The following is a 131,063-nucleotide window of genomic DNA, read 5'->3' as shown; positions in this document are numbered from 1 at the left end:
ATTTGACAACGATTTTTTGGCATCTTTTTTGCACATTTGGGTTATTCTGCTAGCGCTTTTGAGAGGCATTTACAGCACTTACTGCGAATAAAATTGAGGCCCCTTCCACACAAATCCGGAAATTTTTTACCCCGGATTTGTGTGGACGGGGCCTTAACCGACTCTTGTTGAAGGCGGTTTTAAATAGAAGCGGTTTCGGTGAGCGGATTCACTGTAATAATAAAACCCCACCTGTCGAATCGATTCTAAGGTCAAGGGGACTCGAAAAAAAGAAAGAAAAGGAGATTATTGTCACATGAGACGAGATCAGCGCATGGTAGAAAAACAAAACAGGAACACGAGCAACTCTTGTGGAACACATAGAACTCTGAACCTTTCACAATTTGAACTTGTGGTCTAACAGTGTGTCGCAACTCTAAGCACTATTCATTCACTGGTACGGTTCACGGATAACGTAATATCTTATGCTCGTAGAATACATGCATTTAAAAAAAAAATAATAATAATAATAATAGAATAAAATAATTCAAATGATAAAAGATACATACAATTTCTATTGAGAGTCTTCGAGCAGTAAATAAATACATAAATGCACATTACAGTAGAACCCTTGTAAGTCGATCTCTAAAGACTGAAACGAAAAACAGTTCGAGTTGGCGAGGGTTTGAGTTATCAATCAAGGTCGATTGAAAGATTCAGTTTGCCACGTTAAAAATTGATAGTTACTGATTTCTCAGAACTTTAGGATATAATGAAGTGCAAATTTACTTATTTCATCAGAAACGGCAACATGGTTAGGTATTTTAATGACAAAACGTGATCTGTTCGTTTCATCGATCAATTAAAATCAATTTGCCTGTAACAGTGACCAGTGTTCGTTAGTTTTAGCGTTTTACTTTCTGATTAAGGGAAAGTTAGCGGGGAATTCGAGTTATCCGAATTTGAGTAAACCGAGTTAAAATGACTGTGGGGTGAAATCTAAGGGAAATTGGACTTAGTTTGTTAGTTCGAGCCATCGAAGTGCCACTGTAAACACAATAAGTGCACGTGATCACAGATGTCCCAAACTTACATTACGAGTGTCTTCCTCACAATAGAGTCGGTGTCGCGTTACAAACGACCGTTTAATAGGACTTTGTATGTGAATCACGGCACCGATTTAAACGGTTTTGTTTGGCTGTTGTTGTGTGACCCCCGTCATTCTCTTTATAATACGAAGTAAAGACAGCACAGAAAAAACAGCCGCCGGTCCGGACCTTGTCTACTCGAAGGTGGTCCAGACCGCCGTTTTTTTTGTTTTTGTTTTTTCAGTGCTGCCTTTACTTCGTATTATGAAGAGAGTGACAGGGGTCACACAGTAACAGCCAAAAAACACGACTAATTATCGATGAATCCACACTAAAGGACACAGGAACACATCAAAGGCTAAGTCTCCTTTATTAATTTTATTGAAAACAAGAACTCTCTTACAGCGGAGTTTTCTTCCCGCTTGCTTGGAGATTAGATTTAGAAATGAGGAGGCGATTAATTCTACTCAAAACAGGATTTTCTCGCTAAAGGTTTTTTACTTCCTACTTTATGACCCTTTATCGACGTCGATACTTTTGTAGTTGTTCTGAACTGATTTAGTACGCTTGTTACTGACGACGGGAAATACGTCTACGGTCGCAGGCTATGTGCGTGTATAAATATAGGAAAATTTAAGGGCCTAGCTAGATTCCAGAGAAATTAAATCATTGCCAGAGATCAATGAAGTGAGTTACATGGCACTTCATTTCAAGGAATATAATAGGAATGCCTGGCATGACTCCCCTCAGTTTGTGTCATAAATACGAAGAAAAACGCGTTGCAGATTATAAGTTTTGCTGCTTGCGCAAGCGAGACTAAAAAGTAAAAAATGAAATGATATTTAGCGTTCGCAGACCTCAGTACATTATGCTTCCCATACTAAGTCTAAATTTAACGGTCATTGGAACGTGACACCGACTCTCTAGTGAAAACATATCATAACACACTCGTTACGTGAGCTTGGGATGCCTGTGATGTGATCAGAAATTTTCTGGACCCATTGTGACCAGGCGGGTGGGAATTTTAAATTTGGTTTCGGAAGTAAGGTGACCCATCCCTTCAATGGGAGAGAAATTTGCTAACCCTCCGCTTAAGCTTAGCCTAAAATATCATGACCCTCCCCACCTTACAGAATTTGAAAGAAAAATGTTCCAGGCTCTTTAAGGAGCAGAATTCCAAGCCAACAAGAAAAAAGGAAACAAAAACAAAATAAAAGGAAAGCAAAAAAAAGCTAGGGCAAAAAGAATGGAAGCTAACTGCAAAAAAGTTATTGAAACCATTGCACCTCAGCAAGAATCGCATGACGCTACAGAGCCTATTGGCCCATTATCTCCACTGCATGAAAAATTGAATTTACACCAAATTTACTCATTGCAAATTTGGTGCAAAAAAGTGCAAACTAAGGGTAAATAAAGGGCAAAGACAGTAAATACCGCATTTGCTCTAAAATTTACACCACCATGTAAACTGGCAGGCAAATGCGGTATTTACCATCTTTGCTTTTAATTTCTCTCTAGTTTGCACTTTTTTTCACCATATTTACACCGAGTGAATTTGTGTAAATCCAATTTTTTGTGCAGTGCTCTTCATTATGAAGGAATAAGTGGGCTCCTCAAAACACAAAGGCCATATACCCAATACGCCTTTGAGAAAGGTTGTTCACCAATGAATAACAGGAAATTATCAAGCAATATCTACGCTTCAATTTAAATGAAAATTATGATGCTGATGACATAAATGATGATGATCAAGATGCTCACAGCAGCACTGATGGTCACGCTGAAGACAGTGATGAACAGGATAGCCAAAACTCTAATAACATTAATAACAACATTATTCATAATAAACATGCAATAAGACTCTATAGCATTGCCATATAATAAATGAAAAGTAGATGTTTGTAAAATTCTTGCAATAGTACTTCACAGTTTATATCCATAATATTCCGTTGTTCTTTTTTTTTTTTTTTTTTTTTTTTTTTTTTTACCAAATAACGAACTCCTTTTTCTTCTGCAGGTGAACCTCTACATGATCACGGGCATATATTTGCATGATCCTTCCCCTTTTAACGGCCCATTTTTCATGACCCCTCCCTTTTCTGAGTCTCAAAAATTTGTGACTCTCCCTCTGTTTCCACCCCCCCCCCCCTCCCCCTGCTAATTTCTGACAAGTCCCTAGGCTAGCGTAGTAAATAGAGGGCCCGACCATATTTCAGACCCAAAAATTTCATTTTCCACACCTATTTTCAGACCTGCCCTCAGGCAGAAATTATCTCATCATTACCTAAATTAAAACACTAACAAAAAGATTTCTTGAAAACCATTGTGATTTCGTATAATTCTCTTTCTTTCTTATTTATTCTTATTTATTTATTTGGAATCAAAATAACAAATACGTTCTTACACCGCTGTAGTGACTTTTAAAACCGTACTCGATTCCAGACCAAAATTGGGGCGGCACATATATATGGTTTATGCAGCTATATCGGCTCGTGATTTACAAGCTTTTCTCGTGTTCTCCCAAGAACCTGTTTCAAAATTGTAGACTAAAACAGGTTCTTATGTAAAAAGGGATCTAAATGGACAGTCTTAGCCTAGCATTTCCTTAAAATCTAGGCTCTTATATGAAGGGTTTTACCATATCTCAATAGGTGGGTTGCATTAAAAACGTCATCAGGACTCACTGTATTAATATTTTTTAAATGCTTCGTTTTATAAGTTAGCCTGCCTAAAAGCTCTTTGGTCTTTCTTCTACCCCTACATCCCCTTTTGTGGCATACACGGTTTGTTTTGTTCATTCTATCTTTTCTTAACACAAAATATATATTTAAAAAAAGGCTGAAGAGGGGCGGCCCCAAAAACCGGTCGAAACGAGAAACATTTTTGTTTGAATGGGCCTACTTTATTGAATTTGTGATGAAATAAAATTAAGGAAACTAATATATATAAAAACTTTTAAGTTTTTATATTAAAATATTTTTTCTTTTCATTGAAGGACAAGAGTCGACAGGGTCATTGAAAAATCAGGGCGCCTTTCCTGCTGCTTTCACGATGATAGAGAAAAGAACTATGTCAAGAGGCTCCATGCATGAACACCCTTTTGTAAAGAACCAGAGTGAAATTCGGAAAGAAAGTAGTAATGCAACGTACAATAAACACCGGCCTTGATGAAAAAGTTCACTGAACAGGCAGAACAGTGTGACAAAGTTTTATGATTTAAGCGAATCGACCTGATTCGAATTACTAAGTAAATCGAAGTTTTTATTTAACTATACGGAAAAAGGTTAGACAAGTAAAACAAGTTTGAGTTAAAAAGAGTAACAGTAAATGAAAATAAAAACAAACTTCCAATAAATTCGTAGCTGGCTCAGCTGTTTCGTTATACACCCCCCCCCCCGCCCTGACCCCCCTCCTTACTACCAAAGAGTATTTGAGAACGCTTGAAAAAATAGCGCTAGAGATACTTTGACCCACCCCCACCTTTTTTTAACCTTGTAAGCAAGTCACCATTGGATGTGATAGAAACAATGACTTGAGCGCATTCGCAAGCTTCTCGTTTTTCATCCGTCCCTAATAGAAAAGTAGATAGTCTCCGATATCGACTATACCACCATTCCTTGTCTTCACAAATTCTACTCCATGAACCAAAACTGTAAAAGTAAAGGAAAGGTCTGTTTGTTAGACGAAGGGGCTTAGTGTAAAGTAACGTTGGGATTTTATGCAAGACCTTGTAAACGTTTCCTTAGGGTCATCTGAACGCCGCGCGTCTTAATTACCCAACCACCATCTATATTTAAACTATCAGCAGCCGCACAAGAAGCTCTATCCTTCAAAACCATAAATCGTTCTTGTTTTCATAAGCTTTATAAAAACAAGAACGATTGAGTACCACTTCAGCGAGACCGATTGACAGTATTATTAAACTGAAGTAAAAAGAAAAAGATGAGAGATATTATTCACCTCGCTACGTAGGCATTGTCCTTTGGATGAACAGAACGGGAATAGTAGGGTGATTTGATGGTTTATCGAACGGATACAAACGTGCGAGGCTTTTGGTTCTTTGTTTACTGGTGCACATGCCTTTCACATTCGTCTCAGTCATCGCAATTCATATTCTGTTGGAATTTTCTGTATAATTTTTGACATTACTTTGTAAGCTTCACCGTTTATTTACGATCGTTTCGCTCGTGAGTTCACAGCAACAGTGTCTCAGTCATCATCTACCTCTTGTTCAACTTCGTTTTTAGCCCGCCTTGTAAGTATTTCGCGTTATTATTTCATAGTTTCATTACTGTTATTTGCGTTCCTAAGTAAAAGAAATGGGGCGCCTTGTAACTCGGCAGACTATCCTGGTTTTATTATTTGTTTTTTTAGCCATTTAAATTTAGGCGCGTGTGCTGGGTTTGCTCTGGCGAATTGTGATTGGCTAGGAAGAACAACTGCCTTCTATCAAGTATTGTTTCAGCAGGGTAGGGTGGCTTTGGGCAAATGATGTATCGGTCCCCATAGAGGTCACCTGAGGACTCCCGGGATGGAATTTTTTGTACAGTACCCAGGCCTCATTTTCTTGGCCGCGCGTTGATTTGGCCCGGTTGCTTCGACGAGCATATTCTCGGTCTGTTTGGATTATATCCTTCGAGTTTGTCAAAGTCTGCGGGATTCGTTTCTCTATCTGGGAAAGATTCATTGGTTTCTACATCTGCTGCTATCCTATTTCTACGATCCTGAGATGTTTATTTTCCGTTGGAGTTCGAATTTCGTGGAAAAAGTTGTGTTGAATGAGAGCATGCATGTCGGCGAAAATGGCATCTCGTGTTTCCTACCTTGTATATTATTATTGTATATAGAGTGAATTTGAACAAATTACTGCAAATTATCACGAAACTCTGTTGGAGCAATAAGGACAACAACAATTAACTGCAGAGTAAGTTTCATTGATCTTTATTTAGTCTTTCCTAGGAATTTTTGGACGGTATTTTTACCCAATACAAACACTGTAATTTTACTGGAACCGTACTGTGGTACTATCACAGAGCCTGGGTTACCTGTGGTATTAAATGAATAAAACTGCACCTGTCAAATCTATTCCAGGGTCAAGGGGACTCGAAGAAAAAAAAAGAAAAGGAGATTATTGTCACATGAGGCGAGATGAATGGTACAAAAACAAAACAGGAACACGAGCAACTCTTGTGGAACCCATAGAACTCTGAACCTTTCACAATTTGAACGTGTGGTGTAACAGTGTCTCGCAAGCTAAGCACTAGTCACTCACTAGTACGTTTCACGGATAACGTAATATCTTATGCTTGTAGAATACATGCATTTAAAAAATAATAATGATAGAATAAAATAATTCAAATGATAAAATACACATACAATATCTATTGAGAGTCCCCTCGCAGTAAGTAAATATATAAATGGAAAATACAGTTACGGTAGAACCCTTGAAAGTCGAACTCTGGAGGGAAACGAAAAACAGTTCGAGTTGGCGAGGGTTTGAGTTACCAATCGAGGTGGATTGAAAGATTCAATTTGCCATGTTCAAAAATTGATATTTACTGATTTCTCAGAACTTTAGAATATAGTGAAGTGCAAATTTACTTATTTTATCAGAAAAGGTAAAATTTTATGACGAAACGTGATCTGTTCGTTTCATCGATCAATTAATAATAGTGACCAGTGTGCGTTATTTTTTGCGTTTTACATTCTGATCAAGGGAAAGTTAGCGGGGAATTCGAGTTACCCGAATTGGACTTAACCGAGAAAAAATTCCTGACAAGTAGGGTGAAATCCAAGGGGAATTGGACTTAGTTCGAGTCATCGGGGTTCTACTGTATACACACTTAGTGCATGTGATCACAGGCGTGCCAAGCTCACGTTACGAGTGTGTTCCTCACAAGAGAGTCGGTGTCCCGGTACAAACTACCGTTGAGAATTTGTAGGTGAATCCAATATCGATTTAAACGGTTCTGTAAGGCTGTTGTTTGACCCCCATCACTTTCTTCATCAAAGTAAAGGCAGCAGAGAAAAAAAAAAAAAAAAAAACAGCCGGCGGTCCGAACCGCCGGCTGTTAGTTTTTTTTTTTTTTTTTTTTTTTTTTTCTGTGCTGCCTTTACTTCGCATTATGAAGAGAGTGAAAGGGGTCACACAATAACAGCCAAAAAAATCCGACTAATTACCGTATTTATTCGAATAAGCGCCCAACCTCGAGTTAGCGCCCACCTCGCGAGTAAGCACCCATCCTAAAGACAAAACAAGTTAATAAGCGTCCACCCCACCCCACTCCCTCCCACAAAAACTCCACTGAGAGATAATAAGAGACCGTATTGAAAACGGAGTTTTCTTCGGAGTATTTCACAGAAACCTTGCTTTGTTACATCTTTGTTTTTTGTTATTACCATTTACTGTTTTGTTGCAAAATATACTTACTGCACTTGCTGAGAATAGTGAAACTTTAATAAGCGCCCAGCTTCGAATAAGCGCCCACCTCAAATAAGCGCCCACCCTCAAGTTCCAAAAATTTAAAAAGCACCCAGGGCAGTTAATCGAATGTGACGGTATCGATGATATCACACCAAAAAAAAAAAACAAAGGAATACATCAAACGTAAGTCTCCTTTATTAATTTTTATTGAAAACAAGAACCGGCACTCTTACGCTTGCTTGGAGATTAGATCGAGAAGTGAAGAGGCTATTAATTCTACACAAAACAGGATTTACTCGCGAGAGGTTTTTTTTTTTTTTTTTACTTCCTACTTTATCGATGTCGATACTTTTTATTTGTTTCTGAATTGATTTAGTACGCTTGTTAGTGACGACCGGAAATACGTCTGCTGTCGCAGGCTATACGCGTGTATAATTACACGAAAATTTAAGGGCCTAGATTCCGGAGAAATTACATCATTGCCGGGGGAAAAAAGTGATTTACGCGGCACGTCATTTCAATCATTGGCACCCAACGAGAATATAGTTCAAAACCACTTAAACTTAGCATTGTTAAGTGTATTTTAGTATTTAAACGGTAGATATAGGCATATTTTTATCCCCTAAAAATTTTTCATCTGTTCGAATTTCCTAGCTCAAAAGTCTAGTGATCCGAAAATTATAGGAATAAAAACGGACCTTTTCGAAAATTTCAGCCACAAAAAAAAAAAAACTCTCGAAAATTCTAGGTGACCTATTTAGGGTAAAAATCCGTTAAAAATGGGCAATTATACAATTTTTTAGATGTTCGAAAATCCTAGGAGAGGCAGACAAGCAAGAAATTTTACAGCAAATGTTCCAAAAATTCTAGATCTCGAATCATCTTCCGAACAGATGTTTTCCGAAAATTGACGTTGGGTGCCCCTGATTTCAGTCATCGCATCACAAGACACCATTTGCATACAATCAAAGTTTACAACACCCGACCATCGCAGTTTTGCTAATTAAGATTCTTATTGTTTTTCGTCCACTCAGTAGTGTTCACTTGTTCCAAAGTAACCAAAGCTTTGAAGCGATAGAAAATCGTTTCGATCAAGCAACGATCATTAGTCCCAATTTCCACCGTCTCCGCTGGGAATGCCTGGCACAATTACTCCCCTTTTGTGTCATAAATGCGAAGAAAAACGCGTTGCAGATTATGAAACTCGCTGCTTACGCAAACGAGACTAAAAAGTAAGAATAATTAATGATATTTAGTGTTCGCAGACCTCAGTACATTATATTTCCCGTCTGAAAAGTCGCTTGTAACACGACACCTACTCTCTTGTGAGAAAATATCCATAACCAAGCCCCTTCCTCTCTTGACATAACACACTCGTAACGTCATGTCAGCTTGAGAAACCTGTGATGTGATTAGAAATTTACTTGACCCATTGTGACATACTTGCGAGATTTTAATATTTGTGGTCAATGGCAAATCATATGAGGATATGATCGACGATCGGTTATAAATACACTTAATTTGAAAATCGAGCTTATTTAACGCGAGTTGCATTCAACGAAGCATCAAGACCGAAGCATTTATTTCCATCTAAAATGTCGGCAACAGGCGAGGTGTGCATAACTTCTCTAGTTCTTTTTAACTCTGTTGTTGCTTCACAATCAATTGTTTAATGAAGTTGATCAATACTGTTATCGCTTTTCTTCGAGCAGATTGTGTTTTATCAAAAAAGCAACACCAAGCAAAATGTGAATGAACACTTAGCAAAAGGTAATGATCACCAGGTCACTTCGATAATGAATTTCATAGAGAAACAAAAAGAAATCAAAGACCTAGAAACTTTCAAGTAATTTACCTCTTTTAGAAACAGGAGTGGTTTGTGCAGGAAACTGAGATTTTGGTATTGAACGTTTTCATCTAATAATTAAATATTCCACAGAACAAACTTATGAGAGCAATAGAATTATTACATTTAATTTTGTGGAAAACGCAACAAAAAACTATAAAATTTTCGGTGATTTCTTGGTTTAAGCTGACGTAGTGAATAGAGGACCGGACCTCGAGGAGCCGCAAGGGGTGATATTTTTGCACGGCATCTGGCGGCACATCAAAGAATTTGGAATTGAAGGGCAAATTCCTAGAATATCTTCGCCAGTTAAGCTAGAGAAAAGGTGTTAAAAAACCTCAGGATCCAAAACAACACTTCAATCAAAATATCACTTGGACCTTTTCGCTAATGAAGAGCTATCACGCGGCTAAGCTTGAATTAGACATATATTGAAATAGAAACTCGTGTCAATAAAGTATCAGAAGTGAGCTGGAATCGCTCCTGGTTAAAAAACTGGTTCACAGGGATATGCATCTCTTCTAGTTAAGAGAAGGGAATCAGAACTGCTTTTCATGCAGGAACAGGTTTTCTTCGGGCTAACTACAAAACCTCAGCTTATTTCACTCCTTGACATTGTGAAAGCGCATTTTGTAAAGATAACTTTTTCCGCTTTATCAGCTTTTTTTATATTCTATTCCATTAATGTTTAACCTCCCTCAAAAAGCCAAGTAATATAAATGCTGTTGTTAAAAAAAGCGTTTTACTTGTTTACGTGAATTCGCTACCCAAAGATCACTATGCTGAAAGGACAGGGCAAAATTTCCAGGAGAGAGGCATTAATTTTTTTTCCCACGAGGTTACAAAGAGAAAATGCAATGATTATTATTAATGTAACCATCAGGTATACTCTACCCACGAGTTTACGGACAGCAAATGCAGTGATTATTATTAATGTAGCCATCGGGTATATTCTACCCACGATTTTACAAAGAGAAATGCAATGATTATTATTAACGTAACCTTCAGGTATGTTCTACCCACGAGGTTACAGAGAGCAAATGCAGTGATTATTATTAAATGTAACCGTCAGGTATATTCTACCCACGAGGTTACGGAGAGCAAATGCAGTGATATTATTAATGTAACCATCAGGTATGTTCTACCCACGAGGTTACAAAGAGAAAGTGCAATGATTATTATTTACGTAACCTTCAGGTATGTTCTACCCACGAGGTTACAGAGAGCAAATGCAGTGATTATTATTAAATGTAACCGTCAGGTATATTCTACCCACGAGGTTACGGAGAGCAAATGCAGTGATTATTATTAAATGTAACCGTCAGGTATATTCTACCCACGATACAAAGAGAAAATGCAAAGATTATTATTATCGTAACCTTCAGGTATGTTCTACCCACGAGTTTACAGAGAGCAAATGCAGTGATTATAATTAAATGTAACCTTCAGGTATGTTCTACCCACGAGGTTGCAGAGAGCCTGCAAATGCAGTAACAATTATTAGATTTTAGTGCAACTATCAGGTTGAGTTCCTCCATTAAAAGAGTTTTTTGCTAGGGTTAAACAAGTTTGGCTTTCATGAGTTTCAAGGTGCAAGAAATTATCAGTATAATTATAGCACACAAACATTGTCATCTAATTTTTCGCACGTAGCCGGAATAAGCCAAGAAATGAAGCATATATAACGAAAAATCGTTCTCAGATGATCTCCATATTAAGTAAATTATACTAAACGTTGCGAAAGAAATTATTGTTCGTATCCGTCTTATCCATCGTAAAAGCGAGGGGTCATCGCATGACATCCGGTATATTAAACAGAGGTAATACTCACGGGTTTCACGAGTTGTATGCAATATTTTTCGCCGAGAAACAAATTTAAACTTCAATTCTTACCTTACAGTAGTCCGTTCTTTTACCTTGCATTCGGTACAACAAATCTGTTAAAGGCGAACAAAGCGATTCCGGCACTCTTCTTTATGATGAGTAGCAAGCCGCAGGAACTGAAGCCGCTTGACTGAAGTAAAATCCACCGATATGCAAGGCATTCTCACTACAAATATAAACAAACGTTGGGGGGGAAAAAAGATGAGGAAGAAAACATGCCAGATCTTCGCCTTGGCAATGTATTCCAGCTACCATGCCGGCGTATCTCCAGAACGTGGACTCGAAGTGGGACAAACCTTGTGATTTTTTTTTAGACGCCCTTTGCGCGCAAACTAATTTATTCTGGCGCGAAATGAAGATTAACAATAGGTATACTGAAATCTAATCCACGACAAGAAGATTTTCGCACTGTAGCGCGACATATTAAATGCCTATTTTTACAAGTACGCGGAGAAAGTGGTCCACTAGTTTAACTTTTTTAAGATGAATTTACTCCACAAAGGCAAAATGAAATGTTTTATCTCTATGTTGTTTACGTGCCGGATTAGAAGGCAGAAGTAAATTCATCATACAGACCCCATCAAAATGAAAGTACACGAATGAAACGGAATAAGTTTGGAACGGTTTAGTTTCTACTCAGCAGCTTCTTTGCTTTTATAACAAAAATTTAATGTTGCAGTCTGTTTTAAACGTTGGCATATCAACGCGCACAGTCACTGAATGAAAACAACAGTCAAGATCACGTTCTTCGAAACCGACCAGACGCGCGCGACCTACCACTGTTATGGCAAGCAATTATCCTGAAGGTGTTAATGTTTCCGTGACAGTCTTCGCACTGAAGGTGTAAATGGTAAACCGAACGGTCGCTTTGATCATCAGAAAGACCTGTCAACTTTGATGATTTAACTGATTAAATTACGGGACAGAAATTTTACTGCTTGAGGCTCCTCGTGCTGACCCAGAAATTATTTCATCATCAGCTAATTAAATTACAACGCTAACAAGAGCCATAATGGGACCATTATGGCTCTTGAAAGCTAACAGAAAGATTTCTTAAAAACCATTTCGAATTCGTATATATCTCTTTCTTTCTTTCTTATTTATTTAGAATCGAAACAACAAATACGTTCTTACACCGCAGTAGTTCCGCCGCTTTAAAATCGTACTCGATTCCAGACCAAAATCAGGATTTACTGTATTAATATTTTTTAAATGCTTCGTTTGATAATTTAGCCTGCCTAAGGGCTCTTGGCTCTTTCTTCTATCGCTAGATCCCCCTTTTAGAAAAACAATCCTTCAGAGTTCAAACTGAAGAGAGCCGGCCTCAAAAAGCAGGCGAGACGAAAAACATTTTTGTTTGAATGGGCCTACTTTATTGAATTTGTGACGAAATAAAATTAAGGAAACTAATATATAAAAACTTAATATCTTTTCTTTTCATTGAAGGACAAGAGTCGACAGGGTCATTGAAACATCAGGGCGCCTTTCCTGCTGCTTTCACGATGATAGAGAAAAGAACTATGTCAAGAGGCTCCATGAACACCCTTTTGTAAAGAACCAGAGTGAAATTCGGAAAGAAAGTAGTAGTGCAACGTACAATAAACACCGGCCTTGATGAAAAAGTTCACTGAACAGGCAGAACAGTGTGACAAAGTTTTATGATTTAAGCGAATTACCTGATGCGAATTACTAAGTAAATCGAAGTTTTTGTTTAGCTATACGGAAAAAGGTTAGACAAGTAAAACAAGTTTGAGTTAAAAAGAGTAACAGTAAATGAAAATAAAAACAAACTTCCAATAAATTCGTAGCAGGCTCAGCTGTTTCGTTATACAACCCCCCCCCCCGCCCTGACCCCCCTCCTTACTACCAAAGAGTATTTGAAAACGCTTGAAAAAATAGCGCTAGAGATACTTTGACCCACCCCCACCTTTTTTTAACCTTGTAAGCAAGTCACCATTGGATGTGATAGAAACAATGACTTGAGCGCATTCGCAAGCTTCTCGTTTTTCATCCGTCCCTAATAGAAAAGTAGATAGTCTCCGATATCGACTATACCACCATTCCTTGTCTTCACAAATTCTACTCCATGAACCAAAACTGTAAAAGTAAAGGAAAGGTCTGTTTGTTAGACGAAGGGGCTTAGTGTAAAGTAACGTTGGGATTTTATGCAAGACCTTGTAAACGTTTCCTTAGGGTCATCTGAACGCCGCGCGTCTTAATTACCCAACCACCATCTATATTTAAACTACCAGCAGCCACACAAGAAGCTCTATCCTTCAAAACCATAAATCGTTCTTGTTTTCATAAGCTTTATAAAAACTAGAACGATTGAGTACCACTTAAGCGAGACCGATTGACAGTATTATTAAACTGAAGTAAAAAGAAAAAGTTAAGAGAGATTATTCACCTCGCTACGTAGGCATTGTCCTTTGGATGAACAGAACGGGAATAGTAGGGTGATTTGATGGTTTATCGAACGGATACAAACGTGCGAGGCTTTTGGTTCTTTGTTTACTGGTGCACATGCCTTTCACATTCGTCTCAGTCATCGCAATTCATATTCTGTTGGAATTTTCTGTATAATTTTTGACATTACTTTGTAAGCTTCACCGTTTATTTACGATCGTTTCGCTCGTGAGTTCACAGCAACAGTGTCTCAGTCATCATCTACCTCTTGTTCAACTTCGTTTTTAGCCCGCCTTGTAAGTATTTCGCGTTATTATTTCATAGTTTCATTACTGTTATTTGCGTTCCTAAGTAAAAGAAATGGGGCGCCTTGTAACTCGGCAGACTATCCTGGTTTTATTATTTGTTTTTTTAGCCATTTAAATTTAGGCGCGTGTGCTGGGTTTGCTCTGGCGAATTGTGATTGGCTAGGAAGAACAATTGCCTTCTATCAAGTATTGTTTCAGCAGGGTAGGGTGGCTTTGGGCAAATGATGTATCGGTCCCCATAGAGGTCACCTCAGGACTCCCAGGATGGAATTTTTTGTACAGTACCCAGGCCCCATTTTCTTGGCCGCGCGTTGATTTGGCCCGGTTGCTTCGACGAGCATATTCTCGGTCTGTTTGGATTATATCCTTCGAGTTTGTCAAAGTCTGCGGGATTCGTTTCTCTATCTGGGAAAGATTCATTGGTTTCTACATCTGCTGCTATCCTATTTCTACGATCCTGAGATGTATATTTTCCGTTGGAGTTCGAATTTCGTGGAAAAAGTTGTGTTGAATGAGAGCATGCATGTCGGCGAAAATGGCATCTCGTGTTTCCTACCTTGTATATTATTATTGTATATAGAGTGAATTTGAACAAATTACTGCAAATTATCACGAAACTCTGTTGGAGCAATAAGGACAACAACAATTAACTGCAGAGTAAGTTTCATTGATCTTTATTTAGTCTTTCCTAGAAATTTTTGGACGGTATTTTTACCCAATACAAACACTGTAATTTTACTGGAACCGTACTGTGGTACTATCACAGAGCCTGGGTTACCTGTGGTATTAAATGAATAAAACCGCACCTGTCGAATCTATTCTTGGGTCAAGGGGACTCGAAGAAAAAAAAAGAAAAGGAGATTATTGTCACATGAGGCGAGATGAATGGTACAAAAACAAAAAAAGGAACACGAGCAACTCTTGTGGAACCCATAGAACTCTGAACCTTTTACAATTTGAACGTGTGGTGTAACAGTGTCTCCCAACTCTAAGCACTAGTCACTCACTAGTACGTTTCACGGATAACGTAACATCTTATGCTCTTAGAATACATGCATTTAAAAATAATAATGATAGAATAAAATAATTCAAATGATAAAAGATACAAACAATATCTATTGAGAGTCCCTTCGCAGTAAATAAATACATAAATGGAAAATACAGTTACGGTAGAACCCTTGAAAGTCGAACTCTGGAGGAAAACGAAACACAGTTCGAGTTGGCGAGGGTTTGAGTTACCAATCGAGGTGGATTGAAAGATTCAATTTGCCATGTTAAAAATTGATATTTACTGATTTCTCAGAACTTTAGAATATAGTGAAGTGTAAATTTACTTATTTCATCAGACAAGGTAACATTTTATGACGAAACGTGATCTGTTTGTTTCATCGATCAATTAATAATAGTGACCAGTGTTCGTTATTTTTTGCGTTTTACTTACTGATCAAGGGAAAGTTAGCGGGGAATTCGAGCTACCCGAATTTAAGTTAACCGAGAAAAAATTCCTGGCAAGTAGGGTGAAATCCAAGGGGAATTGGAGTTAGTTCGAGTCATCGGGGTTCTACTGTATACACACTTAGTGCATGTGATCACAGGCGTGCCAAGCTCACGTTACGAGTGTGTTCCTCACAAGAGAGTCGGTGTCCCTGATTTGGATATATGTCGTATCCACGTAGAAGAGTATCACGAACCAGTTTTTGCACTTTCGTCACGTTTATTCTGCCACTTGTAATCTCCTTATTACACTTATTAAACGTTGACTACTCCGAGCGAGAGGGAGCGTCAAAAAACCTGGTCCATTTCTGCCCCGTCTTAATGTCTAATACCGCTTATATAACCTAAAATATCCTCAAGGGACTAAATAAACACTAGGTAATTTACGCGGTAACGCCGGCTGTGGGCGGAATGCAAAACACTCCCCCCCAGTGCGGAAAGCGAATTACTTAAGTAATTGGTTGAGCAACTTGTTTTTTTTTGCACTACATAAGTTAGTTTTAACTAAGTTGTATAACTAAGGCATGCTGTTTAATTCTTCTTTTGTCGCGATTAAACATAGTTTGTGAATTGGTCGATCATAGACTGACGTTGCTGTTTTAATCTTTGCTTTTCTAACAAGACCATCTTCACCGGGATAAGTTTCGAGTACAAGTCCCATCTTCCACGTTCTCCTTGGGGTTGGTTCAATTTCTAACACCAAATCTCCTTTTCGTAGATTTTCTCGCTTTCTCAACCACTTGTTTCTTGGCAGCAGATTGGGAGCAAAATATTTCATCCAGCAATTCCAAAACTCTTGCACTCGTTTCTCTGTACTTCTCATGAGGTGTCTTGGATTTACTTTCGATTCTACTTCTGGCATCGGAGGTGGAAAATGATTTCCGATCAAAAGATCATTTGGCGTGATAGGCGGGCTTTCCCAAATTTCGTTTGAGCTTGGGTAGAGAGGACGCTGATTTATTAAGCATGTAACTTCTGCTAAATACGTTCTCCACTGCTCTTCTGTGAGGGCTTGGTTTTTGGATGTAGCATCCAACGCTTGTCGTACTGATTTGATGAGACTCTCCACAATTCCGTTCTGGTGACTGGTGCGAGGGACATTCCAAATCCACTGAAAGGTAGACGAAAATTCTTCTGAGACAACGCTCTGGATTCTAGGAATATCCCAGTCGTTCAAAAGTTCCTTCAGGTAGTGTTGAGCTCCAATGAAATTTGTTCCGCAGTCGGACCAGCAGTTGTTAGGATTTCCTCTCAAGGAAACAAATCGTCGAAACGCCATAAGAAACGTGTCGGTACTTCTATCTGTTACTAGTTCAAGATGGACTGCTCTGGTTGTCATGCAAGTGAATATAATTACATGTGCTTCTTTCAGCGTTTTTCGTCCAAGTCGTACCTGCAGAGGTCCAAACATGTCGATGGCTGTGTTACTGAAGGCTGGAAACCCTGCCGCTACGCGTAGTTTTGGAATCTGGCCCATTAACTGCTCCAATGGCTTCTTTCGCAGTTTCTTGCAAGTGACACATTTTCCTGTTAGACGTTTTGCCATGTGACGTACTCCCACAATCCAGAATCGCTTTCTTGATTCGTAAATGAGGCTCTTGTAACCACAGTGCGCTCGTTTTCCGTGTAGGTGAACGAGTAACAGTTCGACTAATCGATGGTTCTTCGGGAGGATAATAGGATTGCGCATTTCATCAGGAAGCGTCCTTATGTTTTCCAATCTTCCGTGCGCGCGTAGTAATCCATGCTCGTCCTTTGACGGAATAAGCTTCTTATCTAGCTTGTCGACGTCAATCGTCTGTTGGCACCATTTGAACAACCGAAGTTCTGACTCCGTCAGTTCTTTTGGCGAAATTGGATCTCTATTCTTCGTTTTCATTCTTGTATTGTTGACGAATCTTAGTACGTAAGCTCACGTTTTCCTGGCCTTTGAGAATGTTGAACACGTTTCCATCAAATGTTCAAAGAGAGGATTGTCTCTTAATTCTTTCTGGGCAGTTGAAAATTCTGATTTGTCGCAGGACGTTGGTCTGGCTTCAATGGGAGGTTTCATTTCAGCTGACAACTCCTCACTGATCTTCAGCGTATTTTCTTCAAATTTGGGCCACTCTTCTTGCGGTTTTCTAAGGAACTGCGGTCCTTGTGACCATTTTTCCAGCTGTTCCGGGAGAATTCCTTTCGTCAAGGCGTCAGCTGGATTATGTTCAGATCTGATGTAGCTGAACTCTTGAGGGTCAATTGTCTCTTGGATTTCAGCAACTCGTACTGAGACAAACGGTTTAAATTTTGTCGGACTTGTTTTAAGCCATGACAGTACAACTTGGGAGTCGATCCAGAACACTTTCTTGCAGCTGCTAATCTCCGCGAATTCTAAGGCTTCTCTACATGTTCGGTATAACCTTGAGAGCGCGAGACAACCCATTAACTCCAAGCGTGGTATTGACTTCTTCTTTAGGGGTGAGACAAAGGCTTTCACCATGAGCTGAACGCAGGTGTAACTGCCGTCATCAAGTTTCCAACGAAGAAACATGGCTGAACCATAAGCCTTCTCTCCCGCGTCACAGAATCCGTGTATTTCTGGCATTCCAACTGCATTATCTGGCTTTAACTTTCTTTTGAATTCGTACTTGAGAAGTTGGTTGAGTACTTGGACATTTCCTTTCCATTTTGTTTGAATCTGGTCTGGTAGGACTTCATCCCAGGAATAGCCTGAACTCCACAATTCTTGTAGATCAATTCTCATCTCGATAGTTGTTGGAGTCACGAGGCCTGTGGGATCCCAAAGCTGGGCCAAGTAGGCGAGGCAATTTCTCTTTGTAACAGGCTTCTCCTCTGCAACAATCTCCGTTTTCTTAAAGGTAATGGTGTCTCGAACCTTATTCCATTTGTGCCCAAGAAAATCTACATGCTCTTCGTCTGTCTGATCAACTTTCTTGTTGTTTGAATGCCACTGTTTGATTTGAAACTGACCTTTGCTGAGAATGGCGTCGATTTTACTCGTGATCTGCTTGCTTTTAACTTCGTTTTCTCGGGAACCACCAATGTCATCAACGTAGACATGGGTTCGGAGTTCCTTCGCGGCTTCCGGGTACTGGTCTTGAGAAGCTTTGGCTAAGGTAATGATTGCTCCTGCGGCTATATCTGGGGCTGGTTTGTCACCAAAATTGAGTCTTTTCCACTGATAGACTTTTGGCTTCAAACTTTCGTTTGTCCTCCATAGGAACCTGTGGAAGACTTGGTCGTCAGGATGGATTAACACTTGATTGAACATTTTCCTAACATCTCCGGTATAAGCCACTTTGTCGAAGCGCCAAGCCATAAGCACGTTGGGCAAACTGTTTATGTAGTTTGGTCCCTTTTCGAGATGCTCGTTAAGCGACTTTCCTCTTGGACCTTTCGCTGAGGCATCGAACACTAGTCGAACTTGCGTTGTTCGGTCAGGTGTGAACACGGCTTGTAAAGGCAAATACCATTCAGGTTGATCATGGTCTACGTTTTCAGGGGGAATTTCAACGACGAAATCTTGATCCAGCAACTTTTGAACTTCACTTTCAACGATTTCGAGACAATCTTTTTTCTTAAAGGACTTTTCAGAAGAAATCATTCTTTTATATGCAACATCGTAATTGCTCTCCTTCGGGGGTCCCTCGCCATTCCAAGGCATTCGCACCTGGATTCTCCCCTCAACAATCTGAGTCGATTCTGCAATTGATTTGATAAACTTGTTCTCCTTAAGATCATTATCTCTGCACGTACAAAGTTCGGTTGGTCTTACTCCCAACATGTCTTGTGTAAGGAGTTTTTTCATGTCTTCTAACACATCGACAGTTCCTACATCAATTGAATTGATAGCCGAGGGACGTTCACCCTGCTTTGAAGCAAATGTTCCCATGACGTACCACCCGAAGCAATTTCTCTTTGCAATTGGTTCTCCGGATTTCCCTGCGATAACGTGCATATCATTAAAGGCGTCGGCAAAGTCTGTTCCAATTAACAAATCAACTGTTCCGCCCGATAGATGTAATTGCTCTGAAACTGATTTCAAGTGGGGATAGCTTTCCAATGTCGTTCTCGAGACTGTTCTAGCTGGGCTGCATGGCTTGTTTATTGCATAAGCTCGCATAGATTTCTGAATACTTGGTTCAGTGTTTGAAACAACAGTAATATCGAGAAACTCTGATGCTTCCGACTTCTTTTGGCCTCCTGCTAAGTTCATCGTTAAATGCGTTTTGGGTCCGCGTATGCCAAGTTTCCTCACAACGTTCTTTGAAATAAAACTCGTGTTTGAGCCGCTATCTAGCATAGCTAGGGCTTCGGTAAAATTTCCATTTTGGCCTCTAATCTTTACTTTTTGAACTGGACAAATAGCGGGGACGCTTGTCTCGCCCTGAACATTGTGATTACTAGCTTCTTGACTTTCGTTTGCGGATGGAAGCGTTTCTGTGCTTTGGTCTGAATTTGCAAGAGGTACACGCTCATTGTGCAAGGAACGATGGTGGCGTCGCGTACACTTATCGCAAGCGGTACCGTCGGGCTTCTTACAAGAGTTTGTATGATGGGCATTTTCGACAGCGATTGTTTTGTTTTACAATTTCCCATTTCTCATCAACTGTTGACTTTTGGTACATAGGACACGTGGAAAGTAAATGCTTTGTTTTGCAACCAAGTGGGCATGTTTCATCCTGGTCTAGTCCACTGTCGTTAGCGTTATTGTCAGAACGGTGTTCTCTCGGATTATTGCGATAGTTAGTGTCTCTTTTGATGCGCGATCGTAAACTTGCTTCTTTGTTTAGCCAATCAATCAAATTTAAAACATTTTCTTCTTTTCCCATGCGTAGCATTTCGCGGCCAAATTCAATGTTATCGCTGGCATCCAATTTAGACAGGAGCTGTGACATGACAAAGGGTGCTTCCGATGTGCTTGTTACTGCGCAACCGTTTTGTTCCATGTTGTTCACGAAGCTTAATATTCTAGCAGCGTAACGCGAGAGCGAGTTCGAGTCATTCTTTATTGGTTTGAGATTGGTAATTTCGTTTAGCAGTGTGTCCATTAATTTCCTTTGGTCTCCAAATTCAGTATCAAGAATTTTCCACGCCTGCTCGATTTTCTTGCTTGGCCGCACTTGATCAGACCAAAAAAAGTTTTTTGGTAACGCTTTTCTTAGTCTTTGCAGCTGTTCGTCTTCGTCCTGTTTGTACTTATACATCCAATAGTTAAATTCGCTCTTCCAAGTTGCGTAAGATTTTCTATTTCCGTCCCATGTTGGCACTGATAATTTCTCAAGTCCGTGACTAGCGGTCTTTTGCGAACCTAAAACGTCTGCCATTTTGGTTACTGCTGTGGTCATAGCTTCGAGCGCATCGTGCTTAAGCGGCGGTTTCTGGGAATTGCACGCTTTTTGATAAGTGGCAAAAGTTTCGCTGTATTTTAGAAAATCGCTTCTGACTTTATCTCCGACCTGCTGATTAGCCTTAAGTTGTTCTTCTGTAGATCCCGTCTCAATTAGCCTATCCGTAATTGCTTCTTGCTGTTTTTTAACACTTCTGTACTTAACTTCCATTTCTTTGTAAACATTTTCAAGCGTACTTAATACGGGCTGAACTTTGTAAAGCACTTGAAATTCTTCTAAAAGTTCGTACAATGCGACTATTGTACTATCTCTTTTCGCAATTAGTATTGATACGTCCACCTTAGGAGGCATTCTTGACTTAATAATTGTTTGTAACTAATCGCTAATTGCAAATGCGTATATTGCTGAATACTTGTAATTACTTGTGATAGATATGTAGATTTCTATTGTTATATTACGTAACTATTTCTATTGTTGTATTACGCAATTCAAACTTAACACAATTAAGCGGGAAATTAAGTGTTTTTTTTTCCTTTTGCGTTTTCTCCACGATTGAATAAAATATTAAACTTTACAGTTCATCAGTTCTAATTTCCAATATTGCAATAAAGTCAATTCATCCTCATGTAATCAATGCATCCAAATGTCTTCATGAAACTCTCTTCCGAATTGCAAGTAAGGTGTCATCTAAGCAAGGTCCAGTTGTGTAACTTCTGAACTTGAATTCAAATGATTCTCCGTATTTTCTGCGGTAATAAAGGAACTGTTTTACCTTTTTCCTTCTGAATATGCTTCTTTTGTAGATTCCTGTCTGCTCCTGATTTTCTGAGGTCTTGAGCTTTCACTGCCACTTGTCTAGCTTCTGCTTGCGACTTTTCCTCGGCGGTTCGTCAGCTGCTAACTTCAAATCGGCGAGCTTGAGGCTTTGAACAGAACTTGTGACTTCTCTTCTTCGAACTTGTTCAGGTTTTTTGACTGATTTGGATATATGTCGTATCCACGTAGAAGAGTATCACGAACCAGTTTTTGCACTTTCGTCACGTTTATTCTGCCACTTGTAATCTCCTTATTACACTTATTAAACGTTGACTACTCCGAGCGAGAGGGAGCGTCAAAAAACCTGGTCCATTTCTGCCCCGTCTTAATGTCTAATACCGCTTATATAACCTAAAATATCCTCAAGGGACTAAATAAACACTAGGTAATTTACGCGGTAACGCCGGCTGTGGGCGGAATGCAAAACAGTCCCGTTACAAACTACCGTTGAGACTTTGTAGGTGAATCACGGCATCGATTTAGACGGTTCTGTAAGGCTGTTGTTGTGTCACCCCCATCACTTTCTTCATCGAAGTAAAGGCAGCACAGAAAAAAAAAACAACAACAACAACAACAACAAAAAACCGCCGGCGGTCCGAACCGCCGGCTGTTAGTTTTTTTTTTTTTGCTTGTTTTTGTTTTTGTTTTTGTTTGTTTTTTTTTCTTTGCTGCCTTTACTTCGCGTTATGAAGAGAGTGAAAGTGGTCACACAATAACAGCCAAAAAAATCCGACTAATTACCATATTTATTCGAATAAGCGCCCAACCTCGAGTTAGCGCACACCTCGCAAGTAAGCACCCATCCTAAAGACAGAACAAGTTAATAAGCGTCCACCCCACCCCACTCCCTCCCACAAAAACTCCACTGAGAGATAATAAGAGACCGTATTGAAGACGGAGTTTTCTTCGGAGTATTTCACAGAAACCTTGCTTTGTTACATCTTTGTTTTTTGTTATTACCATTTACTGTTTTGTTGCAAAATATACTTACTGCACTTGCTGAGAATAGTGAAACTTTAATAAGCGCCCAGCTTCGAATAAGCGCCCACCTCAAAAAAGCGCCCACCCTTAAGTCCCAAAAATTTAATAAGCACCCAGGGCAGTTAATCGAATAAATACGGTATCGATGATTTCACACCAAAAAAAAAAAAACAAAGGAATGCATCAAAAGTAAGTCTCCTTTATTAATTTTTATTGAAAACAAGAACCGGCACTCTTACGCTTGCTTGGAGATTAGATCGAGAAGTGAAGAGGCTATTAATTCTACGCAAAACAGGATTTACTCGCTAGAGGTTTTTTTTTTTTTTTTACTTCCTGCTTTATCGATGTCGGTACTTTATATTTGTTTCTGAATTGATTTAGTACGCTTGTTAGTGACGACCGGAAATACGTCTGCTGTCGCAGGCTATACGCGTGTATAATTACACGAAAATTTAAGGGCCTAAATTCCGGAGAAATTACATCATTGCCAGGGGAAAAAAGTGATTTACGCGGCACGTCATTTCAATCACGGGCACCCAACGAGAATATAGTTCAAAACCACTTAAACGTAGCATTGTTAAGTGTATTTTAGTATTTAAATGGTAGATATAGGCATATTTTTATCCCCTAAAAATTTTTCATCTGTTCGAATTTCCTAGCTGAAAGTCTAGTGATCCGAAAATTATAGGAATCAAAACTGACCTTTTCGAAAATTTCAGCCACAAAAAAAAGGCTCTCGAAAATTCTAGGTGACCTATTTAGGGTAAAAATCCGTTTAAAATGGGCAATTATGCAATTTTTTCGATGTTCGAAAATCCTAGGAGAGGCAGACAAGCAAGAAATTTTACAGCAAATGTCCCGAAAATTCTAGATCTCGAATCATCTTCCGAACAGATGTTTTCCGAAAATTGACGTTGGGTGCCCCTGATTTCAGTCATCGCATCACAAGACACCATTTGCATACAATCAAAGTTTACAACACCCGACCATCGCAGTTTTACTAATTAAGATTCTTATTGTTTTTCGTCCACTCAGTAGTGTTCACTTGTTCCAAAGTAACCAAAGCTTTGAAGCGATAGAAAATCGTCTCGATCAAGCAACGATCATTAGTCCCAATTTCCACCGTCTCCGCTGGGAATGCCTGGCACAATTACTCCCCTTTTGTGTCATAAATGCGAAGAAAAACGCGTTGCAGATTATGAATCTCGCTGCTTACGCAAACGAGACTAAAAAGTAAAAATAGTTAATGATATTTAGCGTTCGCAGACCTCAGTACATTATATTTCCCGTCTGAACAGTCGCTTGTAACACGACACCTACTCTCTTGTGAGAAAATATCCATAACCAAGCCCCGTCCTCTCTTGACATAACACACTCGTAACGTCAGCTTGAGAAACCTGTGATGTGATCAGAAATTTACTGGACCCATTGTGACATACTTGCGGGATTTTAATATTTGTGGTCAATGGCAAATCATATGAGGATATGATCGACGATCGGTTATAAATGCACTTAATTTGAAAATCGAGCTCATTTAACGCGAGTTGCATTCAACGAAGCATTAAGACCGAAGCATTTATTTCCATCTAAAATGTCGGCAACAGGCGAGGTGTGCATAACTTCTCTAGTTCTTTTTAATTCTGTTGTTGCTTCAGAATGAATTTTTTAATGAAGTTGATCAATACTGTTATCGCTTTTCTTCGAGCAGATTGTGTTTTATCAAAAAAGCAACACCAAGCAAAATGTGAATGAACACTTAGCAAAAGGTAATGATCACCAGGTCACTTCGATGATGAATTTCATAGAGAAAAAAAAGAAATCAAAGACCTGAAAACTTTCAAGTAATTTACCTCTTTTAGAAACAGGAGTGGTTTGTGCAGGAAACTGAGATTTTGCTATTGAACGTTTTCATTTAATAATTAAATATTCCACGGAACAAACTTATGAGAGCAATAGAATTATTACATTTAATTTTGTGGAAAACGCAACAAAAAACTCTAAAATTTTCGGTGATTTCTTGGTTTAAGCTGACGTAGTGAATAGCTAATAGAGGACCTGACCCTGACCCAGAAATTGTTCCATCATCAGCTAATTAAATTAGAACGCTAACAAGAGCCATAATGGGACCATTTTGGCTCTTGAACGCTAACAAAAAGATTTCTTTAAAACCATTTCGAATTCGTATATATCTCTTTTTTTCTTTCTTATTTATTCAGAATCGAAACAACAAATACGTGGTTACACCGCAGTAGTTCCCTTTAAAATCGTACTCGATTCCAGACCAAAATCAGGGAAAAGCTTTTTCCCGTTTTCTGCCAAAATAGCCTGCGAGCAAGCTCTCCATGTTTGGGGCGGCACATACAATGTGTATATGGTTCATACAGGGGAGTACCCATCCCCCTTCCCGGGATAAAAGCAACCTAACGGAGTTGATGTTCTTTGAAATCCCCTTTACGGCGCACAATCCTTTGTTTTATGCTCACATTAATTTTGACGTAATAAATCCAATGGAAAATTTTGGTCATTAAGAACAAAATGATAGGAATGCTATTGAAGATTGTGTACCTTCAAGTCCACAAAAACATATACGCCTAGGCCCAGCGTCAAACTCAAATAATATGGAGAAAACTAATGTATAAAAACTGAATTTCTTTTCTTTTCATTGAAGGACAAGGGTCGAAAGGGTCATTGGAAAATCAGGGTACCTTTCCTGCTGCTTTCACGATAATGGAGAAAAGAACTATGTCTACAGGAGGCTCCACGAAAACTCTTGTTTGTAAAGATCTAGAGTGAAATCCTAACAGAAATTAATGCAGCGTACGGTAAACACCGGCCATGAGGAAAAAGTTCGCCGAACCGGCAGAACTGTGTGACAAACTTTATGATTTAAGGGAATTACTTGATGCGAATTACTAAGTAAATGGAAGTTTTTTATATAGCTATATGAAAATATGTCAAACAAGTAAAACAATTTTGAGTTAAAAAAAAAAGTATCCGTAAATGAAAATAAAAACAAATTTCTAATAAATTTATAGCTTGTTGTTTGGTCATTACTTGCATATCAGTGCTGTTCTCTTCTCATCTCGCGTCATCGTGTTCGGCAAAATGTACTGCGACGGACTGGAGATTCATATTTTTCAATGCTTGTTCATTCCACTGAATGCTATTTCATCTTGAAAAACCCCTGTTATTTAATAAACGCCCCCTTTATGCTGTTAAAATTGTATTACATGCCCCTCGCTAATAAACGCCCCCTGTCTAATGGACAAGGATTACCCCAAACTAGTAGGAATTAGCAAAAAGGAGCAAAATCATTCAATTCATTTAGTTTCCTGGTTGATTAAAAAGGCTTTGTGCATTTCATCTTGCCCATGTTGCCATCTTCAGTTTATATTATCCCTACTTTCAACTTGACCGGCTGTCTAGGTGAAAGTAAGGATGGACTAACGATGGCAACACAATAACTGAGCAAGGATTCTGACATTGATGTTGGGATTATTTTTTTACCCCACATTCGTTTGCAACCGACTCTTGTTGAAAGCGGTTTTAAATAGATACGGTTTCTGTGAGCGGATTCACTGTAATAATAATACCGCACAAGTCGAATCGATTCTAAGGTCAAGGGGACTCGAAAAAAAGAAAAGGAGATTATTGTCACATGAGGCGAGATGCATGGTAGAAAAACAAAACAGGAACCGCGAGCAACTCTTGTGAACACTTAGAACTCTGAACCTTTCACAATTTGAACGTGTGTTCTAACAGTGTCTCGCAACTCTAAGCACTAGTCACTCACTAGTACGTTTCACGGATAACGTAATATCTTATGTTTTTAGAATACAAAAAAAAAATGATAATAATAAAAAAAGAATAAAAGAATAATAGAATAAAATAATTCAATGATAAAAGATTCATACAATATCTATTGAGAGTCCCCTAGCAGTAAATAAATACATAAATGGAAAATACAGTAGAACCCTTGTAAGTCGAACTCTGAAGGGAAAAGAAAAACATTTCGAGTTGGCGAGGGCTTGCGTTATCGATCGAGGTCGATGGAAAGATTCAATTTGCCATATTTTAAAAAAATTGATAATTACTGATTTCTCAGAACCATTAATATGTAGGGGGTTTACGAGCAACTTGCTCACTGAGCGTAGAGGTACCAGGTATCTGAGTTTACATCTTGTTGTTCTTTAATCTTTACCGCAGCTCATATGTAACAAACCTCAACTATTCTCCACTAATTCTACAAGCTAACACATCGAATTAAATAACGAAATTGTGGACGTGTTTGGGTTAGCTGACCATGAGACCCTTCCATTGCATATCCTGTCGCTGAACTTGTGAACGATAGAATAGTCTACATTGTCGCAATTAACAAGTACTAAAGAGCCAATTGAATGCTAGCGGTGAAACTGCTCGCTAGGACCAAGCATACAAAACAGGAACTTCAGTGGAGGCAAAACTCAAGGTCAGCTATAATCCCCGAACATGCTTACTTCAAAGAACTACAATAAGTTTAACAAATCCTTTCGATATACGATACTTCTCAAAACTCAGGAACTGTGTGGCCTATACATTGAATTCCCTTGGACTATGAACTGTTTATTAAGAAACTAGCACGTGCTACAAAATAATCATTCGGATAGAAAAACCTTAAAAATGCCAAAACTCCAAAACAGAACTAACAGCAACTACTTCATAACAAATATATAATGAGGTGCAAATTTACTTATTTCATCAGAAACGGTAACATGATCAGGCATTTTTATGATAAAACGCGATCTGTTTGTTTTATAATTCAGTTAAGAGTCAATTTGCCTTTAATAGTTTTAGTGTTTTACTTTTTAATCAAGGGAAATTCGCGTTATCCGAATTCGAGTTAATCGAGTAAAAGTGAATGAAAGGTTGGGTGAAACCCAACGGAAATTGGACTTAGTTCGAGTCATCGGGGTCCTACTGTACTTGACACACTTAGTGCATGTGATCACAGGCGTCCCAACCTCACGTTACGAGTGTGTTCATCACAAGAGAGTCGGTGTCGCGTTACAAACGACCGTTGAGACTTTGTATGAGAAATAAAATACAGAGGTCTAGGTCTAATATCGAAGTACAAAAAAAATATTCGCGCAAGGAAAAATTAAATGAAAAAAAAAATCATGCACGCCGATTAATCCTGATGGCCTAAAAAAAATTATACAAGGAATTCGATAGCGAAAAAAAAAAAAAATCCTGCGCCTCGAAAATTCTTCTCCCCCAGACCCCCCCCCCCCCCCGCCCTCTCCACCCCCACTCCATAACTTTTCTAATGGTCCGTCCCGGGATTTTAATATTTGTGGTCAATAGCAAGTCATATGAGGATATGATCGACGATCGGTTATAAATGCACTTAATGTGAAAATCGAGCTCATTTAACGCGAGTGCATTCAAGGAAGCATTAAGACCAAAGCATTCAATTCTACCTAAAATGTCAGCAAAAGGCGAGGTATGCATAATGTCTCTAGTTCTTTCTTAATTCTGGTGTTGCTCCAGAATGAAGTGTTTAATCTCTTGATGAAGTTGATCAATATTGTTATCGCTTTTCTTCAAGCAGATTATGTGTCAAAAAAGCAACACCAAGCAAAAAGTGAATGAACACTTAGCAAAAGGTAATTATCACTACGTGACTTCGATTATGAATTTCATCCAGAAAAAAAATCAAAGACCCAAAACCTTTGAAGTAATTTATCTCTTTTAGAAACAGGCGTGGTTTGTGTAGAAAAGATTTTGCTATTCAACGTTTTTTAATAATATTCCACGGAAAAAAAAAGTTATGAGAGCAGTAGAATTATTACATTTAATTTTGTGGAATACGTAACAGAAAACTCTAAAAGTTTCTGTCAGTGATTTCTTGGTTTAAGCTGACGTAGTAAATAGAGGACCTGACCCTGACCCTGACCCAGAAATTATCTCATCATCACCTAAGTGAATTACAACGTTAACAAAAAGATTTCTTAAAAACTATTTTGAATTCGTATATATCTCTTTCTTACTTTCTTATTTATTTGGAATCGAAACAGCAAATACTTTCTTACACTGTAGTAGTTCCCTCTAAAACCGTACCCGATTCCAGATCAAAATCGGGGACAAGTTTATTCCCGTTCTCTGACCCAAACGGCGCAAAAAACCATAGCTTTTGGGGCGGCACATACAATGTATATATGGTTTATACAGGGGAGTACCCATCCCCCTTTCCGGGATAAAAACAGCCTAACAGAGTTGACGTTCTTTGAAAGCCCCTTTACGGCGCACAATCCTTTGTTTTATGCTCACATTAATTTTGACGTTATAAATCCAATGGACAATTTTATTGGTCAATAAGATCAAAATAATAAGAATGCTATTGAGAATTGTGTACCGTCAAGTCCACAAAAACATATATAAGCCTAGGCCAGACGTCGAACTTTTCATGAGATAAACCAAACTTAGTGAGTTAGTTACTGAAAATTTCGACGACCGTCTGAATAAGTTTGGATCGTCCAACACGTTCTACTTGACCGGCGGTCAAGTTGAAAGTAAGGATAAACTGACGATGGCAACACAATAACCCTGAGCAAGGATTCTGACATCGATGTTGGGATTTGAAAGAGGGATATGGATCAATTGATAATATCAACTCTGTTGATATTTTCGCCGAAAGCATAATAGTTCTTTTGAGCTTGTTACAGTTATAAGAATTAACGACTCTCTTTAGATCTTTTGAACGCCCCCTAGCTATTAAACTCCCCGCTTGGACCCCTAAAATAAAAAAAAAAGAAGCCTCGGGTGTTTACTTGTTGTTAGGTCATTTATGGTACTAGACCAAATCATCTATCAAAACCTTTATTAATACTATATTCCATTTAAAATAGCATGAAGAGAATTAAACTATTTTCAGAGATCAAAGTTCACAGCTTCTGTCAAATTTAACGATTAAAACGTCTACCAGAAATAAACAAAATAGTGTGATTAGCACGCACAAATCATCACGAATACATGGTGTGGTGGGCATGACTTTAATTCACAGTAAAGATTTGCAAAAGTCATCAGTGCAACCTCAGCTAGAGTGCCTTTGAAATAGCAGAGGATCGAGTTTCCAAATGGAAAATGCTATCACACTAAGCAGATAACTTATGGCTTGCACAATGAGGACTTGATGTAGCGTCTTCCAGGCGTTTTCGCGCTCACATCTCTTCGCGTCGTCCCCACGATCTGAACGGATGGAACATGCTAGACTTGATGCTGCAGTCGTATATGCTAACCGTTCCTCTCGCAGACCACCTGTCTGTTATACCTGCCAACAGTGCACGATATTATAGTTAAGTTTCGCATGACAAACCACGTTAGATTGCGGTGGCACACTCGGCTAATCTGTCAACCCAGCGTTTTAATCTGAAGACGGATCGCGGGTGAGTGGGTTCAAGCCCCGGGTAAGCCAAAAAAAGTAATTATTTATCCCTCGAATAAATTGAATTAGTAAAATCCAACTGGTGGTCTATTATCAATGCTGCGTTCTGATTGGTTGAGCTACTGCTAGGCTATATGTTATAGCCCATCACTAGTAGCGAAAAGCGCCGGCTTTTTGGCGGCAAAAAAGGGATTAAACTCTAGGTTTAAATAGCTAAAGTTTTTTTTTGTCTCGATATTTTTGACCAACTATAGTTGGATTTTACTAAAACAATTTTTCTTCTCGCCCTCATGGCCTCTAAGTCAATAGCCCAGTCGGCCTTCCGCCTCATGGGCTATTGACTCAGAGCCCATTCGGGCTCCAAGAATAATTGTTAAATCAGTATTCATTTTAGCCGAAAGAACTCGAAGAATTCTCGAGGTATTTCGCTTTGCGCTTTTGGACTTGGCTAAATCTATATATTAAGTGGAGCCCCCATCCCCCCACTCCAATCTGTTGTCTTTCTTTCTTTTTTTTATTTCTTTTCATTTTTGTTTAATATTAGCTTCAAAGACCCCAGGAAATCCATGTGGGCCGCCTGCAGCCTTCGCATTGGTGGAAAAGGCAACGAAAACAGAAAGCTTGTTGAAGACGGGAATTTGGACCAGCGAATTTGGATGTTGAGGTCACCACACAGTCTTCTAGAGCATTCTCGATCTAACCTTAACTGGAAGTTTTAGAAATTTGTTATCCATGTAAACCGGAAATGATTAAATCATTGCCAGAAACAAGTGTGTGGCTCAAAGATTTTTAAAATGAATAAAATCTCTTTTAAGACAGAATTCTTCACAGGTTTTGTTTTTGTTTCGTTTTGTTTTGTTATCTTTTTTTTTTCTGCCTTTTGTTTTCCTTTCTACGAGTCGTTTTACATGCACCTAGGTTTAGTGCTTTTCCTCATAAACAAAATTTGTTCTAGCGCTCTCTGTCAAGTTCGGTAGACGCTTTTTCCTACATGTACTTAGAAACACATATAGGGCCACCTTAATAAGCCCTGTTGCACGATGCATTTTTTTCGTGATTTGTTCCATAATTTTAATTTTGTTGCGCCGTTGCGAGTTGCACAAGACTGAAATTGCCAAGTATAAAGTTCCTTAGCATGTATCGTGCCGTTTCTCTGGTGCAGAAATCAATGACTTCAATCAATCAGTGACTCCTTCAAGTGCAATCAGTGCTCCTAGACTTGCTTAAACAAAAACGATGACCCCTGAGAAGTGTTCCAGTGGGTAACATTCTTTGGAATTCCTGTCTCAACCAATCTGCAATACAATTTGCACGAAAAATTACCCAAAATTTAAGGGTCTTAAATCGTTGAAATTCGAAGTGGCAGTAAACCCGCCTAGTAGAATTCTATGTGAAAATTTGAAACTTCACACAATGACAGGAGAATCCGACGCGCTAAGTATTTTGACCTTAAAATCATATGCACGTGAAAACTTTTAGAATCATTCACAGACTCCATAAAGGTTAGTAAAATCTAGGTAAGATTTCTACATGATTTTCCTTGTAAAATGCAATGTCTGTAAACATGAACACTTAGAGAGATATAATATCTTGATCACGGTTGCATAAATTGTCTATGAAATTTCCATGAGCGGGAAGTCAGTGAGCAGGTTACGCGGAGGATGAGACATGCAAATGCGGCAGTTATGTTTACTTTTGAGCTGTCTTACTTAGAGCCCTGGTATAATCAGACACGTGCTCAATATTCTAGATCAAAAACTGTGTCGACCAATGTTTTTGGTACCCATCTAAATCGTTGTACTTACAAAACATAGACAAATGTGGCAGCCTTGTATGTTCACTTTTGAAGACCTTTTTTTAGAGGGCTCAGTAGTACAAAAAGAGATGTGCTCTAATTGATACTCCTCTAGAACTTGATCAACGAAATGAGTAGAAATTACAGATGGGTGAGATTTGTAAATCTCTCCATGAGTTCCCTTGGCGTTTTCTCCGATGAATGCTCCACGTTCTTAGACATGATGAATAACACTGGCATTGACAAAAAGCAGCAACGTTATATAATCAAGAAAATGATAAATATAGCCATTGAGGCAACATATTACATCTTTTGTTATAGAAATAGGAACTGGGATAGCCCAGACTTAATGCAATTTTGAGTTGTTTTTTTTTTTACTTTTGTTTGGTTTTGTTTTTGTCTTTGTTTTTGTTTTTTGTTTTTGTTTTTTGTTTTTTGTTTTTTGTTTTTTATTTTTTGTTTTTGTTTTTGTTTTGTTTTTGTTTTTTATTTTTTGTTTTTGTTTTTGCTTTTTTTCTTTTTAATAATCCAATCTCAAGCAGCATTTGTAAATTGCCTATACGTAAGGAGATGTACAATTGTACATTCAAAAACACAAATAAAGTTTCCATCATTAATTATTATTATTATTATTATCAGTCTTTGCTGGTGTTCTTTTTGTGCATCAGGAGCGCGCAAACCATGCACCTAGATCGTCAGTCACTCAAGTCAATCATTCTGTTCATACACTGAACACCTTTCTGGGGATTCGCGCAGATCCCAGCATGCAGATCTTTTGAATGTCTGTCATAGTAGCTCTCTCTGATACTTTCTTGATGTTTTCTACCATACCCTTCTTCACTGTACCAAGCGCACCAATTATTATTATTATTATCTCTATTATCACAGTCTTTGCTGGTGTTGTTTTTGTGCATCAGCCGGGCGCAAACCATGCACCTAGAGCGTCAGTCACTCAAGTCAATCATTCTGTTCATACACTGAGCACCTTTCTAAGGATTCGTGCAGATCCCAGCATGCAGATCTTTTGAATCTCCGTCATACTAGCTCTCTCTGATACTTTGTTGATGTTTTCTACCATACCCTTCTTCACTGTAACAAGCGCACCAACAACCACAGGGATCACTACGGTTTTCATATGCCACATTCTCTGTATTTCTAGTTCTAGGTCTTTGTACTTGCATTTTTTTTCAGTTTCCTTTAGTGCGATGTTTCTATCTGATGGAACAGTCATATCAATAAGTTTGCAGGTGGAATTCACTGAATCTTTAACGATGATATCTGGTCTGTTCGCTGTTATAGCTCTATCAGTATTGACTGGCATGTCCCACATGATGGTGATGTTGTTATCTTTATTGTGTATCACGGTCTCTGGTTCGTGTTCGTACCATTTGTCTGCAATCTCTATATCATGATCTTTACATATGCTCCAATGGAGATATGCTGCAGCATTATTGTGCCTGGAGATGTACTCTGTTTTGGCTAATACCTCACATCCAGATACAATATGGTCCACTGTCTCTTCATGTTGCGAACACAATCTGCATTTGCTCTCCACTTGCTGGCCACATATTACTTTCTGGTAGTTTCTGATGTTTATTGCCTGGTCTTGAGCTGCAACAAGTAGTCCCTCTGTTTCTCCTTTCAAATTACTTGACAACCATTTGTTGGTAGTGACTGTGTCTACATGAGGCTTCTCTAGGATCTTTGGATACTGGCCATGCAATGCTTTGTTTTTCCACTTTTCTTCTTTCATTGACTTCATCCTGGACTTAAACACGTGTTTCAGGGCTTTAGCATTTTCAGAGGCAGATTTATCTACTCTGTTCTCAATCTCTGGCATTGTTACTTCCGTTTTGAATTTAGTAGCATTCTTGGATATTGAATTTTTGGCTTTAGATCTTTCATGTTCAAGCACCTGCTTTGGATATTGCCCTTCCTCGTGCTTCAGATAGTGATCAAGCCCTATTGTTGCAGTTTTGAATGCTGTTTCTACATCAATCAGGCCCCTACCTCCATCTTTTCTTGGGATGTACAGCCTTTCCACATCTGCTTTAGGATGTAACATCTTGTGCATGTTCAATAGTTTGCGTGTTTTTGTGTCAATCTTCTTCAGTTCTGAGATTTTCCAGTCAATGATGCCAAAGCTATATTGCACAACTGGGACTGCAAGACTATTGGTAGCTTCTATTTTGTTTCTTCCATTGAGCTCAGTTCTTAGGATTAATTTTACTCTCCTATTATATTCTTTTCGTATCTTCTCTTTCATTTTTATTATTATTATTATTGTTATTATTATTATTATTATTATTATTATTATTATTATTCTATTACATCACAGAGTTCCATCATGGTGCCAGGAGAAAGATCTACGGAGGAGCTAAAGAGGCATCAACAATCACTTAAGAGAGCAAGTGCCAAAGAGAAAATGGATAGCATTGATTCAAGCCTCTCCCCAGGCCTGCTGCGTCTGGTTAATCAATCGAGGGACAAGGGCGCAAGTTCTTGGCTGAATGAGATGCCTCTCGCAGACAACAAGCAAGAGTTCAGAGACTCGCTACGCTTGCGTTATGACTTACCCTTAGTCGATTTACCAAGTCATTGCATATGTGGGGATAAATTCACCGTTAGTCACGCCCTCTCTTGTAAAAAGGGGGGGTTTGTAGCGCAGAGACATGATGGTGTACGGAACTTGTTAACGACATTCATCGACAAGATCTGCAATAATGTCGAAATCGAACCAGGCCTTCAACCCCTGGACAACGAGCGATTTCATTTGAGGAGCGCTGTTACAAGTTCTGAGGCAAGGTTGGACATCAAAGCGGGAGGTTTCTGGGAAAGAGGAGTTACGGCATTTTTTGATGTTAGAGTTACGCAGGTCAACTCCAAGTGTTACCAGAGCAAGCCAACATCGCAAGTGTTCAAAGAGCAAGAAGAAGAGAAGAAGCGCAAGTACCAGTAGCGGGTGTTAGATGTAGAAATGGGTTCGTTTACGCCTTTAGTGTTTGGAACCAATGGCGGAATGGGAGACGAGTATCAGCGGTTCTTAAAGCATCTCGTAGACAAGATAGCTCAGAAAGACACCGAGCCTTATCATGTTGTAATCACTTGGCTCAGGACACAGATCTCGTTTGAACTCTTAAGATCGGTACATGCATGCGTCAGAGGTTCGTGCACGCCGTTTCGTAGCAAGCTAGAGCAATCATTAGACTGTAAAATAAATGTCGCTAGTGCGGATATCTGAAATACGTGTCTATATGCTTTTATACTTAGGGCTTTTTAAAGACACTGGTTTAGTCGTCATTAGTATAATTCGATTGCAGGATCTTAATATCTCTGCATAATGGCATTCTTAATTTTATAGAATTTTGAACTTTTATTATTAATTATATCTATTTCCTCTTCTTTTATGTAAGGTTAAGTTACTTCTATTTTTTAGAATTTGTAAATGAATAGTTTTTTCAATCTTCACTTATAATATATAGGATTGTTTTTGTTCTCTAATGAAGGACGAGGGGTTTCTTTTGTAACGGATGGAATTGTAGATAGTGTCTTTGATGAATTAATTAGATTTTTTGTAACAGCAGGTTGATTGTAAATAGAATTTTAATTGAGGTTTTGTAATAAAGATTCTTTTCTCTTGTATAAAAAAAAATGAAAAAAATTATTATTATTATTATTATTATTATTATTATTATTATTATTATTATTATTGCCTAGACTTGTGCCGGCAGCTGCCGGCAGCTGCCCACTGATCTTGCAAGCCTTGGATGACAATAATTTTCAGGAAATATTAGTTGCTTGATAGCTTACTCCCAAACTACGCCTGTTCTACGCTGTTCTACGCCTGTTCTACGCCTGTTCTACGCCTGTTCTACGCCTGTGTCCGGCTTAGTCTTATATTCGCCCCATTGATCTCACTCAGATGGTCAAACTCTCGGGAAATATTGAGTGCTCTCTCGCCTTTTATTTATTTAATTATTTATTTATTTATTATTATTTTAATTACTTCTCAATTTTTCTTTATAAACAATATGCATCCGTTGATAGCAATTTATCTAGCAGTGACTGACACAAAGAAATATATGAGCATTCATGATATACATTGTATTATACATTGTAGTACTCCCCTGGATATTTGCATTACTTCTGCACTACAATCTTTAAATTAATGCTGCCCAATTGATCTGACATAGTTGAATATATCAAACAGAAAACGTTAAGTGCCTCTATGTGAGCCAATCGAATAGGTCTTCACTGTTTTCTGTTAGCATTATGTATGTGGACCCTAATTGTCGGCCGGTTTCATATCACTGCTTCAAATGGGAAACATCAAGTGCTCCCTGTCTCAAAAAGGTTGTCTGCACTACATTGGATTTTGCCTTATACCCACCCAAATGATCGTACTTAAAGAATTTATGGCTTAGTATAGGTAATAGCATGATTTGTAGTGATATTTGGCAAAAATACCACGAGTGATATTTCGAAATTGTTCTACAAAATTTCGCGAGCCGTTAGGCGAGTGAAATTTGTGACAATTTGGAAATATCAGGAGTGGTATTTATGCCAAATATCACGTACAAATCATGCTATTATTTTTTTATACTACTACCCGCAAAAGGTTTGTAATTTTCACATGTAGGTATTTCAAATTAAGCTACTACTCTAAGCCAATCAAATTGCCGAAATTTCTCATCTAGTAGTATAATACAGGAAATATTGAGTGCTCGCTCTCTTATGTTCACCCCATCGAACGCTCTAGATGGCTACCTCATGTGGAAATTCTAAGTGCTTACTCGCCGGTAAACACGTCTTCGTGCAGTTGAGACGAATATATATACTACACTCAGAAAATACTGAGTGTCTTACTCATTTTGAAAAAAAAAATCGACGCTTCCATTTCTCCTTTGAAATAACCGTTTTCATGACTAAGAGCATGGCCAGATACTCCTTGCATCGTGTCCCGTTTTGGCTGCCACTCTAAAACATTCTCAACCTTCCTGCAACAAGAAAGAGAAAAAAAAAAATGCTCTACCTTAAGTCACCGCTATTTGTTTTTCTTTCTTTCTGAGTTTCGTGATAATATTCACAAGAAGGCAAAAAGCGAAAAAAAAAAAATATGATGAAAATAAAGAGAACAAATTTAATGAATAACTGAACTCTAAAACGGAAGTCTCGCCCACTTAAGTGTCTATTGATCGCTTCCTCTAAATACGGGTGAAATTAACTTTCAATTGGTGCGTGACGAGTGGCTACCAAACACACGAAAGACGAAAAAAAGATATTCCAAAAGCAAAGCAAACTTTTGGCTTGAATAATATAATTTAGCGGCAACGGGAAGTACTTCTCAGTAGCCAAATAGTACGGACATTGATGAAAAGTGTAATTTGCCGTTGCATAAAGATATTTAAAAGCTCTCGTTTTGGGCCTGGCTAGTGCTCCTTGTCAGAACAAATTCATCGCTGTCGAAGCTTTACTCTTCATTTTTGATTTTATTCCTTGCAAGCTTAAGTGATGTTTCAAGCTACGTGGGTCTAAATGCATCACAATAATATTAACGCAAAAACGAATATGGCCTTTAACACTTTAGTCTGAGAAAGGGCATAAAATCGGAAATATTTAAGAAAAGCGTAGGAAATAAACTCAGGTGTCCCGCCGTTTCTTTAGGAAGAATTTCTCCATGATTGAATAGCCTCGGGATATATTTACTGAAGTACCTAAACAATGACTCCTACAGGTTATTCGAGCCGCAAAGCGGATCGAAGATCGAGTACGATCATGTTTCATTTCTTGGGGAAGAAGGTTAAAGTGTCCTCAGGTGTGCTGATGATCCTGGCGAGCTTTTTTTATATATGTTCATTCCGAAAGGAGACAGCCATCGAAAGGCTTTGAAGAGGAAAATGCAGTTCTCGATGGCTTTGTTGGAAGTTTTATATCACAAATCATAACTGAATTAGAACGGCAATCACCTATTGAAAATGCATGTGGTTTCTCTTCTAGTTTTAGAGTTCTGGTCTGCTTTATTCAACATTTGACGTAAATGATAAATTAAAATAATAATATTAAACATAAATAATAATAATAATAATAATAATAATAATAATAATAATAGTAATAATAATAATAAAAGAAAGTTGATATTTTTAATAAATTTTTCATCTTTTGTAGAATTTATCGAAGCACTGTCATGTTCTTAGAGTTAAATAATATATAACTATATAATTCCCCTTTTTTAACAGCACTATTTTCAGCCTTCACTTCCGATACCGATAGCGTAAAGGGTTTGTTTTACAAACTCGACAGTTTGCAACACTTTTATAACCACTTGTGCCTTAACGCACTGATCAAAAGGACTGCTGCAAAGGCCAGAAATGTGTGTAATATAGTGCTCAAACTTGAAATAGTTTAGAATAATAGGGAAAGAAAGAACACATTAACTATTTATAATAATTAGTAGTATAAAAAAATGTGTACTTCCTTGTAGGACCTGACAAAATATTGTACAAAAGTAAATTTCTCACTCTGGAGATTGGACTTAAACAATTATTTTGCTTTTTAAGACTACATTAAGTAATAACTCTTTTCTATTGAATTCATACACCCGTCTCTTTAGAAAAATAGAAGGAGACTTGGACGTGTCTTGGCATTTAATTTTGTAAATTTAACTTACTTCCTGCTACGTTTGTGAAACTAGTTTCCATGGCATCGCAAAGCACTGTCATAGTCATAAATTTGGTAGTTTAAAGTTGATATCGGCTTTATAAAATCTGGTTTGAGTTTTTCAGGCAGCGGAAGCTTCATATCCTTCTACTCAAACTCATCAATAATTCATGAAGAAAATACAAAAATTAATGTTTAATGAGTGTTGGGAAATCAGATTAAAAAGTGCTCGTTTTTGCATTCTTAATTCCTCCTTCAAAATTTATTTTGTTTGAGAAGTAATATCAAGCATTCGACACAGTGTTTCATCACTAGATGAAACACCTTGAAGTTGGTCAAAAATACTCAGCTACGCGTCGTATTTTCAACTCTCTTCTCGGTGTTTTATCTGGTGATGAAGCACTGCGTCTCGTCCCTGATATATTACTTCCACGTTATGTTGAATTCCTACGATCGTATTCAACACTAGCAATATGACAAAGTTGAATGGGAAGAGCGGAAAGAAGGGAAAAAAGTCCCTTGTGTTCACAAAAAAAAATTCCCCAAGGCGCACTTATTTACTGCCTGTTGTAGCATTAAGAATTGCAAATCAGGACTTCTGTGCACGGTTAGTAATTTCACGTATTGCCCAAGACACAGGAAGGTTATACTCAATAGGAACAAACGACATAGACAGGAAGAAAATGTTCGAAAGATATATAGCAAAACCGATCGTCTGGCGTATTTTACAAGAAGTATATCTTCCTGTCTCTATGTTATCTATGCTCATAAATCATGACAAAACAACAAATCTTAACGCATTGTTACTTCCTTAGCTTGATGCATATCTAAACTGTTTAGTGTTCAATAGCATCAGTTTATACTGTGGTTTGATTAAGAAACAATGTCGTTGATGTTGGAGATAATAATAGATAACAGAAGATAAATTTCAAATTCAGGATATCTCTGATAAAAATCCAATTATCACAAAATCCAAGGACTGCTATATAGATGCATATAAACTCTTTGACATCCTCAGCTAAACAAATAAAAATAATTATTGATAATAAAAATAAACATATAATAAAAAAAAATACTCCCTTGCATCTACTACATAAAAGAGAAAGAGCTAGAAAAAAAATGAAAGTATTGTGGTCTCAGCGTTGGCATTGCAGCCTTGCCTTTCACGTTTTTGTAACTTTAAAGGAAGTTGGTCCTTAACCTTTCTCCAAAACCCAGCAAAGCTTAAGATTCATGACCTTTGAGTTTAGGTAGGAGTTAGAATACTTCCTTCCCTATTAAGAACGGGCTGACAGTGACTCAGTAAACCCTTTTTCTCCTTTACTTGTTGTATTTTAACATTTTTTTTTTTTTTATCCCTAAATCAAGTTCAGCTCTTCCCTGTGTTTTTTTACGCCCCGGCATGATAATCAACTTACCTTCTTATGACGATTTTAGAGGTTAAACGTTATTCACGTTCTTAAAAGAGGATGACATCTGACAGTTCCAAGAACTGGTAAGACACTGATCGTTACGCCAATTGCGTGGTATCAATATATTCTTGTCTATAAAAGAGAGTTTCTTCGAGTTTTTAGCAGGTAAATTTAACTAGAAGTCACTCGAGCAACCCTTGAAAATATGCGCAAATATTTGATCGCTTGGATTATGGTTCATATTGGAATGATCCTTATTCAAGGTGAGAGAACATTTATTATATTTTTTTCGAATGTTTCCAGGTTATGTTTTGTTTCGGCTAGTCGTAGCGGAAAAAGAAAAAAAAAAAAAACAATTTCGATGGAGAGGGGTATGAGGCGGAGAAGTTTCTTTATGAGAGATCGAAATCAGATTAAAACCAAGAAAGAGTTGTCGTCTCAACTTTTCATTTTCAGTTTTAAAGAACACACACGAACGCACACGAAGAATTAAAATAGAGAAAGCACAAGGCAAAAAGACAAACGTTTGCCATTTTTTAGTTAATTTGTTTAGTTTTGTTTGTTTAAATTCTCGGCCTATCAAGCAGAAGATTCGATCGGAGCGGGCTTAAGTTCGAAACAAATTAGTGAGAAACATATCTTTAGCTTTCTGTTCTCTTTTTGTAGCTACATGTTAACTCTAACAAAGCCCAGACCACAGTTAAAGAAAAAAAAAAAAGCGCCATTTAGTATTAATAAAAAGTAGCACCAAGCTTATTATTATTTGACTGGGTTACACACTTTAAGACGTGATCCAAGGTATTACGTGACAGCTCTGATAATTCAAGCACTCAAAGAACTACTAAGTATGGTACAATAAATATTAATGCCATGGAAAGTTTCTACTGAGGTCCATGAATGGTCGGGCCATGGAAATTGTAAGCGTGGAATCACAACTAACAAGTATAGGCCAAGTAAATAGTAGCAGGTGAAAGAACTGCTTAAGAGGTTTCATTTGAATTGTAACACCATAGGATTTCATCGACGGATTCAAAAGTTAGAACTACATACTAAATAAATAGTACCATGTGAACAAACTGCTGAAGAGGTCTCATTTGAATAGTAACATCATAGGAGTTCATCGACAGACTCAAAAAAAGTTAGAAGTACATACTAAATAATCAGTATCATGTGAAAGTAATGCTGAAGATGTTTCGTTTAAATAGTCAGATCGTACTAAGTATTCATCCACAGACTTTAAAGTTGGAACTAAGTGCAAAACTAAAATTGAATTGATACCACGTGAAAGCAATACTGAAAATCTTTCATTTCCGTCAATGCTAACCCTTCCGGGTTTCATCCACGGACTGAAAAGTTAAATCTGGATACTAAATAAAAAGCGCCCAAAAGTGTGCGAAAGAGTTTTTGAATGGTCACACCACAGGACCTCATGCACAGACGCAAAAGTTACAACTACATTTTGAAAAGTACCATGTCAGAAAATACTTCTCATAAGAAGTTTCGTGTGAATGGTCACACCATGAGAATTCGCACGGACCTTTACACTTACAGACCTATTGAGGGTAACATGCGAAACTAGTCTATTGCTGAGGTTTCACTAATTACAATTGTCCGCACACCTCCTTTCGGTTAGAACATCACAGCACGTCAAAATGGAAGTGAAAGTATTTTAAAAGTGGTCAGTAGCTACATGTACATCCGGTTACGAGTTTCGAAAGAACCATGTTATGTTGGCTTTCGCCTAAGAGGAAGTAAAACTTAAATTACCGACAATACATTAAAAAGGAACAACAAAAAAATGAAAAGAAAACGACATTCTAAGCGTGTCACGTACGCGTGTTCTTACATTTTCAACGAGATCGTCTCTTGGACTTTTAATCACTCAAACTATTTATGCATATTTTGGTTATTCCTTTTTCAAGCGTTGATATTTTTTAAGGTCTACGGAAAATTGATGAGTAAATCGGGGGCAGCTTCCGTGATTAAAAATCCTCTCCAACGAAAAATTGGCGACAGAAGTGGAGGACTAGAGCTAAAGCCATAACAAAAACGATCATAAAAAGCACCTGTATGTTCAGTCAATTAATTCCTCGTTTTGATGAGGGATGAGGCAATAACAATTGCTTTGCTCATGGATGAAGAAAAGCGCTGCGTGCTCCGGCCAGCTACTCCCCCGTGTTCTTTTACAAGGCGGTGTGCTGATAAAGAGAAAGGAAGGGTATTTCCTACGTTTGTTTACGCTATAAATATTAATGTATATTTTCTCGGTCAGTTACATATCATCCGCATCCTTTTAACAGTCGGTTTAGCCCATTTCAATTAGTTTCGCGTGGACGTGCCATGTCCGCTACGAAAATCCACATAAGCATGTATCCCACTGAGGCTTTATTCCGATAAAAAACGCTTAACACTCACTAAACGCATGGTTGATGTCCTTGCGGGGTGTATATAGAAAAGCGGCCTCTTTCTTTAATTCCCCGTAGCTGTCAAAGAAAACATTATTTTTTTGTTGTTGTTGTTTAAGAAACATTGCTTTTTTAAGGCGATTTAAAATGCCGCCCCCAGTGAATGTTAGCAAGGCTGTATAACACCGTTTCGAATATCGTTGAATTGAAATGGATCAAGAGAGATTGTGCAGTTGCGAACTCTTTTGAAGTGGCTATTATTTTGATTCTGAAACTTACGGATGAATCTGAACAGAACTCATGAATTTATTCAGTGTGATTATTAAAAGTCGGGTTTATATTTCAGTGAAAAAGATAAATCGCATTTTAAGATGTCGGCAGGTGCACAGTACAATTAACAGCTCATCCATTCACAAACCTCAATCAACCATTGAGTTGCCCGGGGGGGTTAACCCTTATATATGTCGGATACAATGGTTATGGTTACGTTCGGGTAGGGTTTTTTGCGCCGTTTTGGTCTGAAAACGGGTATACACTTTGCCCATTTAGATGTTGAATCGCGTACGGTTTTCGAAGGATCTACGGGAGTGTGAACGTATTTATCGTTTCAATTGCAAATGAGTAAGAAAGAAAGAGAAATATGCTAATTCAAAATGGATTTGAAGAATTGCGTTTTTTTTTTTTTTTTTTTTTTTTTTTGTGCGCTCTAATTTAAGTAATGATAAAATCATTCCTGCCTACAGGCCAGGTCTGAAAACGGGTATATGGATTTTAGAGGTCTGGTCCGAAAGGGGGTGTGGAAAAATACATTTTTTGGTCTGAAGTAGGGTTAGGATTTAAAGAACGGGGCAACACACCCCCACCAAGAATTCCCAGGAGTACCCCCCGGAGTTTCAGCTAGTTCACACTTATATTTGTATTTCACTTCAAATTAGCAAAACGTTTTATCATAAATTGTTTAGTCCCTTACCTTATTAACGCAATCGTAGAGGCCCTAATGTAAAGTGCGTGGTACTAATCCGGCCTACAAAAGGGAGCTCATTCGAAAATTTGAGCCGCAAATTAGAAAAATACCGTGCGAGAAGCCAGCAAGAATGCGCAAATATATGTTTGCTTGGTTTAAGGTTCAAGTCGGAATAATCCTACTTCAAGGTGAGACAACGCAACGATATTCTTTTAATTTTATATCTCGTCGTACCAATAATGATTGCTTTTAGATCAAGTGCTGTGTCAAAAGAGCCCGGTGAGAGAAATACGATACAGATAAAAAGCTTTCGAGTCGATTGGGAAAAGCGTGAAATCTTATGTTATATATCCTTAAACCCATATACTTAGCTCTAGAAATTTTTAAAAAGTTTACGTTTTCAATTTACCCAGTATGGGACTCCAATTTATAAAAGGTTGTATGAAGAGGAGATTTAGATTTTAAACTATAGTTTAGAAAGTTTAATTAATCTGAACAATTCGTCATTCGCCTGGGTTTGATTTAAAAACGAACTTATCAGTTCTATTTCCCATCTAAGAAACTCGCCAATCTTTGACTTTTCTTATATTATTTCAAAAGCGATGGATATCAATGTTGTGATTCTTAACTTTCTTTCTGATTGAATAGTTTCAATTGGCTTTGTAAATAACCCTTTGCATTCGAAAGACAAGTTTAGTTTTTCCGCGCACAGATGTATCTATGAGTTGAGATGAGCCTAGAGGTAGGTTGACGTGAGTAGTTAAACAAACTGTCATTAGATATCCACCATTTTCCACAATGTGATATCGCGGGATATCGCGGGACTACTGGCGGAAAAATTGTTAGAAACACACATACGCACTCACGAATAAAGAAATAAAATAAATAAATAAATAAATAAATAAATGAATAAAATGATATAAAAATGCCGAAGGGGGAGGTATATGGTTGTGATACAGCTATGTAGGCGTTACAGTTATGTGGGCGGCTGAATGAAAGCTACGAGGGCTGAATGGAAGTTATGAGCCCTTTCTCCAAACCTTTTTTAATCACGTATGCTGGCGACTTTGGTCGTTAGAGAAGGCATTCTGGTTCTTCCTCAGGGAGAAGAATCATTATCGATGGCATCAAAGATAAGCACTACTACAACAGAAAGAACCTAGAAAGAGGGATCGTGATCAAACATTCCTTTTTTGGCTTTAAGATTGGGTATTTGAACTCAAAACTACAGCATTTCAGAATCATGATGACCAGAGAAGTTGCAGTCCGTCGAAGCGATCACGAACTCTTCAAACAGCTGGAAATTTCGATTTAAAAAAAAAAATCACGTCAGAAACCTATTTACTCAACTTACGAAATAATGTGAATGTAAATTGAATGTCACGTTCAACATTGAGTGAAACCGAAAGTGCGTATGACGGTGATAAAGAAATTACTTGAGGTGGCTACGAAGTAATTTTTGGTATTTTATAGCAAATTAATTGCTCCTATTGCATTTCTAAGTTGGAAATGTGAGAGGAAAGATTTATTCGAATACAAATTACGTGTTTGGGTTACTTTCTCCCATTCAATTATCTGTTTTTTTGTTTTGTTTTTTTTTCTGTCTTTCGAAAGAGAAAATAAGCATGCCGTATGAATATTCCAGTTTCAGTTTTTGCTATATCAGTAAGCAGATCGAATTATGCAAACTCCAAAACAAATCGCTGTCGTTCAAAAAAAGGCATTTCAATGTGGCTATGAGCCCTGAAACCGAGTCAGCACACAAATCAACACGAGAAAATGCTAGCTAAAAGTAAGCATTAAAAGTATATTTCAATTTTGCTCATTTTCGTAGTAAAGAATATTTCTTATACAGTGTGCTATAATTGTTGCCATATATATTAATGAGCTAAGTAGCGTAAGGCTCTCGTAGTGACCTTGAGCGGCTATCTGTATGACTGGATGATAAACTGACCTGAGAAAGAAATAATATATTCTGATTTTAGAGGGTTGGTGGACGTCTATGTATTTCCCATTTGTTTTTTCCCTTGCTTATTCGACAATGTTATGTCAAGTCAGTTTTGACTGTAAAGTCGACAACTTTGCGGGTAGAAATCTTAATCATTTCTGTTGTTCGGCATGAAATAATGATTTGTAACAATAGAAATGACCATTTTATCAAAAATTTTAGGTGCACGAGTCCACAGATACATCCGCTTAACAAATAAAGAGGACAAATTGGCGGATTTCGATTACCGTTACGCTAAATAGGGGGCACCCCTTAAGACAGGTTTGACTATACCATAGGAAATCCCAATCCAGTAATTGCCAAATATCACAACCTATTTAGGTTACAATGCAGAGAAACAAGCTCTCACTATTCGCCTTTTTGATGATTGCTGTACTGTGAGACCGGTTCAACTTTATTTCGAGCTTAGACTTTGACACTATCTTGGGAGCAGTGTTTCTTTATCAGTGGCTATTGCGTTTTGTTTTCAAGGAAAATGGGTTCAAATTTATTCCAAAACCAATCGCTATCCCACAGTGCAATGCGACACAAAACTGACCCAGTCTCAAGCTCAACCAGAAAATGATGAATTTCTCAAGTAGATTAGAGCCTGGGTTCTAAGCCATTAGTTATTTTTATGTACACTTTCCAGAGAAAGCCATTTTTAAAGACATCCGAAAGGAATTATAGTTGGTAAAGTAGACTACACCTAAAAAAAAAAATAATAACATTTCATCGACCACGCCCTCTTTTTTTCGAAAATTATATCGACCGATGCCCACCACTTGCTACGCGTGTAGCGACAGTTCCTTTGTATCAAAATATTGACCCTACAAAGACAACTGTCTACGAAATAGGCTCGGAACGGTCCGAAACGTTACAATAGGTGCAATTAGTGTTTATTGACTAGTGCCAGTCTTCCTCTTACTAAACTTTTCGTCAGGAGAAAGACGTTTAATGACCTCGTCTCATTTCAATTTTTTTTTTCTTTTCACAAGAAGACTATTAGTAGCCACTGTTTGGACCTACGAAAGGAAAACTGTTTACTCTCTATATAGTGGGCATCTCGGCCCAAAGGATTTCTCCGTAAAACAGGGCGTAGCTGGTCACGGAAATCCCCTCCCTTAAAATTCTGAGAAACCTGTAAAGAACTAGGCCTTAATCTACTTGAGTTTCCATATGTAAGTGCCATCTTTATCTTTAAAGGGAAAGTGCAATCAGCAGTGCTTACAGTATCAAAATTTCTATTTCACTTTAATTTATTTCATAACAACTTTATTTGTATGAAAATAGATGAGTGCAGAAAGGTGACAACAGAGACAAACTGAATCATCGTAAATAAAAGGTTTTCTCTTTCCTATACAACTGATACATGGATGGCGGGGCTCTTATAATTAATTAATCTCCGCACATGCAAAGAGGGCTAATAAACATCAGTGATGTGTTGTTTAGCATATCATTTTGCCTGGCTGTCCATTATTATTCTCAGTATTTGTTATTATCTTTTTTATTCAAATTATTTATTTAATTTCTTCCTTTAACTATTTTTTATTTAATTTTTTTTTACGATGGAAAGGTGATTTAAGGACCAAAAGTTAAAATGTCGGACTAGATCCTTTTTGTTGAGGAATATATACTCCATTTGATATCATATCTTTTTTTGTTGCAGGATTTACTCCAACAAGCGCTTTGTCAGCAAAGATACAGGCTGTTCCACTGAATACAAGTTACAATCCAGGAGAAAATGTGACCCTGGTCTGTCTAATACAATGTAATTGCTCCGCTGACGTCATCAACTGGTATAAAGATAACAATCCAATCAGAATTCAAAACGACGTCAATTCACTGGAGAGCGATGAAATGCCGCTTTTAAACATAAGCAGACATGACGCTGGAAAATACAATTGTACGGCTTGGAAAAAACAAGAATTTGCTAGTGACGAGTTCAATCTTCGTGTAAACAGTAAGTCGACAGGCAACTAATTTAGTTAGTAGACGGAATGATGTCACTGAGGATAATCAGGAAGAGCGCATTATCTCCCAGAGTAGTCAATCGTTAAAAATTGTGATCGATTTATCAATCGATAAATCGATGAAAATCGGCAAATCTGATTTGATTGACATCGATTGTATCGATCAATCGGTAGAAGTCGATGACACACTCGTTTTGTTCATCGATTATCTCAATGCGATTTTTACCGATTTAATCGATTTATATCGGAAGATTATCTGTTCTTTAATAAATGAAAACTGAATTAATGCAAACAGTAAATGTATTGACAACTGAGCTGCAATTGGGAGTCGAAGGATCAAGCGATTATCATTTTTTCATAAAAATCTTTAAAATATTTTTTTTTCTTTAAGACCAGGTTTAAAGTCTTCTGGTGGCTTATATTGGTCAGGTTTGTAAGCGCCCAATTTGTCATAATTAAAGATCTGCCACCCTTTCAAAAACAACGTCAGTGAATTTCCAGTTGTGATTACATACTGGAGTAATCAATAGAGAAAAATCGAAATCGCTAAAAAATCGTCCGCAATCAAGTGATTTTTATCGATTGTTAACAGAAAACAATGAAAATCTTTCAAGGGAGATCTTTTAACCTGAATTTCAGAAATTCCTCCAAATCGTACCCTATCTATTATCTCTATTCAAATCGAAGGGATGTCTGAAATTTAGGCTAGGAACTCTTTATCTCAAAGGTTGTATTTCTCGTGATACCTTCTTGCCAGGACTGAATGTAGTTAAACTAAACCTAAACTTGTTATTATGAACAAAATAATGGGTTTTAGAAAGAAGCTTGCATGCGCGTGTAATAGTTTCCACATTTCTCACTTTCATGTTTGTCGAACATTTGTTACTCATGGCTGTGTTTTCTCAGCTGTACTTTCTAGTAACTTATGCCAAAACTGACAACAACAATGGCGGACTTCCGTAATAAATCATTAAAATCATTAAAAAATCGATAATATCGATTTGACACAGCAATTTAGTTTATCGATTTTCATCGATTTCCGGTAACAATCAATAAAAATCACATGATTGCTACCGATTTTTATCGATAACTATTTTCATCGATTGACAAGGCCAGGATTTTATACAGTAGACACCCGCTGTAAAGACTTAGTGGATTAAGGACCCCCTGGCAGAAATTTGTCTCCTTAATACCTCAAAAAACAAGAACCTGTTTAGCCAAGCAAGTTGTTTACTTGTAACAAGTAAATTACTTGTATAAAATGTATACAGAACAAACTGAATTTTATTCATTTCTTTTCGTTTCTTTTGTTTTTGATTCTTTTTTGTTTTTATTTCTGCAATAAAAGGTGCACCTCGTATAGTAAGTTTACCTGAAGAGGTTATAGTTCTGGAGGGTGAAGAACAGCTGATAACTTGCCAGGCGGATGGCTGGCCTCGACCAAACATGGCATGGAAACATAAAGACTCCTACCTCGGAAATGATACACGATATGAAATCAGGAGAAATTTGACATTGAATCAAGTAACTCTGGTGATTAAATTCGACGACGACCTTGATGAAGCCTATTACACTTGTGAAGCAAGTAACGCTTTTGGGATATCGAGTAGCACTGTTATGGTTACGTTCGACTACGGCTTTGGTAAGTGACACGGTAAAAAATCACAGCCGATGTGTGTGTGTTTTTGGCAATTTTACCTTCCGTGACGTTTTCTAACAAGGGAAATTTTAAAAAAAGCTAGGACAAGAGAACCTGACTCTACTTGTCTTGAAATACTGCTGAAGGAAAGTCAAAATATTCCACTTATTCTTATTATCATTACTATTATCACTATTTAAAATTGAAGGCAAGACTGATCGGACGGCTAAGGTTTACAAATTTATTTGCCTATTAATATTTCGACTTGGCAAAACTTCTTCGTCTTCATCAGGGTCTGGAAAAGCTGATGAAGACTAATTTTGTCTAGTCGAAATTTGGGGGGAATAAATTTGTAAACCTTAGCCGTCCGATCAGCCTTACCTTCAAATTTAAGTGTTATTTTATATTGCTGATCCTGATCTACGACAAGATCTTGCTTTTCCTCGCCGCTGTTTGTCCAAGTGGTCCTTGCAGAAATTGTTCACTATATCATCACTATATCATTATCGTTGTCGTTATCGTTAGTATTATATTGGAGATTCACATAGTGGTTTGAGGTTGTGATTTGGCTTCTTTAAGGTTCTTTAAGCTCTGGGTAATGAAAAGTTCTCTAGCGAAGACAATAAAAACCCGACAGTTTGCTCTATCTCGCTTCTCTATACATTGCCAGTACTTTTCAAAGTATTCTTATTTGGTTCAGGGGGCCCGTTTCTCAAAATTTTTTTTTTCGACCCCAGAATCAAATAATATTAAAATCAGATTAAAAAGAATAAGAGCGCAGGTCCTAGCTGACAAATCAGTCCATTTTGTTTTGTTACTACGGACTTCTTTTACCGAATAATCCTCGTTTACGAACATATTTGTTCCGTGCAGCTCCTTCTTAGCTTTGAAGACTGCCTCACGATCCTTGTAATTGAGAAACCGGGCGACAATTTTGCGAGGCTTGGAGTCAGAGCGAGGTCTACCAACACGATGAGCCCTTTCTATGACAAAGTTGGTACCGACTTCAGGCATGTGATTTGAGATTAGGTGTTTGATTTTGCTTTCTGATTCCTGCCAAGTTTCGTTTGGTGACTCAAGAATTCCCTCAAAGCACAAATTATTTCGCCTTGATCGCGCGATTTTCGAGGTCATCTAGCTTGCTTCCTAGGTCCTCGATTTGTACTTTGACTTCCTTTACTCTGAGGTCAAAGGTTATTAGCTCCTCGACTTGAGCTTGTGTGAACTCTAAACTCGATTTAACACTTTGCACATCTTTCATCAAGTTGTCAATTCTAGTGTTGACAGAATCCATGAAGGCACTAAGAAACACTTTTAAAGTTGACTCTTGCTGCTTAAGCAACTCTTTCACTAGTTTAAGGGGCATTTGGACATCGTCTTCCCCAAAATGTCCACGTTTTGAATCAGAGGACGTCTTTGAGCGTGTTGCCGCCATGATTATGCAAATCTATTGAAAGCTTTGTCTTAAATGTAAACAGTAGTAGCTTTTCAAACCCGTTAATTAAAAGTCCTTTCTAGAAATGGGCCACAGGTCCATAGAAAAGCTTATTTTAATGGGCTTCTTTGTTCGTTTGTTTGTTGTTGTTGTTGTTGTTGTTGTTGTTGATGATGATGACTTTTTAAGACTCTAATGATAATAATGATAATAATAATAATAATAATAATAATAATAATAACTTTATCTGTAAAGCGCTTAATCAATAACTACTGTAAGCACTTAACAGTGTTCAATAAAAATATAACAAGATTTAAGGTCCTAGAGATACATATATACAATCAGTAACTATTCTTTGCAAGAGTTCGAAGTGCGCAGCAATCAAACTTTGGTCATTACAATTAAACCTACTCATATTAAATACTCTGAATCAAGAGAGGATAAAGGGGAAAGAGAAGGCATCCCCTATACACACCCTATTCCACAGGTAATTCGTCTCGAGTTATTTTTAGAATCGGGATAAAGTTCCTTTGCGCGGTGCGTAGATGTTTCGCGAAGGTTTCGCATGACTAAACGCCGTGCAAAACATGTCGGGCGAAAGGCAATGAAAGCGTAAAGAGATCGAGAGCATTTCTGAATATTGAAGCGAAATGAGTCGGCACTCATCTAGGAAAAGGGAATCGCTGCACTCTTTGACAACCCGTGAAATCAGTTTAACTCGAAGTTGTCATAACCGCAGTGCTTTAATAAAATGAGAAATTCCGCTGGTCTATTGAAACCGGTCGTTTGTACAATAAAGCAAGTAGGAGGTCAAGTGTTATTTTTGTTGAATAATAAAAGACTAATAAAAGAATAAATATCAAACCAGAAATTGCTCTCTTCAAACTGATTTCCCTGCTGTACTGTTAGCTCTATACAGAAGAGGAAGGGCGATTCTTTTTTAATTTCCGTTTTCGCTGACACAGCTTTAGCAGAAATCTCTCTTTAGTCCTTTTCGTCGACAAAACAAATAGCAATTTCGCTCTCCGCGTCTTCTCCCAGTTTTTCTGCGCCAATTCGTGAAGGACGCGTGACTCTGAGCATGGCTCATCCACGCGGAACACATTCGCGCTATGTGATTGGCTGTTGTCTAATCCCTCTTGGGGTCTATGGTCTTAAAAATAACTCGAGACGAATTACGTTACCTATGGAATAGGGTATGTATGGGGGATGCCTTGTCTGTCCCCTTTATCCTCTCTTGTCTGAATGTAATACTTTAAACGTACTAATAATCATAAATACTTTAAAATGTGTAAATAATCAAACAAAATATAACTAATCTAATTTGGAGGCTTGTTTAAATAAGTGCGTCTTCAGAGCCCCCTTAACTGGCATTTACGTTTGCACAGAGTCTGCTATGTCTGACATCCATAGCATAAGCTTTCCCTTATCGATTTTTCAGAGCCCGAAGAGCTGTCCGGCGAAATGCTAGTCAGGTCTCCCAGCGAAATGCTAGCCGAGTCTCCTCACGTCATTGCCAACAAAGGTAACAACGTCACCCTGACTTGCAAAGCCATTAACATCAATGATCCTTATAGTGCAACGATCTGGTGGACATTCAATGGCAAGCTATTAAACAGCCATAAGTCACGGTTTACAAAGGAATCCATTACCAACTGGACACTGATGCTGGACATTTACAACGTTTCTAAACAAGACGCTGGCCAGTACCGATGCGTCATATCCGAGTGGAGTGGAGCTTCTTACATGAATACCATAACTTTGATCGTGGAAGCAAAGGGTAAGATAAGCCCGGGTGATACTTTGTACAATTTTCTGTTTCGGCGGCTTGAGACCTAGTTCCCGAAAAACCACATTCATGTTAACACACCCACTATACATCAGTTTTCAAACAACAACAACAACAACAAAAAAGGACTCTGGATGGTTTCGTTGTGTTTTCCGTGGTACCTAAAAGTTATGACTGGCTACGATTTAGATGCCATTTCTATTTTCTATGTTACGCCTAGTACGTTTGAATTCATACGTATTTTTGAGAGGTGTATGTTTTTTTTTTCTCTCCGAGCATCTTCAAATCAAATTCCTGTAAATGCTCCTGTGAATTTCTGATTACAATTGCAAAATAAATTAAAGATAAATTTCTGCTAAACAATGAGTGCTTTTTTTATGTTAGTCATTTTGAATTAAAAAAAAAAAAAAAAAAAAAAAAACGACGTCAACTGCTTTACCACCAAGTTCCGCTTCCCAACTTTTATTTACGATATCCCTTTCACCAAGAGATAATAATGGGATAGAGAGGAAAACGCCCAGTCTGGCCCATAGAGTATGTGAGTTTCACCAAGGTTATTTTTAGAACAACTAAACGCTTGAATTAATCAAAATTTGCTTCGCGGAGAGATCCGCAAACTTTAATTCACTGTTGTCAAGACAATTCAACAGTCGCTATTACAACATTCTGCATTTTTGCCTTGATGCAGACGCGCGTACTGATTTGATGATGTTTCAAACAATCGATTAAAAATCGCAGACGCCCAAGGAATTTGACTTCCGGTTAAGGTGGCTCGACTGGATTTTTTGGGTAGATACTTCCCAAGTTTGAGCATGAGTAAAGATATGGGCAGAAGGTTACCACAACTATGTTATATAAAGATAAAATTTCTTATTATCTGGGTTTTAGTGCAATCGGAGTCGCCATGGCTACGTAACGACGCCATTACGTTTTTTATTTATCTTTGCGTTTCTTTGTGCCAGGAGTTTTTTTTTTTTTAGAAATCGGCTTAAGGCAGTTTGTACCTGTCATAATTGCCTCAATTATGGAAAAGTATGAACAAATTCTATCAGAGTGTTCTCGAAATATTTTTAAACAAAGTTTTAAGCATCATAACAACAGTGAAATGGCATGCTATCCACACAATTAGCATTTTTTTTTTCTTTTTTAAGAAAAAGATCAGCTTTGCAAGCGCGCCTTCATCTCATAGTGGTTTGATTCCATTGTACAAAAAAAAAAACAACAACAACAACAAGAGGGGAATTGCTCCGGGCGATCGCGAGTTAGAAGAATTTTATTAACTTGCATTTAGCTGCTTTTGTTACAGTTTTTGCACGTAATTTAGTCCATGGCTACAAAATTCGAGTTTTTTAAAAAAACCGCTCGATTAATTTTTGAAAAATTTGACAACCCCGAGATCAATCGTCAATAAATATACCCTGCAAGTTTCAAGGATACTGAAAACAGGGAAGGCCTTTTAAATAGGGCCTCAAATATAACCAATTCCTTCCCCAGAGTTTGTGGTTACAAGAGAGCGTCCTCATTATTCACTGGCATTGTTTTCAAGTTTCATATGCACGTGCACATTTAGCAAAAATAAATAAATTTGCATCACAAAGAACTCTTGATTACTTTCCGAAGAAATATCCGGAGTATGCTAATAACTGGCTCTTGTCACAGATAGCTGTAAGAGCCGAAACGGTGAACGTCAAGCTCATCGTGTAGGATGCACTACTTAATTATCTTACTTGGGTTATAACATCACAGAAACTCTTACAAAGAATTGCTGTCAAGTTATAATATATCACTAATTTCTTTACCCGGTTATTAGCATATTCCGGGGATTTTTTTTGGAAAGTCACCGAGGGTCCTTTTTGATGCAAATTCTATTTTTTACTAGTTGTGCACGTGCATATGAAACTTGAAAACAATGCCAGTGAATAATGAGGACGCTCACTTGTAAGCACAAAATCTGGAGGAAAAATTGGTTATATTTGAGGCTCTATCTAAGAGCCTTTCCTGTTTTCAATGCTTTGAAACTTGCAGAATATATTTATGATGATTGATCTAGGGATTGTCAAGTGTATGAAAAAATTCATCGAGTGTTTTTTTTTTTAATTTGTAGACATGGACCAAATTACGTGCAAAAACTGAAACCTAAGAAGCTGAATGCAGGTTAATAAAATTCGTCTGACTCGCAGTTTTTAATGGAATTAAACCGCCATGAGACGAAGCTGCATTTCCAAAGCTTATCGTTTTCTTAAACTATTAGATAATTGTGTGGATAGCACGCTATTTTACTGTTTTTCTGATTCTTAAAACTTTGTTTCAAAATATTTCGAAAACGCTTTCATAGAATTTGTTCAAGCTTTTCCATAACTTTACTCATGCCGACGTAGGTGATGCTCAAACTTGGGAGGTATCCCCGCTTATAAATCCAGACGAGCCACCTTAATACAACCTCTAAAAATAACTTCAGTGAAATTGACATACCCCGGCCAACTCCCTAAGAGACTCATTACCCTCTCTTATTTTCACTCAAATCGAAATTGGACAACTTTAGATGGTCTTCAAAACATTTCTGCGAACTGGAAAACAGTGAAGGCGGCAGCCGGAACAAGCGCCCAGCTCATGTGTCAAGCTTTCCATTCCACCTTTATTGACGCAAACACGTTTTGGCTGTTCCAAGGCGTTATGTTAAACGACGCACTGGGCGCACGCTTTAAGATTGGTGAATTCCGTTGGAAAAGCTCTAATTTCTCGCAGACAGTTGAGATGAAAATTGAAATCAACAACCTATCAGTCTCAGATTTTGGCAGCTACAGCTGTGCAATTAACACTACCGCTGGTGTTTCATCAGAATTAGTTTTTCTAGAAGTGCAAAACGAGGAAAGAGGTAATGTACTGTATGTCACTTATTTATTTATTTATTTATTCATTCATTTACTTATATTTTATTTATTTATTTATTTATTCATATTTTTTATGTTTTAATGTATTTCTGCCTTACCTTTTCGCCTATTGACAAAAAAAAAAAAAACAAAAAACAAAAAAAAAACACTTCATTAAATCTTTTATGAAATTCTGATCTACTTGACTTTTTAAGTTGAACAAAACATTTAACGAATTTGAGATGTTTCGTGGTGGTTTCATTGGAGGCCACAAAGCAAATTCTTTTTTTTGTTGTTGTTTTTACCGATCCATCACACATTATGATATTTTGTGTGTAAGATTCTTCCTTCATTAATTTATTTATTTGTGTTCTTTTCTGCAGAGGGTGGCAAAGAAAACTCTACAATGTTTATAATTATATTCCCTCTTGCCGCTGGTGGACTACTCCTTGCACTTTCAGGCATGATCATTCTACGAAGAATGCAAAAAAAGCGCCGAGACCTGAAACTTCAAGGTATTTCGACGGACTGTTTTTAGCGCTATTTGTCGATCCAAGTTAGCTATTTTTCTGGTGGAAATGTCAGATTCTTTATCACTTTGAGTGTTTGTGACGGAACGTCAGTGATTTAGGGGTATTGCTCAGTGCATTTGTTGGAGGAATAGAGAGAGTGATAGATAAATAAATAAAACAAATAATAATAATAATAATAATAATAATAATAATAATTGTTTTATTATTCATTTAAAATAAGTCCTAGAATAAAAAAGCGTAGACGGCTTAAGTCCAGCGATGTTAAATTCATCTTCGATGATGAATGTTTATCGGCAACTTTAGGAGATAAAGGGTTGTTCAGGCCTTCAAATATCCTCCAAAAGAATTTGTATCCTTGCTATGTTGTTTGCCTTCTTCTTCCTCGTGAAACGAGTACAATGTTCCGCCATTTTGCAGTAACTATGAACACAACTCAACTTCGTCTCCAGGTCTTCTCGGTTAGTGGTTCAATAACCTGGCAATTTGGCTGCGCAATTGCTGTCATTTCTCACATATCGCAAAATATCCTATTTACATTTAATTTCGCTTAAAAAAACTATTCAGTGAAAGCAGTATTTACAATTCCTTTTGATTAAGCAATAATTATAATATTGAACAATAATAATAATAACAATAATAATAATAACAATAAAATTCTCAACTATATTTATAACTTGTTTTTTAACATTTTTGACGTTGAATGTCTCTTAACATATTGCTTTGTCTTTCAGAGAAAGCAGCAGCGGGAGAGTTCACTTATGACGTGTTTGTGACATTCAGCAGCAAAGACCGGCAGTGGGTATCGACTAAACTCACCCCTCTGTTGGAAAGCCATCGGCTGAAGTATTGTATCCACAGCCGTGATTTCGAATTAGGGAGAGCATTGGTCGATAACATGGCAGAGAGCGTCTATTCCAGCCGCAAAGTCTTGGCAGTTCTGTCCAAAAACTACTTGGACAGTAAGTTCTGCAGGGGTGAGCTTGAGATGGCGTTGTATCGAAGCAACGTTGGCCGGGACGGTTCCTTGTTAGTGGTAACAATCGATGGGATAAAGAAAAACAAGCTGCCCAAAGCCTTGAGAGAGAGCACCTTTGTCGATTACCATTCGGATACTGGGCGTAGTTCATGGGAGAAGAAGCTGTTACGGCTCCTAGTTCAAGAGGATAACAATCAAAATGTTTTCAACACAAAACTATGAGATTTAAAAAGAGGACTTAACGAAGTATTATGTTTAAAATGCAACCCTAAAGTTCCTATAGTGATGTAGCTTTGAGAATTCTAAATTGATGGACTAATAATTAACTTTGATGATTATGATGGATTAAGGAGGTTTAATTAGAGGTTAGAGGTTTGCATTGCCGGAATCAAAACACGATGAAATGAACTTACAGGAATTTTTTTTTCTTTGCTTAAGTCAATATAGGCCATCAGTTTGTCAGAAATTAACTTAATTTAATTTCATAGGTAGGTTGAGTATAATTTCACGGTTTTGATTTAATTTATTTCACTGGTAATTGCTATTTTTGCAAGTGCTTTTAAAAACTTGTTCCTGACATAATCCTAAACGTGAGGCGCCTTCACGCTCAGTGAGAGATTGAACTTCAGTGGTACACTGAGGCTGACGCTGCCCCAGCAAAAGAGTATGGTTAGAAACAAGAAACAACAGAAAAACAAAAAAGAAGAAAATCACAACAACAATAACAAAAACAACAACTTTCACCTTTAACCCTTTCACTGCCAGATGTGGCCAAAGGCAAATTTCGAGCAAATTTCCAAATTCCATTTTCTAAATTTTTGACAAACAAATCACGTGATTTCATCGTGTGAAAGTACAGGCAGAGAGCTTTCATTTGAATGGTCACATCATAGGATTTCATCCACAGACTCAAAAGTTATACTCTATCAAACACTCTGGCAGTGAAAGGGTCAAGTAAAGTACTTAAGCAACCAACGCCACAACGGCAAAGATAACGTTAACGTCTATACACAGTGGGTTTTATTAGCGGAAAACTAAAACAGAAACAGAAACAATCAAACAACAATAGCAACAAAAACACGTGGGTTACAAAGATTTTTTGGCCATGTTATATTTCTTTAATGTCTACTCTACGCCTCTGACGTGATTCCTTGTGCGACGTTTTATGGAAGACGTGAACACAAAGAAAAGAAGTAAGTGCGACGCTATAAAGTATGAAAAAACGCAGATTAATTCATATTTTCACTATTTCACTATCTTCGTGGTCGTGGTTGCTTTTAACTTCCCTCGTTAAGCAACTTTTCCTAATGAAGAGTGACGCTTTCCTCAAAAACTAAGAACACCTGGCAGATGACCTTGCCAGACAAATGACAATATCGAAATCATTTTTAGTCGGACCCCTTTCGAGTTTTGTAACATTTCGTAGCTTCATTACGACAGTGAAACCTCTATACAAAGGCTGCCTTGGGGGCAGAAAAAAGAAGCCGTTGTAGAGAGGTTGAAGTAAAAGTCAATTCGTGGACTATCCGCCAAAAGAGTGGCCTTTGCGGGGTGGAGGTTCGGAATGTACTTACCAGAAAGTAAAACAGAAGCTAACTAGCCGGTCGTAATGGATAGAGATTTTTGCTCCCCGTTTGCATTGACGCCAGCTTTGATAGTAAAAATGAATCACCTCATACATTGTTAAAAATATAGTTTTAATTTGCAATGTTTTTTTTGGGGGCCGGGGGGGGGGGGGGGGCGCTGAAAAAGGGCGGTTTTTATGCGCATCGCTGAACAAAAGAGTTCGCCGAATCAGTTCCTTTACGCTAAATTTGTTATTTGTTTTCTTACTAAAGAATAAACAGTAATAACAGTACATAGTAATAACACCTGCATTTAATCTATTATTATACATTCTATATGTTTATAAATCATCTACATATACCGCATTGTCTATAAGAAGAAAATAGAACTTTTGTTCTTTGGCCATCTTAGTTTGATCAAAAATAAAACACAAACAGTGGTGATAAACATTGTGAGTTTTCACATTTTTATAAACTTGACTTTTCGTACAATATATGCTATTCAACTTACATTTTCAAAAGGGATCTTACGTGACCGTTAAAGAAAATGACTAGACTATAAATTCAAAAATTACAATGGGTCTGGAAATGAGATTTAAGGCCTGTTTACACGACGTTCGGAGACCCCAGGTAGGTGACGTAACCTGCTTTGGTGGGGTAACCCGCCTGTCCATATAACGTCTCATTTTCATTTGATCGAGTTTAGATGTTAGGCGGGGTGACCCGCGAAATGTTACCTCACCTATCTGGGGTCCTCCACCTCAATGTAAACAGGCCCTAAGAATTTAAAAATTTTTAACAGTAATGAATACAAAAGGCTACAGCTAATAAAGCATCAGCCTTTTACTGCTGATGTTGACATTAAAAGCTGGCTTAAGGTCTTGTATATTTTGTCAGATGCTAAGATTTCAAAGTGATCCATTTAATGTTATGTCGGGTGGCAGTGACATGGTCAGCAATAGCTGAAAAGTGATAATTTTTTGTTAGGGACTTGAATTGTTTAGTCTTCCTATCATGGAGCCGTCGCTTAGTTTTACCAATGTAAAAATCAATACAATCCTAGAAACAAGCTTTGTAAATAACTTTGAGAGATCATTGAGAGCGATTACACCTATGTCCAGAAATGCATGCAATGGCGAAAATGGCGATTAATTGCCAGGTTCTGGCGACTTGAATTGGATACCAAAAGTGGCCCCTTGGAGACTAGCGATTTTGACCAAAATCGCCAGAGGGCTGGCAATAATGGTGAAAACCGTCCCGGCCCCTCGGAAACTGGTGATTTTGGCGAAAATAGTGATTGTAGCGAAAATGGCGATTTCGGCGTAAATCGCCACAGGGCTGGTGGTATCCAGAATGTGGCAAATGTTCAAACTGGATTCCAATAGTGGCCCCTTCAAATTAGATAACTAAAGACATCCCTATAACTCTGAGGCAACATTACTAAAAAAAAAAAAGGTCCAATTAATAATGGTAATTGAACTGAGTGGACTGCAATTTGGTCTGAAATCATACGCGTGATTTCAAAATCGAACGAGCGCGCAGTGCGAGTTCGATTTGAAATCACAAGTATGATTTCAGACCAAAATTGCACGACACGAAGTTCAATTACCACTTTATTACATCCATTTTGAAATCGCAGGATTTAGTCAGTACTAACATTTTATTGATCGAGTAGCCGGTTTGTTAAAAAGCCGAAACAAAAAGGCTTTTACATCTCATTTTGTATTCGAAACAGAAATGATGCGATATAGAACAAAAATGGTGCGATCTAAAACAGAATTGATGCGATTTAGAACATGAATGACCCGATTTGGAACAGATGTGATTTAGAGCAAAAAATGGTGCGATTTAGGAATAAATCACACTGCTGAGAGCCAATCAGATTGCACGGATAGCCAGTGATTTCAAAGTGGATGTAATAAAGGCTGAAATCAGGGCAGTTGAGAGCCAATCAGAATTGACAATTTTGTTATAGTTATGATTAGATACCTAATAAGAGGCACGAATAATAGTTAGGAAACCTTTATCAAATACAACTGAATCAAAAATATCAGAAAACGGCTTTACTTAACTGTGAGGGAACATTTATCAAGTACAACTAAGTCAAATATATCTGAAAACAATGAATGGAAGTCGTTTCAGTTGAGCTTATGTATTTGTGCCATGTACTTCGCAGATCATGTAAGTAAACATTCAGTTTTCTTATTATTGCTTTCGATGTCGCTTGACTTACAAAAAAGTCAAAGTTAAAGTTATGCACTGACACATCAAACTAGCATTATTGGCTTTTGTATGGTTTATCAAAGTCTTACAAAACGAAGAGGGTGCTCGTTCAAGCCAACTAAACCAAGTCTCATGCGCCAAAGCTAGTCCACTAATTACTCGAGAAGACAACTTCCAAGTCCTTGAAATGATTATAATTCCTTACTATAGACACTCTAACTTTTGAGGTTCCATGTACACCTAAACAATCCTCATTGGTGACAATTCTTTTCGTTCCATTGAATTGTGAGGCAGCCTTAAATCAAAACCGACTGCGAAACTTATGGCTCCAGGCTAAAAGATGCTTTTACAGTAACCAGTATGTGCCGTTCATCCTTTTTTATTCTCCACTGTACAACATTATTTTTTCCGCCATTTTAAACTCTACTCTTTCTCCGGGTAATTACTTGTTTTCCTCTTTAGAGAAAACGGTCCCCTAAAAGTAACGAAAGCCGAAATATCCAGTAGCTTACCAGGGATATCAAACTATGCTCAATCAATATCAACAGCATTAGGGAAAAAAAAAATAGAACTTCAGTCCTTTTTAGAAACCTCTGGTTTTGATGTAGTAGCCATACAGGAAACGAAAATGAGCTCTAGCGTTTTAAATGCAGAACTCTTTTCTTCCAGAACTTGGTTATTTCATGTTCAGGAAAGACTGTGTTATGGGTGGTGGAGGAGTATTACTTGCTGTCAAATCTGATCTCAACCCCACGCCTTGTTTGATCCTTGATATCACTCCCTCGGAGAGCATATGGGTGAAAATATCATCGAAAGGCCACGTGCATTATTTCGCGTGCTACTATCGCCCTCCAGACGAGCATTATGAAGAAATACAAAGCCTCCGCAAACAGCTCGAACAAATCCGTAGCTTCCACCCTCCACAAAGCCAACCAACTGTTCATGTTATGGGACTTTCAATTTTAGAAAGATCGATTGGGAAACGCATCTAACTAAAGAAGGTGAAGTGTTGGGACATTCAGAAGGCCTCATACTGCTCAATATCGCGCGAGACCACTATCTCGAACAGTTGAATACTTTTCCTACTCGTGAAAATAAAATTATAAAATAACTAAGATAGTATGCGCGCTCTGATTGGCCGAGAGGAGTGTTTGCATGAGAGTATGTAAACATTGTTGTGGCGTCAAGCTGTTTTGCTTTTCGCGCGCTAATCACACAAGCACGAATTAATTGAAAAATGTTTCGAGTTCAAAACTCGACAAGCTTTCTTTATTTAGCCATTCCTTCGTCGGCTGAAACTTGAAAAATCGTTACAAAGAAGGTGTGTCAATTTTCCTTCACTTAAGCTGACATATTTTGGAAAGCATCTTTTTGCAAAACAAGAACCGATTACGCGTGCAAGACTTAGTGGACAAGACTTTGCGACTGGTACGAATTTCTCTTTTAATCAGTGCCATACGAAGAGTTTTGCGTTTTTTTCTCGGGAAAGTTATTTTAAAAAAAGCATAGAAAACTTTTTTCCTGTGTTTGCAAAGCCTGATATAAACACTCGAGGTGTTGGGAGAATTCGAGACAGTTATGCAAACCCGAGACGAAGTCGAGGGTTTGCATAACTGTCGAGAATTCTCCCAACCCCTTCGTGTTTATATCAGGCTATGCAAACACGGAAAACGTTTTCTATTGCTTAACTCTAGACCTTATATTCACCAACACGCCAGGCCTGGTCAACAATTGTCACTCGCCAGACAAGTTCAGCTATCACTCTGTAGTGGCATGTACTCTTAACACCTCAATTCCCTTTAAGCGGAAGCCCAGGCGCAAAGTCTATTTGTTCAACAAAGGTGACTATGACTCCCTACTAAGCAAATTGCAAGAATTCCAAGAATCCTTCTTTCAGTCAACTTCTGAAGATACTGATATCGAAGAAGACTGGAAACTATTCAAGTCTGGGCTTAAGACCTCAGTGGACCGAAACATTCCATCAAAAATGGTCAGCGGTCGCAGCAAGCTTCCCTAGTTATCGGCGCGACTGCGCTGCCTTATCCGACGAAAGAATACAATCCACGCCAAATATAAGAAGGCTGGTAACCACAGGCTTTGTACCTTAAGGAGCAAATTAAGGAGAAAAGTCACCGGCTTACTCAGATCTGAGAGAAACCACATTTAAACCAAGTTATCGGAGATATCCAATCCAATCCCAAACCTCTCTGGAACTATATACGATCAAAAAGGGAAGACAACCAAGTTATGCCATTTCTCAAAACACTACCAGGCACTACAGTTGATAGCGACTATGAAAAGGCTGAAACACTTAACTCCCAGGTCCAGAATAACTGGTCACATGAAGATCTTAATTCTGTTCCTTTTCTGCGGAAAATCACACCTAGTATTGGGAACATTGTCGTCACAACTAACGGTATAATCAAATTACTCGACGATCATAAACAATCTTAATCTGAAGTACCGGATGAAATCCATCCTCATGTCCTCAAGGAATCCTCATCCCAAGTCACTCCTTTCCTAAAGTAAATTTTTCATAAGTCTCTTAGAATAAGCTTCCTGAAGATTGGCGAGTAGTCACCATTTGCCCAATCTACAAGAAAGGGGACAAAAGGATATCGATCACCTAACGTTTTGGGCCAAGAAATGATACATGCGCTTTGAGCCAAACAAGTGCAAGATAATGCGCGTAACTCGAAAAACCACCCACAAGATCACTTATCAATACACTATGGAACACACGAGTCTGGAATCTGTCCAGGCCATGAAATATCTTGGAGTAACGATATCAGATGACCTTAGATGGAACCGCCATGTAGCAGATATAACAGGCCGTGCTAACAAACTTCTCGGTCTCCTTAGACGGAACCTTTCAACATGTGATGGAAGAGTAAAAGAGGCACCCTACCTTGGCCTAGTAAGACCATTACTCGAGTATGCGAGCCAACCATGGGATCCATATACGGATAACCTATCAAACGAGATCGAAAAGATACAGAGACGCGCTGCGCGTTTTGTAACATCTGATTACCAGAATTATGATCATGGAAGTGTCGCTACGCTTTTAAAGGACCTCGGTTGGAAGTCTCTAAAGAACAGGAGAGAAGTAGACAGACTCTGTCTTCTCAAAAAGGGATTAGATAACAACGCAATCCTTCCCCTGGATGAATTATCAAAGCCGGCCAGAGAGACGAGACATATGCACAATAGATATTACACCACAATTTATGCTCACACTAACATATTCAAATTCAGTTTTGTGCCACGCACGATTAGAGATTGGAATAATTTACCACATATTGTTGTAGAAATTGCGCGCGATGCTAAATTCCGCAAATTATTGTTATTTACGATTCTCTAGAAATCCGCTAACCCGAGATGTAAATAATATCATTCGTTTAATGAACGAGGTTACATCAAATAAATAAGTGAAGTGAAGTGAACCTTGCGTGCGCCATTTTGAAATGCGTGAATTTGCTTAATTGCTTTATGTAAACCTCCATGAAATGTCACTGTTGCCCAATACTTCAGCGCATTTATCAAAATTACACATAAACATTGGATCCAAATATTACATGTTTGTCTCCTTCATAAAACATGTCCCATTCCATAACTAATTTGGTATCTTTTCATTAATCAAATATATGAAAAAAGATAGTGTACAAGTTTGTCTAAATGTCCCATTATTGCTACATGAGGTGGAAGCACAAAATCTGGAAAATTAGGTGCTTTTTCCGCTAAAACAACCATTTAAAATTCTCAGTACAATATGTGTCCCATTAAATTGTGAGCCAAAGATTATCCGCACGCGGCCCACTTTGGGTCTGTTACTTATAATAGAATACGGCAGGTGTTTAAAAACGAGAACAAGAGTAAACCTGGTAAATACAGGCGGATTTTAGGCGTTTAGAAATTTGGTTGCTTTGAAGACCTAAGTAAGGGAGTTGTCAGAAATTAGCAGGGGGAAGAGGGAGTGGGAATTTCAAATTTGGGTTCAGAAATGAAGTGACACATCCCTGCAATGGGATTGAAATTTGCTAACCCTCCCCTTGAGCTTGGCCTAAAATATCGTGGTTCTCCCCCTATTATAAATGGTAAAATCTAGTCCTTGCAATACACTACGGTGAGTCAGTATTATGAAAACTCACAATATATTTCTAATCTGTTCTTTGTAATGCCATATACATGCATTTTAGATGACAGCATTAAGAGTCCTACTCTGATTCTGACAGCTGATCATATGACTCTCCTATTTCTCCCAGGTTTTTTTTTACCAAATAAAGAACTTCCTTTTTCTTCTGTGGGTGAGCCTCTACATGATCACGGGCATATATTTGCATGACCCTCCCTCTTTTAACGGCCCATTTTTCTTGGCCCCTCCCTTTTCTGAGTCTCAAAAAGTTGTGACCCTCCCTCTGTTTCCACCCCCCCCCCCCGCCCCCTGCTAATTTCTGAAAAGTCCCTAAGGAACCATAGGTACAGGGACATCTCGCTTGTTTCGGTTTAGTTCCAAAAACATCGTTGACGTAGAAGTTGATTATTCCTTGGGGGTTACTCTGAAGAAGAGGTTTTCTCGGATCATTCAGGGCAACCAAAGAAGAGGAGGAGCAAATTTGGTAGCAACGATAGGTCAGAGTGCCGATTAAGTTTATTTCATATTTGCGAGGGGTGAAAGAGTCCCATTTAGTATGAAGACTTGTGAGAGTCTTTTTTCCGGTAGATGGATGTCATAAAGGTAGTGTTGGGGCGGCGTTTTACTTTTAAATTCTTAATCTCATTTCCAGACCCTTTGTAATTTTTGAAGTTGTAGTCTAATTATTTTCTTAAAACGGCCACATAAGATCACTTTTGAAAATAAATGTTGAATGGCATACAAAAAATTAAGTTTATTAAAAGCGAAAACTTACAATGTTTATCACCGCTGTTTGCGTTTTATTTTTGCACCCGCAGGGATTTAAGGCAAAATCCCGAGGAGGCACTCTAGTAACTCGCGCGTCATATTAAGGAAAGTACTTACAGTTGAAATACACAGTCATACAGTCAATATAGAAAAAATCTCGATTTGCTTGAACAGGGGCCGCGAGGAATCTTTCTCTCTCTTTGACCGGAATAAGACTCAGCCACAAACAAGCAAGACGAGTGAACAACGGCTTGCTTATCACTAGCAGAACGATGGACGATTACAGAAATTCGCCGACAATCAAATTCTGTGCTGACCCATTCCCTGCTCACAGATGTTCTTCCCTGATAAAGTTTCAAATAAGACTAGAATGCGCGAACATGAATCGACCAAACGTCCTTTTTAATTTCTAAGGCTTACTTTCCGGCAAATAAAATGAACTGAATGTAAAAAGTGAAAGAGAAATAGCGAAAAATCCAATTTCTAATTAAATCTTTTCTTATGGTTTAGAATAAACTATTCGCGAAACTGAGAATGTTTTGATCAAAGTTGTGTAATTCGAGCTGAAACTGTGCATGGAACCTTGCGTTCCCTGTATTTGTATAGGTAATAACATGATTAGTAGTGATATTTGTAGGAGAGTAAAAATTGGCTTTTTTGTTTTAATACGCTATTGTTACAATCTTCGTTCGGAAAGCAGGTGTTTTTCCACTCGAGAAAGTCAGACAACGCAAAAAAATTATTTATCGTCAATGAAATTAGACGTACGGCTTAGAAAAGAAGATCTTGCATTGTTTTAAAAGACGCCATTGCGAACACTTTGTTTCGAACGAACATCACAGTTTTACATTTGTGTTTACATTCAGTGGCGTCGTCGTCGACCTACCGGCCGACTGCATCTTAAGTATCCTTTTTCCGTTCCAGTCTTTTCCCAGTCAACAGACGTCGTCGTCGTGGTTCTTAAGTTCCCTAATATCACACGTCATGATGAAATAGTGCCGCCGAGCTTCACATCTCGGTAGATTTACTTTGTGGAATAACGGCCGCAGAGCTACACAACTCGGTAGATTTACTTTGTGGCACTACGGCCGCCTAGCTACACAACTAGTAGATTCACTTTGTGGCACAACAGACGCTGAGCTTCACAACTCGCCGGTAAATTTACTTTGTGGCACTACGAACTCCAAGCTGAACAACCCGGTTTGATGCATGCACCTGGAGTAACACGCATTTTCCAAAGAAAAATATGAAGGCTTAATCCAAAGTAAAATTTTACTGAGGGTGTAAACTTTCAGCACATTTTTGAAAGATGAACGCTTTAGAAGATTCATTTAAACACAGATCGATAGTAGACCTTCAGCAAACTCTTAACTATGTACGCTTTACGAAAATTCAGCACACTTTGAAAAGATGAACGATTTACGAAGACAGTACATAATAGCAGACCTCAGCAAACGTTTGAAAGATGAACGTCGAGGACACACGAATTACCAAGTGCGTTAGCGCGTCAAAGTGAGGCAAAACCTAAGCAAGCGCCTCAAAGCGAGGCAAATGTGTGTCGACGACGACGACGAATGTAATCTCGAGAAAACCTCCCTCATTAATTGCACAGGACACTCAATAATGCACAGAACACCTAACACAAATTAGGGATTGCGTTCTCGTACCTCGAACGCAATAAAGCGATGGTTGAAAGCGGGGAAGGGGAAGGGGGCCGTGGTGGGATGAGAAGAGGGCGGGTTTCCTAAGAAAGTTTTATACAAGGAAAGCAACTCCCGGCGTCCAAGTCCCTTTTTTTTGACAAAAAGATACGCACCCCTTTTGTATACTTTCCATTGAAAATGGTTTAATTGATAACCTACTTAAAAAGAATAAGTCGCTAAAGCGAAAAGCATTCTCCTCATTTCGTGTAACGTTATTGTTAAAAGTTCAATTGATCTAGCGATAAGGTGAGATTTTTCGAAGCACTCTAATCAAAGGCTCTCATTAAATACTTAATTGACAGATTTTCCTATCCTTTTGTATACAGGTGAGTTCCCTACCCTTTAGTATACCTAACGCATAAAGCCTTAGCCAGACATTTTTAGCAAAGATCGTCAACTGTAAGTGGACTTTTTGTATGCTTGTGCAGTGGGTAAAATAAGATCGCTCAATTTTTTTTTTCGGCCAATCATCTCAATAAGATAAACTTAGGGTTGATTTCCACTGAAGCGTTTTTGGCTACGAGCGTTAAAACGCTTATCGATCTGATTTTTATCAAACTCTCTTTAACTTCCCAGTATCTTTAAAATCGGGCAGATAAGTCCTGTGATAGGGTACCTCATTCTTCCCACTCGGGCAATAACGTTAAGTCATATTCAGCCGCCTAACGTAACTACAGGCACGCAGTGAGGTCTTTCACCCTACTGGACCCTACGTCTTACGCTCAAATCTAAAAATACCTAAAAATACTACTAAAGAAAGACAGAGCACTTCCCTTTTTAAGAGCACTTGCTTCAAACTATCGCGATTTCCTCTATTATTATCAGTGTCGAATCAGTGTGCTATATCAATCTATAAGAGAGCCTTTCCTCCGGCCTGAACGAGAAAATGGCACCGTCAGGAGCGTATATAAACGGGATCGTGCCCCATTTAGCCCATCCTCGGACACACAAGGTCGGTGGGCTGGAAAAGATCTGTGGAGTGGGATTGATTTACGAGCGAGAAAGTAATGAAGTAAATAAAGGCGATTATGACGGCATTATGTTCGATGCTCTGACTATAGCATTATGCCCAAAATTATGCCGGCACAATGCATCCCAGGAAATTTTTGTTTTTCTTTTTGTTTTTGGGTATGGTAATGTAACAAAGGACAAATAAAAATTACCCAAGATTAAAAAAGGAACTACAACATACCTTACCCTAATAAAGTTGCGTGACATCTGGGAAAAGATTGCTTCTCGAATTACATTTTTTTATCACGTGCCTTCTATATTTTGCGGTTGGTAGCAGAGAGATCGAGAATGGTGGTTCCATTACGGATTTCTTTGGCACTCGCTGCAATTTTTCACATCATTTCAGGTAAGATGTTTTGTTGAAGTGCTTAATAATTGGTCAAATACAAAGGCTCTTAAATAGTTTCACTTTACTTAGCCTGATTTGGTACATAAACAATACACGTGCAATAATTAGCTCCCTTCGATTCTTGTTCAGCGTGGGACGGTTGTTGCGCCAAATACGAAATTGTTTTGTATACAGTTGATGATTTATTCTTTATCAAGATTATAAGAACCAATGCTAATGCAGCTGTGCTACTCTTGAAAGCAAATTCTACCTCTAGAGACAATGAACTGTGAATTGGTCTCAATTAATACAGTGTGTGAGTTCAGTAAGCTTGTAGTGTTTATCTGCAAAAAATATATATATTTATATTGCTGCAATTCAGTATGCACGCAATATGAAGATCCTTACTCTATCGGGTACACCATTTATTTCTATCTTTATCGGGGTAGTTTCATTTCTCAAATACCGTCATTCTTTCTTAAATAAAACGGGCCATATACCCGGCATGTAACAATAGCGTATTAAAACAAAAAAGCCAATTTTTACTCTCCTACATCTGTACATATATTGGGCTTCTTTCATCGAACTTTTGTGCACAACGTGTGTGGTTGTGGCTTGATGATAACTTCGTGCAATTCAGTGTAATGCTCTAGCACTTTCCCCTTTTTATATTCTACTTGTGATAATTACTGGCTTTCGAAAGAAAATGCAAGGCAACTGACTTATTCAATCGCCGGAAACACTTTGTTAGTCCACGGTCACTGAATAGGTCACGTCTGGTGGATAAATTTAGTAGCAAACTTCGACTAAGAGAAAAAAAAATAAGTAGGTTTCTTTTTTAAAAGAACGTGCAATTCCACTGTTTCCACTACTATTTAGTAAATTTTAAATTTGAAAGTCAGTGAAATACTAGCAGTAGGCAATTTTTTGTTTTTGTCGGCGAAACTTGATTCGTTTAGGAGCAGACCGTGATGGTGACCTGTGACCTTCTTTTTAACTCAGATCATGCGCATGGTGGTATGATCAAAGGGTATACCTGTCTGTGCCACTCACGGAAATAGAAATCTGAATACTTCTTGTTGCGTAATAGTCTGATTTCAGCGTTCCGCAACGCTTACGGTATTTCCGTTCACTTAGCCTGCGAGTAAGAAATTAGCTGTTCGCTAATTGTCGGAAATCGTAATCGGTTTTATTTTTATTATTATGTTTGGCGAATTAAAAATAATAATAAAAATAAAGAAGAAGAAGAAATAAATGAGAGCGGGCGTGCGCTTTTTTGCATGTTGGTTGTTTTCTTTACCAGCTTGTTTTATTATTTCCAACTGACTGCTTTCTTTTCAAATCATTACCCTCCCCCATGCTGGAGATAAGTTGTAAAGTTCTTCGGTCAAATGTAATGTGAATTTTGATGCATGTTCTAAACAACGTGATGTGCAATATGAAATATTTCAATATTTAGTAGGAGCATCAGTCTGTAGAAGCATTAAACTGTTTAAAGCTGTTGTGATATTGTTTCTTTGCCTTGTATTGTCTCTTGGTTTCATATGCTGCAGAAAGGGTAGCATCATTAATAGAAACAATCGTTTTCTGTGTTTCCTGGTGGTCATGCACTTGGATCAATATATATTTTAAGCTTAAGTGCGGAGTTTTATTTTGGCAAAGGGATTTCAAAAGCTCTTGATCTGCATACTGGCGAAGCTTACGACCAGATAAAAACCATAAGCTGTCACGACATGTCCCTCCTCTGAAACAGCTGAAGTTTTTTCAATGTTAGTTGACATCATAGACAAATAACACACAGTACACCACAAACTGTACTAATTTACACACAATATCCACCAGTGACCCACTGGCGAAAGTTAAACTTGCCTTTTGTACATCGTCTTAATCATCAATATTATTACCCTAAAATCTCCACTGGGTTTGCCCCCCAAAAGTAATTAAACGAAACTTTTTATTGGCTTTCGCGATTTAATTACAGAATTACAGGTGTATGCCCAATACAGTGTTAAAATGCGCCGTTAAAGCAACAAGATTCAATGCTCACAATCTCACAAATACCTGTCATTTAGCTTCCTCTTTCAACGCTACAGCTAAGCGAACTTTGAGAGGAATGATATGGGGTTCCACTAGCTCTGAAGAGCTGAAAATACGCATAATGTAAAGTGTCACTGTAAAATGAAAAGAGCCAATTTGGCCCCAAAAATGGGGCCGAAACGGGTGAGTCCAGAATGGTACTGTTTTTGGGGCCAATTCAGCCCCACTGAGATGGGGCTGTTTTGGTACCAAAATTTGGGGCTAAATTGACCCTTGCATTGGGGCCAAAATAGACCATGTAAAGGGTCAATATGGAAAACACTAGGGCCATTTTGGATTTTCCAGTAGCCAAAACAGCCCCCTCAAATTTTGGCCCTCTTAAAAACTACCCCTCCAAAAGTAGCCGATTCAGCCCCATATCGGGCCATTATGGTTTTTTTAATTTGGGTGGGGGCCTACAGATTTGTTACCTTAATTAGGGTATTGATAAATAATGAAACCAAACTAAGGCTTATTTCAAACATTTATTCAGTTCTGAATAAGTTACTGTGATCTGTGTACATCATAACAACGCGTATTCCAACCTATTTATGTAATATTATCTTCGGTTAATCTCAACTTTTCTAGATTGAACATTTAGAATTATTGGAGGAATTAAATTGGCCAAGAGAGACACTTGTCTTCGGTGCGATCAAAGTAACTACTTCTTAAAACGGTTTTCACAAAAGACAAAGTCAAAATCATAATCAGCATCATAGGAACACTTAAAACCTATAGCGAAAATCAAAAATTGGAGTTGTAAAGGGTTTCATTAATTAAAGCTCACCAGAATTGGAGTCAATTAAGGTTTCTTTTATAACTCCCCTTTTAACAAAAAAAAAATACAAGATTGTCAGAGTTGGTCAAGTTCTCCAGCAAACAATTCCGACAATGTACATTAGATTGAAGCAAAAGAGTTGTAAGAGCAATCATGAACCAAGATGCTTTAGCTATATCAATTCTCAAGCTTCTGATCATGACTCCGACTCTGTCTACCTTGCTAGTGCGAGCCTTTAATGACTTGACCTAATCCTTTTGAAGGGTGGTTTTCACTCGTGACAAAGTCAAGGTCATACTCAGAGCACTCATCACCTAGTGAAAATCAAAAATCAGAGTTGCAAGGGAAGTCATAACTAGAAGCTTGATGGAATTGGAGTCATCACAACTTTCTACTCTTCAGATTCTGCTTATGATGTAGAAAATCAGATTAAGCAAGTGTGTAATTGTCGAAGGATAAACCACTTACCAGTCAAAATTCTTGTTCCCATGCTTTATAGTTTTCACTAGATCAAAAGTGAAGGAGTCATAATTGGAGTAGTTATACCCTGTTAGTGTTATATCTAGATCAACACTCTATGCTTTTGATTACAGTTCCGACTCTGTATCTTACTAGTAAACCAGCCCAGCCCTTAATGACTTGGCAAATGTTTTAAACTATATTTTACACCACAGATATTATGTTTAAAAAATCTTGCCAAATCTTGGTCAATAAGAGTGAAAGAAAACTTCCATGAAAAAAATTTTGACAATTTGGCTACACCTTGCGAGGTTGTCCTGAATTAACATAGAGTACTAAAGTGATGACGTCATAAAAATGAAATTTCTGAAATTATGGGATTTGTCAGGATATTCTGTAGCCCAGTTATACTCAGAAAACTCCATACAAACCCTTCTAATTTTTTTTGGGTCGACCCAAAAACAATTTAGAAGGGTTTGTATGGAGTTTTGTAAGCATAACTGGGCTACGATCTCAGATACAATTTGCCCCCAAATGCTCATTTTTGGCAAGTAGGCCTCTTAGACATTGTTCTTTTAGAATATCCTGATAAATCCCATAATTTCAGAAATTTCATTTTTATGACTTCACACTTTAGTACTCTATTCAGCAAGAACTGAGGTATTTGCCAAGTCATTAAAAAAGGGAGGAAACATTGACAAGTGTCTACCCCAGTCCACTTTCAAGCAATGCCTGATCTAGAAAAGTCAAGATGGCTTCGCATTGGGTGTATGATACATTAAATACATAAAAACACCCAAGCAATATTATCACTGCATCAATCTTCTTCTGAGGAAACTGGCAAATAATGCCTCCCTTTGTCACAACAAAATCCTAAATTTTCCTGTCAACATCTGCGTCCCTCTGCAATAAAAACAAATGTTGTAATTTTAGAAATGATAAAAACAATAATCAAAACACAACAAACAGTGCGTACACATAAAAAGTCAGTATGGTCATAACAATACTATTGTCAAAAAAATGTTGGTTTAATTACTTCTTTCCAGTTTTCAGGTATGCATGTATGGTATACTGTATAAATTACAGTTTGTTGAAATTATGCTTCGTTTATGTTATGGGAAAAAGAATGACAGCATAATTATGTCTAATACATTCACACATCATTGAGGAGGTAATTACAGTGTGCATGTCCTGATACAAGGAGGTTATTTTAGTACATGTATTTATCACCAATCAAGAAATTTTGCAGCTGTAAATCAAAATTTATTAAGTATTATGTAGCCATTATTATTCTGTGAGATTTGGTGTAGTCTGGTGAGGGGAATGGCCCCCAAGGGATACCTTCATAACAAAAGCTAAATTGCATCTCAATTTTGTCTGACTTCCACTTGTATCTGGGCTTCCCAAGCATTTAGGGTTCAATGTACAGTTGAGTTTGTAGCACTCCTGTGGTATTTTGTATCACAATATCAGGAAAAACATTGTATTCCCAAAACACCTACCTCTACAATAGTGATAAATTCCTTCTTAGCACTCCGATCAATGCCGCAGAACCTTGTTCACTACCAAAAGGATGCCCGCCTTTCTATTTCTGCCATAGGAGAAATGTTATTAAATTAAAACTGGTTGACTTGGAGTACCAAGTTTATTTACACACAGTTCTGAGTAATTGTGGGAGCAAATTGACTGACAGACCCTCTTACCTCCATCACACCTGCAGAATTCTGCAACCTAAAATTCTGTTTCCTAATTTTATGCATAACTTTATTATTATAATTCACATTATTCTTTCAACCCTTTAAGCCTTAAGAGTGATCAGCATCAAATTTCTTCTTGTAATATCAATGCTTTGTAAAACAGAGTGTTCATGGGAATTATGGACATGATCACACAATTTGCTTGATATTTTATCAACTTCTTCCCACTACTTCTGTAGGAAATGAATAGGGGCAACAAATGAGCATTCAGATTTTGATCTTAGGGTTATTAAAAAGGGTTTTCAATTTCTCTATTTTTAATGCATCTATTTTGCACTTATTTATCAGACAAGAGAAATAATACATTGGTAAGGTAAACCTTACTTAAAACAGAACAAATACTGAAATCTACAGTGTAAATGTATAACCAGACCACACCATCCTTACCATCTTCTTTAGTTGAAATGGCTTTAAGGTTTTTTCATTAGATATGTTTATCATTCTCCCTGTTTTAAATAGGGGACGGTGAGGGGATGAAAGAAGTGCTTTTTAACTCCTCCACTGGCTTAACTACAAAATACAGGGTCACTTATTTCCTTATTGCTGCGGAGCGACCAAAGGGAGTGAGCAGCAACATAATCAGGATTTAAAGGAAATATATAAGGGGCGACGAATTCTCGAATTCATCACTTTTTACCACAATGCATTACATTTAACCACCCTTTTAACCACAATGCATTGCATTTAACCAGAGTACATTGCGCCACGAACAACTCTAATAAAAACACGGGGAAGTTCGGTGGGTCAGAGAGTGCATCGTTCGCTGCTCAGACTTTTTTCTACAGCACGGTTAGAGGTCTTACCAAATTTTAAGACACGCAGGAGTCTTTCAGATGAGTACGATGGTTAACTTGGGGATTGGATTTCAATTCAAGAGCCTTTGACTCGTCCAGGTATTAAACCTGACGAGAAGATGAGCATTTGTTCTTCGACTCCGCAACACGGGGGATATACAAATTCCAGCTTGCTAGAAGGTGATGTGAAAGTGAGAAAATGTCATGCAATGCTATTCTTAAGAAACTGTATTAGCCGAAAATGGATGTGATTTTGACCATTCGCTGCAAAATAACAGCGGAAATCGAGATAACAAAACATATGCTTTGTCTCCTACTTTGCAGACGAGGACGTGTATCGACGTTTTGAAAAGCATAATTCTGTTCTTTCATTCACTCATTGCCATGGAATATGCGTTTACATTGTTTTTTCACTGTTAATAGATCTGTTAATGCGGCTGGCGATCATCTTGCCGGCGGAAGCTTCATGGAAAAGGAATAAAATGAAAGACTTTTCCTAACGATTTCGTATCAGCCTCTGTGGTGTAGTGGTTAGGTGTAGTCGCGTCGAGTTGAAGGTGCCGGGTTCGAATCCTATTGAGTTATTTATTCCTTCTTTCTTTTTTTTCCCTTTTTTTGTGTTGTTGTTTTCTATAAATATATAGCTAAATAACTGTTACTTAATAAAGTGCAACACACAGCAAGAAAAGTATTGTGTTTCCAGAAAAAATATCGTGCACCGCATATTAAATATATGGATAAACAATCTGAATTTCTATTATGTCCTAAAATGTACTGTGGGAAAACCAGAGTTGATAACCACTTGATCATTTTCTAAACAACGTTCCCACGAGTTCTTTCTATAGATTGATAGTAATTATTCTAGTACTTTCCAACATGTAAATAGGACATTCAATGCCATTTTTGATTCTTTTAAGTCCCACTGCCTAACTAATTCCAGTATCAACAGAATGTTCCGCAGCATTACTATCTTTTAGATACCCTAGTCATTAGATAATAAAATTAAAAGCATCTAATGACCCGTTCTTCAAAGCCTTCCGACAAGGTGGACTTGAGTGACCTGAATTCTGTTTCATCAAACGTGGTTAAAATAGCTCAGTCTTTTGCATTTGGTAGAAAGAGAGCGAATCAGGGCGGCTTACCTGGTCTTACTATCGGCTTTTTCCAGCAAAGTCTTGATTCTTGGAGAGCGTTTGTTATATTTGTGCAGTTCATCTTGAAAACCGTTGCGCCTCACGAGGCTTCTGTCTCCGAATCTTCACGACGAACTTCAAGAGCGAAGTGATGGATCAACAACGGTTCATAGTTCGAAAATAATTAGTAACAACACCTTGAATGTCCTTTGATGCTGTCGAGAAGTATAATACAAGACTCCTGATCCCCAAAGAAACTGTCATGTTCGCAACCGTTGCAGTACTTTCAAATGGACGCCAAAAGGACGACACCAAAGAGCATGTGCGTAGGGAAAGCCCGCTGACCAGTTGTGTATTGTTTCCAAAATATGGTTTCGATTGTTTACATGTCGTGTCATTTTTAGCCTGCGTGGCAGGCGTTCGAAATTTTAAAAACCTTTTACTTATGAATCAGAAAATATACGTACATGATGGCTGGGTCTTTGTTTGCTATCAATACCGAGGGATATTGTACTGTAACGCCCTCCCAGCGTTTAGTTTGCGTGACGCATCATGTAATGTTATCGATATTGAAATCACGTGCAGAACATTCGGGAGCGTGATTGTAGTTTTGTTTCCGATTTGCACCTTCGCTCGAGGCAAAGGTTCGCTCGAAACCATGATTTACCTTACAGTCTCTGACTGTCGTCACGGTTTTAGGTCTACGTCAGTTATCTTAGTTCCTTACTCGACTAAACGGACCGTACTTTGGATTGTGTCAGACGTATGGTTACTTCAACCGAACACCGCGGTCTCCTTGCGCCCCTTTTGACGGCAAAAGGCGGTCGCTCCGAGTAGACCTTGTTGGGGCCAAATCGGAATTTTAATTTGGCTATCGGAAGGGCCAAATTGAGGGGAAGTGCCAAAGCAGCTTTTAGTGTAGCCGATTCAGAAATTAGATGGGCCGAATTGGTACCATCTAGAACTGTTTTGACTCTTTCTGTCCAAAACGGCCCAGCATGTTCCAAATCGGCCCTCGAGAAATTGGGGCCGGAAAAGAGGCTATTGAAGCCTCAAAAGTTTTGTTTTGACTCCGCCTCTTAGAAACTGATTGAGTACATCGAATAGACCTTTTAGCTTGTATGTTTTGTTTTCCCATTTCTCTTGGTACCCAAGAGAACTGTTTCTTTCAACTGTCGTCTTAATGCACGTGCACCCACGTGCGTATGTATGTAACATAATTAATGAAAAGACAAAAGGGAAATTCCCTAGGGAATATCACGTGGTCTGAATTGGGAAAACAAAACATACAAGCTAAATAGGTCTATAAGTAAGGTTCCCTTGATTTGTTGTGTGCTTGAGCGTCACCAATTTAACTCCAGCTAGAACGAAGGTTAACTATTTTATACTTTCCCGAGGTCCTTTCACCAAGAAAGTAATGGATTCTTGCGATGCTGCGCGGCAAAGACAAGCACTTTATCTTTATACTATTAGAACAAAGGTGTGCTCTTCCAAGCTCGCATACGGTTCGATCTTTCTATAACGAAAGCTAAAATTAATGAGATTAAGTGTATCCACCGTTGACTTCAGAATAGGGGCGTTGGGATTTTCGGTTTTTGTTGCCCATTGCGGTTTGTGGTTTTTCCCTGTTTGTAAAATCTGGTGGCATCTGGTGTTAGAACAGATCATACAAACCCTCATGGAACAGCACCAGCTCTTAGTTTTTTTTTGTTTGTTTTAATTTTAGCCTTATTTTATACTTTCGTGGCTAGCCGTTTTTTAATTATGAAGAAAATTCTTGATAGGCGGCCGAAAGTGTGCCCCGAAGCCTTATCGACCCCGAAAGGTTCATTCTTTCACGTTTCACTTCCACATTTCGATTGTAAGTAAACGGACAACTTTCAAAAGGGAACAAATGAAGGGCCGCCCTATTGATTTGTTAAAAGCAAAAACTAACGCATGTACACTCCAAGATTTTTTAGGCGTCTCTTGGCAGTTCGTCTTGGATACGTCACCGAAATCCATTGACCGAGAGGGCCTGGGAAGACGCCGTATTGTGACTAGAGCGGAAAGTTTTAGATCGTTCCAGAATTTGTTTTGCACTTCATTTTCTAGGCTGTCCAACTGGCTGGTATGGCTTTGGAAACTCCTGCTACTTGTTTAAGGTCAGAACTCTGACTGTGCGGGGCCTCAGCTGGGAGGATGCTCGAAGAAAGTGCCTCAATTATGGAGGAGATCTTGTAAGTGTGGCAAATAAATCAGAGATGGACTTCATTTACAGTAAATCATCTCAACACACAAACGAAAAATATTGGATTGGGTTAAATGATCGTCAGAATGAGAGTTTGTTTGTTTGGAGTGATGGGACACCTTACAATCGTTCAGTGTATAGCAACTGGTACCCAAATGAACCGAATGACAGGGCTGGTGAGGACTGTGTTGAGTTGTATGGCAGAAAATGGAACGACGATAGCTGCAAGAAGGAGTTTAGCTACATCTGTGAAAGACCCAAAGGTTTGTTAATCTTTAAAATCAGTTCTGGGGGATTGGTAACTTATAGTCTGCCTAGCAAGCGTTTCTGTGCAGTTTAGGAGAAAAGAACGAGGAACGAGAGTCAAAGACCGCGAGAAAAGTGGCGCAAGTTAAAAGAGCGGGGAGGGATGGGGAAGAAAGGAAGGAAACGCTTGCAGACAAACCCCAGGATTTTGAGTTGTCATGCCTGAGTTCGCGCACCGACATTTGATGCTGTCATCAACTGTTGTAATTGACCAATAAAATGTTTGGCCTTCCGTGGAGTGGAAAATGAACTTGAGAGGACCCGTTCGTGAAACCAAAATAATTTTTTGTTTTGTATTTGGAACGCGTGGACGGCATTAATGGTGAAATCTAAATGAATCCGATCGATCAATGCAGGCTTTGTACATTTGTCTTCTTAATCCGTCTAAAAGGAAGGACCGCAAGGGTGAGTGAAGTTTTGAAGTGTTAGCTCCAAACCTCCAGAAAGTTGGATTTGAAGGGGTAAAATGTGACAAGCATTCAAGTCTAGTATTTTCGATCTTCGACGCGTATTCGTACAAGGTCAAAGCTCAGCTAGACAGAGCGGCTTACCGTTCTCGTTACGGCACAGACAATATAGAGTGCTCTTGTAAAAGCATCTAAGAACAAAGCTTACCCGACAACTGATGAAGTTCGCGTGGAGAACCAAGCAGAAATTTTGACTGAGTCACAATGCAGGTCTTCCTAGTTGATGCAGCTTCAGTTTCAGGTGCAATCCATTCTTCGAAATTTGTATCTGTAAATCACTATCCGAGAGAATTTAACATCCCGCCAAAAAAAAAAAAAAAAAAAAAAACACTCACGAGCTGGGCCCAGCATGACAAAACATTGCAGGAAACCATCGCATTCCCTGACAAAAGAAAATTGCTTTTAGTTATTCAGATCCAGGAGACAAATTAAACGACCTGAAACCCTTATAAAGTCGCAAGAAGAGCTTTGTGTTTCAAAAGACGTTGGAGAAAATGCTCTTGCATTGGAGGGCAAATCTTGCCGACCAGAATAAACAATAACCACAGGAAATTAATACGCGTGTCGCGTACCATACATGACCTCTCAGTATAAAACAAACCTCTGATCGACACATGTAAATGTTGTTCGACTAGCCGAGCCAATCCGGCGCTGCGGTCGCTGGCGAACGCAGGTTTACAAAATCGAGGGGTTTGTCTGCAAGCGTTTCCTTCCTTCCCTTCCCCCTCCCCCTCTTTCACTTTTTGGCTCTCCTTTTATTTCTCGCGCGTTCAAAACCGAAAGTCCCCTCCCTCGGTGTTTCTTTGGTCCGAAACCAAACGGAAACGCTTGCTACGCAGGCTAGGTAACTTAGTATCTCTTTTGAGCGTGTAAACCATTCTTGATACTACGAACGACGTTATCATAGTGATCACGATGATGATGATGTTGACAATGACGAGGACGACGACGATGATGATACTGACGCTGATGATGATGATGATGATGATGATGATGATGATGATTTTGTTTATTTCTTTATAGGTGTGCCCATGCCTACATTTAAAACTGTCGCACCCCCGCCAACCTTTGGTAAGCCTAAAAACTGTAAACAATAGATCCTTCCGACTCATCATCGACTCTTCTGGGAAGAGAGCACACCACAATTATCAAAATAGCCAAGTTTGAAAGTGATACGTCTTAAGCGTGCGAGGATATATTTAAGTTTAGTTTAATTTAGTTTATTCAGTTTTATAAGCAGAGTTTCGTTAAAACAGGCTACTAACAAGAAGATGAGAGATTTATAACACGACGTTTTGTGGTCCTCATGACTCCATTATCAAATGAGATGTCAATAATATCACAATCGAACAAATGCAAGAGATGGGAAGAAATAATTTACATACTGGTTAAGTAAACACTTTGGCCCGCAGGGAATCGGATTGCACATTTAGTGAACGCGTGAAGTTCTTAATTAAAAGCATTTCTTTGACACTGCAAACAAATTTGCTACCGCATTTAGCCAGCACGCTAAACCACTCAGGTATTTTATTTTATTTTACATTAGCCTCTATTGCCTGTCCAGCTGGATGGGAGTTCTATGGTTCATCATGCTACAAGTTTAGTGATATGAAGAAGAACTGGCTTGATGCTAAGACAGACTGCCGAGCATCTGGGGGCTTCCTGCTGAAAATAGATGATGCCACTGAACAGCATTTTATAACTTATAGACTGATTTCAGGCAATAAAGTGAGTGGCAAGCGTGCAATATATATATTCTTAACTATTAACTGCATGTCAAGTAGATACAGTCTAACCTCCGCTAACCGCCACCTCTCCACAACTGCCACTTTTTTTGTCCCGGCGGGCAGTCCATAGATTGACTCTTGTTCAAACCTCTTTTCAACGGCAACGGTCACTAAAGTGTGCCCCCAACAGCCAAAATAACCTCTCGACAACGTTAACGGCCAGTTTTTTTCAACGACTGATGAAAAAGTGTAAGAATGATCAATCGTATTTTGATGATGTTTAGCCAATCAGAATCAGGGTAATATTTTGAATGAATTTAAAGATTAGTTAAGTTTTATATCGACTGTTTAAACTGAACATATGCATAATCAATTCTTGTTGCATTTCGCTGATTCGGGTCAAAGATTTTCAGCCCTGCAGGTACATAGTTTCTTCTTTAGAATTGAAATTAAGAAAAACATAATTTCCAAAAGTCTGATCTACGGGATATGTCTACGTATGTGACCATTGGTTCTTGAACTTTGAGTTTCTTTTGTCATAACAGTGTAAACATGTGTGCAATTTGACTTTGAGATCATTGGACTGCCCAAAAGGAAGGATCGGCTTTACTCCGTTCAGCCTTGTCTAATCGCATTCTAATCAAGGTATATGATAGCAATTTGTGAAAAACTTCATTCTGTTAGACACTCCAATTTACCGGATCAAACAATCGTATTCAGTCTTTCTCCCTTTCAACTAAAAAAAAAAGTAATAATGCCGAGGGTTTGCTGCCAATACCACTCCGGAAGAAAACAGCTATCGAAAGGGCTAACGTCTATAAGAGGTTCGAAAGTCACGTTCTCTTTTATTTTCAGCATGGGGGATGGATCGGATTAACCGATGCAGCAGTTGAGGGGACGTACAGATGGGAAAGTGACAACTCGCTAGTGAATTATACTCACTGGGCAACAGAGGAGCCCAATGATTTTGGTGGAGTGGAGGACTGTGTAACGGTGTGGGGAGGTGGTTCAGCAGGCTTCTGGAACGATGATTACTGCGATACGGAGCATTACTACATCTGCGAGAAACCTGAGGGTAAAGGCATTTTTGTATTTTTTTTTTTATAGAAAAAAGACAAACAGACAAACGAGAAGTGGCCTTTAAAACTCTTGGCATGACACGAATGCTTTGCTAATCTGGGAAACTACCGTGCAACCGCTTGGCGTTAAAGTGGAGCGTTTACAATGACGATGCGAGAATCATTGTTGTGTGGAGTTTAATATTGAGTCCTTGTTAAGATTCTTGAAGCTTTTATGGACGAAACTTAAATAGTCATCCAAAAAAATGGTTGTTAAAGGACTGAGCTGATTATTTGGTTCTTGAGGATTACTGCATCAGTCGTCACTTACCAGTCACTAACTCAGAAATGTGAACCCAAGAGAGACTGAATTAGACTTCGTCGACCTAAAACCTCTTCAGCACTTAAGGATCGTCATGCTGTTTTCTGTCTTTTTTTATAAAAAAGCTAAAAACTGTCCTCACATTTATTTTTGAAACTATGTTGAGGCACTGAAACTGTTTCCTGTTGTCCGTCGCTACTGTTGACATGCAGGACGGACAGGAATTGAAACTTGAAAAAGAACAACCAAACAAAACAAACAAAATGGGGCCTACTTTATCACTTTTATATACTATGCCAGCAAAAATCACTAGAAAATAATATTTTTAATATGGTTGTTGCTCCCTGGATCATTTTGTGTATGAGCAAAGGCACTGAGTAATGACTTGAGCGCAAAACAAACCTGATATCCTCGTCACATAGCCTCTTTAGATATTGATTTAATTAGTTCAAATTTGCGGTCTACTTTGATACTAATGAAAGTCTTTGGTTAATTTTCGTAACCCCCAGGTCGTAACCTCTGTCCTACAAGTTGGAGAAGCCTTGGTGACTTCTGTTACCAGTTCAACGTCCACGGTGCACTGTACAAGAACTGGGTTGATGCGGAGAAAGCGTGTATGTCTTACAATCGCTCAACCGAGCTGATTAGCATAAACAGCGTCGCCGAGCAGGCCTACGTTTTACGGCAGCTCAAAGATCTTAAAGTATCCCAAGTCTGGCTCGGACTGAATGATCGAAAAGTTGAAGGAAGATACGAATGGAGCGATAGATCTCAACTGAGCTACAGAAACTGGGAAGCAGGGGAGCCCTCCACTGGCGTGAGCGCTAAGCTTTCTGATTGCACAGTCATTGACGGCAACACTCAGAATGGAACATGGAGTACTTCTCCTTGTTTCTTTAGACGTGGTTACATATGTAAGAGAAAGAGAGGTAAGAAAGATGTCGTTCACTTCAGTGCAAGACACTAAGTAAAACCACTTATTTAATGCGTTTTGCTGTGCACCGTACAGAAGCTAACAAAGGCCAGGGTGCCTTATTCTTTTCATGAAAAGTAGTTGATAATGATGATGATGATGAGGAGGAGGAGGAGGAGGAGGAGGAGGAGGAGGAGGAGGAGGAGGAGGAGGAGGTCGACGACGACGACGACCACGACGACGGTGATGTGATGGTGGTGGTGGTGGTGGTGATGATGATGATGATGACGATGACGATGACGATGACGATGACGATGACGATGACGATGACGATGATGATGATGATGATGATGATGATGATGATGATGATGATGATGATGATGATGATAGCGATGATGACCCATTCACCGCAATTTGCATTTTTAAAAATGGGAGGTTGATGTACCGATGTATTCGTATCACGAGTGCGGGTAAAGAAATACATGCAGAAATAGTCGGAGTTCCTCAAGGCGTCATCTAAACGCCCGCATTCGCTTCACTTCATAGGTATTGGGCAGTGTGATTCGCCATTTGGAATGGAAGATGGAAACATCGATGATAATCAAATAACCGCCTCCAGCATTTATAACGCATCCTCTCAAGCAAGCCAGGCACGGCTTCGTCTGGCGAGCAGTAACATAACCGTTGGGGCATGGTGTGCTGCAAGGAACGCTGTGGTAGGAAAACGTGTATACTCGATTCCAAAAAAAAAAAAAAAAAAAAAGAGAAAAAAAAAATGAAAAGAAAAGAAACCCCTCAAAAGATGACACCAATTAGATTTATGGATATACGTGAATTAGCATTGCAGGTTCAAAATGTTGGGAATAGCCTTTCGTTAGCATGAACCCCTCTTAAGTATATATTTCAACAAGGTCCAAAGGACTTTGAGTTTTTGTTGGCAATACCTTCGCCTGTGTAATACATACGTTTTCTCAGAAAAATCTTTGCAGAGCCTTGAAGAAAACCGCAGCTAGCCATTAACGTCATAGTCGTAATCAAAGACTAAAGTATAACAGCTTATGCTCGTTTATACCATATTGCAAATGTATACATGTAGGAAACACTTCCCAGAAAGCCCTGCGCTCTCATCGGTCATGGTTTATATCTTGCAGGTGACAAGATTTTTAAGTTTAAGTTTTTTTTATGTAGTGGAACGTTGGGTTTTGTCTGTTGCAAAGCTGTCATTTATCTTGCAACGCGGTTCGTGTATTTTGACACGCCTATAAACGGCTTTCGTTTAAGCTTACGATCTAAATAACTGGTCTCATGGGACCAAATTAATGAAGGTCCAGTTTTTATAAATAGTTCATTTTTGGGGCGGGCGGAGGTGTTGGAGTGGTCGGGTAGCTCCTTGCTCATTTCATTTGTTCAATACTAATGCAACTCGTCATCATTATCAGAATTATTGCATTGATCTTAGTATCACTTTCCTCATTCCTGTACCCTTGTAAATTGTTAATCTTTATCAGGGGGAGTATCTTCAGGTTGACCTGGGAGTAGTGCGTCAGATAACACACATTGCGCTTCAAGGCAGACCGCAATCATCCGAATTTGTAAAGACATTTTATCTGAAATACGGAAACAATGGACTGGACTTCAATAGCTATGGACAGAACGCCACTGTGAAGTATAAGGTACTTGTATATTATTGCACCCTAGAGTTTTATAAATGCTCATTTTTAAGGGTTCTTATATCTGTAGGATTGCTACCAAAAACCTTTAGCTGTTAGCCTGTTCACAGACCCTCTTCAAAGTTCGTTCTCGCGCACTCACCGATGTTTTAGTAAAGAACGAAAAGAAAAATTAAGCAACGTCTGTGTACAGGCTATTTAGCGATTGGAGATTTGAAGTAGAACACCTGCGACCAAAAGACACGAAGTCTTACAAGATGTTGTTGCTTTAACAGATCTTATCACGGCAAAATGTGCGTAATTCCTACTATATATTTGATTATATTATTTCAGATTTTGACAGGGAACCTAAATGCAAAATCAGTCAAAAATATTGTCCTTCCCGAGTCTATCGATGCTCGCTTTTTACGGATGTATCCTTTGACATGGAACTCCCGTATCTGCCTTAGAACCGAGATATATGGATGTGCAGCTCAAGGTAACGTTTCTTCTATACTAATGCTTTTCTACTGACCTAAAACGAAAACTAGTCAAACCTATTGTTCTTTTTTTTTGTTGTTGTTGTTGTTATTTGAATAACAATAAAAATAAATAAAATAAATAATAAAATGTTCAACTTCTGTTTCCCCTCTAGGCTACTTACTCCTGTTCTAGTTGATGCTTACAAATTTGTCCCCGGCAATGTTTTGTTATTCTCGCGGAGCGAGTTTAAAATTTTGTGGCGCGCAGAGATCGCAAGTGGAGTGCGATTTTGCTTTGTTCATAAATTTTTCTATCGGTTTGGTATCCGCAGTTGCCTAGCAAAAAGTCACAAGCGAATGTTAAAGACGCAATTTAGCATGACGTCATCGTGCATTTTCGGTTTCCAGGCAGCACGGCCACCGACTTAGGGCTCATTTTATTCATCCTCTGTTTACTGTGCGTTGGCGAATTGCCCTGGCGAATCGCAAAGTAGTTCTGAGGCAAATAACAGCGGGCTGCAAACACAACAGTGCCCGATTGGACAAGTGGCTGAAAATCCTTGCCGTGGAAGATTTAACACCAAAAGAACGGCCACCTGAACTTCAGCGAAAGCAGCGAAGAAGACGAGCAGTGCGTTCATCGAGCGCCACTCTATGAAGCCCAAGCCGTGAATAAACACGGAAAGAATGCGAAACGGTTTTGAAATACTCGTTTGAGCTATTTTTCCTCAAATATATCTTTGAATTCATGATAAATTCAGCTCCACAATATTCAAACATTGTGAATGGCAGAAACTTCTTTCATTTTTTTTCCCGTTTTTTCTTTCATCGTATTTCTTTCTGTATATTCTTACTGTTGACCCTTTTTAGCTTCGCGTTATTTTTGCAATAACGTATTTCTAGTTTATTTATTTTTTATTTGTTTATTTCTTTATTATTTGGGCGGTGGTTGGGGAATTTGAGGGCCGATAGTAAATCTGGGATTGTTTTTCGTCAATACGACCCGTTGCTTAGCTTAGAGAAAGAGAGATGCGCGATCTTAGTGTTTATACTTTAACCTTTAATTCAGTTTATTAAATGGAGGCGTTGTTGATTTTTCATATATAACAACTCTTCATTTAAAAGTGTACTTCTCCATCGAAATGTGTAGTTCTTCTCTGCGCTCATGTTTTTTTTTTGTTTCTTGTCGGAACATTCCACCTGATGACCAATCCTTACCTGATCTTACTAATCCGTACCTTTGTTATATTTATTTATATATCTTTTTTTTCTGAAGCTTCTTCCAGGAAGTGTGGCGTTGGTTGGGAAGTAGGACTTGATAGTACTTGCTACCAAATAAATTCAGATCAGAGAAAGCTATGGGCAGGTTTGTAATGTTTTAAATTGCGAACAAAGGAACATGCAAATAAAAAAAATAAACAAACAAACAATAAACTACAAACAAAAACAAATAAATAAAGTAAGCAATCAGAGAAACGAAAAACAAAAACCATTGTTTTTGTATTCTCTGTAAAATTGATTTAAAACTGTAACAGAATCGATGTTAAGGCTGGTATCACACATCTCCTTAACTCTCTAACCCATTATTTTAGGTTAAAGATACGTCTTATCGGTCATTTGACGGCAAAACCCATTATGACCCTCTAAATTTTCAAGAATTTTGTTCTTAATACGTTTACCTTATTATTACCAGAAAAATCGCGTAGGAGCGTTAAATAACCTAGTTTTTTTTTATACGAACTGACAGCAGATTTTTTTTTTCCTTGAATATTTTTCCCAACAAAGTCTGTGAAGTATTTGGGGTTTTTGATGACTGTCTCAAACGAGTAATGTGTGAGGTATTCATGCGTTTCAGACGCAAGAGCTACCTGTCTAAACCGAGGTGGAGATCTTGTAAGCATACTTAGTGTCAGAGAAAAGAACTGGTTAAATAATCGATTGAAAGCTCTTAGTGGTTGGGCGTACTCCTTCTGGATTGGACTCAACGATCGAGATATGCATAAACACTTTTACTGGAGTGATGGAAGTCCAGTCAGATTGACGGCCTGGGACGGCGGTTACCCGAAGGACTACACGTCACAAAGTGAGTCGCTTGCGTCTCCTTGTTATTTCTAGTGACCTTAGCTAACAGGACGGGAGAGGGAAGAAGACTGAAAACCTTGTGTGACAAACGTGACCATAATTTTGTTTGAAAAACTTTTCCGTTTAACTTCACCCTGACCTTTACACAGGTCTTTTTGTAAAAGTCCAGAAAACATTAAGAAGATCACCACAAAACACACAAGTAATAGGCCTGTCACGTGTCTCTCACACAAGCGTTTTGCCGTCCTCTTCTTTCTGCCGTCCTGTTGCGTAAAGTTACTACTGTTAGGTTAGGTATAGGCATGTGGAGGCTACCCCGGATAGGGTTACACGAAGAAGCCAAAAACACTTGGCTGTGATGTGTGACATCAGATATAGAAATGATCGTTGTATCAATCAAAATATATTGCAAAATATTTCCAATAGCACCCTTCAATACATGATCATCTGTTGTGAATGACCTTGACACACAATCTTCAAAAGTTTAATTCAGTTCGTTTACCTTTACTGGAACTGAAGTATAGAACGAAATACCTTATCGCTAACAACTCTTAAAAAAAAAAAAAAAAAAAAGGAAAGAGAAATCGAAAACAACGCTACTCTACTGGTATTTGAAGACTCTTGTATTGATGTCGAAAAACTATTACAACGAGTTTTATTGTTTTGTTTACTTATCTATTCATTTATTTATTTGTAGAAATTAATTTATTATAGTGATGATTTATTGGTAACAGAACTTCGTGTCGTCTACTAATTGGTTTGATATTATACTCGGACTCCTGTTACTCAGTCGCCCAATTTTGTTAATCACTCTTTTGATTACAGACCAAATTGGACTCTACTCAGTCCTATTACCATAAAAATTAGTAACTAGTTGATTTGTTCCTTTTGTAGATCTAAGGGCATGTGTAGAGATTGATGCCACCAGGGGAGCTTGGAGAGATGTCAGTTGTGGGGAATACAGGCCATTTATCTGCAAAAGAAAAATGGGTGGGTGCTTTTGCTTCATCTGTACCGATCCTTTCCCTCGTTAGAGAATGTGACCGCAATTATATTGCATTGGACAATGTGGTAAATGCAGATAAAATATAAATAATCGACCGATCAAACAATGTAACTAACTAACTATCTATCCTAATTAAAAAACAACAACAACAACAACAACAACAGTATGAAGAAAAGAAAGAAAAGGAAAGGGAATGTTAATAATAAAAATAATACCATTACACGCTCAAAATTTTTGTTGCTTATTATAAAATGTAAGACCACGATTGAGTCTGTTGGCAACTACTGGTTTTAGCTGTACATCTGCTCCACGCCTTCTCCCAAGAAATTACGGGCATTTATAAGACAGTTTTCGTTGACTATGATTGTTCTTAACATAAACATTTATCTTATGTTACTTTTTTATTCTCTATAATCATCAGCTCCTACAAATGATGTCAAATTTCCAGTGACAGGAAGTAAGTAGCATTAATTTCAAATTTGCGAAGAATGTCGTGGGTTAATATTTACAAATGTTTAATCACTTAAACCTATGTGATGACAGAAAGTGTATGGTCAGATGCTGGTTGTGGTTGTATTTCACGACTAGTCTTTATTAAGTCAAAATTGTCGCGGCAAACTGTATTTCTATAGGTTTCAATGGCAGTTCTATCTATCCTGGCTAATACCTTGCATAGCCGGGTACCAACATAGCAAACAAGAACACTGGGCTTTAGATTAAGGACCCTAGTATTTGGTAACCATGGCTATCTCTATTCTCTATCACAGACTGGATTAGTGGAACTGATTACTACTGGCCAATGGATGCAATCGTCGATGGAATGGCGCTTGGCACGTTGCCAGCTACTGCACATGGTATTGTAATAAAATCAGATCATCCTCAAAATGGCTGGGATACTCTCGAGTTCCGAAGCTATCAGTCTTATCTAGATGCTGGATCGCTTCCAGTTCTTTGTGTTACCGATCCAACCCAATGTAGTAATGGTATCACAGTTTCCTTTGTTGTGCGGTTTGAAGATGCCACAAAGCAATGGGCTAGAAATACTTTTATCGTGGACACAATTGGAGATGAAACTTTCCGGCAAGGCAACCGTGGATTCGCAGTGTACGTGGTTAATGGTCGCCTTCATGTAAAGGTCTTAACACGGGTGAGAGAGTGGACTGTTGACCATACACTAATTACTGGCGCTTTGGCCTGGCAGCATGTGATGTTCACGTGGCAACTAGAGAAAGGACTTCAGTTGTACTTAAATGGCAGTCTCAGGTACCTATGTATTATATTACCTGTGGACAGAGGCTTTCTGCGATGCATTTTTATACCGTGGCGTTTTCCTCGTAAAACGAAAGTGATAACGGTTCAGTTTAGTACCTTTGACTCTTTTAAATTAACCATAAGTGAGTTGATAGGAATGCGATCGTGAATATTTGTAAGTGAGTTCCTTGTACTTTCGATGACAAAGTTAAAAATGATGTGAAGTATATATGAAATAATTCATTTTTGAACTGCGGTTGTAGATGAAAGTGAATGGACTGCAAAGTTGTGCCAAGAGAGCGAAGGAAAAACAAACAAACAAAGAAACAAGCGTCAAAAACAAAACTCACTTTTAGTTTTGTTTTGAATTACTCTTCGACTCTGTTATAACTTTTTAAGTACGTTGCTTTTGCTTTTTATAACAAGGGCGGAAACTACCCATGATATAGCCCCTTAAAAGCAGACAAACAAACAAACAAACGGTCAGTAACGATAATGGTAATAGCAAAAGCTACAAAAACAAACAAACAAACAAACAAAAACAAAAAAAACAGCTAGAAAGGCCGTAGACGTCACTTGTCGACAAAACTGCAATGACCGTAGCCGGGATAGCCAAAAGAACGTCTGCGTGGGCGGCTATAGCCTTAATTGATCACATGGCATAAACAACCCTAGCTTGAAATCTCGAGTGGTTAAGATATAAGAAATTGGTCCCTCAGATAGCCAGTTACAGCACACGATTCGCATCATCCTGCCTACTTGCGGATCCAGGTATAAAACAAGGCACGACATTTACCTTGCCCTCCCTTACATTGATCGTTCATCATTTGCTCTGGGTTTGCTTCGACCATTCTTTTCTCTCGAATTTGCCCCATCTAACTTATAATCCAATACATTTTTGGATTCTGGATTCCAAACTGTAGATCTTAGATTCCAGGTCCTGGATTCTATTTTTTTTTATCAGTTGGAACTTGGATTCCAGATTGCAATCGTTAGCGAGATTCTGCATTCCTAGTGTCGAATTCTTAATCCCAAAGCTTTGAATTCCAAATTCCGCAAGCAAAAGTTTTCCTGGATTTCGCATTCCACAAGCAAAAATGTCCTGGTTTTCGGAATCCCTATTACCTTATTTAGGGTGACTTGCCTAATTCCATGGTAATTTTGTTGTGTAGCACCTCAAATCGATACGGAACGACCACCCTTCAGGATAGCAGTGCAAGTACCACATTGACTATAGGAAGCAAGTCAAACCAGACTTCAGCCGGCGAGTATTATATGCGTTCATTAGCGGTGTGGAAAAGAGCATTGTCTAGCCAAGAAGTTAAAGGGATCTATTTAGCTGGTAAGTTTATTTGTCTAGGTATATGGAAAGACGAATGCAATGTTTTAAGATAAAGGCCGAAATGCAGGACGTCTATAGCAGTGCCCTTTTCAAAGACATTCGCATTTTTACGAAGTATTGCCCGTGTGTCCCAGATCAAATTGTTTGTTGTCTAATTTTTTTTAGGAGAGCCAGGGAAAATCAGAGTCCTAAGTCCTAAGTCCTAAAATCCTAAGAACTAACAATAAGCAAGTATACTCAACCCATTCACATTTATAATTGCTTCCATTCAATAGAGTATGGTAGCTGTCGAACTGGTTGGAAAGACTTTGGACAGTACTGTTATCAGTTCAATTTGAACAAGAAATCGTGGTCAGATGCCCGAGTGGCCTGTATGAATCAGCAGGCACAGCTGGCTAGTATTCACTCCCCAGTAGAGCAGGCACACATAACCCTGGAAGTGGGACATTATGGATTACAAGAACATGCATGGATTGGTAATGCATCCGTGGAATCTTTATTGCTTTCTCTTTAACAAGGAAGCCAGACACATCAATCCTTCCAAGTATTGTGTGTTGAAAACGTTCGTAGCTGGAGTACTCCGTTAATGCGTAGTATAAAAATTTTCTTGTGGGTGCTGTAATGCTTGCTACATCCATATCGGTGAAACCTGGCGACGTTTTTTTTTTTTTTTTTTGCTATGCGCGATTGTGTATACCTCTCTTCTCAGAGGTTCTCTTACATTTTCAAACTTCTACAGAGCTTGTAACCCTGCCGTATAACCCTGCTTCAATTTTATAGATTTGCTATTAATCTTTGCGTATTAACTACTTGCTACACGAGATATTACTTAGCGATAATTATTGGATGAGGCTGAGTATGATAGGAACAATTATGCATTTTGAGAAGGATGTCATAACATACTCTTGGATCTGCATAATTCTTCATGATCATCCCATGGCCGAAAACAACAATTATTGTCGGAAGAGTCAACAAAAATATTTGGAACCTTGGAAACACGTTGACCATAAGTAACCACGACAGCAACGTCGACAACAACGGAAACGCCACTTTAAAGTGAGTGATTTTGCGATGCTTCAAAATTCTTCACTCTTATTCCATTTAATTCAAATTGTTAAATGTTGCGATTTTTTCGGGAGTTTAATTCTAAATGAACGTATCTAAGTTCGGAAAAAAAAACACAACAAAAAAAAAATGGAATTCGTTGACTTGTTCCCCATAAAGCGTGAAATCAGGTAGTATCCCGTCGTAGTCGTGCAATGACGGCTAAGCACATGCAGGGTTGTCGTTTTGCTATTGTCAACCTTTTTTTTTTCCTCTTTGTTGCCCTCAGCGTCGTCGTTTCTTAAGCTCTCTGTTCGTATCTTATACAGGTCTACATGATCGGGGAGTTGAGAGTGAGTTTGAGTGGTCAGATGGATCTGCTGTTCAGTACACTTACTGGAAAGATTGGAATCCTGACAACTGGGCCAACTCAGAGGACTGTGTCAATGTGAGAAGTGATAATGATGGACGCTGGAATGATGAGAACTGCCGTACCAATCGACCATTTATCTGCAAGAGATCAAAAGGTTATCAAACGAATGGAAGAAACACATATTTTAATTTCTATAGCAATGGGGCTCCGCCGCGCCCGAAGGTCCGCTTAAGCAACGACGTTTGTGAAGAGTAAAGACGCTCAGAAAAAAAAAAAAATTAATTTAGTAGCCTTAAGACCTTTTAAAATTCAAAAGGCCTCTCTTGCGGTTGACGGCCGTCGCTCCAAAACGTCTTTGCTTGCAACTGATGTTACGGCAGCCATGTTGGCTCTCACGTCGTATAAAAACATGAATAAGGGACTTATATTATACTGATTTCTTTATTGTTATTATTATTATTTTCTTTCAGAATACTTTCCAATATCAGGACCGAAGCCAACATCTGGTAAGGAAGCTTTTTAGCGAGTTTAAGGTATCACGACGGCGACGAGGAGAAAACGTCGCCTAAAAAAGTGACTTCGCGTTCTTTGAAATTTCAGCGCGAAAAAAAATGTAGAAAAAAAAATGTTGACGGTTATAGTATTCACTCAGTCCGGTCAAATTTCCGATCATACTGGCTAAATAAATCAGACGTCGATTTTGGAGTTCAAATTTTTGAACGGATCAACTAACGGTAAACAGCACTATTTTTTTTTTTCACCCGACGAAAATTCGTCCGGTGCCATGTGAAAGCAAACTTCAAATCAATTCTAACGGGAAAAAAAATAATGATAACAATTATTACATGTATTAGTGTAACAATGATATTTTATTCCTCTTGTGCCAGCTCCCCAGAAGAAGTTTGTCTGTCAGTATACTTCAGCTGTGCTTAGTTGCCCTTTATCAACCTTTGTAACCATCACATCTGCCATCTGGGGGCGTACCGATGTTAACCAGTGTGGTTTTGTGAGCGTGAATAACTGCCGACTTAATGTGACTTCAAACATAAAGGCAAAATGTGTTCGCACTAATCATTGTTCATTGAGGGCCTCGGGTTCATTTGGTTCTGAACCGTGTAAAGGAGTTTCAAAGTATCTAGAGATAGACTACGTTTGCAGAAAAGGTAAGTGATAGATTGGAAACAAGACTGAGATTACCCAATTCGTTTCAAACCTTTAATTTAAGATTTCTTTTCGACATTGCAATCTCCCCGAAACTTTCGATTCTTTTTGGCTTTGAACAACACTGCCCATAGCGATAAGACCAAACGTGCACTTTTTGCCACTTACCATAGCCGTGTTAAAAGATTCCCAACATTAACCAAACAACACATCATCCAGCCACCATGCTTTCTTGATACCGCCATATTTGCTCCAAAAATACCATTTCGTTTGCACGGAAGGACTTACTCAGTCGAAATAGCGCTTTAGTGACTGCAAAGCTTGAGTTTGTGGGGTTCGATTCCTGGGACCAGACCTCTACTCAGGGTCTTGGAATCAATGAGAAATGAATGTACTGCCTTTGGTCCTACAAACGGCTAGACCATAAAACGATGTCCCGTGTCCCAAAGGGAACATAAAGTAGTGTCTTTTTATAGCACCTTGTCCCGTGTGCCAAAGGGAACATAAAATAGTGTCTTTATATCGCACTTTGCCCCGTGTCCCAAAGGGAACGTAAAATAGTGTCTTTACTTAGCATCTGGGCCCGTGTCCAAAGGGGAACTTAAAAGATATAGCACCTTTATGATGAATACATCAACTGTTTTTTTTTGTTGTTGTTTCTTTCACCGTGATTTCCATATTTCCGCCGACACTTTCACCATCGTGTTCGGCAGAGAAGAAAATATATATATTTTGAGGGTTAAGCTGTTGCATCCTTAGTAGCCTGCGTAGCTGTCGGTATTGTGTAGTAGTCGAGTGAGATTTGGCGGCGGAGCGGTTGTGATATAGTCGAGTGAGATTTGACGGCGGAGCCGCGAGAAATACCGCCTGCCAGAGAACCATGATTTTTCGAATGCCGCCCACTTTTGTCACCTTAGCTGATCGCAATTAAATCAGCCAGTCAAAGAGAAACCTGCAATTTGAAACTTCCGATTATTTTCGCGCGAGACAGTTTAGAAATAAGCGTTGACAGGCTAAACACGACTCCTAAGCTCGTGATAATGTGAAACGTGACCTTGTGAGTTTGCTTGAACAGAGGGTTTTTTTTATTTTCTCGGCTCTCGCGCGAAGGTTACTAGCACTACACAGTGCATGTATCATTCTAAACTTTGACTGAGTAAATCTTTTTTTGCAACACCAGGCTTAACATTAAAAGGTCATGAAGCTGGTTGGTTACATGCATACTGACTAACCATTTCCGGTGGTTGATTCTTCTGTAGGTGTTCCTGATAGGATTTGATCTCAGATGCAGTTGTATAGTGTTTCAATTTTCTTTGACCTTTGTTTCTTACGGCTAAATAAAGACAATTCCAGCGTTGTGAAGTTTAAAGACGCCATTTCGGCAATTTGGTCATCAATTATGCTCTTTTTAAAGCGGAAATCACAATCACTTTACATGTACGTCTTTTTCAGTTTGGCATCTGCTCCCTAAATTGGGAAATATATGCGAAGGCTCATCTAACATGATTGACATATGTATGGCCCTCGACCAATCCGTTTCCCCGCGCACTGGTGTGCGGACTATTCAAAATACCAGGGTTTTCTGGCAGGCGGTATTTCAACGGCCTCGTCCCTATTTCCTTTTTTTGGAACACGGCTCCGCCGCCAAAACTTTAATCTCGCACCCACACAATACTGCCAGCTACGCATGCTACATCCTTAGAGGTCATATATCATTTTGTCCACCATGTTGATCAGTGCAAATTATTTCTTTTTTTTTTGAAAATGTAGCTGTTTAACTGATATAACAGCGAATTTTTTGGTCTGTGTAAACACATTACGATGATGTCATGCAAACACATTTCTGCACACACTCTGTCCTATCTGCACAAAGGCTACTTGCTGTTATTTTTTATATACTGTATTGTTTGCCTTTTTTGTTCCTGCCCCTTACAGTGTCTGACTTTTTGTCAGCCTATTCGTGTATTTATAACTATTCTAGTTGGTAAGCTTGTGAGAAGCGCTTCACTACCACACAGATTATTTGTCTTTCTAGTTCCATCAAAATCGTCCGATTGTGCCTTTGGATGGGAGCAGAGCCCTGATGGTTCCCGCTGTTTTCGTTTAATGTTTGATCGTAAAAGCTGGAAGGACGCTAGAAGCAAGTGCAGAAATGCTGGTGCTGAATTAGCTAGCATCCACAGTAGGTATGACTCATTGAATATGCATGGAGTTATTGTTAAATACTCCGTCTTTTCAAAATGCGCCCATACAAACCGGTAATAGTAAACTGGCAGTTACGAGGCTGTTACGTTCTCCTCAATTTAGCAATATACGAAGCTTGTACGCCATTTATTCCAAATAAACATTGCCCCCTCTTAAAATACATGCAAATCAAACCCATTGATGTACAAAATTAATTTTATAGCACTGAAAATATTTTCCTGACATCGTTGCTGGTCAACTCCTGGGACATAGGGGATGTTGGAGGAATATGGATTGGATTGGCAGATGTCGATCAGAAAGGAGTGTACCACTGGACAGATAATTCCACCGTCGATTACACCAGTTGGTTTAATGGTCAACCAGACGCGAGGGGAAAAAGCTGTGTTCGAGCGAACCTGCAGCGTGGAAAAATGAGCTGGTTGTTCTGGGAGGATGAGGATTGCACTGTGACTCTTCCTTATGCATGTGCTAAGTACTCTTGTGAGTAACTTATGTATTTTTGGTACGCGTTTTTGTGAATTGTGTAAACTACCTTATTACAGAAATTTGAATATCTTCTTCAGATGTTTAATAGTCAGTCGACTGCACTGTATATTTGTATTCTTTTCTCGTATCCGCCATATGTAAAATATTCATGCATTGTTCTTTGTTTATTTATTTATTTATTTTGTTGTTGTAACGTATATTATTATATACCTATTGCATTTTTGTATATCAATTTTGTTCTTTTTGTACATATTTTTGTATATTATTGGTCCAATTTATTTTTTTAGAGGGTCCTTGGTTAGAAAACTGTAAAAGGTTATTACATCTCCATCTTTAAATAAACCTGTATTGTGTTGTATGGTATTGCATTGGATTGTATTGAGTTGATCTATTTTGTATTATATTGTATTGTACTTCTTGTACTGTACTGCACTGTATTGTACTGTACTCTACTGTGCTGTGCTGTGCTGTGCTGTGCCGTACTGTACTGTGCTGTACTGTACTGTACTGTACTGTACTGTTAAGTACTGTACTGTACTGTACTGTGCTGTGCTGTACTGTTAAGTACTGTACTGTACTGTGCTGTACTGTTAAGTACTGTACTGTACTGTGCTGTGCTGTGCAGTGCCGTACTGTATCGTATCGTATTGTATTGTATACTTGATGACCTGAACATGCTTTAGAGGGACGCTGGGTGGAAACTGATTTAGGTTTGAAAATATTAGCAGAGATTGGAGACGACCTGACGATCTGACGATCTGTATCACTCAGCATGTTGTCAACGCATGCTGTTAACTTTACCATGTTGAGAGATTGTGAGCGACTCTGATACAAGCCAGTATAAATTGCAGCATATCCTCCTCAGTTTGCATGTAAAATCTATGTTTAATTTGTTAACAATAGCATCATTGCATGTGAGTACCTATTCAAAACTAACTGTTGAATTGGTTAAAATTTTCTTTAAAGCTGGCACCCAGCAACCAACAGTCCCCCCTACAACAGGTAAGCGCCTTACTCCTTACTCATACCCTGAACGACCGTCGCTCTGATACAGGAGCTGTTGAGTGGAGGCGGTTACAGTTTCTGCGTCTTTATTTAATTACTTATTTTCGCAAGTTTAAGTTTTCTGTTCGTTTTCCATGTTTATCTTCGCCATGAAATCTACCCTTTATAGTTCATAGTTTACCCTGCCTAAGCATGCTCTTAAATACGCACAAACTATACTCCTTTCGTAAAAACATTTTTTTTTTTTTTCTGCAAAAGAGATCGATGTCAAAGCGAAGATTGTGTAGTTCCAAAAAATATCCCTATCTTCCCCACGGAAGACAACCTAAATTCTGACTGGGTTGGAGAGTTCTAAAAGGAGGCAATTTCCATGGGAGTAAGAGGTGGCTTTTCGATTTTTTTTTTTTTCAGGTTCTCCAAGTAAGATTAGTGTTGGTTAAAACGAACGGCTGTTTAGACTGCGAGCAGCCCCATAATCATTTATTTATAATTATTGATTTATTTATTGAGTCATCGAGATCGAAAGCACGTGTGAGGGACAAGTGGCGAAGCCGCGAGGACCGAGGGCAGATCTCAACTTACAGAGAAAAATCACGGAAACTCCGGGGGGTAGGGGGAGGGGGATAAAGCAAGAGTGACTTCCGTCAGGGGGTATGGATATTTTCTGGAACTATACATTACAACTTTATGTTCACCAGGTGCCAGTACTCAGTGTCCCTCTGGATGGATGCTAAATGGGCCAGCATGCTATAAAATGATTACACAGAGGTAAGGATTTTTTTTTAGTGCAGAGTTATTTTCGTATACTTCGCTATGAAAGGAAACAGCTGTTAAAGTTTTTTTTTTTTTAATTTATTCATTTATTCATTTATTTTTTTTTTCATGCAAAGCGTAAATTCGTAGTTGACGTCCTCTCCCTGACCGCTTGATGGATTAGGAACATTAGAGTTTAGTCTTGCAGACCCTGTCTTTGTCGTTGACAGTATGAAAGACCCCTCCACGTTTTTCTTTCTTTCTTTTTTTTTTTTTTATATTTTTTTCAACTTTTGACATCGACAAATTAGGGGAAAATCCGTCGATACAACTGGAAAGAGCGCCATAAAATTAGTAAACTTGCCAAGTTTGAAAGATATATCTCCTCAAAGTCGCGAAATTTTACAGTCCATAGAAACGGCTTTATAAAATGTTCGCAGCTTTGCGGAACTATATCTTCGCTCACTTAATTCGTATCACTTTTAAATTTGGCAATTTTAGTGATTTTACGGCGCTCTTTCCGGTGGTGTTGAAGGGTTTTTCGTAACCTGATTCATGTATAAAGTTGAAAACAGGGTATCCCCTAAACAGTATCACATGACCGCATTTTGGGCTCAGGTGTAGACCCATCGAGGTTACGAGTCTTTTTTTTTTTAGTTCTCCGCTGACAAGTTACAAGTTTTCAATTGATCGCAGGCCCAATGTTAATTGCATCTCTTTCTAATGGTTACAAGGATATTTGATTGAAGTAAATTATAAATAATTATATTAACGAGAGCTTCTCCTTGGCTTAATTTATATGTTAATATATTATTATTTGTCGTACAGTAAGACGTGGACCGCCGCCAGAGATGCCTGCAGAGGTTTTAGTCAAAATTCGGACCTGGTTAGCATACACAGTCTTACCGAAAATACATTTGTCGCCAATCTGTTAAACAATTCAGCCTTTTCATTCTGGATTGGATTAAGTGATCGCGGCGTACTCTTTGGTGAGTTCTTTATATATGTCTACGAGAAATAACCGGGCGGGAATGATTTGTCAATAAAAGAATATCAACTGTACTCCGTCATCCCCACTCTTCTGTTCTTATTCCACGGGTACTTTTGGCCGGCTCTCTTCACGCAAGACAAAGCTTACAAGCTAGATACGTAGGCTTCTGAAAAGGGCTTGGTATGTATTGTGGTCCCAATCGCCGTTCTTGTTCTAGAGGCGTTAAAAGTCGTCAAGACGCATTTAACGTCTGAGGTGTCAAAATTGACTAACCAGAATGGTACCCCACAGTCAGATTGTCATCTTCACTCAAAATGTACGATAGAAGTCTTATAACTTAAAGTAGTAAATAAGAGAAGAAATAAAACAGTTGGTACGATGTAGGACTTGAACCCGCACCATTTGATGTCTAGTGCACATCCGTTTCCACTACACGTATCCACTACATGTACACCATCAAGGGCTAACTGCTGACACCGGTTAATTTTAACGTTCTTTACATGGCATTGACCAATACATTATTGAAAGCTAACCGGTTTTAAAACAGTCCTTAACCATAATCATTGTACGTCGGTGCTAAACCCTGAATTAAACTCTTTTCCTTGCACTACTGTCTCTTACTCTGATTTCCCCACTTTTCTGAAAAAAATGTGCTCAATACATTCGCATAAATATATAGTATAACGTGGTATAGGGTATAGCGTTGTGTAATAAACATAAGGTGCCCAACCTGATTTTTAGGTATCCGTTTTTGTTACAACCGTTTACACGGACTCTTCCTAGTCATTCCTGGACGAGTTGGCGATAAATTAATACGTCCCGTTTTACTAGATGCGTTTAACGTCTGATACGTTTTTAAGTCGTCTGTTAAGTGTGTTCGAATGACGCACTTATTAGAAGACGTTAATAATGTCATCAGACTTTTAATACGACTAAACGTTAATGTCGTCCTAAGACGACGTTAAGGATAAACTTTCTCAAAGTCCTTCACTTCTCGTTTCCACTTCCGGTAGTAGTCCCCAGCGCGAAGGACTTTTATCCTCTGCGGCGCGCTAAATTTGCAGGAGGAATTTTCCTCCTATGGGTTTTATCCAATCACTAACGGTCTTTACTGATGCGCCGTTAATCGGCAACCGCGTGAAACGTGACTTTAGCTGTTTTGATCCAAATTCAAATTAAGGCGATGAATGCAGTAGTTCTTTAATTTTCAACAGCATGCATTATGCGGGTTGTATTAATTCGATTATTTCGTCTTCAACGTCTCCTCCATATCGCCTGTATTCAAATGCAAAGCCGAGTGCAATGTGTTCTATCAAATGGTTTACGGAAAAAGCTATTAAACTACAAAAATGTTCGCGAAAATATTTGCGTTGGTCGGTGCCAGCAGGCAGCGACTTAGGCAAGAGCTTGACATTTGAATTTGCCCCTTGTGTTTATGATTTTTTACGGTATGGGCAAAGACAGGAAATCTCGCCAATTTATTTGGTTGTTGTGCCACTGATAGCACGTTGATAGCACGTCTCTTAGGGCGTGATCCATTCAACCAAAATTTCCGGAAATGTCGGTCCAAAACTCAATGGATCGGTTCGGTCCAACCGGAAAAAACTGAAAAAAAAAACTTGTCCACCTTTTGAGGTGGTCCTCTTTTCCCGGTCGGACCGGTCTGAATTTTGGTTGAATGGATCGCGCCCTTAATTAGCCTTAGATGTTGATCCCTCGATTTGATTTTCGTTGGCAGCTAACGGTTAAAAGCGCATTGAGCACGAACACAGTGAAATTTTTTCTCTAACCTTTGGAACTTTTTTGGATAGTTTTTCGTTCCGATCAGCACAGTTTGGGCAAGTTATTTGTGAATGTTTCGAAGGAATACATACACAACTGACGAGAAATTCCGGATTATTAAAAAAGCACAAGTATTCTGTTTCTCTGCACCTGAAAACAGTCACCTTTTTTAATAGGGCGGGATTCTCTATTGATTTACTGCATTGTTGAAGGTGGTCGTTCCAGCCTTAATGGTTTTGACGGGGGAAGTTGTGATGTTTTAGATATTAAATCCCTTATTTTACGCCAGTAGCTTGATAGTGACGATGGAATATAGAAGCACCGGTCCTTTTATGTTCTCATGATAGTTATCTTTCTTCTGGCTAAGATAGTAAAGACCGATTTTAAGCTCATTTCACCCCCTCGCTCCGCTTCATGGGTATTTATAAAAAGCTACATAATAGCTATACGCAAAGGGCAAAAAGTGGGATCAAGGACTGAGAACTCCGGAAACTCTCGAACAGAACACCGCGCATTAACTACCTGTGCCAATGTGGTTATCCTATCTATGTTTAAAGGTTATGGATGGAGTGACAAGAGCCCAGTTGGGTTCACGCGATGGAATCCACAACAGCCAAACAGCCATCACGGTCAACAGCCATGTGTTGAGATGTATTCAACTGGAGAGTGGGGTGATACTGGCTGCTACTCTGTAAAGCAATTTGTTTGCAAGATGCCGCGGTGTAAGTTAATTGATAGCGTTAGCGTCGATAAAACAAACAAACAAATTAATTAAAAAGGAAACCTTGAATACCATAAGCACAAGCAAATTTGCGAAAGAAAGTCTCCTATTACAAAATCATCTTAACAACAAATTTAGTGAAACTTGTATTAAGCGCACCATTTACAAAGCGGACGCTCTGTATGAAGAGGGCACGCAGGTAAATCCCTCCATCCCACCTATTCCCCCTCCCTTTCTCTCCGCTAAGAATTAAAAAAAAAGGAGAAGCAAACACAAACAAACAAAAAATGGGGGTGTTTTTCTAGCCATCCTTGTGCTCTTTTCTTGGTTTTGCATTTTAGCCTTGTTTTTTTTTTCCTTAAATAAAGTATGAGGTTTTGTGGGGGATGAATTTGCACATGTAAAATAATTTATGTCTCTTTAGGCTCGATTTCATTCGCTCTTTATGAGCCAGGACACATTTCCGAATTGCAGCTAGAAATGGAGCCCATTGTACCTTTTAAAAAAATATTGTTATTTTATTAAAAATTATTATTTTTGTTTTATAAATTAATTATAATTATAAATTATTTATTCTTTGCAATTATTGGTGTCCGGATTCTCAAGGCTTTGAAATACATCTCATCGACTGACTATTACGTGTCTGAATTTATTTGTTCAGCGGATAATGTGCAGTCTACAGGTTCACCGATAACTGCCCCTGCTGTCCCAAGCACTCAAGGTAAAACCAATGTGTTACCCTCAACGATTGTTTTATCGTAGATGCCGTCGCCTTCTGACTTTTTCTTCTTTTCCTTTTTCTTTTCTTTTTCTTTTTTTAAATCTGATTTTGTATTGCTTTGTTTTGTTTTCTTTTTAACTGAACATCCAAGCTTTTTATATAGAAATCAATCACTCGTTTAAAATCGAAATTAAAGTACAGCCGTACTCCAAAATGTTTTCGGTTGACTCGCTGATTTATTGTCTAACTACAGCCATAGCAACCAAAATACGATTTGCTTGATTCAGTAAATTAAACCATTTCTTGATAAGTGTAGCGACATACGTTACCTGTGTCTTATTTTGTTTGCTATATAGCTCCTGGCATTTGTCCCCCCGGTTGGATTCTTTGGAACAGAATGTGTTACTATTTTGCAAATGATTCGACGTCAAGTAAACTCTCCTGGTACGACGCCCGCACGGCATGCCAAAAAATCCGGGGCGGAGATCTTGTTAGCATTCTCAGTGCTGCAGAAAACAGCTTTATCAAGTCAAGGATCGCAACGTAAGTGGTATAATTTGTTTTCCCTTTTCATATTTTATTGTTTATTTTACGTTACCGAAGCGTATGTAGCAATATAGAGCGTGAGTTGCGCGGTAATTGGCTTGACAAATTGACACATTTTATGAAAATGTATTGCATCAAAGTAAGACCGGGGAAAAATGCTTAAGCGAACTTTCTTCTCGTTTGTTCTTTCCAGCTACAAAAGAAAAAGGCCACTGAAATAGGTTTATATGACAATCATTCTGTACACTGCTATGCTTATAATGTCGATATCTGCTTATGCCCAATGACAGAAATAATGGTAAATTTAAGCCTGGTGACCAAAAGAGACTGAAAATGTTTTTTTTGAGCCATTGACACAGGCGGCTGGAAAGAAAAAATCCGGGATTTTCCAATAGGAGTCGAACCTTTATGACTTCAAGTTTACAATCGCCTGGTGTACATTATTATCCTGCTAACCTTGGTCCTGTCTGTGCTAAAAATCAACAGGCACAGCAGTTCTACTTTGTGGATAGGACTAAATGACATTGGCACAGAAGCCAGCTACAAGTGGAGTGATGGTTCCCCTGTGGCATATACCAACTACAACTATAGAGAACCTAATGACTGGATAGGAGTGGAGGACTGTTTAGAAATGTATAGATGGAACGGTAAATGGAATGATCTTCACTGCAGCATGTTGAGACCGTACATCTGCAAGAAAACCAACAGTAAGTGCGCCAGTGTTTTTTTTTGTTGTTGTTATGATTATTATTATTATTGGGAAAGGTTTGAACCCAGGAGTCGTTTCAAAAGTAGGTTGAGTTTGATCGTCCGGGTGAACGTAGTCCTGAATAGGACTGTTGTTGTTGACAGTGACTGACGTTTCGACAACCTGTGCAGTAGTCATCTTTGACTCTGAAGACTTTGACTCTGAAGATGACTACCGCAGAGGTTGTAGAAACGTCAGTCACTGTCAACAACAACAGTCCCATTCAGGACTACGTTCACCCGGACGATCAAACACAACCTACTTTTGAATTATTATTATTATTATTATTATTATTATTATTGGTTGGTTGGTTGGTTTGTTTGTCACTTTTAGGGTTCTTTTACTAATGTAGTTTTCATGTACGGCTGCCGTGTCGTTCGCTTCGAATGAGCGATAATTTAGGTTTCTGGGAAACTGCCCACCTACCCCTCGCCAAAACCAACATTTTGCCCTAACTGAGAAGATAGTGAGAAGTAAGTGATGATGTTGGCTTAGGGGAGGGGTAGTTTGGCAGTTTCCCAGAAACCTAAATTGATCCAGACTTTCTTATCAGTCTCTTCCCCTCTATCTCTTTCTCTCTTATCATCAGTCGTATTTTCTGAAAAAAGAAAAAAATAAATAAAGCTAAACTTTGTGTTCTCGTCAATTGAATTCTAAAGAAAAATAAAATGGTCCAGGTTTGTTATCTAAGACTATATGGAAACTGTTTCTCTTCGTTTGTTGCCAAGGGAGTCAAGAATGGACATGGATTGAATTATTAAAAGAGAAAAATATATTATTATAATAATAATAATAATAATAATAATAATAATAATAATAATAATAATAATAATAAAAAAGGAAAAAAGGAAGGAAAAATAGGTCTCACCTCCAAAAAGAATGCAAAGCCATCTCTGTGGCAGGTTTGATTAGCTACATGGAGAAAAAAAAGTCGGAGCTCCGAAAGTTAAAGCGTGTGTTTGACAGGAAAAAGAAACAAGAGGTCGCGCGTGTGATTAACCAACAGTTTAACACGGTCCCTGGAAGAGTGTTTGCGAATTTGAGTGAGATGTTGAAGAGCGACCAAGAGAATGAGCGGCCAAGATATAAAGATCCTGGAACACGTGCTCGAGATGATTTGCGAATGTTTGAAAACATTGAAGAGGCGAGCGGGTTTTGGAGAAAGCTGTGGGAAGAGAAGGGGACTGGGAATAAGAACGCAGCCTGGTTGCAGGAAGTAAAGCTCGCGATCCACGAGCAAGTACCACCACCGACAAGCGACGAATGGGCTCTCGAAGTAGCGGAAGCGGTCAAAGTCCTCTCCAAGAAGCGTAACTGGAGTGCGCCAGGGCGTGATAAAATCACTAACTTTTGGTGGAAACGTGCTAGCACCCTGCACGAGGGTGTGGTCGAGAGCTTCAAAGAAGTTTCTAAGAGCGACGAAGATTACCCCGAGTGGTTTTCTGAAGGGAAAACCTCCGTCATTCCGAAAGAAGGCGAGTTCCTCAGTGAAAATCAAAGACCTATTACTTGTCTGAATAACATGTATAAGTCCATGGGTGCCAGGAGGCAAGATGTAAACCACCAACACCTTGACTATTATGGGCTGATGGAAGGCCAGCAAAGAGGAGCGAAATCAGGGTGTTTCGGTACGATGGATAACTTGCTAATCGATAGAACAGTAATGCTGGATTGTCACAGAGGCAAACGGAATTTAAGTATGGCATGGATTGACGTGCGCAAAGCCTACGACTCCGTCGATCATGATTGGTTATGCGCAATGACTGACGTACACAGGCTTCCCGTCTGGCTGGGTGAGGTTATACGCAAGTTGTGTGCGAGCTGGAATACTAAAGTAGTAGCTACAACAAGGCAAGGGCGAGAGACTTCTAGAAAAATAAGGTTCATGAAGGGTCTACCCCAGGGGGAAGCTTTGTGTCCTAGACTGTTTACACTGTGCCTGAACCCTGTAGCGTGGCGCCTGCGGGCAACAGAGGGATACCGGTTATCCAAGCCTATAGGAGTCAAAGTCACCGATCTCCTGTATATAGACGACCTCAAGGTTTTTGCTGCCTCCGAGAGCAAGCTGAACCGAGTGCTGAAACAGACTAGAGGAGCGATGCAGGACATCGGCCTCCACTGGAATCAGAAAAAGTGCTCAGTGGTACACGTGAAGAGGGGAGCCCAAGTGCTAGACGAGTCTGGTATGAGGATGGACGAGACAACTACCATCACGGCTCTTGGGGAAGGAAAACACTACAAATTCCTGGGGGTGCTAGAGAACGTTCGACAGGATGAACGGCTGGCCCTAGCTTGCGCGGCTAAAGAGTATCTACGCAGGATATCTATTATATGGTCCAGCCCCCTGTCTGATTGTAACCGTGTGCTGGCAGCTAATCAGTATGCACTCCCGGTCCTGCGGTACCTAATGTGGACACAGCATTGGCCTCTATCAGAGTTAAGAGATGTGGACAGAGCAGCTCGGAAGATCATAGTTGAGAACGGTGGCAAGCACCCAGCTAGCCTGACTTCTTTGTTATATCTACCGAGGGAGAAAGGGGGCAGAGGCCTGCGATCAGTCGAACACGAGTACAAGATCACTAAAATCAAATCGCTACTGAAATTGTATCAGAACCCGGTCCAGACTGTGGAAGCAGTTAGAGAATTTGAAGAACACGCCATGGCATCAGGCCACCAGTCGCTTGTAAAGGAAGCAGCTAAGTACGCTGAAGAACTCAACATCACACTTCAGCTTGATACCGTAAATCCCGTGTGTGTTACAACAGAAGGAAAGGTGGTAACTGCAGCAAGAGCTGGGAATCTGTTGGAGCAATCTCAAGAGAAGCAGTTCTTGGAGATCGCTAAAGACAAAAAGTGGCAAGGAAAGTTATTCTGTATCAGATGGGAAGATGAGAGCCTAAGCATAACCAGCTGCTTTGCATGGTTAAAAGGTTGGGCTACATGCCCTACACATACCATCGCGGGCTTGTATGAATTGTATGAGCAGTTGTTACCTACGAAGCTCTACACAAAGGAGAAGACGCAAACCTCCACCGACGGCGAAGTTCTATGCAGGTTATGTGGGAAGGTAGCTGAGAGTGTTGCACATGTTCTGGCTGGATGTTCCTCCCTGGCACAAACCAAGTACCTATACAGGCATAATGCAGCTTTGAAGATTCTGTTTTTTGAGCTCCTGCGAGAGCATGGGTTAATGGAAGAGGTTCCACCATGGTACTCATCGGTGATGCCAAAACCAGCCTACCAGAACACCACGAGTGAGGCGTTTTGGGATATTCCCATCTATGCAGAGCACCACGAAGTTAGAGCAAATCGGATCGACGCGCGACTTGTCAGCCAAGAGAGGAAAGAAGTCTGCACAATTGAAATGAGCTGCCCATGTATTGAGAGTAGAGCTAAGAAAGATGAGGAAAAGACACTCAAGTATGGGCCCATGGTGTGGGAGCTGAAGCAGAGATACAATGGTGACAGGGTTGAACAGTACAACGTAATAATTGACGTCCTGGGGGGTTACTCTAAACACCTAGAGAAGTCGGTGAGGAAGCTACTTGGAGCGAGAGCACGGAGCGTACTTGAGCGGATGCAGAAGTCGGTCATCTCAAACACTTTAAACATTGCCAGAACATTTAAGATAAATACTTAGTTAGGGCGCTATGGACTTCAGTTTTTAGGTTTTTTGTTTTTTCTCTAGAAATCTAGAAACACAAGCTTGCTGACGTTTTTACTTAGATTTTTTAGAACATTAGAGTTTGATATTATTGTAAATAAGTTTTTGTAGAGATAGCGAAGGTTTTACAGAGTATCAGAATTTAATAATATTCTTAATTGGCTTTTTTAGTAGAGAGATTTATATCACTATGTATAAGCTTTTAGTAGAGATAGCGAAAGTTTTACAGAGTATCAGAATTTAATAATATTCTAAATTGGCTTTTTAAGTAGAGAGATTCATATCACTATGTATTTTAGGATTGTATTAGGTTTCGTATCGACCTTTTTTTACTTCTAAGTATAGCTTCTCAAGTGGTGTAGGTTACGCTATGCGCCCTATACTACTCATAATGTGGACAGCATTCCAAAGTTTCATACTGCGACATAATAATAATAAAAGAATGGGCCAATTTTTCTAGTTTTAATGCCGTGCCTGGCAAATTCACCTAAAAAAATATTATGGTTAGTGCTCTCTCTCTTGAATGATACCTTCTTCACAACACCACAGGGACATTTTATATAGTGTATAGGTATATGCACTAAGAAATGACTTCGGCACAAACTTGTCGTAAAACAATATTCCCGTGGCCTATCCCTTTTTAAGGCATACATTCTCGGGGCATTCCGTCCGAAATCTAGACGGCAACTATGCCACAATTAGCAATTTGTGCTCCAAGTCCGCAGCAATTTCATGTAGTGAAATCGTCGCTGAAAGAAATTTATACTTTTCTGTTTCAGTTTTGTAGTGACGATATTTCTTTCTTGTTGTACAGATTCTCTCATACCTGCCTTCACCCTGATTCCACCGACTCCGGGACCAAGTGAGTAAAAAAAGAGCATAATATTATCCAGTAAATGTTTCCAGGGATACCAGTATAAAGGTACCTAGTAAAATGGAACTGCTTTATAAACAGTCGTACGGTAATCAGAGATTGTATTCACGTATAAACATTAGCTTCTTTTTTAAACTGATCCCTGGAGCCCGTCCTTTCACAAAGGGAAATGGTACTTCCTTTAAAGTAGAGCAGATTTAGTAGATTTACTGTTAATCATTGTTTTTTTTCTTGAAATCAATTGTGATTTGTCAATGAGGTTGTTGCGCGTAACTCATGCCACTGAGTGTCGCTTCGGAGTAACCGTTTGAAAATCAATGGTAACCCTCGAATTGAGCAGTGAGTAAATTAGTTTTAAAGAGAGAAGTGAGATTTTTTGTAACGAAAGGAGGGCCGCAGCGAAGGCTAGGAGACAAATCTAAGAATGTGAATTAATGTTCTCTTTGGACTTCATGACAGTTTAATATTTTTGCTTTAGCTCTTGGTAGGTGCAAAAATGGATGGGTGAACTATGACAAAAGTTGTTATCTCTTTGTGTCGGACTCCCTGCAAAGCTGGACAAACGCAAGAGATGTGTGTAGAAGAGGTTTAAACACAAGCATGAAGGGTGATCTTGTCACTGTTGATGATCAGTGAGTATTGCGAAAAGCTGTTAGATAAATGATTCTAATTGAGGCCATGGCTAAGGCAAGCATCTAAATATAAAAGTGGAAATGACCCTAAGTAGTTGAAAAAGAACCTGGGAATTTTTCAGGCTTGACCGGGAACCTAGCCCTGATCCTTGCGATGGCCTGACGCAACGCTCTATCCGTTAAGCTAATCAAGCCAACTGGAGATCAGGCCATTGTGAGTTCCTACTTCATTCAACTCCCTCTTAACGGAAGCGTCCATAAGGACACCTCTCACGCACACCTGGTGTTGGACCTTACCGTTTTTCAATCATTTTACTGTAACTATACTCTCTATAAGGCGGACACCTCTCCAAAATTTTGAAACCGTTAATGGACAATTGGAAAGTGTTTTATGTAGTGAAAAGTACCCCAAAACGAAACTCTTAGTGCACTACATGACAGTAAATTGAACATTCGCAGTCGATATTTTGTGGTCGCGCTACTGGTGCTTTGCATTTGCCTAAATGGAAAGCGACCCTGTAAAGCTTTAACGTAACTTATTACGTTTTTATTTATTTATTTTTATTTTTATTTTTTTATTTATTTATTTTTTTTTATATAGATATGAGCAGGCTTTCTTAACTACAATGCTCCAGGACAAGCAAACAAATTTCTGGATTGGATTCAATGACATTTTCTTGGAGGGCTCATTTTTCTGGACAGACAACAGCCAAGTTAAGTACACAAACTGGAATGCCAAGCAGCCGAAAGGGTTTGGCTACTCTTTGGATTGTGTTGATTTAACACAGGCTGGTGGAAACGCTGGTCGCTGGAACAACGTGGCGTGCAGTCAAAAGAAAGGATTCATATGTGAAACAGGTGCGTGGTAAATAGAAGCTGTTAAGCTAATGTTAACAACTGATCAATTGCTTCACTCCAAACATGAAAATGCACGTGGTATGTGTTCAATCAAGACTTAGAACTGGGCCTTTGGGGTCTATTTTTATACAAGTGATATTTCTACGTCAAGCGTTTCACACAAATACCAGTAGACAACCAGTAGACTACCTCAACCTTTGACTTGAGTAAAGACCTCACTTCGTTCAAGACAGCGTGTTAAAACAATGATATATTAGTATTTACCCTGTAAAAATAAATAAATAACAAAATATGATTTTGTTTTCAAAAACTGTGTATGGTTACATGATTTACATCATCGACGTTCTTTGCTCCAACTAAAATGTATGCTTCGTTATAATGAACTGACCTGTTTTTATTTATTTATTTTTTTTAATTTTTTTTTTACAGGAGCTCTTCCTCTTGGTCCTACTACTGGTGAGTCTGCATTCCTTTAACTTCGCTATCAATTGCGTAGATGATCACCGTGACTGAAAGTTTATTAGAAGTCTTGCGCTTGTGTGCGTTCAAGACGCACGCTGATTTTAACTGTCCAATGTGTGTGAAAACAGACGTTATGGTTTTAGCTTAATTCAGACTTCTCGCTTTAGACTTCTCGCCCTCGTATGACTGTTCAAAGCGATTCAAGGTCAACGTACGTTACTGAAGTATTATTTATGATGTTATTATTTTTGTGTGTTAAGGTCCACCTAGTAATGGAACGTGCCCACCACATTATGAGCTGCTTGGCGACGATTGTTACTTTGTGTCTTACGTCAAGTTATCCTGGCAGGAAGCTCGTGAAGCTTGTCAGCGCGAGAGTGGGGGAGATTTAATGAGTGTCCATAGTCCCTACGAACAAGGTGAGAAAGAAGAATCAGTCTGTCGTTTTACCATTGACAAGATAAATTAAGATTGTTAATTTTCAAGTGATTTCCCTTAATATTGTCTTGGAGTGAGGGATAGTTCTCGAGAGACATTTTGGCACACAAAGCTGAAAGTTTAAATTTAGTTAGGTTATCAGCTTTAATAGCGCGTGGTAGTTTCTGTAGTTATCTGGAAAATGTAAGGGTGCGTTCCGTTGGGATAATCTGGATCAAACTCAGTGATCTGTGAGCACTTGGGTCATGACGCGTCATAGGAGCTGATGAATCCACCCAGCTCACGGATCCGTCGGTTCCTTTGACGCATCACGATCTGAGTGATCTCAGATCATTGATCCTGCTCCGGAAAATCCCAATGGAACGTACCCCAAGAGTGTGCAACAAACTAAAACGTCGGGAATAAAACCATGGGACACCTGCGGCTATTTCGCAACCTGGTACTGAGGATATCCTAGTTCATTGCAGGTTTCCCCCAGTGGTATACAGCCTAGAAACCCGAGTACAGTAAAGGAGCAGCGTGAAACAAAATTCATGTTCTAATCTTGAGTTCCCCGCGTCCACTTGTGATCCAAATGAGTTGTTGCCTAAATACTGTATATATTGTTTTCGCTCACCAGGCCAGGTTAATAACTAATTGTGTGCGCCCTTAATTTGTTCCACAGCTTTCGTCGTTCGTAGTCTAAAGAACGATAATGGAGGACTGTGGCTTGGCTTCGTCCGTGAAGCTGGCTCTACAGAATTCACTTGGAGCGACAATTCTGTTACAATATACACTTACTGGGCAGCCAATGAGCCTGACGACATGGGGAGTCAAAGATCATGTGTTGTTGCTAACAATTCCTATTCAAATGCTGGGCTTTGGGATGAGATTGATTGTTCCGCTAGGAATGGATTTATCTGCAGAATACGAAAAGGTGTTCTCTCTGTCTGATTACAATGTGTTAATCCCGTTGAGTAAATACTGTAAGTTGTAGTAAAATGACGTTATAATGCAATTTTCTCTTATAATAATAATTATTATTAGGCCTGCCACATTTTAACAATGACGACAGTTAGCTATAGCTACCAGAATTAATACCTTTTTGCCTTCTTGTGTAGATTTGTTTCTGTAAGTTGTAGTCAAATAAGTTCATCGTGTAAAATTCGAATTGGACTTTTTTTTTTCTCTCTCGTTTAATCCACGTCGTCAAAGTTGTCTTTTCGCTTGTTTGACTTTTCTTTGTAGCGCTTTGTTTTTTTCTTAATTTCATCTTCTTACCTCTTTTATAGGTGAACCGCACATCTCACCCACGGGTAAGTCTCAAACTGTGGGTATAATATATAACAATTATTCACCGAAGTGGAGGTGGCTAGTATTGGATATTTACCGAGGCCGCGAATCGGCGAGGTAAATATCCAATACTAGCCACCGACACTGAGGTGAATAATTGTTTTAGTATATACCAAAACAGTGAGATAATTGAGCACAAAATGATGATTTTTAACTCATTTACTGTTGCCAACGATTACAATTTTGGCGCGACACTGAGGTGAATAATTGTTTTAGTATATACTAAAACAGTGAGATAATTGAGCACAAAATGATGGTTTTTAACTCATTTTCTGTTGCCAACGATTACAATTTTGGCGCGCGATGACCGAAAGGCCGCCGTCGTCGCTTTTTCTTAGCGACAAATAAAACTTTTGAAGGCGTTTGTTTAGCTCTTGCGGGGAAGTTTCTTCAAAAGGAGTTGTGAATTCTGTTTGTATTTAAAGTAATTCTGTAAAAAAGATTATTGAATTTAGTTTTAAGCTTATTTATGAACAAGTCAACTAAATAAAGTAACGCAAGACTTAAGCTTAATTTGCATTTGTAAACAAAAAACTTTTTCACCTTTTTTATCGATAACTATTCAAGTCAAAAAGACAAAGCTTTACCTGTTAGAAATTGCTAACCGAACTTCGTCACCTTCTTTATGTATTTCGGAAATAGCTTGCTTGATTAGTTGTGAAATTTCTTAGTTTGTTACGGCAGCAAACCGGGAAAGTATTTTGCTCGCAAACTACGCGAGTTTGGCGTCGCTCGCTCGGAGGAACTGGAGGTGAATCAGTGAATAGTGCAGGATATTCACAGATTGAGTAGCCAATCAGAGCGCCCGAAAAACAGTATCCACTGTTTTAGTATATACCAAATAGATTTAGCCAGGGCTAAAAGCGAAGCTCTCGATAATATTTATAGTTTGTTCAAACAAAATATAAAATCGTGTAATACTAAGCGGCGAAGGCATGCAACGCCGGAAAACGGTGAAAAACAACAATAGGTCTAATTAGCAAAAGCAACTTTGCCCGTGCAGCACACTTTTTTTGTACATTTCTTTGCCGTTGTTTTGCACGACTACAACGCGAAACTTTCAGAAACTTCTTAGTTACACGTTTTATGGAGGAAATGTCGTACGTTTTCCCGTTGACTTTTTTCACAGCCGCTCATTTCCACCTTGCATTTCGCTAGCATTTCTCATTTTGCCACCGCTATTATTTATCTCTCGCTCTAAATCCCTGTCACCCTTTTTCTCGTTGAGCTTCGCTGGCCTGCCGCCCACTTTCTCTTTTTCTCTGTCTTTCTCTTGCTCTATATTCCAGACATTCCATTTTAGACAACACTGATACAGAAACAATTTTCGCTTTCCGTTTTCGTCTTCATTGACTCTGTTGTTGTCTCAGCTTTACAAGACGCCGGTGGCCATGCGATTCCCTGCCAAAATAACCTCGAGTTGCATTTGGGTTGCCATACCTGTTGATTAAGTTATTTTACATTGGTATGCCTGTGGTGCGGACGGACGGTCTCTTGGGCGGTGTACGGTCACTTGATTACCAGATTTTCTCGGATGGGTAGATTACTCCATTTTCTTACCCATGGTGCTCCGCTGGCGCGCTTCGCGCGAGAGAGCTCCGCTATAAAGTCACTAAAATTTCAACTGAAAGCATTTCCTTTTCCCGTGTACTATTTCTAATGAAAACAAAACAAAAACAAACAAACAAACAAACAAAAAATACAGTCTAACAAACAAACAAAAACAACAACTACTACTGGAACGTAAGAACAAATCCATTTTTTTTTTTCAGGACACGTTGGTTTAAGCTTGTTTAAATGCCGTAGAATTTGTTTAATGTTACCTACCTTTCAATTAAAATAAGGAGAAAACTGCGACAGATAAAAAGAAAAAAATTTGCTTGTGGATCTTTTCTGAGTTGTTGGTTTCTCTCCTCTAAAAAATAAACATTGATGTTTTAAATAAAAATGGTTCTGATAAGCAATTTACATTATCGTCATAAGAACAAATATAAGTTGGGCGGTAAAGATAATTTGCATATCGCTATAAGACTAAAAGAAACTAAAGGCCAAACGTGGAACTTTTAATGAGAGGAACCAAACTCTTCTTGGTTCGACCTACATTAACCTAATATGAGATCGTCTGTTGGGTCAGACGTCACTTAAAACTTAGGACGGGTCGAACCAATCAACTGATCTGATACCACCTCGCACGGGAACACCACTTTTGTCCCGGATGAGATCTTCAGACGTTCTATCCGTCTGGACGTTCCAGACTCATTCAGACGAACCTAACTGAGCCAGATGAACTTTTCATGAACTTAACTCACCACGTTTTGCTCGTCTCACCGTTTACTTCCTTGGATTACTAAGGCCCAGTTTAGACGCCGATCTTTTCATGAGCCGAACCTAATACATGGAATTAGGAACGCCTATTTCAATTTAGAACGGCTCAGCCCTTCTTCACCCCTAGCCCAGCAGGGAATTTCCACTTTGGAACGACTTTGGGACGACTTTGATTCAGTATTTGAACGTATTTTGCAAGCAGTTTGACCAAAATGAACAGGTTTCTCCTTTTGAATTTAGTTCGGCTGGAATAAAGATCAGCGTCTGAATCAATTGAGACGGTCTAAATAGTTTGGGTCGGCCTTAATTCGAATTAGGTTCGGCTCATGAAAAGTTCAGCGTCTGAACCGGGCCTAATTCACTGATACTGATATGTTTTGTGTTGGTTTCTAAGTGCTTGGGAGCTGTCCTACTGGATGGGAAAAATTTGAAAAGAATTGTTACCAGTTTAAAGAAAGTAATAAGCTACCCTGGACTGCGGCGAGAGCGGCTTGTCAAAGACAGGGAAGCGATTTAGTGAGCATCACATCCCGGCACGAGCAAGATTTCATCGCTTATCACTACCAAAACAAGTTAGCATTTGGCAACCTATGGATTGGTTTGTATCCAGCATGTTTCCCTGTATTATTTAACGTGAAAGGAATCATTTGTAAGAACCTTTTATCCAATTGTCCTAACATTGAGTAGGAGGAAAAATAAGGGAACTAAAAATAAACAATATAGAATCACTATGTAATTATCGAGTCTGGTGCGAGGTGACCATGTTGGAGGAGTAAACAATTGAAAAAATATTTCATGAAAATGATTTTTTTTCCCCAAAGGATAATCGTTTTATTGTTTTATACTCCTCCCATATGGCCGCGGCGCACATGCTCTATACAATGTTACAGTTGAGGCCCGATTACCTGCTGCTGTTCGGTAAAATAAGTCCGGATTCAAACACTAGACTCGTAAGAGGGAATGAAATCGACCCCACGCTTGTCTAATTTGTATATTCTGGGGCTTCAAAGTAACCAGCACGAGTTCAGCGGATTCTCGATTCTTTTCAGTTGTGGTTCTGATGTAGAGAGAGGGTAGGGATGTTATATTAGGAGAGATGTTATCTAGGTTACTCATTCCCTTTTACTCCACCGACCCCCACCCGTCACCCCGCCCCGCACTCCTGTTCGTCAAGTCGAATCTAAAAGTCGAGAATTTTCTCACAGATAAACCATCTGCAAACAAGCTAACTCTATTCCCTTTACAAACAAAGGTGGCTATAAACTCGACGATTCTAGAGGCTTAAGGGTTAAATACTAGATGCATGTCTTACAACATATATAAAAGGCTTACTGATCCTGACTACAAAGCAAAGAACACGTGGAGGAAATATATTTCTAACAAATTTGCCCCATTTTTTACAATGTACTTTGCCGTGAAGCGAAGCGATAAAAACGCACTCCCTACTGGCCCCGGTCTACGACTGAGGGATCCGGCACCACTCAATGGTTTGTCACTGTGGTCTTGATTGCTATGTCTTACTGCTATTTGTTATTTTGCATGTCTTACGCCTCCATACCTATCTCTTTTATCTAGGCCTGAATGACCGCGCAGTGGAACGAGGATACACTTGGAGCGATGGAAGTCCAGTGACTTTCATTAATTGGCATTCCAGCGAGCCTAGTAACAACTTCTATGACAACTGTATTGAAATGTATCAGAACAGCTTCCAGTGGAATGATCTAAGGTGCATCGAAGCAAGAGGTTATATCTGCAAACAACCACTAGGTAAGCAAAGGCCCATGTTTTTATTGAGAGTACCGGCCTTTGTTTCTTTTTCGGAGAGCAAGGGTGGCGCAGTGGTGAGAGCACTCGCCTTCCACCAATGTGGCCCGGGTTCGAATCGTGGCGTCCACACGATATGTGGGTTGAGTGTGTTGTTGGTTCTCTCCCTTGCTACGAGAGGTTTTTCTCCGGGTACTCCGGTTTTCCCCTCTCCTTAAAAACCATGACTCCCCAATTCATCTGGAACGCACGGACACGCTCAACGAGATCTTAAGAACTCCTAAGTGCTCCGTGGGCAAACAAATTACAAAATTTATAATTCTCGTAGTAGGGATGTCGAAAAGGGTCGTATCCCCAAACACCGTTACAGCTGAGCTCTCTAGTTGTTACGCCTAAAGGTGTCAAATCATCCCACGTTACCCTCGTGTACAGATCGAAATAAATTCATTTCTTTAGATATTTCCATGCGTTGTATTTTACAATGCAGGCAAGCCTCCCTAACTGAAACCCATCGAAACACATCGGCCATTCTGTGTAATGGTCTCCTTATAACGAACAAGATTTTTGTTTTCTCTCGGCCCTCAACTCCTGCATTGTTTTGTAACTGGAACTTTGGTATAAGGAACACCACAGAATAACAAAGAATAGTATTTCAAGCGTTTAAAACCCGGGGCTAAGAGTTGAAATACATATACCTTCTACTAAACAACGGCCACTGAGATTAGCCTCTAAACTAATCTTGCTTAAACTGATTTGCTCTTGTATTAGAATGTTCTACAGCCCAGGGAATGGTCAGCGGTCGAATAAAGGCTAATCAAGTCACAGCTAGTTCCAGTTTATCTGCTCAATATAGTCCTGGAATGGCCCGATTACAGTCCTCCACAGCTTGGTGCGCTGGTAATTCTCAGGCCGAACAGTTTATTCAGGTGGGCAATCTAACGGCCTAGGATCCCAGGATCTGTCTACTTCATAGCATGAAAACTTTTTTTTTTTTTGGATAAGAGGAACAGATTGTTTTTGAAATGCCTCATTGGTACTTAATCTCGCGGGTCTTTAATTTCTCATTTTTCGCGATTGTGGGAAAATCGGTAAATTAAAGACCTGCGGAAAAAAAAATTCCCGTGGAATTTAAGCACGCGACTGAGTTTAATACTTATACAGACAATTGAAATCCCAGTGAGAAATGAATGGCATGACTAACATATACTGTACAGGATAAATTTGATGGCAAATACCGACAAATTATTAGCTGGTTTAATTGCATAGTAAGTTCCATTCCTTGACTGTGTCTTCTGTTGTGAAACAACTACGTTGATATGTTTTTGCTTGTTTCATTTTGTCTCGCTATTTAAAAAAAAAACACAGTTCAAACGTTTGAAAAATAAAATCAGGTTGAGAACGTTTTAATCGCGAAATTTAATGTCCTTTTTTTAAACACTGGTTTTGGCAACGACTAAAGGATTCCTTTTCTCAAACAATCGATCGATTAATCAATGCAATTTAGGAAATACGCTTGTCCTGTCTAGACTGTAACAGCAGCATATTCAAAGATAGTATCACACCATCATTCTTATAGCTAGGCTTTTGTACATTATGCTAGCATTTTTTCGAGCATTTTAGTGAGGCAAAAGCATTGAGCATTATTCGAGCATTTTAGTTTTAATTTTATTTTTTTCCGAGAAAATAAAAATTAAAAAAATAATTTTTTCAGGAGCCCATGCCCCATGAGCTCCTGCTTTTTAAAAGAAAATGGAGACTAAAACTCAAAATTCACAAAAAAACCTAATACAGCTGTTTTTTTGGCTGTATTTATGAACTTGTACACGTTGTCGTTGTTACTTCAACACTTGCACGTTTTTGTAAGTGTAAACTTTGAAATTAATTAAAAAAACCGTTTGTATAATGAGCATTATCCGAGCATTTTAGTGACTTTTTTGGGGAGACCGAGCATTTTAGTGGGAAAAATGGAGCATTAAGGTGGAGCATTTTAGTGGGGAAGCAAAAGCAGAATGTACAAAAGCCTACTTATAGCCTCAGATTAATTTAACGTGACCTATACTATTGCAAAGAACCTTTTGACATTAACCCCTTTTAAAGCGCGATGCAAACGGACGCAATATTGTTTGCCAACAACTCCCGACATTGTTGGATGTTGCATGTTGCGTCCGTTTGCACACCCTGTTTCATATTGTGGGGAGTTGTTGCATCCGTTTGCACGTAGCGTATGAATATCAATCTAGGCTTATCACTGCCACACGTGAAAACGTCAACGATTTTACGTCCACTTCTTCGCTACTAACCGTTAGCAAAAATCTCGTTTAAACAGATTTCATATACAATCAGTATGTGTATTAGCCTGATAAAACAACCTACATTTCCCGGCGACACCAGATCTGGGTAGTGCTTCTGATTGGTCGTGCCGCGATTATTGATTTTTGCTTGAACCAGTCAGAAGCACTACCCAGATCTGGGAAGTGATTTGTCATCAGTATGAAATTTCTGCGCTCGTTCCTCGCTAAAACTTGATGATACTACTGTCAGAGAACAGGCACACTACTAATTGCTTTGTTGTTGGTATGGATGAGTTGTCTATATACACTGTATGCCAATTTCATCAAAAAGATTTGTGATTACACAGAATCCGTGCAAGAGGCACCTTCACCAAAGTGACGTAATTTGATGAGAAAGATGGAAAGTCTTCGTACAACCATCACGTATAAAACAAAATGAAATGAGAAAAAATAAATACATACATATATGCATACATACATGCATACATAAATTAATAAATGAATAATCTAAGACCGTACCATGTTCTTTTTCAGGTTGATCTGTTAACAGAGACCCGTCTCACCAAAATATCCACACAGGGCTTTAATTTTTTTGGAGTTGCCAGCTATATAAGGACCTTTACGATCCAGACTAGCGAAGATGGCGTAATCTTTAAGTCATACAAGAAAAACGGGAAAGACTGGGTAAGAAAGCATCGATGATTCCACGGACCTCGCATTCAACCTAAGAAACGCTGTGCAATCCAAATATATGGTAGTCTAGTACTTAGCCACTTTTATTGTCGTCACGCAACGCTCCCCCTGATGGGAAGAAGCGTTGCGTGACGACACTAAAAACGGCTAAGTAGAAGACTAAATTAATGGCGAATTAGATATTTTTCTTTCCTCCGATTATCCACGAAGTTACATTAAAATTCAAATGACAGCACTTGACATGTCTTTGGAACCATAAAACGAAACGGTCCATTTTGTCGTTGTTGTCGTTGTTGTCATTGCTTTATTTTTTTTTGTTTCGTTTTATTGTTTTCCTTTTTTGTTGTTTCTTTTGTTGTTCTTTTTTTTTTTTTCTCGGTTAACCAAAAAAAAAAAAAAAAAAAGAAAAGAAAAGCGATAGTCCCTATATTGTATTGTGAACTGTTGCCTTTCTCTAGGTTTTCGCGGCAAACCGTAATGCGAGTTCAGTCGTCGCTTCTGCTATAAAGCCTCCAGTGGACACGCGCTTGATAAGGATAGTGCCAGTCTCTTGGACCGGCGCCCTCTGCATACGAATGGAGTTCTATGGTTGTTCGTACGGTATGTTACACGTGCTATACGAATGGGATTTTTAATAGTAAATAATTGCCAGGCGTTTTGACCGATTACTAAAGTCTTCTTATTCTTATCATCATCATCATCATTATTATTATTATTAAGGCGTCAAAATCTCTTGCTTATATTTAGTTCAGTGTAATCTACTTGGGACACTAACTACCTATTCTAAGAGTGGATCTGTCTTCTGTTTGTTTGTTTATTTATTTGATTGTTTGTTTTTGGCTTTTTTCTATTATTTTGTTTTCATGTTAGATTTCTGTTTTTTTCCAGCTTGTGAGACGCCGCTTGGATTGCAGTCGGGTGCAGTCAAGGATGCCTCGCTATCAGCATCATCTTACAATGACAGCTCACACATGGTCACTAATGCTCGCCCGTCCCAAAGTACGGGATGGTGTGCAAAGGTAGAGAGTGGTGATATTCTAGTACCTTAATACTTTCTTCTCCATTCTACAACTGCTTAAAGTTGACAGTTAACACACACAAGCCGACTGAAGCGCGAACTTACTCTGTAATACTATTGGATTCACTAAATTTAACAATACTAGACAAAGTTTTGTCTCGTCACATAAAAGCATTAATGGTCATTTGCATAACTTATTCTTTTTGGACTTTTCCTGAACACTTTTTACGAAGGGTTTTTACTTATAAATCAACAAAAGCGAATTTCAAAAGTAGGTTGAGAACGTAGTCCTGAATGGGACTTTTGTTGTTGACAGTGACTGACGTTTCGACAACCTGTGCAGTAGTCATCTTCAGAGTCAAAGTGAGTTGTATCACGTCAGTTGATGGTATTATACTCTGGTTATTGATCTGATATTACGTCGCGATGTTATTGGTCGTCTGTCAGTTAAGCCGTGATGTTATTGGCTATGAAGACTCGTAATCGGTAATTGGTGCGTTTCGATCTGTGTATTATCACAGTTAAACAGTCGTCTATTGTTAGTCAAATTGTCAGTTCTCCAGTCGTTCTCTCGTAGTTAGTTTTGCTTGATTTCGTCAATAAGTCGTTTGTGCGACGTAATTGACCAATCAGATCAATAACCAGAGTATAATACCATCAACTGACGTGATACAACTCACTTTGACTCTGAAGATGACTACCGCACAGGTTACCGAAACGTCAGTCACTGTCAACAACAACAGTCCTATTCAGGACCACGTTCACCTGGACGATCAAACTCAACCTACTTTTCAAATGACTCCTGGGTTCAAACCTTTCACAATAATGAATTTATTTAATCTCTGACGTAAATACATCAGTGTTTCCCGGCTTGTTTGTTTATTTTCGTCTTTGTTGTTATGTTGTGTTCTGTTTTATTTTGTTTTTTGCTTGTTTGTTTTGGTTTTGTTTTGCTGTTAATATGTACTTTTTTTTTTCTTTTTAATGTTATTTTCTTGTTTTAATCTTAGTTCTCGGATGCTCAACCCTGGATCCAGATTTCATTCCCTGACGTGGAAAGAAAAATAACAAAAATTACAATGTGGGGAGGAGGGAAAGGAGCAGGATACGTCACTGTCTATCAATTAGCGTTTACAGATGTGGCTGACGTCACTCTCTGGTCAGACTACACAGAGGGAGGCAAAATTAGGGTGAGGGGCCCAGTTTGTTACAAGAGATACGTGTCTAAGCTCGCGAAAATTGGCATAATTATCACCACCCAAGTTGTTTCCTCACGGGCGTAAATAGGGACTGAATAAGTAACCAGACGCAAATATTAAACGGGCTCCTATGCTATCACCCTCGTTTCATTTATTTACATATATTTTCTTACATGCTTAAAGCCGAGCATATCAGCATATCTAGTAAAATTTCGTAAAGTTCGCAAGCACGTAGAAATATATCTTTAAGGACATTTCTTGAGCACTACTGAAAGGCAGCGGCAAAAACAAGCGGGCCAAGGCCTTTGTTTTTTGTTTTTGTTCTTGTTTGTGTGTGGCGGTTTTGTTGCCAGGCAACAGTGGACACCAGCGATCTACAAGGAAGCCACCACCTGATAAAACTATTATGACGAACACAGGAGGTTTGTAGTCTGCCCAAATGCCGAAGAAAATCTATACATACAGTCGAACCTTTATGGGTAACTATCTCCCTTAAGGGGTCATCCGATCAAGGTGAAACCCCATGAAACTGCGACCGTCTTGACTTTACATAGTACAGCCTCCAGCAATCGTAGTCAAGCTTGATCATGGAAGTCAATTGTTCCTATTCTTTCACTGTCCCTTTTTTAAAGGGGTTGTGTCGAAAACACAAATGAACAAAATCAAATGAACCTTTCAAGTGACAAATCAAGCGTAGTCAGCTAGTTCACATCTAAAACGTCCACCTGGTTTGTTTTTTGAAAAAGTCTACACTTGTTACCGTTAATACTTCAAAGGACTTAAACCTTCAATTTGCATTGCAGAATTTCCGCGGCAACCAAGATTCCACGAATTCAATGACCCACCGTCTAGTGGAACCTATTATAACTCGCACCATACGTGTAAAGGCACAGCACTGGTCACCGGTCGGCGCTTGTTTACGTCTGGAACTCTTTGGTTGCGAAGATGGTGAGTACTGTTTATTGACTTCAGCTGCCGCTGGAAGTTTGAAATTTGGGATTTAAAGAAAAAAGTAGTAGACGAACAAAAAATCATCGATCTAATAAACTGTGATGCGCCTTAATGTTAAATATAATGAAAATAGACGCAAGCTACTAAATCTCTGAAATCTCTGAAGCCCCAAAAAGAAGTGTCACGCGTGACCGTCGTTTGATCTTGATCTGCTTTCAGGTTGTGACACTGCTTTAGGTTTAAGACAAGGAATCATTAGAGACTCGGCAATATCAGCAAGCTCATCACTGGACCAGTCTCATGCGGCCAATCAAGGCCGTTTGAATGGGAGCACTGGATGGTGTGCATCTGATAGTGACAAGAATGCCTTCTTTGTGGTAGGTGGAGCAAGGTTTTTGAGAGGATACCAACCGGAAGGTCAGAAAAGGGTGTTTGGATAACAGATGACTAAAGTTAACAACAATAAATACAACAAAAAAGAGCTTAAATTTAGCTGTATCAGTAATTGCGTAATATTTCTCCATTCTCTGTTTTGATCTCATTATCATTTTTCTCCTTTCCTGTGCTCGTTCACTTTCCTCTTCTTTAATAGAGAGGAGAAGTGTGACGTAACGTTACCATGGTAGCAAAATTTTTGGATGACAACAAAAGGGAGCTTAAGCAACGACGATGGCAAAAAAGCAATAGGTTTAGATTAGCAAAACAACAACTTTGCACGTGCAGCACACATTTGTTGTACATTTCTTAGCTGTCGTTGCACGACTGCGACATGAAACCTCCTAATTTCACGCGCCCGCTTTCTGGTGTAGGTGAACACAACACAAAAATTCATTTTCTTTTTTGTAAACTTAGATACCGTCCTTTGGTATGCAACCCAGAAATTTCGCCAACATTTGACAAATTAAATGAAATTGAATAAGATCGATTAAATTTGAAACTGTGCAATTTCCTTTTTAAGTCAATTTTCGGTTTGTTGTCATCCAGAAATTATGCTACCATGGCAACGTGACGTAAACGACTTCTCTTTAATATGCTAAACTGACGTGAATTTTTTGAATAGCTTAGTGCAATCAAAAATTAACTGGGAACGTTCGAGAAATGGGTGTTATAACCTTGCATTATATATATATATATATATATATATATATATATATATATATATATATATATATATATTTTTTTTTTTTTTTTTTTTTTTTTTTTTTGTATATATATTTTTTTCGCTTTGTTCTTGTTGTTTTTGTTTTTGTTTTTGTTTTTTAATTTGCACTCCCTGAACCACAATCTTTTATCTCTTGTGTTTTGTTTCATTCGCTCTTTCTAAGGTTGATTTAAATAGAAGAATGAAGATCCGCAAGGTTTCCATGCAGGGTGCTAAGGATGGTAAAGGGTTTATAAAATCCTACACCATAAGCACGCGAGATAATGCAAATCTTCCATGGAGGCCATTTTCCCAAGATAACAAGATTAAGGTAAATTTGTTAAAAGAAGCTGCCAACCTCGTTTCCAGTCGCGGTTTCTGAGTTGTTTATTAACGAGTGAACTAAAGGAAATGACGTTCACAGCTATTATCAGAAGACGAAAACGCTGAGATTCTGACTAATACTGCAAGAATACCGTAAATCATCTATCAAGCCCCCCCGGGTGTGTTATTTGAAGAGAGTGGATGGGTTAATAGAGGCAGGGAGCTTATTCCAGAGGGGGGAGGGGAGGGGTGGGGTTATTTCATTTAGCAAAGACGGTGGTATTACTTCTCTATTAAGAACTATAATACGAAGTGGAAAAGCTCAAGTACAAGAAATTGTAGATCATGTAGCCGAGGATCAAAAACAAATCTGAACTTCCAGATGGTGAATAAACCATCCCGGATCAACAGTCCACACGAAGTTTACAGTCGTGATTCATTAATAATACAGTCTAGCATTTATTAGTAAAGAACGATAACTTTCTTTCCCGGAAAAGGAAGAACTTTTTAGAAAGGGGGGTTAATAGAGGATTTACTGTGCGCAAAACATGTCGTTTGATAGATTTTATCATTTTTCAGGCTTTTTTGCAAAAAAAAAAAAAAAAAAAAAACCTGTTTATATCCTGCAACCGTGCCGAGAAACAGACTAAAGTTTTGAAGAAATGCTACGTGAAGCTCTGCTTGTTAAGCACTTAAAAACAATTATGGATGAATAATAAATCAATTTTTTATATCGGCTTTCGTATGCTGAAGAATTATAATGATGTCGGAGACTGTTATCCACCTCGGCCGATAATACTCTCATAGATCTCCCTAATTCTTCAGATCATACTCAGCCTCATTCTATAATTGTTAATTACCATTTTCATTATTTTAATCATTGTCATGTTTGTTATCCTTATAATTATCGTTATTATGATTATTGTTATCAACATTATTTTTATGGTCCAGTTTTACCGGAAATGACCCTACTTTTCCACCTTAACTACAGTTTGTGTCACAAGGAAACATATATTGAAGTTCAACTAACGATTCTGGCTGTTCTTTGTTTTTCGCTTTTGGTGAATCGCTTGATTTCTTTCTATCTTTTACTAAAGTGTTCTTGATGTGACATAATTAACAATTAATGAATTCAATAACTGTTTTATTATTCATTCAAAATAATTCCTAGTTTAAAAACATAGCTAAAACATGCTTACCTGCATCGATGTTAAGTTTAACTTCGATAGTTTACGTTTAGGTTTGTACAGCTTCGCAAATATTCTCCGAATAGCAGATGTCGCCCTCCGAGTTGTCTTTTGCTGTTTTTGCTATGTGTTTAGCCATTATTTCGCCTAGTTCCAGCTGTAGTTCTTACTCTTGAAACGAGTGAAGTGTCCACCATTTAAGTTTTTACAACGAAAACAACTCAATCTTGTCCCCAGGTCTTTTAGGTTAACGGTGCATTAACCTGTAGAAGCCTGCATTTTTTACGTCATTTCCTCGTTAACCAAAAAGTCTTTCACATTTGGTCATCAGTAACTAGTTATGGTGAATTATGCGTGTGCTTTTAGCCAATCAGAAATGAAGAAAAATTTTGAATGAATAATAAGGAAACTTAAGATGTTTGGTTTTAATTACATCTCAGCTCTGACCCAAATAACTCAAATGAAAAAGCATACCCCTTTAAAAATTCACTTGAGTCGATCGCGAGCCAATAAAATTTCTAATTTTCTTGTCTTTGTTAGGTATTTTTAGCAAACATGGATAGCACATCGGTGGTATCAACATTATTTGAATCTCCCACATTACTTGGGCGTTATATTAAAATCAAAGCCGCCACTTGGAGCATTCGTCCATGCCTACGCTTGGAATTATTTGGCTGTAGAACTGGTGAGTACAGTCAATTTTAGTCAGAAAAAAATAAGGCTTTTTATTACAGTCCTCTCTCGCCTTTGCAGACAGTCCCTCGGAACCGCAAGTTTGCGAAAGTCCATAATTGCGAGATGGGAAAAGAATATTCGTTAGAAAGCTCGATTTGTGGGCAAAAGAATAATTATAAATCCAGCCTATAATGCAAAAATGATGACGAAATACGGATAAAATATTATCAGTACTTTTGCTTTTGTGCCTGAATGTTGATTGATGCCCCTCTGTGTCCGAAAATTGGCCATTTCCGGGTTGCAAGAATTCTCACTTTTAAAAGAAGGCTAAGTGCAAGACCTTTGCGGTGAAAGTGACTTTTATTTGCAGGAGAAGAGTATCTGCAGAGCGAGAGTTGACTTTATTTACTCATGCCTAGATAGTTAGTCTTCGAAGATAACTCTTCGCTTCACACTCAGTAACTGGTCTGTCACTATCCACGAAGGGTTTTAGTGGGACATTTGGCTTTTAGTAAACTCTCATGTTTCAAGGGCCAGACAACTGCTAGGATCAGCAGGATATTACTTTATGGCAGGCACATGATTCAATACCTACCTCGCTGGTTAGAGCGTTCGACATTTAGCCGAACGGAGGTTTCGAGATCTGTCTTGACGCCACGATGTACATGTAACTTTTAATTATAGTTGATTGTAGGCACTTTATAGTTCGTTCCTTTGGAATGCTTTCAGCCAAATTATAACGCACATAAGCAATTCTTCGTATCCCTTCTGTGTTTTAGCTTTACATCGCATTGGGCGTGACATTCTTTATTCTCTTAGTAGTTTACTGATGTTTTATTACTTTCAGACCCTCGTCCGACGCCTACTCCTAGCAGTCGACCACTAACAGAAACCCAACCTCCCCCGAAAAGTAAGAAAGTTGAATATTCTGTTAAAGGCCTATACTATGACCACACCCGAACTGGCCAGTAATGGACATACGTCTTTTGGGAAACTTCACATTAAGTTAGGTTGCAGGTTGTAGCTGCATCTTGCTGGCTCGGAAATAACCCCGTTTTTGTTTCAAGTTTCAAGTTTTTACACAAACATAAACAACCCATTGGGAAAGTTTGACAACAATTCCACGGCAAGTTCTATTTTAGGGGAACGATCATAACGGGTCGTTCGACTTAAAAAGTGTTTTTACAAATGGGAGCTTGTTACTGACCCAGGCTGTTTCAGGCCCCAGGACAGTGGGGAGAACGGATCACGAAACTAAAAGTGCGAGAAGCCGCGCGAGTGCTGGGGAGAGAGGGTGAGGTGGTACGGGCTATCACTGGCCCTGAAAAAAAAATAAAATAGAAGTGTGCAAGTTCAGTTCAATCTTAGAACACCTAATGTAACGGAAGAAACGCGTGACAAACCTCAAAAAACGTATGCGTGGGAGGCTGTACTAATGCCATCTTGGACTAAAAAATTCGGAAATGAAACACCGTTTGTTTTTTAGATGTAGCCTACGCAGGATCTGTGAAGCTGTCTAAAGAGGAATGGACAGATGACTACAAGAATTCAAACAGCGACGCATACAAGGTTCTTGCTTCAAAAGTGGAGAAGTCGGTATGAATGCAATTTCGTTTCGAACGTCGAAAACTGAACGCATAAAAAAACCTTGTTTTAAGTTTGAATTTCTTGACAGCCAAGCCTCTCAAAAGAAGTAAGCCACTAGACGTGTTTTTCAACGTGCCTTGAATTGTTCCTTTTTGTTTTTCAATTGAAACGGCAAAACCTTAATCGTTTTTATTTAAAATTACTCTACTTAACTTTCGACCTTATAAGCTAGTGTATGTTTTGGGTTTGCATGCAGAAAAGTGACCTGGTATACTTTAAATTTAAGGTCAGCTTTGAATATAAGAATGTGGAGCTCTTTTATTTAATAAATTTAATAAATGCCATTTTGTGCTTTGTCAGATAAGAGAAGTGTACTCTGGCGTAGATAAAGCATCTCTAGCATTTTCCAATGCCATGGTTACAGGATTCAGGTATGCTTCTAGATTTTTAATATAATGCTTAAGCCTTGAATATTAAAATATTTGATTTAACACTTCACATGTATTTAAAAGGACGATGATTTTGTCTTATGTTCTTTGGCTTTCGCTGAAAGTTGAACAGTTTTTTGCAAAACTAATCTCAAGCAAAGTTTCAACGTTATGCATGTATAGGTTTTATTCGCTCGATAAAATGTTGCAACTTTAAAAGCATTCACCAAAGACAAGTCCAAAGGTGGGGGTAAGCCGGGGAGGGGAGGGTCCCCAGTAATTTATTTATTTATTTATTTATTTATTTATTTATTTATCTGTTTATTCATTGTATTTTATTTTTGCACTTCAGACGTGGAAGCGTTATAGTGCTGTTCAATTTGACGTTTACACGTGATATTGCTGATGGGCTTGGTGCAAACGTCACTCGTAACCTGGTGAAGGCCGTTCGAAGTGGAAGCCTAGGCGGACTAGCTGTTGATCCAAATTCACTTACAATAACACAGTCTGGTGGGTAGAGAATTTTTTTTATTTTTTTATTTATTTTTTTTACAAAGCATTATCTGCGGATGTTGTATCTAACGCTGTAAATAAGCGGTTTAAAACTGTTTCAAATTTTGGTTACATGTGTAGCTCTTGTTCCAAACTCTAAAACAGCAGACACACGTGAATTCCTTTTGTGAAACTTTTATTTAATTAATCCCTGCTTGAGCCATATAACAAACAGTTGCTGAGTCCCACTGCTCATTACCTTCGTTTAATTTAGTTAGGGAGTAATGATAGTGATTTTTTGCCTCTCAGCCATCCATCCATCTTTAACCGAGAAAGAAAAAAAAAAACTATTATTCGTAAAACTGTTAGTGAACAAGTTCATCGAGCCGCCCCTGACCTGATGTTGTCAAGATTAGTCCTTTTTTTTGTTTGTTTGTTTGATGTTTCTTGTTGTTGTTGTTGTTGTAGTTGAATTTGGTTTGTTCTTCTGTACATATATTGATTTTAAAACAATCATATTTCTATTTTCATTTCCTTTTTCAGCTGGAAATGGGAATACAGGTAACCACGTGACAGCTGCAGCGCGCACTGGGGGTAGGTACTTTCCTTTTCATTATTATTATTTATTATCATCATTGGTATTATTATTTATTGTGGCTATCATTCTATAAAGGAGAAATTTCTTCTAATTCTCGAGTAGAGTTAAGAGAAAAAAGAACTAGAACTAGAACAAGAAAAGGGAAACTAACAAAAAAAAAATGACAACCGCACATTGTATGCATCTGTAAGCGCATTTTATCTCAATGTTGATTGAAGTGTTTCTTTACTACGGATCCGAAAAGAGTGAATACAGCCAACGGTAACTTGAAACAATTTCAATACATACAGCAGCTGTTTGACAAAACTGCTCATCTTTACGTCTATTTTTGAACTCGAGGCATGGATTAAACGATCGATTTTATCCATTTTATTAGGATGGTAAGATCGCGGTACAAGTAGGACCTGCTTTGTTCTACTAGTTCACAAGGACAAATCGATAAAAACTGCAAAGCAACTTCACCGGCGCGTCTTGCAATAGTTTACTTTTCCAGTAGATATCTGATTTCAAGACTCATCTTCACCTGGCCTGTCTAAAGCAGTATCCTTGCTGGAGCTAACCGTCCAGGACACAATCAGCAAATTTGCAACATTATCCGCAGCCGTGTTATTCTTTCTCCAGGATACCGTCGATATTGTGGGTTGTTTCTATGGAAATGAATAAAAAATAATCCTGTTTTCGATGCATCGTTTCTTTTCATAACGAAAAATCCTAATGATCCGGATTTCTGATTCGATCTCGGATTTTAGTAAAGAAACAAACCCTAAATTAACGCTGAAATATCGCGCCAGATTTAAGTTTATGAGTTTCTACAAACCTCTCTATCAGAGCGATGCCTGTTGCACAACCATTCGTATGAAAATGAGTCTAATTAACTGGGCTGCCTCAAGGCACGCCCAGTTTAATTCTTCGTCAAAAAATGAATATTATCAATTATTATATGGAGGAGAGTGTTTTACTGGGAACTAAACCACTCGTAGATTCCATACGCCACTTCATCCGGGACCCGAGTGGCGTATTTTCCGTATGTCACCTTTGTGAGTGTCGTATCGTTCAATGACGTCACGATTCCCGCCTTTTGCTTTTGTTGAATTGGTTTCTCCAAATAATAAAAAGAACATTACACGTTGGCTCGAAGATATGAATTTTATGTTCTCGTGGCAAGAACAATATCTCACTCGTTCGCTTCGCTCACTCGTGAGATATTGTTCTTGCCACTCGAACATAAAATTCATATCTTCTCGCCACCGCGTAATATCCTCTATTTATTAACCCAGTAACCAGAAGGCGTTGCGAATGGAGAAGGTATTGTGGTTTTGCGTGGATCGAGGTGATTTGACCATAGTGTTATTTACAATCGATACGGAGTGATTTTATAAGTTTTGTGGATTCAAGAAGCGCCGCACAAAAGCTGGGAAAGAGCTGGGCGGCGTAAGTTGCAAATTTGGGCTGTTGAGCGTTGCCATAGAACAGCGCTGTTGCAGCGGTACAGGAAATTCCCGAATCGCGATCTGAGCGGCAATTTATGGCTGTCGAGAGGCTTCGAAAAGAGGAAGAATGTTTATTACCGGTCATGGCACAGCACTCGTTAGTTAAGCATGCTGACTTTATTATAAAGGGAATGTTACACAGCGAATATGTTCCGCATACAGCTTATACCGACGATAGCTAACAAAGTGATAACTCAGTTTGATTAACTCAAAAACGCAAACTTGACGTTGCTCACCTCAACGTTTTTCCACAATCCATGATTTGTTGCATTTTTCTCACGAAAGAAATCAACCCATATTTCAACTTTTTTCCAGTGGATTAAATAATGTACTTTAGCAAAGAATATTTGTGCAATTCTTTTAGTTCATCGTAGTATCTGTCCAGGTATCTGTCACTTGCTCTGGCTCCCTTTGTCGACACATAGCCGTCACTGCACAGTGCATTCCTATACTAATACTTTTTAACTGTTCGATCCAAAAACATCAGCAGAACTCCCTTCTCGCAACAGAAGTTAAAATCAAAACTTATTGTTTTATGAAAGCATGTACACCAGGTCTTTCCCTGGAAACGATACAAAAGGTAATCAGGAAATAGCGTTTTAGGCTTCTTCCTCGGTTTGGTGAGTGATTCTTAATTTCACCGATTGAATCTATTTCTTGTTTCACAGGGAAATCAGACAGCGGTTTGTCCTCAGGTGCCAAAGCAGGTATAACAGTGACCGTGCTGTTATTGGTAGGCCTGGGTTTTGGTACCGTAGCCTGGTGGTTCTACAAACATAAAAAAGGGAAACATTTGTTGGATCATCAACAGTTTAACAATCCGGTTTATTTCTCCTCCGAGAATCAATCGGTAGATAGTAGCAAAAACGTTAAAGGCTAGATAATAGGATTATGCTAAAAGGGTGGAATGAAATAAGTCGATAGAGACTATAGCAGTTAATAATGTCCTTTCAGTGCTATTTGTTCATCAAAAGATAGAAATAGTTGGCACCGGCCTTTTGAGATGGTATGAACCGTTTACCCATGTAATAAATAGAAGATTTACAGTAGTTGATTGATGGATTCATTTGTAAATTATATATTATTAGCTACATTTTTTTATTTAGCTAGGTTTCCTTTTAACATTGTCACTTTCGTTGTTAATATAGGCCCTATGTAAAAGTAAAAGCAATAATGCAAAAAAAGCAAAATTAAAGTAAAAGTGAACAAAGAAACAAAGTGAAGCAGCAATTCTGCAACTATACCTCAGATAAACGTAACTAGTCAATTTCCATTTGCTCTGTGGTCGTCCCAATAGTCCAGTTTTGAGTTCGTCGCGGCCTTTGAATAGAAACACTAAAGACTTCATTTGCACAGGGTTAGCCTTGATCGAAGGTAAATATATTCACAAATTCTAAACCAGCATAAATGAATCCTCAGTGCCTCTGGGCCTTTTCCAACCCGTAAAAGAGCTGTGTCAAAAAATTCAGTTAAATTTAAACGGTGAGAGCTGCCACCCAATAAAGTGAAACAAAAATTACCGTCCAACGGTTTATATTTGCAACGCTTAACGTAACGCGCGGGAGATGCGTCAGGCAGGAAGGAATATGTCACCCTGTTCATTGCACCTATCCATCATTTAAGGAGCTTTCCAGGTCAATAGGAGTACTATTTTCCGATGTTTCCGCAACGCCATGCGCAGATCATCAGTTCTAAAGATCTGGTCTAATGAATCCATGAGTATAATGGATCTTTTAAATGTAAATTTGATTTTGTAAAGGCATGAACATAACACCATCTTATTCCCTTACCGAAGCACTAGTTCTACGACACCAAATGCTGACAGCTCCTTAATTGAGACAGTAAAGTTCATGCTGCGGCGTCATCCTGAGAGGCGAGCACGTAGTTGTTACAGGTCAAAATTAAGTTCAGGTTAAAATTTTTAACCTAGGTTGATTCTCAATTTCCTTTGTTTCCTAGCCTTGATTATTCATGAATTAGGGCTAGGAGACAAAGGAAATTGGGAATCGACCTAGGTTAAAAAACATTAACCTGAATATAATTTTGACCTGTAACCACATATTCACTCACACCTTATAACGGAGATCGTATGCAAGTGACTTTTACT

The 131,063-nt window shown here is 38.6% G+C and overlaps 5 protein-coding genes and 4 long non-coding RNA genes across 9 annotated transcripts; 6 read left to right on the top strand and 3 right to left on the bottom strand.

Annotated features, from left to right (window-relative positions):
* The first annotated feature begins 9,039 nt into the window (after window positions 1-9,039).
* Window positions 9,040-13,013, top strand: LOC140929625 (uncharacterized). The gene is made up of 3 exons (XR_012164755.1): window positions 9,040-9,104; window positions 9,204-9,261; window positions 12,668-13,013. It is a non-coding gene; the product is annotated as an uncharacterized lncRNA (long non-coding RNA).
* Window positions 13,014-15,946: 2,933 nt separating this feature from the next.
* On the bottom strand, window positions 15,947-17,308 carry LOC140932157 (uncharacterized). The gene has a single exon (XM_073381802.1). It carries the CDS (start codon window positions 17,306-17,308, stop codon window positions 15,947-15,949), a length of 1,362 nt encoding a protein of 453 aa, XP_073237903.1.
* A 33-nt stretch (window positions 17,309-17,341) lies between these two features.
* LOC140932156 (uncharacterized) lies at window positions 17,342-19,645 on the bottom strand. Its single transcript, XM_073381801.1, has one exon. The coding sequence runs from the start codon at window positions 19,643-19,645 to the stop codon at window positions 17,342-17,344; it is 2,304 nt and encodes a 767-aa protein (XP_073237902.1).
* Window positions 19,646-24,041: 4,396 nt separating this feature from the next.
* LOC140929623 (uncharacterized) lies at window positions 24,042-25,636 on the top strand. The gene is made up of 3 exons (XR_012164753.1): window positions 24,042-24,186; window positions 24,286-24,343; window positions 25,246-25,636. It is a non-coding gene; the product is annotated as an uncharacterized lncRNA (long non-coding RNA).
* A 2,359-nt stretch (window positions 25,637-27,995) lies between these two features.
* On the top strand, window positions 27,996-30,761 carry LOC140929624 (uncharacterized). The gene is made up of 3 exons (XR_012164754.1): window positions 27,996-28,059; window positions 28,168-28,222; window positions 30,545-30,761. It is a non-coding gene; the product is annotated as an uncharacterized lncRNA (long non-coding RNA).
* A 10,574-nt stretch (window positions 30,762-41,335) lies between these two features.
* On the top strand, window positions 41,336-56,737 carry LOC140932155 (uncharacterized). Its single transcript, XM_073381800.1, has 9 exons — window positions 41,336-41,426; window positions 46,848-47,195; window positions 48,536-48,835; window positions 49,412-49,427; window positions 49,717-49,825; window positions 51,681-52,047; window positions 54,599-54,931; window positions 55,310-55,441; window positions 56,191-56,737. The coding sequence occupies exons 1-9, from the start codon at window positions 41,336-41,338 to the stop codon at window positions 56,655-56,657; spliced, it is 2,163 nt and encodes a 720-aa protein (XP_073237901.1). The 3' UTR covers window positions 56,658-56,737.
* An 11,375-nt stretch (window positions 56,738-68,112) lies between these two features.
* LOC140930932 (uncharacterized) lies at window positions 68,113-129,840 on the top strand. Its single transcript, XM_073380648.1, has 52 exons — window positions 68,113-68,183; window positions 77,257-77,655; window positions 79,189-79,236; window positions 79,712-79,893; window positions 80,748-80,967; window positions 81,782-82,201; window positions 82,732-82,901; window positions 83,694-83,858; window positions 84,189-84,333; window positions 85,593-85,682; window positions 86,172-86,399; window positions 87,293-87,388; window positions 87,826-87,861; window positions 88,172-88,667; window positions 89,828-89,997; window positions 90,273-90,473; window positions 91,371-91,568; window positions 91,885-91,920; window positions 92,302-92,577; window positions 94,611-94,761; window positions 94,983-95,260; window positions 96,233-96,268; window positions 96,970-97,039; window positions 97,853-98,013; window positions 100,355-100,519; window positions 101,180-101,239; window positions 101,596-101,782; window positions 102,272-102,492; window positions 107,012-107,059; window positions 107,550-107,703; window positions 108,305-108,561; window positions 108,991-109,017; window positions 109,284-109,442; window positions 110,126-110,377; window positions 110,733-110,756; window positions 113,513-113,716; window positions 114,694-114,885; window positions 115,651-115,808; window positions 117,708-117,857; window positions 118,325-118,466; window positions 118,755-118,885; window positions 119,895-120,074; window positions 120,887-121,031; window positions 121,254-121,411; window positions 122,360-122,506; window positions 124,227-124,371; window positions 125,209-125,271; window positions 125,848-125,957; window positions 126,309-126,379; window positions 126,729-126,886; window positions 127,412-127,462; window positions 129,625-129,840. Exons 1-52 carry the CDS (start codon window positions 68,126-68,128, stop codon window positions 129,834-129,836), a joined length of 8,301 nt encoding a protein of 2,766 aa, XP_073236749.1. The 5' UTR covers window positions 68,113-68,125; the 3' UTR covers window positions 129,837-129,840.
* LOC140929622 (uncharacterized) lies at window positions 72,128-76,147 on the bottom strand. Its single transcript, XR_012164752.1, has 3 exons — window positions 75,172-76,147; window positions 72,981-73,069; window positions 72,128-72,381 (listed from the first exon to the last, which is right to left on the bottom strand). It is a non-coding gene; the product is annotated as an uncharacterized lncRNA (long non-coding RNA).
* LOC140929954 (uncharacterized) lies at window positions 103,450-106,272 on the top strand. The gene has a single exon (XM_073379633.1). The coding sequence runs from the start codon at window positions 103,450-103,452 to the stop codon at window positions 106,171-106,173; it is 2,724 nt and encodes a 907-aa protein (XP_073235734.1). The 3' UTR covers window positions 106,174-106,272.
* Window positions 129,841-131,063: the final 1,223 nt, after the last annotated feature.

This window comes from Porites lutea, chromosome 3 (genome assembly GCF_958299795.1).
Source record: "Porites lutea chromosome 3, jaPorLute2.1, whole genome shotgun sequence".
Classification (NCBI taxonomy): Eukaryota; Metazoa; Cnidaria; class Anthozoa; order Scleractinia; family Poritidae; genus Porites; species Porites lutea.
This window is presented reverse-complemented; position numbering and strand designations above follow the sequence as displayed.

Excerpts from the sequence above, each read along its gene's own strand:
- LOC140932156 (XM_073381801.1), bottom strand. The coding sequence starts at position 19,645 with ATGAACTTAGCAGGAGGCCAAAAGAAGTCGGAAGCATCAGAGTTTCTC.
- LOC140930932 (XM_073380648.1), top strand. The coding sequence starts at position 68,126 with ATGGTGGTTCCATTACGGATTTCTTTGGCACTCGCTGCAATTTTTCAC. Across the intron at positions 82,202-82,731 it reads CATATGTAAGAGAAAGAGAG|GTATTGGGCAGTGTGATTCG; the intron begins GTAAGAAAGATG and ends TTCACTTCATAG. Across the intron at positions 98,014-100,354 it reads TGATCGCGGCGTACTCTTTG|GTTATGGATGGAGTGACAAG; the intron begins GTGAGTTCTTTA and ends CTATGTTTAAAG.
- LOC140929954 (XM_073379633.1), top strand. The coding sequence starts at position 103,450 with ATGGAGAAAAAAAAGTCGGAGCTCCGAAAGTTAAAGCGTGTGTTTGAC.
- LOC140932155 (XM_073381800.1), top strand. The coding sequence starts at position 41,336 with ATGTCAGAAAATACTTCTCATAAGAAGTTTCGTGTGAATGGTCACACC. Across the intron at positions 52,048-54,598 it reads TTTGATCGTGGAAGCAAAGG|ATGGTCTTCAAAACATTTCT; the intron begins GTAAGATAAGCC and ends GGACAACTTTAG. Across the intron at positions 55,442-56,190 it reads CCGAGACCTGAAACTTCAAG|AGAAAGCAGCAGCGGGAGAG; the intron begins GTATTTCGACGG and ends TTTGTCTTTCAG.
- LOC140932157 (XM_073381802.1), bottom strand. The coding sequence starts at position 17,308 with ATGAAAACGAAGAATAGAGATCCAATTTCGCCAAAAGAACTGACGGAG.